This window comes from Micrasema longulum, unplaced genomic scaffold (genome assembly GCF_059751315.1).
Source record: "Micrasema longulum isolate JH-2025_06_02 unplaced genomic scaffold, ASM5975131v1 h1tg000251l, whole genome shotgun sequence".
In the NCBI taxonomy this organism is placed as follows: domain Eukaryota; kingdom Metazoa; phylum Arthropoda; class Insecta; order Trichoptera; family Brachycentridae; genus Micrasema; species Micrasema longulum.
The window spans coordinates 61043-205221 of record NW_028277456.1 but is presented as its reverse complement, the minus strand read 5'-3'; the positions used below and the strand labels follow the sequence as shown (position 1 = coordinate 205221).

General features: G+C 32.6%; 6 protein-coding genes across 18 annotated transcripts in view; 2 read left to right on the top strand and 4 right to left on the bottom strand.

Moving 5' to 3' along the window:
* Nucleotides 1–3652, bottom strand: part of LOC148283241 (Krueppel homolog 1-like) — a 3980-nt gene extending 328 nt beyond the window's left edge. The window contains exons 1-2 of the mRNA XM_088223774.1: nt 3399–3652; nt 1–1068 (exon numbers count right to left, since the gene is read on the bottom strand). The exon at nt 1–1068 is cut by the window's left edge and continues 328 nt beyond it. Coding sequence (XP_088079900.1) covers nt 1–1051 — 1051 coding nt within the window. The 5' untranslated portion in view covers nt 1052–1068; nt 3399–3652. The remainder of the gene's footprint in view (nt 1069–3398) is intronic.
* A 33220-nt stretch (nt 3653–36872) lies between these two features.
* Cwc25 (CWC25 spliceosome associated protein homolog) lies at nt 36873–45811 on the top strand. 2 transcript variants are annotated; one of them, XM_088223770.1, is made up of 5 exons: nt 36873–37064; nt 37215–37424; nt 38610–38936; nt 39231–40582; nt 43850–45811. In XM_088223770.1, exons 1-5 carry the CDS (start codon nt 37047–37049, stop codon nt 43851–43853), a joined length of 1911 nt encoding a protein of 636 aa, XP_088079896.1. In that variant the 5' UTR covers nt 36873–37046; the 3' UTR covers nt 43854–45811. The 2 variants fall into 2 exon arrangements, with proteins under 2 accessions (XP_088079896.1, XP_088079897.1); XM_088223771.1 differs by lacking the exon at nt 43850–45811 and having other exon boundaries at nt 39231–42002.
* LUBEL (Linear Ubiquitin E3 ligase) lies at nt 43355–83356 on the bottom strand. Of its 9 annotated transcripts, none has more exons than XM_088223759.1 (25): nt 83136–83356; nt 75366–75452; nt 74076–74241; nt 72982–73136; nt 71238–71330; nt 68907–69036; nt 67880–68052; nt 67076–67345; nt 66568–66799; nt 65624–66430; nt 64964–65310; nt 64579–64812; nt 64246–64506; nt 63807–63941; nt 63325–63588; nt 61444–61687; nt 57642–61066; nt 52621–52818; nt 51059–51337; nt 50410–50499; nt 50175–50326; nt 48878–49073; nt 47707–47861; nt 45528–45696; nt 43355–43657 (listed from the first exon to the last, which is right to left on the bottom strand). In XM_088223759.1, exons 1-25 carry the CDS (start codon nt 83139–83141, stop codon nt 43628–43630), a joined length of 8298 nt encoding a protein of 2765 aa, XP_088079885.1. In that variant the 5' UTR covers nt 83142–83356; the 3' UTR covers nt 43355–43627. The 9 variants fall into 9 exon arrangements, with proteins under 9 accessions (XP_088079885.1, XP_088079886.1, XP_088079888.1 ...); XM_088223760.1 differs by lacking the exon at nt 45528–45696 and adding an exon at nt 45105–45267; XM_088223762.1 differs by having other exon boundaries at nt 60327–61066.
* A 12804-nt stretch (nt 83357–96160) lies between these two features.
* Nucleotides 96161–108287, bottom strand: LOC148283238 (uncharacterized). Of its 2 annotated transcripts, XM_088223772.1 has the most exons (13): nt 108058–108287; nt 107709–107847; nt 106961–107124; nt 105905–106016; nt 103795–103904; nt 103594–103709; nt 102839–102986; nt 102193–102276; nt 101719–101854; nt 100435–100521; nt 99016–99165; nt 97394–97537; nt 96161–96541 (listed from the first exon to the last, which is right to left on the bottom strand). In XM_088223772.1, the coding sequence occupies exons 1-13, from the start codon at nt 108133–108135 to the stop codon at nt 96489–96491; spliced, it is 1521 nt and encodes a 506-aa protein (XP_088079898.1). In that variant the 5' UTR covers nt 108136–108287; the 3' UTR covers nt 96161–96488. The 2 variants fall into 2 exon arrangements, with proteins under 2 accessions (XP_088079898.1, XP_088079899.1); XM_088223773.1 differs by lacking the exon at nt 100435–100521.
* A 2329-nt stretch (nt 108288–110616) lies between these two features.
* Nucleotides 110617–113748, bottom strand: LOC148283237 (pyroglutamyl-peptidase 1). The gene is made up of 3 exons (XM_088223758.1): nt 113071–113748; nt 112068–112309; nt 110617–111240 (listed from the first exon to the last, which is right to left on the bottom strand). The coding sequence occupies exons 1-3, from the start codon at nt 113323–113325 to the stop codon at nt 111078–111080; spliced, it is 660 nt and encodes a 219-aa protein (XP_088079884.1). The 5' UTR covers nt 113326–113748; the 3' UTR covers nt 110617–111077.
* LOC148283236 (uncharacterized protein KIAA0513) lies at nt 113656–139422 on the top strand. Of its 3 annotated transcripts, none has more exons than XM_088223757.1 (10): nt 113656–113746; nt 127713–127911; nt 129479–129672; nt 131351–131586; nt 132887–132988; nt 133863–134023; nt 135899–136088; nt 136724–136949; nt 137442–137536; nt 138213–139422. In XM_088223757.1, exons 2-10 carry the CDS (start codon nt 127768–127770, stop codon nt 138278–138280), a joined length of 1416 nt encoding a protein of 471 aa, XP_088079883.1. In that variant the 5' UTR covers nt 113656–113746; nt 127713–127767; the 3' UTR covers nt 138281–139422. The 3 variants fall into 3 exon arrangements, with proteins under 3 accessions (XP_088079883.1, XP_088079882.1, XP_088079881.1); XM_088223756.1 differs by lacking the exon at nt 113656–113746 and adding an exon at nt 121060–121287 and having other exon boundaries at nt 127716–127911; XM_088223755.1 differs by lacking the exon at nt 113656–113746 and adding an exon at nt 121060–121287.
* Nucleotides 139423–144179: the final 4757 nt, after the last annotated feature.

The window sequence follows — 144179 nt, the reverse complement described above, 5'->3', positions numbered from 1 at the left end:
CGACGCAGCGCACGATGTTACTGTCGCCGTCCAGCGCCGGCTGGAACTGCGCCACCACGGGCTGCGAGAAGTAGGCGTGGTGGCGCAGGGCCGTCAGCTGCTCGTGCGCCGGGTACAGCTCGGGCTGCGGGCTGCCCGCGGCCGCCGCCGCCGCCAGCAGGAGCCCGGGACCCGGGGCCGCGTAGGGCTCGGGGGGGCTCGCCTGCTCGTCCTTGGCCGGCTCGCGCATGTCCTCGGAATGCCCCTTGATGTGGGCTTCCATCTCCTTTTTGCTCTTGAAAGTGTCGTCGCAGATCGTACACTTGTAGCACTTGGCGCCGTAGTGCTGCACGCGATGCAGCTTGAGGACGTGGTTGTAGCCGAAGTCCCTGAAGCAGATGTCGCAGTGGTAGGGCTTCTCTCCCGTGTGGGTGCGCGAGTGCACCTTGAGTTGCTTGGAGCACGTGAAGCCCTTCCCGCACCCCGGCGCCGAGCAGCGGTAGGGCTTCTCGCCCGTGTGCGTGCGCAGGTGGATGACGAGCTGGCCCGACTGGATGAACGTCTTGTTGCACACCTTGCAGCAGTGCGGGCGCTCGCCGGTGTGGATGCGCATGTGCCGGTGCAGCTTGCCGCTGTGCTCGAAGGCCCGCCCGCAGCGCTCGCAGCGGTAGGGCCGCTCCTTGGTGTGGATCCTCCGGTGGACCTGCAGGTTCTCCTTCACGCTGAACATCTTGTGGCAGAACTCGCACTCGAACGGGCGCTCGCCCGTGTGCGTGCGGTAGTGGCGAACTAGGCGCGCGGGCACGGCGAACGTCTTCATGCACACGTCGCAACGGTACGGGTCCGCCTCGGAGCCGGGGGCTCCCGCCGCCGGGGGGCCGTGGGAGCGCGCGTGGCTCGTGTGCGCGCTTTTGCTGGCGAACGTCATCCCGCACTGCTGGCACTGGAAGCGCCCCGCTGGCGGAGCCTCCGGCGGGGGCGCGGCGCCCTCGCGCTTGGTCCCCTCCGCGCCCGCCTCGGCGTTCTCCAGGGACGGGAGGCCGGGGTAGTACGAGCCCATCATGTCGGTCATGCGATTCCAAATTTTATCTGGGAAAAAAAAAAAAAACGTCAACAACTTTCATTTGTAAATCTCGAAAGGTCGAAGTTTCGGAATAAGCTCGCGACTACTACTGACCGGGAACTTCTACTCCTTCTTCTCGCGGTTGCATGAAAACATTTTTGATCCATTCTTTGTGCCGTTTTTCCCACAACTCTTCGGCCATAGCGAGGTGCGGAGGACACGGCCGCTCGGGCCGAGGTCTGCGCGGCTTGTGAGGGCCCGCGCGGCCGCAGCCCCCCGCGGGGCCGATGGCCCTAGTGCGGCCGCCCTACACGTGGGGAGATGCAGCGACACGTGCGCGAGCGGGTCAGTGTCGCCCGCCCCGCCCCGCCCCCGCCCCGGGAGCCCTCCTAACATACTCCGAGGAACGTTGTCCGATAAGCTCCGCGGAGACGGTGCCTGCACCGCGAGCGGAGGGGGGGGAGTACTAGAGGAAATTTTACTTTCAATGAAAGCGAACGTTCTTCTCTCGCTCCTAGTTACTAGCTACTAGCATCTAGCGAGGTATCGATCTGTTTTTCCTCTCCCCTCTCCCTCGCACAGCCCTCGCGTGCGGGGTCGAAAGGAGAAAGCGAATCCCTAGCACCCTCAAACTACAGCGACCTAATTTTATATGCGAAAAAATTACAATATGGGTACTCATATCTTTATTGATTGACATATGGCGCATATTAGTTCCTGTAAATAACTACGTAATATTTCATGTTTTTCGGAAGCAAAACTTAACATCTCTCTAAAAATTCTTCTGAATTTTAAGAATAAGCACTTGAGGAGAATAATGGGTATAAGGTGGTTTGATTTCATAACTAACGTTGAAATCCGAGAACGGACGCAGCAACTTCCTATAACGAGCGTTTTGAGGGTGGACCCGGCTTGGACACGAGCTGCGGATGCCTCAGGACGCCGGGAAGGAAGAAGATCGTCGAGGACGATCTTCCGGCTTTATTCGGCGAAACTAAGGGACGCGGGAGAAGGCGAGAGTGCTGACTGGCGTCTTCTGGAGGCGTCTGGTGGTTCCACGTGCTCCACCTGCGAGCGGACGTGGAAAAAGAAGGAAATAATTAATTCTAAAACTTGTCGAAATTTAGCCGCTGTGACGACCACGAATCGTGAGGATCGGGCGATGCCCGGACTGGCCGTTGCTAATAACAATTGCATTCGGCACCGGCGCTCGGAAATTCCGATCGAAACAAAGTTGGGAACGCTGGCGCTGGAAGTAGAGAGGCCTAGCACCGCGGCGGCGGCGGGACTCGTGTAACGGCGGCGGTCGGCGCGGTGCTCGGCCGCCACGTGCTTCTCGCTAGCGACCAGCGACCTGCCCAACTCGCGCCGCCGTGAGCCCGTGCGGGCACACACACACACAGCGCACACACAGCCGAGGGACACTCACACATATCTCGTGCATTCCCAAAAACGCGATCGCCAATATCTTCCTACATGTACCTATTATTATAACCAGTACCTACAGGGTTAATCTTTTGAAATATTGAAGAAAAACGACTCAAGAAAATCAGATCCGTTGAAATTCGGAATCTAAGTAATAAGCTTTGTAGTGAGGAAACACGATTCATCGGTTATTACGTGGAATCACTTCCTTGAATCATAAATGTATTTTTTTATGTCTATTTCAAGCCCTATTTCAAACCCCAGATCTTATTCAGTATATTTATATAGCTAGTATTTAAAAGAATCTGCTAGTGATAAATTACGATACAGTATTAAATTTCGTAAATTGTCCAATAATCCGAATCGTGCATAACTGCATGATACATACATAAAGACCAACGTACTAATTGATTAATAAAAAAATATCGCAAAGGTCAATGGTAAAGTAAGGTTGAGAAAAGCATACAATAAAATAATAAACTTTTTACCATAGAATTAAGAACACTTTTTACATTGCGTACGGATGATGTGGTTATAAAAATTCATAAAAAAGCGTGGATCGCATATAATAATTACATAGTGGATTATATGTATTTTATTTAGGATACAGTTAAAAACATGTTTTTGACAAATTCAGCAAAATAAAAATGCAAAATAAATGAATAAATACAGTATAATTTTAAGCTATGCATAGATAAATACGACGTACTAATACGTGGTGGACATATTAAAATATTGTAGGTACATAGCATGCGTGTGTGATAAACATAATTTAAAAATATCATTATATTACGCATATTCATAAAAAAATATATGGATGTCGCATAAAAATACCATGCATTTTATAAAACTAATTTAATTTTTAATAAATGTAACAGTAAAATATATTAAAATACTTTAAATAACGATAGTAAAAGAAACACTAGTTTACCCAATATAATCTCCCTTCCAAAATATGATGTTCAACGAAATGTTTGTTGGCATAGGTTGAAAAGATTTGGCAATGACAAACTTCTCAACTGGCAGTTCGAATAAGCGGCAAAATCAACTAATATATTTCACTACACAGCACTTAACAATAATTTTACTAAGAAATACAGTGTTTTTACTGGGATTTTCATATAAAAGTTGACAGAAACATGGCAATCCACCCGCCTAGGGCACCGCGATACTTCGTAATGTTTACTTCTGTTGTGTTCGGCTGTGCGACGAGAAGTGACGGAAGTAGCCGAAGTGTTGCCCGTTGAGTATCGAAAGGACAGACCCGATACTAGGACGGCGCGTGGAGGCGCAGCACCGCTGTGGCCGCACCATCGCTACGCGAAAGACGCTACGTAATTTGGCTTGAATCAATATCTCCGATACAACATTCAAATGTCGTTAAATTTGGCGTTAATCATTATTTTTAGAAAAATATTGGTTTAAAAGGCACAGATGCCTTTTGTAAATGGATAAAAATTATATGCCTATAAAAGGGAACGCTAATAATTGGTTTTCTGATTATCGCGTTTTTGGCCAAACTACGTATGTGTTATCAAATGTTAAAATTAATTTTCGAACAAGGATTTCAATGAAAAACAATTAAAAAAAGTAAATGTGTTTTTATTCAAGACATCGTAAATCCGGAGATGGCACGGCACAGTGCTAGTACGGGCAGGACCTGAACCCAGAACAGGTACTGTAATCGGGGTGTCAACCTTTCCGTGGCAGACCTACGATTCGGCATGTGTTCCACAATCCACAGGAGCAAGGCGGTAAGTGTTGGCCGTGTCTTGCTGCCGACGTCGCTCTCGGAGTCGTAAATCCTGAAAGTTATGATGCCTAATAAGTCCGGAGTCAATGCGCAGGTCAGTAGAAGCTACTGGTCCGTATTCCTGGGGCAAAGCGATGGTCAAGTTGGAGTGGTGTAAAGAAATAAAATGGTCTGACTAATGAGAACGCTCGAGGCGAACTAATTCATTATTGTCTAAAAGTTGTGTGATGGCGTTCCGAGGGTTGCTTTGGTATGGGTTGTATTATCTCCGATGTACGCGGTGCCTAATAAGTCTTTTGATGGTGGGCTTGTATACATATATTTTTATACAGGGTGTTCTTAAAACCCTGTCACATCCGAAACCACGATGATCAGTATGGGCAAGAAGACATAATGGGACATCAAAATATTTTTTTAGAACGAATATTTTTTTTTTAAACATGAAAAAAACCAAATGATTTCTTACTTCTGCAGGGGGAGAAGCGAGGGGGCGCGACCGCGCTGTTAGTGGTGTATCAGTCTCCCCCTTCTCCCCTCCCCTTGCAGAAGTAAGCAACCATTTGTTTTTTATATTTAAAAAAAATGTATTTATTCGTTCTAAAAATGTATTTTAATGTGCCAATATGTCTTCTTGCTCATAGTGATCATTATGGTTTTGGATGTGACAGGGTTTAATGAACATCCTGTATACTTGTTTGGTCTAGTTTTTTGTTAAAAATACTATAACAGAATGAAATAAAAAATGATACGAATCATTCAAATCACATTTTTATAGGGTGGCGTGCTGGGCTGTCGCCACGTGATCTGAACTGAACGCTAGGTTGTTCGGGGAGTGGGGGTGGCTATTTACCCCCACCACTTGCTGTTTACGCCCCGCCCGCCGAGCGTATAAAGGGAACGTTTCGTCGAGAGCCACCACGTGCAAAAAATCAAGTCATTGGTTTATATCTTAACAAGGTCATTCTCAGGGTCACAATTGACTGATCACCTTACCTACAAGCAGGAAGTTAAAAATATTAATATTTAGAAATGCAATTTACCTAAAAATTATAATCACCCTAATTTCCAAGCTACCTGGTCAATTAGTTGAGATTTGTAGCAATGTTTTTAAACTTAAAATAAATTATTTATTTATTTTTTCAAATCCAAATGAAATATTTTTTAATTGTAAAACGTCTTCCTCGTCACGGGTTTTCCTAGTGAGGAAAATATTGTTAGTTCAATTATGTAATGTAATCTTGTGAAGTATTAAATAAATCAACAAAAAAAATCAAAATCTTCATGTAACACATGATCGAGATACGCTTCAGCACTTCTTCAATGTAGTGCTCTATGCACCATCAGATACGCATCCACAGTTTGATGATAGAAATGTGTAGTTATGTTAAATACGCAATAACTATGTTTTACTCAACGCATTTGAAAGTTACACCAAGCGGAATTTCACTAAAGATGAAAAAGAGAGTGGTCGATGACCTGGCCCGCTACACGTGGCTTGTGGTCGGTACGGTGCTCGGCCTCCAAGCCAGGGCACGGTGCACCGCTGTATAACCTTCCCCAACACAGATAAACGTAGACTGGAGACAAGTTCATCCAAAGTCAAATGCGCCGTCTCTTTCTGCCCCGTAGAGATAATGTTGGTTCGAGCGGGACGGACGAACGCCCGTTGTGACAAAGTCAAATATCGCCATCCTTCACCGCTCGGCGCGGCTTCACGCAGCAGAGAGGGACCGCCGCGGCCGATGGAATGACAAAGTCAAATTACAAATTACTCCCGCGTCGAAAAAGTCAAATTACAACTTATCTCCTTTCCGCGACAGCAATTTGTGCGGGGTTAGAACGAGACAATGATTATTTTTAGAAGCCAAGATAAAAACGAAATGTGAGATAACTTTTTTGTTTTTTCTATATTTTATTTATTATTTTTTATAAACCACATAATTTAATTTTGGTAAAAAGACAATGTATATATAAGTTTAACAGCTCCAAAGAAAATTCACCGGATTCGATTGTTATATCTGTTTGAATAATACTATGTAGAAATTTATTATAAGAGTAGTTATAAATAATATATTTAATGTATGTAGGTACCTACTACCTACGTCAACAATATTTGGAGTATTTCCAAATGTTTGTAGACACGCTGGATTTATAAATTAATGCCACAAACACGAAATGATATCAATAAAGGTTTCAGATTATTTACTTCACTAAAGTAAACCAATGAAACAGTTGAGGAAGTGTGAATGTTTAAAAATAGCCAGAACGGTGAATATTACACAATGTGTAAAGAGGCCACTTGAACCAGCCAATGACAGCATAAGTCATGTAAATGATGTTTTGACTTCCATATTTTTTTCTCAAAAATGTTTTCTCAAAGTTTCTCAAAAATGTATGAAAAAAATAATACAAATTATTTTGATAAAAATGAACTACTTTGAACGACGTCAACAGCTCTCCAAAATCAACCAATGACTGAGTGTTCTGATACATTTCCGGTTAGCGGGAGGCCAACCTACTAATCTGTACAACTCACCGAAGAGAACTTGAGACGTCACAGGAGGAGCAATTTCAGAATTACAAAAACAAAACAAAATTTTACCGCTGATAATAATGATAATATTTTCTGGCTTTCTGGCTATTTGCGGTTGGTGCAATCGTCTATATATATTCGTGCAGTATGCAAGGCTGTGACGAGCACTATCGAGTTAAATAATAAAGCGGTGGTTTGAACATGCAGAGCGAATGGACTGCGAAAGAACGGCCAAAAATATTTATTTTGCGAATATTGAGGAAACATGGCCGACCGTGGCCAATTTCAACAATAACTTGAAGATGGTCATGTCAAACCAGAATAATCGGCGTGCATGGATGATGTATGATAAGATGGACGCATGTAGAAGATGCAAGGTCTGTGTCCTACATGAAGAGATATAGCGAAATGGCATTATATCCTCTCAATTTCGGAGTAATTTTATTTATTTAACTTTTTAGACATATTTGTGTATTAGCCGGTTTATTTCGTGATAGATATTTCTTGAAACTCACCAATGTAATCATCATCATTTTCTTTCCGCACCTAATGGTACATTTTGGTTACATGAAGGTAAGATGATCTGTCTTACGCATCATGTACCAGTCCAGGGACTATGAACTATTCTAGTGTGAAAACACCTATTTAAATTAATATTTCATATCAACCACGTCGGGAATCGTACCCGGGACCTCTTGCATGCCAGGCAAACGCGCTGACCATTATACCACGAGGCCGACAACCAATATAATGGAAGGTTTTATTTATCTAATCATTTTGGATATATATACCAAATCCGGAGTCCCTATTTTAAAAAAGACATAGAGTTGTTGGAGAAAGTCCAGAGAAGAGCAACTGAAATGGAAGTTAATCTAAGAAATAAATCATACGAGGACGGCTTAAGGGAGCTTGGGTTAAGTTCACTGGAAGAGCGGAGGCAGCGTGGTGACTGGATTGAAACGTTCAAAATCTTAACTGAGCAATATAATGTACCCAAGATGAAATCTATGTTCACTATGAATGAAAACCGCCATCTCAGAGGTCATTCATTGAAACTCAACACTACCTCCTTCTCATCCAAGTCCAGGAAGAACTTCCTGACAAACCGAGTTGTGGAGAAATGGAATGGCCTTCCCGAGAAAGCGATTAGTGCTAGTTCAGTTAATGTTAACTAGATGCACACATCAATTTATAATGTTTAATAACCATGTACACTTGATATACACGCATCAGCTTAATAGCCGCTAGTGTATTATTGTTATTATTAATAATAATAATATAAAAGTCTTCAATGGGAAAAGGGGAAAGGAAGAGTAGGTGCCAAGAGATTAAGGAAGAAAAGAATATGTTTCTTGAGAGGCGATTTAAACAGCGCTACTGAAGATACATATTTAATAGTGGATGGGGTGATTCCACAGTTGTCATTTCCTGTTATAATGTAGGAAATAAGTTGTCGTAGATAGAAGTTCGGACCTCGGACTGCTGATTAGAGTCCGTAATACTACTACGGGACAACATCATGTTTCCTTTAGTTACATTACTTGAAGATCGGATAATATCTTAGAGTAATAACCTAACAGAGTCGCCCATACAGAGCAAAACCACTATATGAAACTTGACCACGAAGTTAGCTACATATTACAGCAATACAACAGGCTGTAGTGACTGGGTTGAAAATTGCGAGTGCGAATCGAAACCGTCCGTTACACGTTTGTTGTTAAACTGAAAACCAAACCAAAAATTTGGAGCGCTTTTGTTCTATGCAGTAGAGCCAAAAGGCTTCTCTAGAGAATGAGAATGATTACTCTGAGGATAATGTTATGGATAAATTAGTAATGAAATTCTACGAGATGGAGTTAGTGACAGAAGCGACTGGAGATTTAGGAAGTCTCCAGAAGTGCTGAAGACAGAAAAGATGGAGGCGGATCTCAAAGATTTCCTTCCCAATGATCACAATAAAAAAGTTTATGCTAAGTACCAGATTGTGGAATAGGAGTTTTGTAACAGGAATACATAGGAAAGTGCCCATAGCGCAAATTTTATAGGATAACTTTAATGTAAACTCAGTTTTGTTTCTGGACCTAATGTTGACGTGATCACAAATTTTAATTGGTAAAAAGACATGACACAAAAAAATGAGCAGGATTGACAAAATCCGATATACATTTTATTTTGTTACTATTTCGTCATTTTAATTTTGTTATTTTCATTTCATACTCTGCATTTTGTGTACCCCTGAATGTCCTCAGTCGGCGATTGAGATTCCAACCTTCAGTAATAATATGGCGCACTTAAATGCATTATCACGCATGTCAAGATTATATAATTACGTAGAAAGTAATGCCGATATTGATATTTTTAACGATACGTTCAATAATAATTATAGGAGAACTGTAACTCAATTTATAAAATCAAAAAGTTCCTTATGTTAGTTAAGTAAAATAATTTTTAATAACCTGTTAGAATAATTTATTGTAATAACTTTCATAATATGAATGAAATTTAATTTAATTAAAACTTTAAAAAAAAACTTATTTGTGCACGTTGTGTTCACATGTAATTGACGAACACTATCTAAACATAACAAATTGTGATTATCATGTCATGCACTTACATACATATTGTATTTAGTTAACTGGTGGTAGAAATTACGTACTCCAAATAATGTAATATACCTAGAGCTCTGATGCATTTGGCACTTAACCATCTGGTAAAATCCCCATGGACCAATTTTAATGTCTTTCGCGAAACAAAAATCGTGTATTTACATTTAAAAGGGTCGCTAATGGTATTCACCTGAAATCCATATGCCTGAAGTGCGTGAGAAATAGAATTTTTCGTGAATAGTTCGTTTCTTTTAAAATATTTTTTATGATTTTTTTCGTACATTTTCAGAAAACTTTGCCGTAGTTACAATAAAATACCTCGCGCAAGAAAACATTTACTGAATCCAATTTCCCGTAGGGCTGAAGTTCCTCATCATACCAATGACAAGTGCACTATTTATTGTTTGTAAACCATTAATAAATAAAATAAATACATCGGTAAATTACATTGTAGGTTCTTCATACAGTGTACAAAACTCAAAGTAAAAAATAAAAGTGTAAAATTTATGATTTTATGTTTTCCGAAAAAGATTTCCACCACAAATATATATAATCTATTCAGTGATCTCCACCCATATCAATGCGGAAGCTTCCTAACCTGAACTCAGTGCAACCGGAAATAGGTAATAAAATAATGTTTTCTTACGCGCGGTAAAAATTAGAGCATTTAAATTGTACGGCGAAGTTTCTCGAAAATGCACGAAAAAATCATAAAAATGTACTACTTTGAACGACATCACAAGTTCTCAGAAATAAACCAATGACAGAGTGTTGTGATACAATTCCGGTTGCCAGGAAGCGAATCCAATCAGGAACACTCACTGTAGAGAACTTGCGACGTCACAGGCGGAGTAATTTCAAAATTACAAAACAAACAACAATTAAACCATCACGCCGTTTCCCGGTAAGGGTAGGCAGAGAGGATAAAACGCCTTATCACTCTATCTTTGCATACACACATCACTCTATCCTCTACATTCATACATCTTCTCACGCATGCGACGATTATTACGACTTTTAACATGTCTATCTTCAAGTATTTGTCGGATTTGGTCATGCCATGTCTTTCTCGGTCTTCCTCTATTTCTGCATCCATCAACATTAGCATCGTAAATATTTTTAGCCGTTCTTTCGCTGTGCATTTGCTCTACGTGTCCAAACCAATGCAGAGCTCCTTTCTTGATTTTGTCGATAATGCTTATCTCAGCCCTACATAATGTACGGATCTTAACATTTGTGCATCTATCGTACATAGTTTTACCACACATTCGCCTGAGAGATGGCATTTCGACAGCATTCAGCCTACTTTCATGCCTGTATTTCCAAGTCCATACTTCGCTCCCACACATCAAGGTCGGGACCGGGACTTCATTGTGAACTGCTAACTTTGCCTCTTGCGACAAACATTTATTTGCCAAAGTTGATTTAAGTGCACCGTTCACTCTGTTCCCGGCACTCACCCTCCTTTCAATATCTTTCTCAGTCATTCCATCCCTGGTAAACATACTTCCCAGATACACAAATACCTCCACCTGTTTTAGTATACCATTCACAGTGATTTAGTTGGCTGTCACAAAACTTTAAAAAATCATAGCGCTGACAATATCGTGGGTATACTGGCAAAAAGCTTTATATCTCAAATCCCTATTTTGAGAAATCAAGCATTTAAGTTTTGTTTCAATTTTACTCTTTCATATCTTATTTAAAAATAGTAAGATGTTCAGTGCTCATTTAAGAACATGTGTTTTATTTATCCGTTTTTTAATTTTATATTAATTACGTATTACGTTATTTAAATCTTTTAGCCTGAATAAAATACCAGGTATACGACTTAACCTTAAATTTATTTTTATAACTACAAATATATGAAATTTAATATGGCTCAGTGTATTTTGCCAGTTTGTAGAGCGTAAAAAACTTTACAAAACTGCATCATTAAGTCAAATCAGCATATTTTCGAGTTAACGTTTTTTGCCAGTATACCTACGATTTGATCTTAAAATAAGAATTTAAAAATCGGCCCAGTTTGATAGTCTATTAACAAATAAAAAAATATAAATAAATCCACTGATCTTCCTCATTAAATGAATAAATAGTATCTGTGGCTGCAGTTTCTCTGGCTGACCGCTTCACCTGTTTCGACAGTGAGTCACGCAGTAAAGTTCTGTAATCGCGTGGTCTCCGTGTGCCTAACGTCTAACAGCTAGCTCAGTCATTTTTCTATTACATACCTACGACATAATACATAATGCTGCTGCTACATCCGTGAGTGTCCGATAAAGGTGACTTTCATTACGCAATAAAAACATAATGGGCCCAATACACACAAATTCTTTGTTGTTCATTCGGGTTTTACAGCTGCATTCATATTTCGTCGCGCCTGTGTTAGAGATGCACGACTTTACGAATTAGATCGATTTTAGAAAAAACAGCTTTTTTTAGAAAAAAAAAGTGTTCTCATGATTTACCCAAATATTACAATTTTCCAGCAAATTTTCTTTTGGCCATCAAAAACCTTGTAAGAAAATGGGAAACACGGACACCGGCTTCGAACCTCGGACCTACTGATCCGCAGTCCGCGTCACTAGCCACAGGACCACAAATATGTTGCTAATTTATGGATTAAAATGAAGGAAATTAATTATACAAAGCTGTGAAGCGACTAACTAAAGTAATGTGTATTCTGAAATAAACTTTTATTATATCAAGTTTTAAATGGTTTATTAAATATTACATAGCTTTTAAGTAATATATTTTGAAGGTGATTTATTTATTTATTGTTGTGCATATATACAAGATACTTAATTTATGACATTATCAATTGTCTTTATTATTTTTATTAGAACAACATAATTCATTTTGCCAAATAAAAATATTTACCACAGGCCTAACTATGTCAAAAACTACCGACTTCTGAATCCCACCGTTTTTTGATTAACTACTAGTTTGAAATCATTATTCTCTACTTTCTATAAGCTCTTTAGGAAAAACCTATGATGAGCGGAAATGTCTTATATAGGAAAAAATCAATGTGACATTAGACCAAACTTGTATATTAACAATATCACATTACATAATAAAAATAAAAATATACCTTAACCCTTAATTAATAAATATCTTTAAGTAGCTACAAATACATTGTCCTAATATTTAAATGAATTTAAATAAATGTACAATAATTAATCAAAATAAATAAAAACGTATTTAAATATCAATTACAATTTTACGCAAAACTGAGAATCGAATAACATGTAGGTACAAGCCGTTCAATAATTAATATCAACGTTCTCTAAATTAAATTTCAAACAAATGGAAAATACAAGGTTTTTTAGAAATACTAATTTTCTTATCTAGAATGTGGAAATTGGATGTAAAAAAATGTATTCTTTCGCGCGGTAAAACTTATAGCATTAAATTGTATGGCGAAGTTCCTTGAAAATGTATGAAGGGAATAATGAAAATGATTTTAACAAAAATGAACTACTTTGCATGACGTCAGTAGTTCTTCCGAATCAACCAACGATAAGAGAGTTGTGATTAAAAATCACTCATTGCGTTTTTGCAGTTTTTGCAATTTCACAGCACCCGGACGTTCAACCGAATAAGCGTAAAAGTAACCATCACACAGTCGAAAAGATGATCGCATTAATGTCAAATAATGCTCTCTTAGTTATTAGGTATAGGAATAAAAAAAAGTTGACCAATTTTCCGCTTCCGGGACAAGGTGAGTTATAATCTCTTTTACCGAACAGTATTTCAAAAAAACTCCCGCCCCAAAACTGAGTAATAATACGCAATGTAATTTTTTCCGCAGGTTTTCCGAAATCGATATTTTTTCAGTCAGCAGGTCCGCACGTCCCTAATCTGCATATCGAGTGTACCCGGCTACCTAGGTATGTATTGGGTATGTTAGTTACGTACTTTACTCATCCAGTATTAGATTGCCACCCATTTTAAGGCGCGCACAAATAAGTCGAATGAACTCTATGTAGGTCGAAGGGCAAAATACTCCAGCACGTGGGCCCGTGCAGGCGGCAGGCGCAATACCCGAAATGGTAGCTCGTGCATCTATCTCCGCCCCCTCTCCAGGCCCTGGCCCTCTTCCCCGCCAGCCCTACCCGCCCGCGCGCCGAGCCCAGGAATGAGAGATGCAGAGCGGGCTGATGCGTCAGCCAGCCACCGATAACAACTCGCCAGAAACGGCAGCATACTTAACGATTTCAGTAAAACACACGAACATCATCATTTCCTTATCCGCACCCAGTGGTGCATAGAGCACCGCACTGAAACACCAAATGCAGCGTACCTCTATCATCTGTTGCGTGGACTCATAAAGATAATAAACCAAAATCAGTGATCGAACATCCCATTTCCAAGACAAACAAAAACGATTTTTTTCCGAGTACCTTAGCCTTGTTCATTACACGTAAGGCTACTATATATGCACACAGGGGTATATGTATACAGGAGTCCAAATAAATATTTTTTTTAAATTATCTGTTGCGGGAAGGCATGGTGAGAAGTCCTACGTTTCAGGTGCCAGCCCAGGGCCCCGGTTACAACGGGAAGTTAACATTTATCTTCAATTTTATCTACAAAGTAAAATTAAGTTTTCTGTATGAAAAGCAGAATATGAATACATTTTTTTCTTTTGTTCAAATTAAAATAAAAGAAAAAGGAACAAAACAAGGAGACGTGGGAAGAAGGAAAAAGAAGGAAAATGATGAGAAGTGGTGGAGGATGAATGAAGGAAAGTAAGAGAGAAATATTGCATTTGATTAGATGACGAGAAATAAAGAGCAAAAAAAGACAAAACGTCTATTCTCCGTTATTCTGAATCAAGCTTGTTAGTTCTCTTCTGTACCTATTATAATATGGAGTGTTAAATATATCAAGACTATTAAAATTTCTGTCAAATGTTTCACACATAGGAGGGATGGTAGAATGTTTCCGATGATTTGTTTTAATGTTACGAATATAGAAAATATCAGACCTAGTTTTATATAGCTGAGAAATGCTGATAATTAGTATTGATGATAATTAGTTATAAATTGATAAAAAGACATTAATATATTATAACGTTTGTAGTATTTAAAATAAAATCAAAATCATATAAAATATTCGGCTTTCTAATGAGAGTATGTAAACCATCCAAAAATTGCATTGCCATGGTACGCCTCCTGCATCTGGAAACCTCAATATAACATTTTAAACAAATAAACGGAAGGAAACAAATTAATAAATAAATAAACTTAAAAGATAAAGTACAAAATAAATTTCTTAAATACGTGCAATATCAATTCCCTAGTTTCAACAATCTAAACTTACCTTGCCTTCACAAAAGGCGCATGGTTGCGGATCAATTGTATATCTATAATTTACTCAATAATCGAATTGATTGAGCCGATGGCTGAGATCAATTTTAATATTCCCCTTCGTCGCACTAGACATACTACGTTATTGAGCAACGACAAATGCAACACCAGAGCAGCTCAGAATTCTCTATTAGGAAGAGCAATTAGTCATTTTTCAAAATCGAGAAGATGTATTTTACGTTTCAGCTCTCCGCTACAAAGCTGAGTCTCATTTACAATAGTAAAAAAAAATAAACACCAAATAAAACATATATTAAGGATATTGCATGGATAAGCATCATATTAAACTCGATAAAAAATGTTTTAATTTTAACATATGGGGCTAAGTGTGACCGAAGTGAAAACGGTTTTCTTTCAAGGCAAAATTTAATTACGAGATATACTTGTTTATCATTGCACCATTCTTCAAGAGGTCCTTTTGCGAAGAAGACATTTCTAGAAGAAATCTTTAATGTTATTAATTTGGTGATCAAGGTTTTCAACACAATTGTCGCTAAAACTCTTTAACATCGCCAGTTTAAAAAACGTTTACTTGAAATAGAGAGTAAATACGGAGATCTGCGCTTCACAATAAGGTTCGCTGACTTTCAAGAGGAAACTGTTTAAAACGAAAAGAAATTTGACCCTTAAAAAATATAAATTGATGTACTGCGGGTCTCCGGCTCTTTTAACTAATGAGTTAGCCGACCACTGTCCTGGCGTACTATGGTGCGAAAAAATACAGGAAATAAAGGTTATAGTTGGTTCTAGAACTCGCAAAATATGAAGGAGATTAAGTGCGAATATGTTGATTAGGACTGGTATTCTGAACGGAATTATGCGCCTTTAGATCGCCACACTGATGATTAAACGTCAAATGGAGTATAAAACTGCTTCAAAAACGGGAATAAAACTAATACGGCTTGTTCAATTCGACATAATGATGTATTTTGGGTAATGCTTAAGGTCGCAAGAATGTTCAAAATTAAAATCATCATGTTTGATTTTACGTGTTCATATTTTTTGACGTTTAAACATCAGAATGGCCATATACTCGTATGTAGCAAAATTTGTCGCATGGATAAGATAAATATCCCCAAATTGACCACTTTCCAGGGGATAAAGTGCACCTCAGGGGTGTTATTCTGTACCACTCTCGCGGCACGAGAAAACAGTTCTTCTCGTGTATTTTGTATGCAAATACGCGAGATAATACGACTACGAGAGCGTTTGGAATACATATCAACCAGGACTGTTATTCACGACATAATTGAATTTAAATCGGCAATGCGTACTTGCGAAGTCCACAGAGTAACTAATGGCCAAAACGTAAAACTAGTCATTTACGAGTAGTTTAGTCGGCTTCAGTTTGATGCGCGTATGCGGTTTCTAGACTTTTATAATTCTATGTAATGAATATAATCTTATTTTATAATTTTAAGTCAACTATTTTGTTTTTATTATACATATTATATAATCAAATCGAATATATCAAAAATAAATTGAAAAAGCAAATTTAATTTTTTAAAACTATAAGAAATGTAATTAGCCCAAAAGAACTTGTAAAAATATACATACGTAATAACTCAATCAGTTTTAGAATATGGGATAATTGGATGGGGGTGTGCAAATGACACACCAATCAAGCAAATAATAATTGTACAAAAATCTTTATCTTTATCTTAAGAGTCCCAATCAGAACTAGCTCCCTCTGTATATTTGAAAATCTTAATGTAAAATGTGTAAAACAACTTTATGTAAAAGTTTTGTTACTATACGCACGTAAACATTATTCTCTACCTTCCGTTACAAATACAATAGTTACTAGATACTTCACCCTGATGCTGCAAAAAAAATAAAAAAATACAACCTTCGGTCAAAGAGGATTGGCCTACTACTCGGTTAAAGTGTACAATCTACTTCCATTATCCATAGGGACAATTAGTACGTTCTCACAATATAAAATTACTATTAAGAAATGGATAGTGGAGGTGGGTTGCACACGGATCGATGAGTAAATCAAGCCAAATAGGTAAAATGTGTATACTGTTTATGAAATTTGTTCTATTGGTCTATATAAATTGGTTATGTGTTTTATAATTATTTTAGTTTTTTATTGTATATTATGTTAATGATAATTAGGTAAATTACGTTTTTTTATTGTTATTATTATTTTAACTTTGTTAAATAGCTAATTTAAGGCATGTTTCACGTTTTGTAAAATGTTTCCCTCGGCACGGGACACCCCAGTGAGGGAACATTATTCTGTATAAAAAAATAATACAAACAATGTAAAAGTATAAATAAATAAAATAAAATATATTATGACGAATAACCACGAAATTAGAGCTCCATATTTTAAATATTATAATTAAGTTTATTTAAATAAAGTTGTTATGGTCAAAGTGTCGCTGTAGACATTCCTCGTAGCCAATGTTCTGGCCCTCCGGTGACGTCACATCTGAGGTCGTGTCGGCTTTGGAGGGGGTTTGTTGGGGGCGGACGGGAGGGCCCGGAGGTTCTCGAACCCGAGTCCTGATGATGTACCGATCACCATGTACCTGCACTATGGCCCGCCCTAAAGGGTGGCTGTGGTTATGATATAATATGTTGGTAGGCATTATACATATTTTTCGGTATAGGGTCTCTGACACATGAGAATTTCGTATTTTTGTGCTTAGAATCAACATGGATTTTCTAGTGAGTCAGAGCAAGTACTTACACTTTTCTCAGTGCATTTCACCTTATATTTGTATCGACTATTAATTATTAAAAAAACAATAATATGATAAAAGTTACTCTTGTGTTTTTTGGGTAGTGTTTTGTTTGACATCATTTTTTTGTGTACATCGCACCCCGGGAATAACTCATTGAAAAACAATTATTTTACACACACATTCGCGTTATCAGTCAACTAACATTCATTCCCTTGTGCCATCTAGTTTGAAATGTTTTCAGAAATAACAATGGCAGAATGATCATCGCGCCAGGATATTTTCTAGAATTTGAGTATAAAATTAGAGTACAGGTCACTATAAAAAAATCGTTGTCATTAGCATACACCCTTTCACCCAATGGTGCATATGACACTGTATTGAAACACCAAATGCGGCGTATTTCGATCATCTGTTAAATGAAGGTAAAGTGGTCAGTTTTACGGTCCGGGCCTCATTAACTATGGGTATCTACTTTTGACTGTTAAGTTAAATATCATTTTATGTTAGAAAATATTTATATGTACGTTTGATAATTTGAATCATCTCCGTAGGTTACCTGCAGTTGAACATGTGACAAAAAATACAATAATATTCATTTTTAACACCAAAAATTCGGTTTTATTTTATGGTTAGGTAATTTCATTTTTTCACTTCATTTCATTTATTTATTTTTTATTAACATTATGATCCATACAGAGTATCCAATTCATTCTCAATACATTACAAAATATACATAACAGATTGATTAAATAAAGAAAAAAAGTCATATAAAATTAAGGAATATATTGAAATTATAAAAGTAACTCTGTTAATTTAATGTAATGAGCCTAGGGAAAGTTAAATACTGCAGCGTAAAAACACCTTTAAAACAAATATTTCATTTCAACCCTGTCAAAAAAGGCAAGAGAAAATGAAATAATTTTATAATAAAATAAATAATAATAAAATGACAAACTTTTTTGTCAAAATAATATTTCAAATACCAAATTAAGGACCAGCGGGGTTCATGACCTTTGTTTGGGCCTAATATTGGCCCTTGACTGCGCAGGACCAAGCAGGACGCGGAGTGTACCAAAAATGGTACTCTTGTAGCCTCCCCAGCGTTGAAATCCCCAGAAGCCTACCATACTACACAATACAGGAATATAGCTAGGTAGGTAGGTAGTCTAGGTACGGGGTATCTACCTTCCCAACTACGTTGCTTGGGGGACGCGAATCTAGGCCAGAGAAACATCATTTCCAGAGGGGTCCTTGTACTCTGCATTCTGTTTTCTATTATCCTTCTTCGTCTCTCTCGCTCTAGTCTTGAGGGGAGCCGAATTTCCTCGATAAACAGATATAACGGCCGATTGTGGCGTAAAAGAGAGTAATGCGCAAATATTTGACGATTTCATTGATTTTCATCCCTGGACCATCAAATTTAATAAACCTAAATCATACAAGTAATCCATACAGGGCCATGCAAAAAAGTAAACTTCCTATAGCGTACATTGAAGAACTGTCGCTAAGTTATATTGTATAACGTAACAACGAACCATTAAATGAATGCGTTTTATTCAATTGTGTATTTTGTTCAACACTTATTTTAATGAACTCGTAAGGTTTTACAACAGAAACGCCTGGTTTCGGGCGTTTGAAGTGACTTTTAACTTATTTAAATGAGTTTCGGTTTCGGCTGAAAATCTTGATTTGGTCGGTCACTAAAAAAAAGTGAATAAAATAAAATAAGAAAAATGAGAAAAGAATCAAATTGGAAGTCTATAAAAAAGAGTAATTACAGTCAAACTTATCTATCCGGATTATTCAGTGCCAGATTGTATTACTCTCGAAATAATGCAAGGAATTGGAATCGCATTAAAAACTTACTTAAGCATATCCAACAGAGTAAATTGCACAATTAAATTAAAATTAAAAACACCTTCATTTTTTATTTCCTGATGATGATCTGGATATTTGGCAATACGGATGACTGAAGTTAAGTTCGGATAAACAGAGTTCTACTGTATAATGTTTTGTGTATGTCTGTGTCCGCGCGGATTCTTCAGAATACAGTATTGTGTGTTAAGAAAAAACAGAATCTTTGTTTTGACTCGATGGTAGTATTCTGCCGTCATAAGAAAGAAGGACGCATCTAACATTTTCTCGAAAATGAGTTAAAAACATATTCGGAATCAGGAAAAAAATATGCATCTACTAAAAATACATCTATCTTCCTAAAATAACCACAAACCTATTAAATGAGACTAAACTGCAAAAAGTCTTGAAGATTACTAAATATAAAAGGCTGTTCTGACTTATATAATTATTAAAGACTAATTAAAATACTTATTTTTTCTATTCCGCTTTAAAAAACATCTGAAATGAATGTACCTACTCGTTTTCAATACTTAATTACTAAATCAAAGGGGCGTTTCTAGCTAGAAACGTCTTTTCATTGAAGTATCACACATTTTCTTGTATTTTTTTTACTAAAAAGAAGATGAAAATAGCAATTTTTAAATATATAACGTAAAATTTATTGAAATTAATATTTATATTCCTTTAGGGCAAACCATAATACATACTGTCGCATAATAATATCCTTAATTTTTGTAGTATTTTTCACACAGCGAATTTTTCAATCTCCGAGTTACAAAATACATATTTTCTCCGTTTTTTGTTTTATGTAGAAACGTCCTTCTTTCTTATGACGGCAGTATTGTAGACCCACATATCAAAGTTCCAAGGTTCAAATCCCATTCTACCACATCCCGATTCCCATTTTCCCAGCACAGGTTATTTACTTCCCTTAGGAAGCGGTCTGAAAATTGAAATATTTGTGTACATGTTATTAAGAACTCCAAACGATCTTTTAATCAATATATATACAGTATAGTATGTAGAGTACCCGGCAGCTAATGAAATACGCCGGGCTTAAGAGACTGCCGACTTTGTAGAGCGTCATCTCTGTCGGCCGAGTCCGGCGTCTGTAACATGAATGAATGACAAAGACGACGCTCTACAAAGCTGAAGTTAGTCGATTACACCGGTAGTCTCTTTCTTCAGTCCAATGTATTTTATTTGTGCCCGGTACTGTGTATATATATGTTAAGTGTAAATATTAGTTTTTATTTAGAAGTATCAGCAAATATTCTTTTGTTTAATAAGTATTTCAATTTACTTCATGTAAATAAAATGCTAAGCTTTGATTGTTTACTTTTTATATTGATGAGACATGTGTTATTTTTTATTGATTTTCTTGTTTTGTAGTTATACAAATGTTAATTTGCTGTGCCATATTATTCGTCCTAACTCAACACAGGACTTTGGCCCCATGGATTAAGGACTTGTGTCTCAATAATTGTTAATTAAATTAATACTATAAATAAATAAATTAGGAATCAAATTCACTGAATGGTCTTTGGAAACTTTGGTCGTGAAAGCACATGCCAACTCAAAGTTTTTCCTCATATCATTAGGAGCACATTGCAGGTAAACTGTACTGGCATTTTAAATGTGAAATACACTCATTGCTTATATTATATTTCTGTAATCGGTATAATCTAAAAAAACCCTTTTCTGGTTCATTTAATATTAGGTGAACGTAACCTGCGACCGTTTTTTTTTATTTCAATTTAAAAATAAGCTTCGAAAGTAAAACAAAATGGTAAAGGTACTTTATTCGAAAGAAAATTTTCTGCCCTGGCAAGATATTGTGTTTGCTTTTACCTTGCATTTATTATTTTATTTGATTACAAGCCTTCAAAATGGAATGTCAAGTAGGCGAAAGTGAGCATTTTCAACACGTCCTTATGTTCGCGTTTAATCGAGGGTATAAAACTGCTAAAGCTGCTTGTGATATTTGCTCAGTGTACAGTGAAGATGCTATGAATTATTGAGTAATTTGTTGTAAAATAATTCATTTTATTTTTTGTGTCTGCGGCCTAACCCAATTACAACAGTTATATAAAAAAAACATATGTACCTACAAGAAACTGAACAAAAAAACATACATAAAACTATGTAGCAAAGACAAATAAGGCCAATAAAATAATGGTATAGTATTTATTTACAAACACGATCAACATATAAGACTTCTAGCTAACCCATGCCAATCCATCTTCATCCCACACTGTTTTAGTGGCGAAGAGATCTACGAAAAGCCGGAAAATTTGTCCCAAAGAATTCCAAGTTGTGTGACGAATAGACTATTTAAACATTCTAAAAACAAAAGTTGCTCTAAAGATTTGATAAATAGCATATTTTGACTTCTGGTGACATGGTTGGAAACACGAAAAGTATTGCTACAGAGATGTGACATCACTAATACCATTAAGTATTTTGAAAGTGCGTATAAGATCCATCTCCGTACAAAAAATTCATAAAGAAGAATTCATTATTGACGAATTTGTTGTAATTTTTTTTGTTGTGTCTTCTTGTTCTCTTCATTTGGAAAAAAATGGACACAACTTATGTTAACACCCAATCAAAAAGATCCATGCTTATTAAAATTATCAAAAAAGTTTAGTATAAAAATAGGTATATAACTCATAGATTTAAAACTTTTAATACAAAAGTTTTAACCATTTAGTAAGTAAGTTCGCTTCACCCGCAAACGGCTCGTATTACCTATGTACGTAACAGCTATTAGGAAATATTTGGACCGGCTTGACGATATGTTTAAAATTATATCTATGATTGGTTTTCTGTTGCAAACCGTAAGATATCCCATGATTTTTTAAATAATTAATGTGCTATCTTATAACACGGACTTATATTCATAAATTAATTTTAGCACCATAATAGATTTCATTAGATTTGTATTAGAATTATTAAAACATCTACCATTTATAAAAATAATATATATTGACTAATGTGGTTCTACCTCAGAGTAATAATGCTCCAAGCTATAGAGAAGCCCAAACGTAGGATAACCATTCTATGACTATTGGGTATTAAGTTAGCTACAGTTCGCAGCAAAACAATGGGCCGTACTCAGGTCGAGAATTCCCAAATGAATATTAATTTGCATTGTAAATACTTTGAAATATGTACCTGTGTATATATTATTGCAGGCTTTTTCCAATTTATTTTTCTATAATCCGCCCATATTTATTTTATAAAACTGAAAATACATGTGTGTGTTTATTTATTTATTCATTTTATTCACAATATACTTATGTTACATTTATTGAGACATACATCCCCCCCCCCATGAAAGCAAAGTCCCGAGTTGAGTTTGTTTGTTTGTCCGTCACATCTCCGAAACGGCGAGTCGTAGCGGCCTGAAATTTAGACACGTCATTTTAGATGCGATTTCGAGGTTGACATTGCTATTTTCGAGTAAAATTTGAATCGACCTCTACTCGATAAAAACTCAAAATTTATATGGATGCCTAGTGCGGCCCATAATCAACTGTTATTATCAACAGTATACATACTTTAATTCACAAATTTATCTCCTAAATTGAGAAAAAATATTATCTGAAGTAAAAATGTAAGGAAAGTTTTTAAGCAACGTAATACACGTGTCGGGACAATAAATGCCAAAAATCAATGTAAATCATGGGAAAATATTCTAAATCAATTACCTGTAAAAAAAATGTCTCCTTTAACACCTTTGACGCTTCTACTGCTGCAACCAAACATACTGCAATTCACCATAGTCGATTTTTATTTATTGTAACGTAAATATCAAAATTATTTACAAACAAAGCCAAGCCCAGCTACAAAAGCATCCGATCGAACCGTTATGTTTATATTGTCAAATAAAACGAAATGGCCACCAATCGGTAGCTAACCAACAAACCAACATCGCTTGCATTCTATGAAACATAGTGATAGGGCTTCTCTATAGGTTAACGCATTATTACTCTGAGATTACAGTGTTTTTTTTTTTATTAATAAAAGAAAGTATACATATTTTTTGTTTTTTTTTTAATCGAATATCATCATTCCCTTTCCGCTACTAAGGGTGCATAGGGCACTGAATTAGTACACCAATCGCAGAGTATCTTGATCATTTTTGTTACATGAAGGTAAGATCATCAGTCCTACGCTTCAGGTGCCAGTCCAGGCACTATAAAATATTCTAGTGTAAAAACACCCTTTTCATTAAATATTTCATATCAACCATGGCGGGAATCGAACCCGAGACCTCTTGCATGGCAGGCTAACGCGCTGACCATTACACCACGAGGCCGACAAATATTATTTATACAATTTATATGTATTTTAAATGATTATTTTTTCATTTAATTTTCAATCTACTTATCTACGATATATATTTTTTAAAGACACAAACAGTCGACAATGATATAACAACATTAAAAAAAAAACAGTTTAAAGACAGACCAGCAAAGTTTCTAAATAAATAAGGTCATACATATTATTAAATTGTGTTACAACAGAAGGATGTGTTTATGTGTATTTGTATGAGAGTGTGTATGTGTGTAGATGTGTGTTTATGTGTATTAGTGTGGGAGTAAGAATTCAGGAGTGTGCATCATTAAATAGTAAGTGGGATCGTATCACAGCCAGAAATAATAAGTCTTAATTTATTTTAAAATAAATTAAGGGGTATGTAAAATATATCAATAGATGAAAAAAAAATCATTATAGTTAGAGCAAGAACGATAGAGGAAAGAGTGTTGATATATTTTACTCATCCGTTTCTTTTTAATTAAAAAAAAAATAATGGACATTTTAAATTTTTTATATATATATTTTTTATAATCTGTGGCATGTTATTTTTATGAAACTGCTGTTTAATAATATTTATGTGCAGAATTTTTCTTTATTTTCTATTAAATATGTATTTTTGTAAGGTATAGGGAACTGCGTGCCGTACATGTTAATAAATATATTTTTAAATATACAATTTATGTCGACCTTGCTGGGAACTAAACTCAGGAGTCAGGCACGTTGGACAAAAGCTCTGATCAGTACCTACACCACAAGGCAAAGTAATTTCGGCTTGATTTCCCTTTTCAGTATTTTTTATTTTTATCTGAGAGCAATCAAGTCGAAAACACTTGTGCAGGTTCTTGTTTCTACTTCACACACTATTCTTCGATTCATTTCCTACCCCCCCAATGCCCAATGGATAACAAGTGGTTTTTCCAAAATGTTTGTTGGTATAGTTTAGCAACCGCAACATTTCCCATTAGGGAACCCGCCCTTTAGTAAAACCGTACATACATAATGCCCATCTTCCTAGGTGTCTACCCCTCTTTATACGTAGGTACCTGTCATCAGCCCCAGCGCCCCCAGCCAGTCCACACCCCATAAGAGTTACCTTACGTTAAAAACGTTTTAACCTACAATATCTAAATTGCGGCAATAGTGAGGTTCAATTCGCCGGTTGCAAAATGATGATTGTTATTCCTCAATCCTTGCATGCACAGATGTCCCGATTGTGTTGTATTGTAAACTGGAGATATGATCTGGAATTTTTTAGTGTAAGTCAAGATTTAAGCAATCACTTAAAAAGACCAGATCTTGTCTCGAGGTCGTTATTTTTTACTGTCTGTAGAGACTAGAGACTCTCTGTCAGCTGCGCATAGAGGAAAGTTCATAAAATTATTCCTAAGGAATACAAACTCTATGCTGACGGGGAGGAGAAATTATGGACAGAGGTCAACACGCCTTCTCCACCCCTCGGGTAAATGTTTTTTTTTGTTAAAAAAATAAATATATACAAAATTCACAGACTGAGTAAACAAAACTAGTAAAGAAAAGTTGTACTTTTTAATTTTTTTTTTAAATTTGTTTATTTTTCCATACATATATTAATTTACATATAAATATAATTACAAAAATACACTTTAGAAATATACATCTTAAAATTAAGCCATAACATGAATTGGAAGAAATGCCCACAAAGACTACAGCCTCTGAGCATGGGCCATTCCTTTTTTAATTATTAAAAAGTTTATAGCACATATACATGGTATGACATGACTATGAAAAGAAAGAAAAGAAAAATAAAAGAAAAAAAATAAAAGAAAAACCAAATTAACATATGCTGATATTACGAAAATATGATTAATATGAAAATTGAAACTAGTCTAGTTCTGGTTTTATTTAAGCTCATAACTGTATTTTTCATCTGCCTGGGCAACCATTTATTATTTCCTTCCCGGATCTAATCGTGCATAGGGCACTGCATTGATACATCGACACTGCATTGATACGTCCAGGGACTATGAAATATTCTAGTGTAAAAAGACCTTGTTAAATATTTTTTTCATGTTGACCATGTCGGGAATCGAACCACTGACCATTTAACCACCAGGCGGACCGTTTCCTTTCTAAAAGGTTCTTAACTTTTGTTTAAATATCGGTCAATATCATCATCATCATCATCCCTGTTTGCGCACGCAGATGTGCAAAGGGCACTGCATTTGTAAACCTAATGCAGAGTATTTCGACCATTTGTCATTATGAGAGTTCAAAAAACCTTCAAAATCAATATTTCACGTCCATCCTGCGAGGAATCAAGCCCAGGACTTTAAGCGTGGTAGGTAGGCAAACGTGTCTACCATTACACAAAGAGGCGGACTTATCTCCACTCGATTTCCTTGTTCACGATTTTTACACGAGAGCAGCCATCGATTCAAACGCGCCATCTCTGTTATTTGTTCCCTAGGGGGTGAAATCCCGTCTTTTGTCTACAAACACAGACAAACTCAAAATATTGCAACTGAACCTACTGGTCCAAGAAGAAGTTCCTCCAGTTATTATTCCTCGTATTCGTATGTGAAACATTTAACAAGAATTTTAATAGTCTAAATTATATATTCGTCGGCCTCGTGGTGTATGGTCAGCGCATTTGCCTACCGTTCAAGAGGTCGCTGGTTCGATTTCCTAGATTGTTGATCTGAAATTTTATTTAAAAGGGGTGTTTTTACACTAATATATTTCAAAGTCCCTAGACTAGTAACTGAAGCGTAAGACTGATGATCGCCTTACCTTTATGTAACAAAAATGATCCAGATACGCTGCGATTGGTGTACCAATGCACCATTAGGTGCGGATAGGGAATGATGATGATATTATATTTTTAACACTCCATATAATAGGTACAGAAAAAACTGACAAGCTTGATACAGAATAACAGAGGATAGATGTTTTGTCTTTTTTGCTCTTTATTTCTCGTCATCAAATCAAATGCAATTTTCCACTCCTACTTTCTTTGATTCATCCTCCACCCCTCCTCATCACTTTCCTTTTTTTTCCTTCCCGCATCTCGTTGTTTTGTCTCTATTTCTTTTATTTTAACTTACACTAATAACGTTATTGTTTTGATAAATAAAATAAAAATTACAAAAATTTAAGTGTCTTCAGGCGCTGTCTAGTACGTGAAAAAAATCAATCAGATGAATCTTTTCACAACGATAGAGGTTTTAGCTTTTTTACTTAACTAAAATCAACAAATCGAAGAATTGAAGATTTTTTATATTTCTGCACCTTCAAACATAGGCAAAATGGTGAATGTTACACAGTATGTAAAAAGGCCATATTTCCTTCTCTAAAATGTTCTCCATCTCTGTTGTTATTTGTTAATATAGAACCCTTTTATGGACGCGATGTATCGCAATGCATGGGTGTACGAGTATCCGTGAAATTCGGCAATTCGCACTACTTGCGGTCTCGATGGGTCGATACTGGGGCTCACACAGGCACCATGATACGCAGTGCGCACGTGCGCGTGCGGGGCCATCAACCGGCGAGTTCGTGCCTTCATCCTCCGCGTCTTGTCTCTGGTCTCAGTGTCTCTCGTCCCTAGTCTACGGGGCCATCGAATGTTGCCTGCGATCCCGCGCTCGTGCGCGCCACGGAAATGTCTGTTGCGTTGTTGGCTAGCAATGGCGCCCGATTAGGTTGACCAAGTGTCCGTACTATTATGTTCAGTGGTAAAAATCAGAAGGTAACTTATTCCCCCAATCCAGAAACAATGAACTCGGTAGTCAGATGGCAGAAGGGACCATCTGTATTTTTGTCTATGTTTTAGTTTTCAAAAGTTTTAATTAATATTTCAGTAAATACACGCAGCAAAAACATAAAAAACTAAGCGTCATTTAGAATGGTAATTTATGATCTAAAAACCACAGTATAATATTTTAGTTTGTGGATTAAAGTCTTGAAATTGAGACGTATTTCAGCTCCCATGAACATTTTTGAAAATTACAGATGGTCCCTTCTGCCATCTGACTACCAAACTATTACATGATATCAGCATCTCATCCGCACTTAGTGGTGCTTAGAACACTGCATTGTTATTCGGATTATATATGATAAGGAGATCAGTTTTACGCTTCGGGCACAATGAAATATTATAGGACATAACCATCTTTAAAACCAATAATTCACACCTGCCCTGCCAGGAATCGAACATAGGACCTCAAGCATAGTAGGCGAACACGACAACTACTACACTACAAAATGGATTTATCTTCACTACTTTATCCTTTTTCTAGGATTTTTATCTGAGAGTACCCATCGAGTCGTAAACGTGCGTCCAAGGTTTTGGTTCTGTTTTATACCCATTACTGTATTCTTTATCCACCCGGACGCAGAAAAACTTACTCTTGTTTATTTATGAATGAGCGTTTTTAATATTCCACATGATATTTTATAGTGATTAGCGCGTTTGCTTACCACGCATCAGGTATAGGGTTGATTCCTAGGAAAGTCCATATATTTTTTTTATTTATGAGGTTACACTGCAATATTTCACAGTCTCTGGACTGGCTGGCACCTAAATCGTAAGATTGATCATCTCCCCTTCGTGTAACAAATATTGATCGAGGTTAACTGCGATTAGTGTATTAAATTATTTCTTTTTCTTTTTCAATAGTCTTAAAACTTCAATGTTAAATTATTAAATAAGCTATTTATTTCCAAAATGCCTTTTTCAATATTATTTTTTTATTATTTATAATTATTCGCAGATTAGCAGGCTTATTGCCAATTGGAAATTTCATCCGAAAAACCAATCAAATAAAGAAAAAAAGATAGTGAAATTAACAGAACTAGCAATATGTGTACATACGTAAACAAAAATTGAAACTAGTCTTTTATAGGAAAAAGGGAATGAAATTAGTAGATGAGAGGAAAGTTTACGGAAGAGATAGGAAATTTAGACGTGATTATACAATGTAGAAATATCGAGAACATTCAAAATAAATTTATAAGGAGCCTGTAGTATTGTTTTGGTAACATTGAAAATGATTACGGCGCATCTTTGATCAATTTTAATATAAAATCACTACAAAAAGGCGCCTTACATGTGATTTAATTTTTCTTTTCAACATTCTAAATAATATGGTTGATTTACAAAATATTGGTTTCCGTTGTCCTCTTCGCAATACCAGATAAAATTCCCTTTTTTATATACTAATTTCTAAAAACAATTTTACCTTAAATTCATTCATTACACGTACTTGTAGAAATTATAATGGACTCAGTATTGATGTAGACATTTTTAACTGCATGTTGCATTTATACAGAACATTTATTCATGTTAATTATTTGGGATAGTTGCTGAATGTAAGGTACTTATATGTTTGTGTATGTTTTATATGTATGTTAATGTGTTTGTGTGCGTGGATGGCTTGGAGTGTGCATTCGGTATTTTTATTTATTACCAATGATAACCTCCATGGAAAACGCAAATATTAACAATTATTCTTTTCTCACATGAGTTTCTTTTTTTTTGTCACATTAATTGTTTACATCTTTTGCATGGTTTATGAAAACTTAATTGGTCTTTTTACGTTAGAAAATCGTTGTTTTTAATACTTTTTATGTATATCTGTGTTTTCTGAATAAAATAAAATAAAAGCTTTGATAATGGATAAAAGATGATACTATGCTGTATTCCATCCGCTGCGCTGTGATAAAGCGATGGTCACCTTATTCCAGAGTAAGTTGTTCCATGGAAGTTTGGTTGGCTCTCTTCCCCGTGACTCGCTGTAGTGTGTGTGGCTTGCACCTAACATAATGCAGCAACGCTTACACGTGGCAGGGCTTTCGGGCGGTCGTTCACCGCTCCCTGGCCGCGGCCGGGGGGAGGGGAGGCACAAGGAAAGTGCGTAGGGCTAACAAAGTCACGATAAAGTAGGTACCGGAGGCGGAGGCGGGAAATGCTACTGGATGACAGATTGAAATAGGGCAACCATCGTAGCACATCTAACCAGTGAACAGAATCTATGGAATTGACAAATGTCAACGTGAATTTCAAACAATACTATTTGAGGCGGTATGTGGAAGGCGAAATTTTATTTTAAGTTTTTTATTATAGAAATAAAAGACGAGTGATACTTTAATCCACAAATTTAGAATATCCAGTGACCGGTTTCTTCGCTTTCGCGACATCGTCGAGACTGGCACAAACTACAAAGATTGGAGACTGGTCTTTATTAAGGAGTTCAGTGTATTTATACAAGACAGAGGTAAGGATAGAAAATTCAAAATAGTTTGAAAGTAAATAAAATAAAATGTTTTTTATCTTAAGGATCGTTAGCAAATTTTTTCCCCGTTAACTAATGAGTTGATATAATGCTATTTTAATGAGTTTAATTATTGTTTATGTATTATTTTTATTTTTAGTGTCCCATCCTTCGTGAGTGTTATTTTTTTTAATTATGATTTCTGAAAAACAAAGGGTAAAACGTCACTGGTAAAAATATATTACAATGGGTATAGTAATGGAGAATGCACATGTGTTATCTGTTCATTAAGTAATTCTACGTCGTGTTTAGTTTTCAATCTATTAATTTCGAGAATTTCTAGTTTGTGGATCACTCGTCTTTTATTTCTATAATAAATTACAATGAACTTCCATCAAGAATTTTCACTTACAAACTTAAATATTTTATTTTAAGTGTTTGTTTTACCTGTCTTATACACTTTATGTATGTAAATGTTTATTATTGTTTTAATGTATTGTACACTTAATTTTTAACGATTTCAGTTACATGTACAGCAGAATCCGTATATTCGGGCCCGAATTACAATGGGAAGTTAACATTTATTTTCAAATTGATCTACAAAGTAAAATTAAGTTTTCTGTATTAAAAATATAATATGTGGCCAATATGTTTGTCTTAACATATTCAATTACGGATTATCGACAAAGATACTTTAAATTTTCATATATATATTTATAAATTTTCGTACATAATACAATGCAATAACAGTATTAGTTACAAATATATATACATATACCTACATATTTTTTATTACAAGACTCGCGATACCAATTTATTCATTTACAGAAAAACATATGATTATACTTTATTTTATTTAAATTATTTATTGACAATTCTTGATGGAATTCCATTGTAATGATGTAATAACTTATATTTCCAAATAAGTTATTAATTAAAAAAATACTTGGCACACTTCCACTTATTTATTTGACCAATTAACCCTTTCACCCTCTAATGGGCATCTTCAGACTGGTGAATATTATACAGTGCAAGGATAATTTATATAAAACTAAATATTATCTTAAGTGTAGGTACATTTAAAAATAAGTTGAAAATATATAATACGCAATATTTCAATGGAACAGAGTGAGACAAATTATTAAACCATGTGTAAAGATGCCCATTAGAGGGTGAAAGCGCTAATTGGTCAAATAAATAAGTGGAAGTGTACCAAGTATTTTAAAAATAAAAATAAATATTAGTTTTTACATCATTAATATGATTATACTATTTGTATAAAACAATTACCGCTGACTTGACTATAAGGAGCGAAATTATTTTTTAAATAATTATATTATACATTTATATTTTAATTTTAATTTTAATTTTACAATGAATAAACACACGAGGCGAACTTATCTCCCCTCGATTTTTACCTGAGAGTAGCCAGCCAACCAAAACACTGGAATTCCGTAATCTTTTCTAAAATTTATTTTCTTCAGATTATGTGGTGAACCTATAATTTCATAGGTCTACCCGGGACTGCAGTCAGAAACGACACGTGTCGGAGGCCAAGGGACTAGACTCACCAGACACGTGTAGAGAGGAAAGTTGTTAAGTATTGGATACTGGACTTGCGGATGTTAAAGATGCACTCTGCTTTGTTAAACCATAAAACTGGTAAATCGTTGGGCTTAGTTTCCAAGTGATTAATTATTTAGAATAACCTTTCCACAATAAACCTGCGTAAATGCGAACCGTGTAAAGGTGTTATTTTTCAAGCTGCAAAAATAAAGAGGAAATGAGGAAATAGGTATCTGAATATACTACATATTCTCGCGGAAATTTCCCGGAATACTATGCGCTAAAGAGACAACTGCACGTCGACGTCGGCGTCGGGCGGATTATGCCTAACTAAAATTGACAAAATCAAGGTCTCGCATTCCCATTTTCACTACCCCAAAACTGAACCGATTTCGTTTTATTTTTTAAGAAAGAGTATCAGGAAAAAAATGAGTCGGCACGTTTTGTTTTAAAAAAATAGTTAGTTCATATTTGTATATCGTACGTCCGAAGACGGCAGATAAAACTATTGTTCTTAAAATGTAACATGATTAGAATGACAGTTGTCAGAAAAAGTGACGACATAACTTTGTAGTAACGTCATATGAGTTATTTATATTGACACACGAAAAATCATTTGTATCTGGCGTGTTAATTAATATTTGTAATACAATGCGTGAAACACAATTCAACGTTAATATATAAAATTAACTTTAAAACTAAAAGAAAACTAAAATAAACCTAATTATTAACGACGTTCTTACAAGGTTAAATAATTTTACAAAAACGTTAGAGATGGGACAAATTGATCGAATAAAAAAAAAATCATTTGATGTTGTTCATGAAAAAAATATTAATTTCTCATTTTTGGTGAATAATTGTGTTAAACACACTATAATAGGCTTGTTTTGCGTTTGCTATATCAATTTTCGGAAACAGAGTTTCATGATTGCATGAAATAACTGATAAAATCTATTTAATCAGTGATTTTCCATCACTAATTAAATTAGTTTGACAGCTGTCATTCTAATCAAGCTATATTTTAAGGACTATAGGCGCTTTTAAGGGTTTTTGGATGGAATACAATGAGGATGTTCAGACCTACGGTAGATGGGATGTAAACATATCTTCTAAATTAAAGTGAAAAAAAAAAAACATTTCATTGTACGGCGAAGTTTCTTGAAAATATTTTGCATGACGTCACTAGTTCTTCTCAATCAACCAATGATAAGAGAGTTGTAATAGATTTCCGGTTTATTGTAAGTCAACAGGCAAGCAGCAGAACTCACGGAGAAGAATCGGAAGAGAACTTGAGAGGTCACACGCGAAGTAATTTCAAAAATACAAAACTTTAAAAATCATAGGGCTGATAATACGATACATAAAAAAAATAGGCTTAGTTTAATAGCAAAATTTTTTAACAAAAAAACACACTGAACTTCCTCATTTATCATATTAAAAAATCAGACGATAGAGACACGCTAAGGGGTTGATATCATTTTTCTTCTTCTTCAGCCTTTAGCCATCCACTCCTGAAAGTAGGCCTTCTCCTCGCCAAACCATGCCGAATATCAAAAGTGTAAAAAAAATCATCGCTTTAGTGCCATTATCCAGGGAGAAAATACTAGAATACGTTTGAATGGAGAAAAGTCAGAAACAATGGTATATAGAACACTGTATTGGTGTAATAAGGGCACCGTATTTTTTCTAAAACTCTGGGCTCCGATTACAATGGGAAGTTAACATTTATCTTCAATTTCATCTAAAAAGGTAAATTAAGTTTTCTGTATGAAAAGCAGAATATGCATACATTTCTTTTTTTAAACATGTTTAATTATAGGTTACCGATGAAGATACTTTAAATGTACTCATTTTCGGATACAAATATCGATTTTTCTTTATACACAGACAGACAGTCGAAGATAACTCTGTTAACTTGCCATTGTAATCGGGGCCCTGAACTGAGTTGTGGTCCCGTGGTACTGTCGTGGACTGTGGATTCACGGATCAGAGGTCCGAGCTTCGAACCCCGCTCTACAACAGTGTACAACTTGATTCCCTTTGTGTGGCAATAAGTTATATATATTAAGTTATCTACGACTTGTCTAAAAATGGCCCCAGCATTTAAATATGTTTGCCGATGAAATTAAGAAATTATTTGTCAAAAAAAAAAACAAACATGCATAATGAAAAAATTGAGAAATTCTTTTTTTAAAGGTCCTTTTTGCTATAAAAATGATTTTTGTGGTGTTAAGGATTCAATTAATTACATTTGTTTTTGTTGAGCCAAGATTTTGCTTTAGCGATGTTAGCGATGTTAGCGATGTTAGCGATGTTAGCTATCTACAATTTGACAGGAGTAGACGATATTTTTTGGAAAAATTAAATAAACACATACGTAATAACACTGTATTGATTTATTTGACAATTGTAGTCTGAATTACTTTACGGGTTGTTTAACCCATTACGTGATGCAAAATATAAATCGGTAGTCAGATGGCAGAAGAGGAGAGCTGAAATACGTCTCAAATTCAAGACTTTAATCCACTAACTAAAATATTTTAGTGTTGCTTTTCGGGTTGTGGTCCTGTAGTTAGTGTCTCGGACTCACGGACCAAAGGTCCGTGGTTCAAATCCTACTCTACCCCAACTTGATTCCCATTTTCTAATAGTGAGTTATTTACAACTCGTTGAAAATGGCCCTCAAAATGAAATATTTGGGTAAATCATAAGAACGCAAATATTTCTTTTTTATTAAAAAAAAATAAGAAAAATACCATTCTAAATGACGCTGATTTTTTTTTTGCTGCGTGTATTTACCTGAAATATTAATAAAAACTTTTGAAAACTAAAACATAGACAAAAATACAGATAGTCCCTTCTGCCATCTGACTACCGAAATATAAGCTGAAGTTAGTAAATAAAATGCAGATAGCTGCTTATTTGGTGAATTCTGACTTGCATTCGTACTGCTTCTGGGTGCGTAAAACAGTGCATGAGATCTCGCTATCTATATCTGCCGATTACCGATCGATACATGGAGTCAAAGATGGGGGGATCTCTTGTGTAAATGACCAGGAAATGCTGTCACGTGAAACAATTGGATGATAAAGAATGGTAAAATAAATGTTTCTAAATGGCGAGAGTAAATATAATATTAAAAACGAACAAAATGTGGCTCCTCGTCTTAAAAAAAAACCAGGCTGGCTGGCAAAAAAACAGTCAAAGCTGCAACGAGCGTATTTTCATCAGTCAAAAAAATAGTTTTTCTTAAAAATATAAAGTATTTAAGTAGACGTTTTTGTTTGTTCTTTTCTGTGATTGTAAGTATAGATATTATATTACACTAATTTAATACTTATTTTATTAGATACATGAACCCAGAGTCCCGCAAATAAGGTTTCTATTTATTTTTTTGCTCTCCTGTAAAATTAGTTATATTTATTCGTTAACCCGTTCTTGCCGTCTACCATTCATATAAAATTCATGTATATATAAATATGTACGTGTGTATATATGGATGTATGTGTATGTGGGTATATGTATGTGTATGTATACTTATCTTTTTTTTTGCACCACAACAGCCCAGGAGGCCTAATTACAGTGGTGAATTACATCACAGAGCACCCAGGCTTGAGAAAAATCACATTTTAATTTTTGTGTTCTCACCGGGAATCGAACCCGGAACCTTCCGTGCGTGAGTCAAGCGTCTTGACCACTACACCACGGAGGCCGCCGTATCTGTATGTATGTGTATGTATGTGTATGTATGTGTATGTATGTGTATGTATGTGTGTGTATGTATATGGTGATATATAAATAAACAAATATGTTAGTCTGCCTTAGCTCGGGTCTTCTCCTTCTAGACATTACTTTTTTTATATAAAATATAAAGAAAATCTAAAAATATATTTAATAAAAGATTACTGCGTTCCTCTACGGGAAAATTGATGTGATAGACAGTATCTAGTAGAAAATAGGTAAACATAATATATTTTTTTATTAATATTTTTAAACCGGAGCCGTCGGCTTTAGCCATTCATGACTACAAAAAATAAAAACCTGAAGAATTAAAAAGTATGAAAAATTTATTATTAGCGTGTTTCAGGAAGTGTTGCGAAGGCGCGGAGTTATTCGTGGCAGCGAAGAATGAGTTCCGAGTGGCAAAATATACCTGCATGATCATTGGACCCGATTGCACAAACATTGCTAATGGAACAGTGATTCAAAATCTTTGTAGACAAGTAGTGGATTCAGTCCTTAGAGATTTTTATCAAGAATTTAGTTTTTGAGAAGGAAATATGGAAATCTCGACAATTACAGGGTTTACGATTTGCTGTTGTAAATTATCAAATGTTTAAACAGCTATGAATATTAAATGTTAATAATCATTATTTTTAAATCTATTAAACGGCACGGGATTTCCCAGCGCGGAATATATTATAAAACATCCAATTATGCTCAAATTACTCGTGAAATACCTAAAAAATACATTTACTATTCTATTTGACCATTTTTAAAACAATCAAATGTATTCATTTACAATATTAATTTAAATGATGCCCCTAAACCGAGAGTAATTCAATAGAAAGATTTTCTTTAGATAAAGATTAGAGACAATTAATGAATTTTATTCTAATGCTACGATTTGTTTAAGTATTTTTTATTATTATTAGTACCCTCTAATGCAATGAAAACGAACACAATTTTTTGAGTTTGTCCAAATTTTTGTAGACAAGGACTAGATTCAACTCCCTGGGGAGCTGTTACTATTAACATGTCACAACGAAGATGAAGAACATTTTAGAGAAGGTAATAAGGAAGTCTAGGCATCTACAGGGCTTATGACTTGTCATTGGCTGGTTTAAGTAAAATAAATAAAAGTTTCAGCTCTTTAACTTCATAAACATCAACAGACGAATTGAAGGGAGATAGGTGTTCAAATATGTGCAGAATGGTGAACGTTACACAGTGTGTAAAGTGGCCACTTTACCAGCCAATGACAGATCATATGCCCTGTAGATGCCCAGACTTCTACATTACCTTCTCTAAAATGTTTTCAACAGAGGTTGTAATATAAAAACGTACACGTAAAAAAAGGTAAAACACATGATTATTTCGGACGGGTTGTGGTCCCGTGGTAGTTGCTGCAGACTGTGGTCTGAGGTTCGAATCCCGCTCTACCACAATTTGTTTCCCGTTTTTAACGTTTGCAACTTACAAAAAATAATCCCAAAAATAAAATATTTGGGTTAATTAAAATGTCAAAAATATTTCATTCAAAAAGAAAACATGCATTTATCGAAAAATCATCAGACCTGCTAGATTCGGTGTCGGGTTTTCATTTACAAAAAAATACTTCTACATAAATACGTCTACCCGCCCTATTATTTGAAAGTAAAATACAACCGTTTTAGTCTATGATCTTATTGCTTGTCCGAAACATTCGAACTTAACCCTAATGTCCCTAATGCACATAGTCTATGGTCTATGATATCATCTGTCATTTTCAGGTTACGGTCTGGCGTTTTTTTAATATTTAAGTTCGCATATTTAATATAATATGACTTAAGTTCCAGCTTTTTCTGTATTCTACTCATTTTTTAAAAATCATTCCGATCAAACCAAATCACAAAAATGGGAGGCGGTGACTTGGTATGTAAAATTTAGAATAATTTTGTCTAGTATAGAATTAATATTATTTTGGTTTTTGTATCTCTCATAAATACAAATTACGTATTTAATTTGTCTCCAGAGTTTTAGTGTTTATTTTAACGTTTATTGTGTTTGCTATCCCGTTTTCAGAACACAAAGAAATCATGGCACCCAAATACTATGAAAAATCAAGAGAGGGTTTGGAAGGCAGAGCAAGCGGAAGCCAACGAAAAAAGGAGAATAGATGATTTACGGAGGGAAATGGACAGTGAGCGGTCCAGAGAAGAATTAACACAGCACGGGCAAGCATCTGGTGTTTTAGCAGAGAAAAGTAATAAGAAAATGGATTGGATGTACAAGGTAAATAATTTTATTATGGTTTACAAATGGCATTTTAGTATGTGGTTTGATTAACAAGCCAACCATAACATTTTGTCAGTTCTTTCATTAACTTTTCTTTTGACTTTTAATACTTCTTATTTTACTAAATTTTATTTCGTGGTTAGTGCGTTAAACTATTGTGCTTAATGTCCTGGGTTTCACTCTCAACAAATTTGACATAAAATAGATCTATAATAGATAGATCTTAAGACTGATTTGGGGTCTATACCGGAGTTAGGCAAGGCTGTGTCCTCGCACCGTTCTTATTCACCGTATTGATGGATTTTATCCCATGTAAATCAATACCACCTGGCCGAGGTATAGAAGTAAACTCTCCCTAAAGTTGTGCGACTTGCAGTGCGCGGATGACGCGGTTCTTCTAAAAAAATCGTCAGAAAATTATTGACAGACTCCAGAAAAACTCCTCTCGTATGGGTCTTAATATTAATATTAAAAATACCCAGTTTATGTACAACGAATCCGTCCAAACCTTGATCACCCTCTATATTATTGGGCTGAGATTGAAAAAGTTGACAGCTTTAAATACTTGGGAGTTCACAAAACTGAGGATAATGGCATGCACAGATAGCTTGCAACTCACCTAGGAATTGTTGGGACAACTTAAAGATGTCTCTTCTTCATACATGTGGGCTCCTGCCGTCTCGGAAAGCCGATATTTTGACCGAATGGCGGAATTAAGGGACGTGAGAGTCCTGGCTAGTGATATGGTTTCGTGAAGGCATATGGTGATATCTAAATCCTTCTCTTAGGAGTGGATATGGAAAAAAGAAGGAGCTATTTCATAGATTCTATAATCTGGCACCTACAGTGTGAGTCTAGTTAGCTTGCCTTCATTAATAATCAAGATATTAACCCAGTGTTCTGTGCACAACTAGATCGGTGAATTGGGTTGTGGTCCCGTGGCTAGTGTTGCGGACTCACGGATCAGAGGTTCGAGGTTCAAATCCCACTCTATTACTTGATTTCCATTTTCTAATAGTGAGTTATTTACAACTCGTTGAAAATGGTCACCAAAATTTAAATACTTGGGTAAATTATAAGAATGCTAATATTAAAAAAAAAAAAAATTAAAACTAGGTGCGGATAAGTGTCAGGGAGAAGGGATTAGATATCAGGCTGATATTTTTGTTTAATTTATTTCAGCAACCAAATGAAAGCGTTGACAGAGAGCAATACTTACTGGGGAAGAAGATTGACAAGACATTTGAAAAAATTATATCCGAAGAGAAAGTGAGTCAGTCATATGTGAAGCCACCGCCAAAAAATCATGTCGAGCATGAGTGTATTCCCTTCTCCATCAGAAACTGGAGCTCCGATGTTGATCCTAATGATTGCCAGGTGGACATGGCTCGGAAACTCCTGGAAGATCCACTTGTAGCCATTCGCAAACGCGAGTTAGAATCCAGAGCACAACTGCTACAGAACCCCGTGAAGCTCAAAGAACTCACAATGCTTTTAAAAATGGATCAAGTAAGTCTTTTGTAAATAATTAGTCTCTTGCAGATGCAATAAATTTATTACCATAGATGATTATTTGCAGGTTATTTTTATTTAAAAATAAGGTCATAATGTTTTGCTTTAATATTTATTTTATTGATGTACTTGCAAAATTGCTTAATAAATTGAATGAAAGAAATAAGCTAAACATTTTTTAATGCATATTATGATCGAAGGATTTAAAATAAGTTTTTCATGCGCCAAAAATATATAGACTAGAAATTAATTAACTTTTGTGTAATTTACAAAACTGTTTTCATTTCGCAGGCTAAGTCAAAAAAGAAAAAGGATAAAAAGAATAAAAAGCACAAAAAGGATTCTTCTGATATTGATAAAAAATTAGCTGAAAAATTAAATAAATTAAAAGATGTTCACGAAGACAGTTTTGACATCAACGGATTATTACAATCACCATCAAAAGCTTTAAAAAAGTCTTCTAAGAAAAAGAAGAAGAAAAAGAAATCTTCATGTTCAGACTCCGACACTGAACTTGATGTAAAGAAAAAAGGAAATAGTAAACTGCGCTTAGAAGAACCATCTTATAGCAATCAAAAAGACAGTTACAAATCTCATGAAAATACAAATAAATACGACCGCAGTGGGGACGTCAGTTACAGAAAATCTCACCAACGTGAGGAGCAAACCTCACAAAAAAAATATGAAAAAAATATGATTAATCGTAAAAATTCCAGACAAGATTCAGAATCTAATTCAGATTCAAGCAATGATCATAAATCTAAAAATCGAAAGCGCTCCACAAATTATGATTTTGATGGACGTGAAATTACTCATACGGAATTGAAAGAAAAGAAAAGAAGACACGCGATAGAAGATGAATCATGGAAATCCTCAACTGCTATAAAAAAATCTAAATATAGTCACTCAAAATTAAGTTCTAGTTTAGATTCTGGAGATGAATACGAAAATAGAAGTAAAAACTACCGAGAGTATTCTGATAGACATGGTAAAAGCAATGAAGATTTTAAAGATAAACAAAATAGAAAAAAAGAGGAAAAAGGTAATAAATCTGAAAAAGTATACAAAAGTAAGAATGAGAAATCAGATACTTACAGTCACAATAAAAATAATAAATCATATTACAACGAATCAAGAAATCTTAAAACTCCGAAGGATAAACATTCAGACCAAATCAAACCTTCACTTATAATTTCCCAAAGAAAATATAATGATGATAGTGATGAAGAAGATGAGAGGCCTAAACAAAAGCATTATGGGTTAGTACGTGCTGATGGGAGCAAAATTCAGTTGACTAAGACTGAAAATTTGACAGCGTCGATAGCGATGCCAAGTAAGGAGGTAAAAAAATATGAAAAAGCCCGCCCTGTAAAGCTAACGGAAAAAGAAAAGGAGCAGAAACGCAAGGAAATGATGGAGAATGCGACTGAAAGAGACAAAGAACGTGAAATAACTGTATCTAAGTATAGAGACCAACAAAAGAAAATAGAAGAATTGGAAAAAAAACAAAAGTACAAAGATGATTTTGTGGAGAGTCATTTGAGGGAAGCTGCCAAATTCACTAGCGTAGAAAGTAGAATTAAATCAAATATCTATAATATTCAAAGGTCCAATAGACATATGGATTCTAACTTTGCTAGAAGGTAAATAAATAATCAATGTGTCCATACATAGTATACTTTTTCATATAAAAAATACATTAAAATACAAAAATATGCAGTCGTTTAGAATTGCATAAGAAAAATGTGTATAAAAATTTACAATAGCAAATAATGCACTTCTAAACAAACTAATGGCAGGTAAACTCAGTCTTTAAACATTAAAACAGCATTTTGACACTGCAAGCATTGGGATTTCTTTTTGGAAATAAGAAAACACATCATCATATGTTTTTAAAGTAATTAAATTAGTAGTAAACGCAAATAGTCAATATTTTTACAACTGAAGGGCTTTCCACATAGGACCAATTTATTACTTGTAAATATTTATGACTTAACTGAGTATTTAGTCGCATTACGACCATGCAAAGTTACTCGATTAAATATAACTGCAAGGATTCTGCGAACATTACAACTAATTTATTTATATTATAATTTATTATTATATAGATTTATTCTTCATTACACATGTGTGTATAATGTTATGCTACCTTTAAATTACTTTTTTGTTTACAATATCTTGATTGGATTTCCTAAGTAAAAATTCCACAATCTCAAAGGAATATTAACAATGACAGGAAGAATCAACTGTGTTTGATAAGTGATTTTACCCGACTAAACCAATTATTTCTATATTTTGCTTGGCAAAGATAAAATATTCATGAGGCAAGTTTTGAGCATTTAGAAAAAAATCAAGATATTGTTGAGTGTCTTTTAACATCAAGTTTTATTTATTTATAAAAGTTTAAATATAAAATAAATATTATTTTAAAAAATAAAGTTGAAATGCTCATAAATATGGAAATAAAAATAACAGTTTTTTATAGAAATTAAATAAGTTTAACCGTTTGAATGCCAAAAAATCATTCCCTTTCCGCATCTTATGATGCATAGGGCACTGCATTGGTAAACCAATCACAGCGTATCTATCTTGATCATTTTTGTTTCATGCAGGTAAGATGATTAGTCTTACACTTCAGGTGCCAGTCCAGGGACTCTGAAATATTCTAGCGTAAAAATGCCTTTTAAAATAAATATTTCATGTCAACCATGTCGGGAATCGAACCCGAGACCTCTTGCATGGTAGGCAAATGCGCTGACCACTACATCACGAGGCCGACAAACGCCAACTAGCGGGGTGCTAAATGTACCCCAACTACTGAGCATTTTGCCTGCGTACACTGGTTTTAGAGCCTTTTTTGTGATCATAATTTTTACATGAAAACGGAACACAATCACGGATGGGTTTCAATTCTTGGCTTGCCTCTATATAAACTGTATATTTGCGTGCTTTTAACTCTGCAATAACGTCTTAATAAGATTACAACATGACTTAGCCTAATAACTAAAATTTTGTACTTTGTCTATTTTGTACTGCGAATAAAACAAAGACTGCATTACAAAACTGTGCATTTTTTTCAATAAAAACCAATGTAGGATATACAGGTCCTTGAAAAAGTAGTAAAACAGTACGGTATTTATACAAATACTGGATAAAATGGACATCTTCAGTCTATGGCGTTCATTTTCAAACCAATTACCCGTTTGCTGTGCTAATTTGTTTGTAAAAATTCTGTTTTATCGTATCAAGTATGATATATTTTTCAAATTTTTATAAATTTTGTTACAAATAGGCATAAACAATAAATTAACTGTCAAATACTTTTTCAAAAAAATCCACATTTAATTAATTTCTATCAAAATAAAAATAAAAAAAACTGTCAAAATACTGACAATAGTGGCGATTTTATTACATTAATCTATCCCTAAATACAATCAATAATTAACAAATACCAACATTTGTCGTTATCTTTCTGATAAAAACACTTATATTTCTAAAAAAGCTAAAAAGTTAAAAAAGCGCTAAACGAAGAGCAACACAGCAAATAATAGTTTGTCCGCGGTAGTCCTTTTCTTTTAAAACTGAAAAAACCTTGAGAGTAATAATGCGCCTAGTTTGGTAGAATTAGTCTGAAGAAAAAACTGATATTTTATAATTATTCAAATATTGATATTTTTTTGGATTCCAGTCTTTGTCTAAACTTCTTATTTATCCGATTTCTTTACGCATGTATTAGTGTATTTTTATAAGTTATTGGATATTAAAATGCTTATGTAATTTTTCCTCCTGATTCATACGCAGAACCTTTAACACATGGATAAAATTAGTTTTATTTTGTCCATGTGGGAAGCTAACTTTGAATTTATTTTATATAGGGTAAAATGTGATTTGTCGCGTGTCTCATACAATTAAAAAGACTTTGACAATATTATCAAAAATTCATCATAGACTCAATTTTACCCTGGGGTAATATTCCAAACGCTCTTGCGGCCGTAGAAAAAGCTTTTATATATACACGAGATAAAAGTGTTTTCTATGGCTGCGAGAGCGGTTCAGATTAGCACTGCTGTGGTGGATAAAATACGATTTGATGTGTTGCACCTCAAGCCCTAAAATCGCAATCCGTTGAATACGGTTTTCAGCACTGTTATGACGCCAACGATGTTGTTTGATGACGGATATTAATTAGTTTATTCAAAAAGTAATATAAAAACCTATTTTAAGCACTAAAGTCCACAATAACGAGAAAAATAAGGCGAATTCTGCTTGAAGATTTTGAAGCCCAGATTTACGCTCTGGCATTCGAGCGGTTCAAAGACTTCCCTCCCAACTATGATTTAACTGGAGCGTGTTTTTAATGAATCACTTAAAAAAATAAGCTGGATCTAAAAGGATTTTAGTGAAAATAACAAAAGTTAATGTAAAAAATATTTATTTATCTAAACTCCAATATAATGTATTGTGCAGCTTCAGAGAAACTGTACTGGTAACGTTTTGTTAAAGTAATGTCAATCGATTGATATACCTACATAATAATATTCAAAAGCAAATATTGTACTTAAATATTATCTAATTATTGATACAGTAATATTCTTTTAGAAAATATACATAACATTTGATGGTAATTTTCATCCTAAATAATTAAAGTAAAGAATGCAGAGTATTTTATTATCATTCATCTTTGTGCTTCAATCCAGAGGAATTTTCTCTTTAATGATCTGAAAATAACAAAGCAAAATTTACCAATTATTATTAATGTTAAAAATCAAACATTAATTAATTAATTAATTAGCACTTGGTGAGCAATACTGTAATATATTTTTTGAAAATCCTAACATCGGGTTATACCACAATGATCAGTTTGTTTAGTTATGTGGATTAGGTACGCTAACTGAGTTCTTGTATTCCAGATGATACCATCATTGTAAAAATGTTCGTTGGAATTGGATATAAATGACACAGGATTTAATGGAATAAAGAAATGCCATACTTTGTATTTGCAGTGGATATGGTTAAAATAAAATGTATGCTGGAAAGCGGCAAAGACATAACATTTATACAATGCAATAAAAAGATGCCAGAAGAGAAACAACATTCAATATTTATGTGTAACGCAGTGCTAGAAAAAGTTATAAGGTCCAAAGATCCGTTGGAGATTGTGGAATGCATAATTTATCTCAAAATTGTGTTGAACTTTTGGATGTACAACTTATTTTAGGGTTGCATTGTTGAGAGATTGTTATAAATTGAAATTGAAAAATTTTATTTGAAGATTAATTTAAAAGGGAGGATAACCCACTGGAAGAGGATAAGTAAAAAGGGTAGCAATGCAGCAGATAAATGAAATGTCTTACTTTGTGATGAGAAAAAGTGCAGTAATAAAAACAAACATAGGCTAGACAGGTAATAGCAACAGCAATATTGAAAGACTGTTTTGTATTAGAGGGGGTATTTTGGCATTATAATTGCAGACAAGTAAACACGAAAGAAATAATAAGGCGATTTACAACTAGACAAGAGGAAGATTGAAAAAGCGAGTAATTGTTTCTGTTGCAATGGTTTTACATTCATGGGCCAAATCTGACAAAGTAAAAACAGTAAGTAAATTACAGCAGTAGTTAAATAGAAAAATAATTCATAGGTAGGTAGTAATACTATCAATATAATATGTAATGATAATGTAAAGTGATATTTTTAAGACAAAGTGCAAAGCGATTTTGAAAATTTTAAAAACATATATGATAATTAACTGATTTGAACTCATAAAGCAAGCCGATGGTTGTAATTATAGTCTAAAATAATTTGAACAACACATTGATTCAATTAATGAGGGCCGGATTACAAATTGTCATGTCAACAGCTAAAGCATTTCTATAGAATATGAAAATACAAATAATAACGATACAAGGTTGAGAAACTATAGGCGCTTTCTACCTAAAGTCACGTGAAATTGGTAGTACAGTTAAAATAAACTATAATAATAAATTATGAATGAGTGGTTACAGTTTAATAAAACATGATTAGCCAGTTGAAAATGTTAATTTGATCAATTGAATCATTCCACATGAAGGGATGAGATAAGGGGGCAGGGGCATGTACAAACAAAGCAATAGATACACAATACACATGTCTGTGTTATCTGCGATCTGTTAAGAGTGGCAGTACCTTGGCACACATTTCAGTATAGATGGGGTTGGTGTCCCACGGGCCACGTTCAGGTAAAGGAATTGCCCTCCGTCGGAGCTCGGCAACCATCTCATCAAGGTCCATTATAGGAAGCGGATCCACTGTTTTCATTAATCCCACTAGATACTCTATATAATGAACCCTATGAATAAAAAGATGCACCCAAACATATGTGAGAAGTTTTTAAAAAAACGTAATCGTTTTAGTTGTTGTTTTGGGGTATCTTTTACGGACATTATTCTGAATATCTAGCGCAACATTATGCAAAGCACTCTAATGCCACAAATAAAAATATATACATTAATTTAAATAGTTTTTATATACATTATTGCTTTGTCTGCACATGATTACAGAGAAATATGATTTGCAAACAAATGAATGAGCTAGAAAATAAGATTTGACCTCTAGTAGTCGAGTTCTGAATAAGCCATTTAAAGATCCATATGGCTTTGGTGGCAGCTTGATATTTGCACGTTTTACTACCGTTTCCAAGTCATCGGTAGATAATATTTTTGTCGGATCCAAATTGTTTTTTCTCACAAGTCGGGATAGATATTCAACATAATGTTTCCTGTAATGATTTGTGCACAATACAATTTAGTTACTTTATTCCGGGAAGTACACCGATTGTAAAAACCTGTTGAGCATTTTATAAATACAAAAATAAAGTTGTTTGTCAATCAAAATTGATCTCAGTATTTAAATCTTATTTCTACGCAATATGTTACATCATAAGTAGTTAGGTACTGACATATAAAGGTAAAATAATGATTACATTTGTGCTTAACTTCTGTTATTTTGAGTATTTTTAAAATTACTTTTAGTAATAAAATTTCTTTGTTTTTAGAGGTTTTACCATCCACACATGATCAATCTTTTTGTTTTCTTGTAGCATCACGTCTGATCAAGACGAAACTCCGTTAAAGAATGATGGCAATTACATTTGAATTGAAATGTCATCTACTTTGTGCTTGTAATATGTCTATTTAATTATTTACTAGTCATGGGGTAAAAAAATAATTAATCATTTCAAATGAGAATCTGTTCTAACCAATTTAATGACATAAAATTTTTAATACAGTCGAACTTGGTTATAACGATCACGGAAATAGCGAGATCTCAGATATAATGAGGAAACATTAATTGACATTTTAGTTTGCGGTTTTCTTCATACATTTATTCACTTTTATAACGAGTTTCTTCTCGGACATACCGAACAAAAATATTGTCAATGGTTGAGTAAAAACTCTTCAATTGTTTAAAACCATCATTTTCAAAATAACAACCTAAGTAATAAAATCCAAATGGGGGACTAACTTATTACGGATGCCGCTGGGCGTTGGGATCGGTTTACATTTATGATACTATGTAAGTGTCTAAGTACCTAATTGGTGTTTTCGCTGACAGCATTGACAAAGTATCTCACATATGGTTAAAATTGCGTGTAAAAAATCCAAGCTTTGTGAACTTAGTAAGCACAGGCTCGGCACCTCATTACAATTTACAACTTCTTTTGTAGTTTGTAGTTGTAGTTTTGTAGTTGACGTCCATGTATACAGCGGAAATATGGAACAACTATACGCAAGGAGCATGGAATAAATTAAGGGTCACGTATAACAATTCCTACTGACAATTATTCGGATTGCCTAGGTACTGCAGTGCCTCTGAAATGTTTACAGCTGGACGAATAAACACCTTCGCTGCTCTACTTCGACAAAGAGCCTGGAGCCTATGGGAATGACTGAAAAACTCTAATAACGAAATTCTCCAAGCCACTGCAGGGTGGATCCATTCACCGTTGTCCACCGTAAGTGCTGCAATATAAAATTTTATTTTATGTTTATATTTTTGTTTATATTTATAATTATGTTCATGTTTATATGGTAGAATTGGCTCTGCACTATAAAGCCATTTTACTGGAATAAAATAAATAAATAAAAAATGAAATCCTTGTTTCGAGGGTTTTTACTATTTTAAAAAAAAAAATGTTCTGTGGTCAATGTTAATTACAAGTGGGTAATATTAGATAAGTTAAAACCTAACCCTCGAGTTGTAAACATGACTACTAACAAGCTGAAGTGTTTAAATTTGCAAAAAAGTGGCAATTATTTGTAAAATAGAATGTGGCGTGAAACATATTAAAGTGTGTAAAAAGTTTTTTCTATCCTTATTACATTGTCAACACTAAAAAAATACGAATGTTAACTTATCTGAATTTGAAATTTAGAAAATGGTATGTTTGTAAGCATTTATTATAATAATCAATGACAATATGCAATAGTGATTGGATTTAAAAACCTTTCTCTGGCATAACGAGTAATGCTTATAACGAGCAAATATAGTAGCTCCCGTCTTCCTCGTAATAAACAAGTTTGACTGTATTTATTGATAATGGTGTTGATTATGAGTTGTATTTGATTATACTATTGTGGTAGCGAATATGTAATGATTGTGATGAATAAAATGTATATTCAAATCATATTATTTGTGCATTGCAGTGCATTGAAATTACTATTGTACAGAACTGTTGCACCAAATATCAATGACCTATTTATTGACTTCGGACTATTTTATTACTTACTTGCACAATCCTGCTTGTTCTACTTCTATATCTGAATTACAGATGCTGTCAACCATTCCTGTGGGAGTTTCCCTCTGGAGCTGGATTGGGCATTTTGTGGATGTAGTGCCATCTTTTGTTTCGGGAGAATCAACTTGAAACTTTATATTCTGCAGCTGAATGAATCAGATTAATTAATGAAATTAATTTAAATGAAAATAACCATTTAATTAAATACCTAAATTTTAGAATATATTTATTTATTATTTTATTTGTGCTTTATTCAGTTAGTTCATAAGGTCTTAGAAACCAAAATAAAAATTTAATTTACACCAGATATAAAATATAAAAATTTATCAAGAACATAATTTTAAAGAAAAATATGAAAATATTTTAAGGCTTTCTATTTCCTTTATTTCATCAAGTAACTGATTGTATATTTTTAAACTCCTGTACAAGTAATGAGACTTTTTTGACTCTGCTTTTGTATATTTATTTATTTTAAATCTTCAAGTACAAAGAATAAGTACTTTGATGGATTTAATGCTAAAAACAATCTTCTGCCCAACCAAAAAAACAGACTGGTCGAAAGAAGAATTAGTCAAAGTCTTGCACTAATTTTTTTAAATAAAAAAATACAAATATGAAAAATCTAATGAATGAAAAATAACAGCTGTTTTATATGGTTGTTGCATTGTATTGTTAGTTAAATTTTATTCTATTTTTTTATTTGATTTAACTCATCCAACCAGCCATATAATAAATAAAAAGTTATTTAAAAATATATAAAATTAGAAAAAAAAATAACTTAATGCTTTAAAAAAAAGTTAATTTGATAGATTTTAAAGAAAAAAAAAAATTGAAAGTTATATAACAAATCACATAAAGATATATAGGAACTGGTCACTTGAGGTCCTGCTTCAGTGATTTCACAACCTTGATCTCCACCAGTTGGCTGATTTATTTATTGCCTCTAAAATCCTTATTCGTTCAGATATTCCCAAGAGGATCTTGAACATAAAAAGGCCTTAAAATTTTGGCTTGTTTACAGCCTTTTATAAAAGATTGATATCGCAACTGTTTTTTTTTTTTTACGTAGCTCATATTATGGTCATATCACTGACTATGTATATTATGTAATGTTCAGTACATAAATAATTTATTGTATTATTAAATTGAAGAAAATTCTTACTGTCAGTAGAGTTTTTAATTCACGGGGCTCTTTATCTCTTAGATAAAACAAACAGTTTCTGGGATGATGCGAGTGGAGTCCCAACTTGGCGCAGTAAGGACTAAGCCCACATTTGGCCCCCATCATAAAGGGCTTATCACATCCGCAGCAGAACTCGTACTTGCATTGGCTGCAAGTGAAGTGCATACAGCCTCCCCTGAAATACAAAGTTATCTTTGAAAATAAAAAAGGGAAAAATAAATTACATCAAAATATTTTTTTTGTTTGGCCAGCACAAACAAAAAACCAAATCACCATAGAAGAAATAAAAAAAATATTTGAGTGACATGTGGACAATTTAAATTAAATTTTGAACACTGGACAGTCCAGGACAGAACAGGTTTCCCCAGTGAGAGGACTCTTAAATTATTAACATATTACAACAGAGATGAAGAACATTTAAGAGAAGGTAATATAGAAGTCTAGGCATCTACAGGGCTTATGATCTGTCAATGGCCAGTTTAAGTGGCCACTTTACACACGCATAAATAAAGGTTTCAGCTCTTTAACTTCACAAACATCAACAGATGAAAGAATTGAAGGAATATAGATGTTTAAATATGGGCAGAATGGTGAATGTTACACAGTGTGTAAATTGGCCACTTAAATCAGCCATTGACAGGTCATTTGCCCTGTAGATGCCAAGACTTCTATATTACCTTCTCTTAAATGTTCTTCATCTCTGTTGTGATATGTTAATATAAACAGCTCCCAGGGAGTTGAATCTAGCCCTTGTCTACAAAAATTTGGACAAACTCAAAATATTGTTTTTTTTATATTTTAAATTTAAACTTTTTTTTTGCACCACAACAGGCCAGTTACAGTGGTGAATTACAGCACAGAACACCCAGGCCTGAGAAAAATCACATTCAATTTTTGTGTTCTCACCGGGAATCGAACCCAGAACCTTCCGTGCGTGAGTCTTTACCACTACACCACAGAGGCCGTCATATAGTGTAATAATAAAATTGTGTATTTAATTATGATGCAGGTTTCATTATGTTAAAATTTATAATACTAGTTAATATTGAATTGGAATATTTCAAAATGATTTTTTTCAAATTGTGATTTTGACATTGACCAGACAATTTATTCAATAAAAATTTTAGGTCTACACATACCTATAAGTTATAAATATGTACATGTTGACCTTGAAGCTTTGATGTGATAAGTCAATTTTTCATCATGTAAAATAAAACCAATAGGAGATTCGAAACTATTCCAAGAATGCTATTTGATGACAAGAAAAAATTCTCACCGTGAAAGATCAAATCTAAATTTACATTTAGGACAATCAATTCCGTGATCATCCAAATGTTTTTGAACTCCAGCAACTTGAATATCTGGATCATTAGATTCCTTCCATTCGGCAAACTTCTCACAAGAGATGCCCTCATGTTGTACTTCCCACTGAAAATAGTTTGATTCGGATAACAAATTATTTTTATCTTTAATTTTGTCCAGTGTTAAGTCGATAATAATGGAATACTTACAGGTTTTCTACAAAGAGCGCAGGTCACAGACTTGCAGTCTGGACAAACATGACGTTTCTGTCTAGGGGTGGCTATGAATCCTGAAGAACACTAAAAAAAAAAATAACATTTAACATCATATTGTAATAATTACTACCCAATGCTAGAATAATTAAATTTGTTTTACTAAAAAATCGAACAGCGTTCATATACAATCCGTTTGAAAATAAGGCCAGTTAATTGATTTCGTTGTTTGAATTTATACAGTAAATGAAATAAATCTGTGCGCCTTGATTTGTGAGTGTAAATGTGCAAGTATTCATGCGTGCGTTAGAGTATTTAGGTTTGGTGTTGATAGCTGATGATGAAAAGTTGGTAATTGGGGAAAAGAAAGAAGAGGTCTAGGAGTTATTTATTTATAATTTTTTATCTTGTTGGTGAAAAGATCCAAGTGAAAAAATATCCTAATATTTCTTTTGTAACATTTAAAAAAAAATTGTAGTGTCCAGTAATTAATATTGCAAACAATTTTTCTCAAAATTATGATATTGTGGCTCAGTTCTCTTCATAACTAAGAAGACGATTTGTATTATATTGAACTTAGATTATATCTATACATGTACATAAGTACACAAGTTTTTATGGAATTAATTAACATGAAATTGATTACCTCAACACACCATTTGAAGTTGGGATCTTGCATCAATGTTCTGTCTCGTAGTTTTCTTTGGAAAAGCTCATGTACATTGTCATCGAGAATGGATTTCAGAAGGATATCCAAATTGGAGATATACTCTAAAACATCATCCTCATTCTGTTCATGAAGTTCAGGGACCTTGCAGTAAGGACAGGTGCAGTCTACAATACTCCGATCAGTGATTTGGATTGTAAAGTAATTCTTAGCGCATTCCTTGCAGCAGCGGTGGGTGCACTTTAGCATCGATATCATCTATAAAACAACATCATTTTCATAAGAATTATGATAGATTATATTCACCGACATTTTTAGCTAGACTGCAGAAAAGAACAGAAAAGTGATAAAAAAAACTCACTAAGAGGAAAGAGACAATAACCAACAAAAGTGCACTTCGCTACCAGCTCTAGAAATCCTCGTGTAAAGTTCAGCTAGTAGGAACATTTCATCACTAAAGGTATATCTTTTTGGAGTATTAAACCTTTGTTTTTTTAGATAAGACTGAGTATATCAAAATTTGGTATTTAAAAAAATGATTTTTATTATTGTATACACAGCGTGTATTATAAACATTGTCAAATCTGAAACCACAATGATCTGTATGAGCAAAATATCGCCATATTAAAAAAAAAATCAGAAACATTTCAAAATTAAAAAAAAAAAAACAAACGGTCACCTTCTTCTGCAGAGCGCAGAGCTAGCTTCCCCCTCCGGAATCCTATTTTCTACCCTACATAATGAATAAGGCAACCATTCAGTTTTTAAATTATTTTTTTAATTCTAAAACGATTCTAAATATTTTTTTTAAATATGCCAATATACTGATCATCATGGTTTCGGATGTGAAAGGATTTACCATACACGCTGTATACACGATTTTTCAGGGCCATACCGCGAAACTTTGGAGGAATATTTTTTATGTACTTTTTAAAATACCTACCCTAATGAATTATAAAAACAGATTATTTTGTTATTTAAAACAAATTGATTCGACCAATAAAGCGATACGCACCGGACGTGGATTAGGGAAGCGGCTGTGTAGGGGGAGGAGTAGGTTATTACGGAAGGGACGCTGGTCCGAAAAATTAAGGTTTGTCTCCATTTTTTTATTATAATATATTTTTTTTGTTTAAAAAATGTATGATTTTTTAAAAAAGTTTGCCGTGAAGATGAAGTTTCGCGGTCCAGCCCTGAAACACATGTATATACATTATATTCACAATTAAATAATAAATTTTATTATTTTAAGATACTTACTTAGTTCATTACTAATAAAAAATTATGGCTGCAAAAGATCCATGAAAAATATTTTATAATATTGCCAATCAGGCTACTATAATAGTTTTGTGTCAAGATTTAGTGTTAACCTTATTATATTAACCATTTCGTTACATCTCTTACTAGCCAGTTGCACTTGTATGCAGCAATATTTTCAACTAACAGTTCTATGACATATCCTCATAGCCTATTGATTGGCCTTGTTCGGCTAGCCATTTATAAGGGCCACAGAGAAAAAGTTAACCAGCTCATTGAATTACCTCTTCCATGGGATATTTTCCAGTGCAAAGTTCACACTCTTGCTGCAAATACGCCAGAGCTGCTTCTAAAGTGGAGCACTCGTTAGCGGCCATGAGAGCCATGGTCTTGTTAAACTTCATAGTGACCAATTCCAGGGCCACTTCAGCCTGCTCCCACGACGGCACTATACCCTCAGCCATAAGCATTCGAATCTGGCGCTAATGAGAATAAAACGTATTTAAGCACTTGGCTAAATAAAGAGCTCTTGGAAAACATGAACTTACTTGAATTAAAATGTCGTGAAAAATTACATTAAAAAACAAAAATATTTCACCATAATACCGACATTTATTTAGCTAGGTTAATGAAACTTTTGGGAAATATTCATTACCGGATATATTACAAATTTCAAAATAAAATGTTATGAAAAAATATTGTAATATGGAGATATCAGGTTTTTTTTCACTTAAGTCTTTTCAAAATCAAGACAACAAAATATTTGCCGCAAACCCCTTTCACGTGGCGACCTGTTTTTTTTTTTTTAATTTATCATTTTCAGTTCTTTTTGACATTTAGCGGGCAATTTCATCATTTTAGTAATGTAAAAATACTGACAACTATATTATATTTATTTAGTCATTAGATACATTTAATATTAGCAGAATGGCGACCACCAACCAACATATATAAGTGTTTGATACTTTTTAAACCAATATTGGGTACATATATTTTGTTGATTTAAAAAACTTTTTCATTCTTGTAATTTTTTAATATTTGCACTCTCATAAGTATACATACATGTAATTATTGAATTTTTCTTTTATAGATTGTATTATGAATATATTATTTTGAATTTATTTCTATACCCATTTAAATTGTAGTGTACCATAAATTTTATTCTGCTATTGTAAATAGTGTTATAGTTTAAAATATAAAAACGTCTGTAAATAAATATTGTTATCTGCATGTCCCTAAATTAGTTTTTTACTAAAACTCCTTGGAAATATTATATAAAATTATGCATAATATGTTTTAAATTTAAATTTTAAAAAAGGTTAGTAATGTTAGTTTGTATCATCTTAGGTTTACATTTTACCTAATGAATCGTCAAGACTGGTGGGTAGATAATGTATATTATTTACATACAGATAAAAAATTAAAAGAAAAGAATATGCATATAAAGACTGATTCAAGCGGTTACAATATGTAGTTTTCGAACAATACACTGACAACTTAGACTAGATAAGAACTTCGCAAGCGGTTACAAATTGTCTTAAGTAGTCCCAGCAATCGTCCAAACAAACCTTATCTTTAAGCAGTTTATCGATGCTCCTCAACAGTTTAAGCAGTCCTTGTATGACTTGGCTTAAGAGTATAAATTAATTTAAGTTTGACTAGATAGTGGATAGGAGTTTGTAAGAAATTGTTATGTGATGAGTGGTTAGAGGTATAAAGCGAGGTAGTAATGTTTCAGACGTTACCCAAACTTAGCCAATAAAAGTAATACTGTAGGTGTATCTGTCTTGTGAATTTTTCACAAAGGTTCAAACCCCACAACTTGGTTCCCATTTTTTAATGGCGAGTTGTTTACAAAAATTGCAAATGTTTATTAAACATTTGGTGTAGTATTTACTTCCAAATTTAATCCTTAGTAGATAGCTACCGACCGTTTTAGTGAAAAAAATCACGCTTTGAGTCTATTTGCACTAAAATTGTTGTAAATAAAGATACGTTTGATCTCTCTTCACTTTAAAATTTAGTTAGGTAATGCAGAATATTAATAAAATCGACAGTCAATAACCAATAAGTATGAATCTCGAAATTTCAAAAAAAAAAAGGATTTGATCCTTCCTGAAAAGTGTATAGAAAGATTACGAATAATACAAGATGATTTTACCTGCTATTTGAAGACATTTTTCAGCCCAACTGTTTGTTTTGTAATACCTATTCTAATATGCATGCCAATTTTAATTTCACAGAGAACACCTAATTAATTCCATTATACATATACTATATTTCTTATGAAAATAGGATTACTTTATACAGGTTGATTTCGCGAGGAGCACTTGTGGTTTTTAGGCAGTTGTAAATAGTAAGTATAGGTAAAAATACACACACATAATTAGTAGTAGGTGGGTAATTAAAGTTCGAAAGTTTTCACCGCTTTTCAGATTCTTGTGACGAATACTTGCCAACGTTTCGGATAGTATAATAGCGTCCATCATCAGCTCAGAAAAACATCACAAGTCAAAAGTAGTAAAAATTGATCTACGGCTGTTTTTTGTACGTGAAAGTATTGATATAATAGCTGATTTTATTTTCTTTCTTTATAAACTTAAAACTGATTAAAACATGACAAAAACCGAATAGAATAACAATTGATATGTTCCGCCAATGTATAATTTCAAGGGTTTTTGCCAAAGTTTAGCGAAGATTGATTTAAAGCAGTTTGAAGTTTCAAAACTCACGAAGAAAATTGCGAAAATGTTCGTGATAAGACGATTACCCGCGTAGAGTATATACATATATTAACCGACATGTTAATCGGTTACCTCTTAACTCTGTTATTTTTTTCATTCGGATTAGGTATTCACTTTTTAACTACTGACTATAATTTAATTCGTTATTCGGTGCAATTTTAAAACACAATTTATCAATTTGTACAGGTACCAATAATGTTTAAGTCAAACATTTAATAATAAAACGGAAAAATGTGAAGATGGTACGAAAATTAAAATTCTTAGATCATTTGATAACTTTACTAGTAACCGTGCACGAGATCCCGGTTTCGATTCCGATAAGGTTGCCATGAAAATTAAAAAAAAAAAACCTTTTTACATTGCAATATTTCGCTGTCCCCAGATGGGCTGATCATCTGGCCTTCATTTTACATATCATCAAGATACTCTGAAATGTGTGTACCGATCCAGTTCCCCTATACACCATTAGGTACTGGCCAGGTAATTATGAAGAATAATGAATTTATATGATTCATCCGAAACTCCATTCTATGAACGAGTATAAATGTTCGATTATTCTCATCAATCAGTAACGGGTATCGATAATATTAGAGAAGCATGGATAAAATAACGTAATTCAAACGGGTAAATCCCCGCGTTTTCCACTGTGTGCAACTTTGCATAATAGTATCTACTTACAAAGACTAACTTGGAAATAAACTGAACTCAAAATTAAAATATTGTATAGGTATGATGGGTATGGATGGTAATTTATTTATTGGTCCACTGCGATCAGCAAGTCAGCGGGGTAGTTTCAAAATGCTAATATTTTTATGGTAAATTTATAAAAATATATTTTATTTATCACCATATTGTATAGATATATAAATCTATAAATTGTTTACTATTTACTTTTATTTATTGTGTTTTAGCTAACGTGTAATCTCAAATCAAGCACGAGAGGTCTTTTCTTTTTTGGTGCGGTATTTCGTTTAGTTTTTTTTCTTTTGCACTTTTCACCTACGTATTATTTATTTTAAAAAATGTATCTGTTTATAAATTATATTCAATAAATGAAAAATAAACATACAGTTTTAATATAAAAATCAAACACTGATTTGAGTCTACTGAACACTTTATTTTATTTTTACAAAATAAAATGTTCAGTAAAATGTTTTTAAAATAATCAGTGTTTGATTTTTATATTAAAAGTATAAATATGGAGTTCTACAAAATAAACGCCAAATCAATAAATAAAGAAAAAATAAACACTTGAAAAAATACTTTTTGTGTTACTTGCACGCTACTTCGACTTTTTTCAAATTGTGATTTTAAATCCCGTATTATAACCATTTATTACTTATTGTAAATATACGTGTACTTGTATGTTTAAATCTAAAACGTTGAAATTAGTAAGCGAAATGTTTTGGTACCTAGAGTTAATTGTAATTATAAAAAAATAATGTCAAGTAGGAACTTTATTCCACTCATTTTGATAAAACAATAACCGGTTTCATTGCTCTAATGACCAGTCTGACGATGTCGCAAGAACGATGAAACTGTTTATTTTTTAGATATTATTGGGACGCCCGTAGTTAGTACCTTACATGTCATGTACAAGGTTACGGTACCTACTCTGAAAACTCGCAATTTATTATCTCAGAAATGGGAAGATTGACCATTGATTTTGGTTGATTACTTTGATGCGTTCAATTACCATTGTTGCAAAGTATAAAAACAATGGGGCATGACAACTACTTTTGATTAAAATTTGAACATCTGTTAGGGATGTTCCATCTTTCATACATTCTGCTTCAAAATTATGGCGATGCAAGCTGAAAAACAGACATTGAAATAACAGATGTTCGACACGCTGTGAGGAGATATTATCGCATAGACAAAAGCCATCATTCCTTATTTAAAACATACTCGTATATAGGCAACTTCTCATAGCTTCGTGTTCGTCAAAGATTTGAGTCATCTCAAAGGTAGTTTAGTGACGATGACGGAAGTTAGCTGCATCAGCCAGCGTTGGGAAAAACATTTTGATGATATTGCCTGTAGAAAAATCGCTGAAATGGTCCTCCCAATGTTGCTGCATATTTTGTTTTATACAGCGCTTCGTAAAGCTAAGGGGAAATTCGGAGTAGAAAGGTGCCGTTCTTTTACAAGTTGCGGCTCTGCTCGTTCATCTCCTTTTTTCATTTCCTACTACTCCCGAGTGTTCTCTTATCGTTGCAACATATTTGAATAATCATTCCTTTGATTTTCAGATGCTTAATTTTATTCTGAATATCTATAATGAAACCGGTTGTTGGTCTATCAAACTAAATAGGTTAGAGTTTCAACATGTGGGTATGCAACCATCTAGGATTTCTAAATCCACTGATATCCATATATTATATAAATATATGTAGTTATTGTAGTTAGTAGAATTATGTGTATCTAAACATAATTTACGCTCATTTTTTGATAAATAAACGTCACTGTGGGCACTGCAGTAAATCATAACTTAGTGCATTACACAAAACATAACATGATTTAATATTAAAAATAGACAAAATAATTTCTTTATAACTGACCTCGGGAGAGTCTTCCTTCAAGTGTATAGCCGATATATCTATGTACTTCCTATTCACAAACAGTACATGGCCTGGCACAATCTTTTCGTTTTGTTCTTCCAGCATCACATCTTTGTTAGATAATACAGACTGCTGATTCACAGATACGGTTTTTGGTTTTACAGCATCATCCTCTGAGAAGTAGTCATCGCTCAAACAAGTTTCCGAAAAGAAAGGTTTGAGTTTTTTAGATTTTTCTAAATCGTCTTTGTTGGATTGTTCATTTGGAGGACTGATGAGTTCTTTTTTTGATCCTACTAACGAAGTGTTTTTTAGTTCAATACGTTTCGACGATACAGGGATTGGAATTTTAGGTGCGGGTTTCCCTACGGTCACATTCACCTTATTGAACAAACCTTGTTGAAGTTTTTTAACGAGTCCACTCTGAACATTTCCAAAAGGTAAATTTTTATCGATTTGGGGATCAGCCACATTATTTGGATTTGTTTTTATTAGTACTTTAGAATTGGTTGTTTTATTTGATGCTTTTTCTAATTTTGGTATTTGAGATACAAAACTTTTTTTCGGCGCGGTGGATTTTTTGTCATTAGTATTTAAATTGCTTTTGTTGTTAATTTTACTGCTAGATTTTATACTTGTTTTATCGAGAGCCATATCATTTTTATTGGATCTATCACTGGTATCATTAGTGACAGCAGTTGTGGGTTTGCCTTCATTTGTATTTTTTTTATTTGAACTATGAGGTAGATCAACATGAATATCATCTTCAATAAAAGGTATGGGAGAAACACTGTTTTCATTATCGATTTTATCATTATTAATGAGCAATTCTACTGTGTCAGGTCTCTGAATATTTGTTGTATCTAATTCGGATAGTTTAACGGTCTTTTCTAGTGCAAAGTAATTCACAAAATTATCGGCAACTTCTATATTACTGATATTTGTATAGTTTTCTATACTTGTTTCAGGGTGAGGTACTGGAGAAATATTATTCTCATAATTGATTTTATCATTATCAATTAGCGATTCTGCTGTGCTAGGTTTCGGAATAGGTATTGTATTTAATTTTGAAGGTTCAGAAGCCTTTACTAAATTACCTATAGCGTTATCAGAATTTTCTGTGTCGTCTATATTGCTACATTTTTGTGTATTTGTTTTAGGGAATGCAAGCATCAAATCACTATCTATTGTAATATAATGTTCATTACTGAGGGATTCAGGAGTCGTATCGTTGTCAATGGGCTCATGATGATTTTTACTGTTTACTGTATTTTGTATAATAGGATCGTCAGAAGTTTCCATAGAACCTTTTTTATTTGACGATTCTTCAAGATCCTCATTTTCTGACTGAAATAAATTTTCCATACCGTAAGTACCAAATGGAATTTTACGATCAGTCAAATTATCAATAACTGTATTTGTAATAACGTTGTTGGGCGTTTCATCACATTGTACAGAAAAAATTGTATTACTGTTCTCAATTGAATTCATTTCATTTTCGTCATTAATTTCTGACGAGATAGGTGTTAATCTTTGACTAGTGTTTTTAATTTGAAAATCGAATTCTGAAGTGGGCTCACTAAAATTATTTTGTTTGTTTATAAACCCTTGAATATTTTCCAGGGAGTTTGTTTCTTGATACAGCTGGTTTTCTATTGTTTCAGATTTAGATGCAGCTTTATCCATGGATTGAAAATTATTTTCTTCGTTTTGTATATTTTGATAGCTGGTATTATATGTTGGATCTGTATTTATATTTACGGAACTATCATTTATGTATTCTACTTGTGAATTAAGATTTTGAATAAGTTCATCAAATACTTGTAATTTGTTTTCAGAATGTAACTGATTCACCAATATTACTTCGGAATTGTTTTCTAATTTTATTTCAGAACCATTTTCATTTTCTGTATCTCCATGGTCTGATTTATCAATCGCTTCTTCGTACTTTTCATTTTCATCAGATGTGTATTCTTGAGTTTTTATTATATCTTGTTCATGACTAATATCACCTTTAATAGACTCGACGTTTTGAGTTTTAGATTCATTTATTTTACTATGAGTTTGATTGTCTTCCACGTCAGTAGTTTCAGGTCCACTATAGGAGTATTCAGACTCACCCGAAGACTCAGAAGATAAGACATCATCATCGTGACTGTCAGGATCATGAGCACTAGATTGAGGCATTGCCGAAGATGCGGAAGAATTTTCATCGATATCTTCAGTTCCACTGCTTTCGTCATCTGAAGTGCTATTTTCAGTATATGTTGCAATATCTGATTGTATTTCATCCCTCATTTGCTGAATTAATCGCTGAGTATCTTCCATTATATTAAAGAGAGGCTGAGATTTTTTTGAGTTATCTTCATTACTCGAATCATTAATACTATCTTCTCCGGTGGTAGATGCTAAATCCTTTTGATGATTTGCAGATATCATGCTAACTTCTATTCTATCATCAGAGTTATTTTTAAAAGGGGATGAACTTGTAGGTTGCGGTAAATTTTCTGTTACGATTACATCTGTTATTTCATTTACTAAATTTTTGTGAGTATTACTATTGGTGTTGTCAGTTTTACTAGGAATTACATCTTTATTATCTGCAACAATCAGCTGAACATTTTCATTTTTAAATGAATGATGTATTTCAATACTTCCTTTTTCTACAATATTGTTTTGTCTTACCTGATTAATATTGTTGTCGCCTTCAGTATCCAATATGTCAAAGGATTTAGAATGCGACCCTTTATTATCCGAACTTGATTCACTGGCGTTAGAAGAATGGTCTTGTATTTTAGGATGGTGTATTTCTTGAAAATTTTCATTCATTTTTGTAATATTTTTCAAATGAGAATCATTTGTGGTTTTAGAAATAGGGGCCGATAATGTTGATGGTGTTATTTGGTTTATGTTAAAATTTATTTCATGTTCATTGGTGTTAAAGCTATTTTTAGTTTCTTGGTATATATCTTCAGTAATAAGCGAATCACTATTTGTCATACTTTCTATCACATTTTCTTTCTCATAAATTGAAGGGGACGACGTTTGTTCTTTTTGTGAATTGTTTTGATGATCTAATTGATTTACAATATTGCCAATATCTTTTAATACAGTCTGAGTTTTATGATCACTCGCATTTTGAAGAAGTTCTTTCAAGCTGGTCAATAACTGAAGAGATGGAGACATATTTGAAAAATAATTGTTTACACTAGAAGCTTGATCATGGTCATCGTTAGACGTTGAAACTTGGTTAAAGGAGGATGGGGTTTCAGTTACCTGAATACTGGATAAATTTTGTGGCATAATCGAATTATTATTGACACTTACCGATCTAGCAGCTTCTAAAGTGGCTTCTTTAGCCAACGTTGCTTGATCAGCGTATGTGTTTATGTATTCAAGTAGAGATTTCGGACCTGACAAACCCACTGGAAATTAAGAAATGTGTTAAAACAAACTGCGATATTAAATACAACTATAATTGAATAACCATATCTATCGAGTAAAATGTGTTTTTATAGGGCATATATTAAAAAAGATAGTTTACATATTATCATATAAATTTTCACCTTGACTAATCAACAAATTATGCTGTCAAGCATATGCATAAGTATTTGTTGCATAGTTTTTGATTATATAAAATTGTAGTTTTAAAAGAAACCATTTAAGAACTGGAAGAATTAAAACTTGCATTCTGCTAAAACAGAGCAAATTTAAACTTTCTTAACACAAGACGTTGGAAGAAGATTAGCTTACTTAAATTGGTCTGTTAAAGATTATGGAAATGACCTCGAAAAGTGCTTACCATCCTCCCCAATATTTCCAGCTGGAAGGTGTCTGTCCTCACCTTCTTTATCCCCCCTCAACACGGCACTATTCCCACTCTCGTTATCTGCCCCCGAGGGTGGCCCCCATATCCTCATGAGGAATGGTTTCAGCTGAGTTTTGCTGAGTTCGAGGAATGCGGCTTCCATGTCTCCATGGTGCGCTGTGAGACAAGTGAGAACATCTTCCCGCGTAAACTTACCCCGTGTTTGAAGTTCCGTGAACTGTAAGAAGAATGAAACAATTTTGGTTTCTCGGAATATTGTTTGAAGTTTAGTGTTTTTATATCCTGCATGCATTTTTAATATTAACATTTGGCATGGTGATGAAGCACTAAAAGGTACATTCAACGTGTGTTCCATTTTTAGGATCTTTTAGAAAAGTTTCATAATTTTGTTGGCCTCGTGGTGTAATGGTCAGCGCGTTTGCCTACCAAGCAAGAGGTCTTGGGATCAATTCCCGGCATGGTTGATACGAAATATTTATTGAAAATGTTGTTTTCACACCGGAATATTTTATAGTCCCTAGACTGGTACCTGAAGCGTAAGACTGATCTTCTTATCTTCATGTAATAATTTTTTATCAAGATACGCTGCGATTGGTGTACCAATGTAGTGCCCTACGCACAGGTGCGGAAAGGGAACTATATAATTGCTTATGTTTTACGAATACTATCTAATCATGTCGTATTGTCATTGTGTCCATGAAGACATTTAAAAAGCACAATTTCAAGTAAACTATGTAAATTAGATGCAATGTTCTTAGATGTTAAAAAAAATCTCGGTCCGTTTAATTATTTAAACACAGCATATAATGGCAAATTGATAACTCATAATTTTTTGGAAAATTCGTTTTCTGGATATTGTTCACAGAATATGCAATTTCGTTTTTGTATTTAGTACAGTTTAGTTAAATGCACAAATATATAATTTTTTTAACATTACAAATTGTTAAAACGTTTGATTTGTCCTGCCTTTCGGATTTCCATACCCTTGATCTAAATAAGATAATTGATTAAAAAAAACTTCTGGAACATGTGTTTTTATTTTCAGTGAGTAAAATAAGTTTGTAACTAAATTCGGAACCTGTAATCTTGTGCAAGGGAAAAAATCTGTAGCTCAATCACAAATAACTATCGACATGCTTATTAGCATTAGCGACGTGATGACAATTTCTCACCATGGATGATTATCGTATTCGCGATCACAATGCAACATCCGTGAACACCTAATATTAAATGTCAAAATTTTTACGTTTCGCGTTTCAGCGCAATCACATATTTGAACTTCACCGGTGTAAATATGGAAAATATTCCAAAACTGCTATTTTTATTTATTTATTTACTATTTATCATGCTATTTATTGCATTTAGCCGGCGGTTGGCAAGCCAAATGTCAAATAAAGCAGTCGCCATAGTAATTGTAATTTAATTTTCACTTTTTTGTATTAGATACTCCTTACTATTTTGCAAATGCAATATACTGTATTTTTGTTTATAGTAAACGCCGATTTTTCGCCAACGAACTGTATTTATTTACGAGGAAAACAAAAAACAAACCGACACGAGCGTTGACTTAGAGATTACACACGCGTTGACTTATGACTGCGATAACAAGCATGTTCATTATTGTTCGTTGTGATCGCGCAAATGCTTAGCATGTTTTTAAGCACTTCGATAATTATTTGTGATTGAGCTACGAATAATTTAAATAAACATGACACTGGCAAAAAGCAAAAAAGTTTATTATACACCGCGATTTTATTATTAACAAAAATATTTTCAGGGAGGTTTTGAATAAATTCCTGCCTTGGGACAGGACGGGTTGATGGAGGAAAATAGTTTTCATTTGGACTTTTTTACCTTCTTTTGTCTTTGTTCAACGCATTCAGTGACGGCTTGCCAAACACTTCCTTTGTGCTTTTTTAAGGCGTCTCTGGCTTCAATGTGAGATATCGTGCCGACATTATTTTCCTTGCTCTCCCTTCCGTAATTCGTTGCCACTGTGAGGACAGTTTCGACCATCTGAGACCAATTGTCTTTCAACCAAGTAATTGGATTTTGGGTACCGCAACTCGTCATTGCGATTTGAAGCTCTTCCGCAGAAAAATTGTTCAGTTCCGCTTCCTGCAAGTAAAAAAAACTGACTAAGATGACAAATGAATTCTAATTTTACTAAATGTTTCCACAATTAATGTCACTGGTGTATAATTCCAGTTGATCTCTTACACCCTCGAATTGGAGGATAAGGGGATATGCACCATAGGGGGATAAGGGAATGATGATGATTAACGATGTTTTGTCAGACTTTTTATAAACGAATGTTAAAATTTTTGTTAACTTACTCTTAAGAGCTTCACTAATTCCATTCCTTGCGATTTCATCACATCACTCTGTCTTCTGTGGATTAGTTGCTCCATCATGAAGTTACGTGACATATCACGAGCCTGGGGGTCTCCTGGGTAGCCACCGAAATCATTCTGTCAAAATTACAAAGATTATTAATATTAATATACGATTGATTTGAAAAATTAGTAATTTCACTCTATGCATGTTCAAAAAATGCATCTAAAACTACTAACAAAAAAGCTTGCAAAATTGATCGCCACACAAAACAATTCCATCATAATCATAATGATATATATGTATATATATATATATAAATATATTTATATGTGTAAAATATATGTAATAAAATACATATTTAAACATTGAAAAATGTTAAATTATAATATTGATTTGAAAAAAAAAAAATAATACTATTAAAAACATAAATTATTTCACCATTTGATTGTACAAAAATGGATCAACATAATTATTTCTCCATTGTTCATCTCTGTATAATTCTGGCTTCCGTAGATCCATTGTACTTCTGTAAGAAGTCGGCACTCCACTTCCCATCCCAAAATTAGTGGCTAAGAGTGAGTTGGACCGACTTCTCATGGGTCCCAAATGCCCAAGCTGTTTCATTTCATTAGGAGGGAAATTATTAAATCTATTAAATGGAGAAGGGCTTTCATCTCTCGGAGGAGTTGTGGGAATACTCTGAAATTTTAGACAAACATTTAAAATTAGAAATAAAATATAAAAATACATTATCTGTGTTTATCAACTCACGTGTGTATCGCTCGAATAAGACATGCGACTCAGAGATCGATCACTTTTGTGCGAGTTTGTCCACTGGTCATCATCATTTACTCTGGAGTTGTGCAGTGAATTTGATCTTTTCAAAGGTTTATTAAAACGTTTAGACTTTCCAGTTCCAGTTGATTTTGTTTTAACACTTTCATTACCATCGTTTTTGGTTGATGAATCGAAGAATTCTTTTTTGTTTTGAATAACGTCGTATGTCTGTCAATGAAAATTAATTTTATAAATTAGCAGTAATTGAATTGGTAAACTGTGAATGGCGTTTTAAGTCCTAAATCTAAGATGTTTATGTACGTTTTCATTATATTTAAATTGTGTATATTTATGTTTGTCTATTCAATAAACATCGTACCTGTGTAGATATACTTTGAGGTAAAGGAGAAGTTCCAGTGGATGTTGTTTCTTTTTTTACAATATCTGATAAAGGAGTTTTAGAACGATTTATATCACCACTCTCTTGAATGTGAGAAGACTTCGATGGTTCTGTTTCTCTCGGAGGTGATGGTCCACAGCCGGTGGATATTTTTTCAGTTTGAGGCTTACGACTGAGGTTCTTAACCCTAACCACGATATTACTTTCTGATATCCTGGAAACTTTCGGATTGTCTTCTTCTACACTTTTAACAGTTTCAGACATCGGAGATAGTGTCCTTTCGTCTTTTTTCAGAGATGCTGAAGATCTCACATCATTTTTTTCACCTATAAATTATACCATGGCTTAAGCAAATAAGTCTTTTTATTTCTTAAATATTTTTTATTAATCTTTCATCATATTTACAGTCTTCGGAGTAAGGAAAATTATTTCTGTTTACACAAGAACTTACTGTTCATTATATGATGTAACAAGCGCGAAGTTGAATGTATTGACGAAGTTTGTAAATATATTTGATTGTGTGATAACACAAAGGCAGTTATTCTAAAATACAAAAACACAAGCACAGGAATGGAGTCTCGGGGAACTAACTGTCACACTACTTTGTACCAGGGTAAAATGATATTTTTCTGAGCCTACCTTTGGCAATTTGTAAATTCGATTCTTCATTGGAATCTGTTTCTGGGGAAGCTTTAGGTGCCGCTTTACGTGAAGAAGGCCTCTGCCGAGTGCCAGCCTCGCTATCGGTGTAATCATAAGAGCAACTTTCTCCGCTGGACATTTTTCTTCCATCGGATCGTTTTTCAATCTTGGGAATACTCGCTGAGCATATAGGTGGTGCAGTGGAAGTTTTACAGCAGACGTCGCACACTCGTGTCCCTGCAGAATTGACATATGTACAATATTCACACACCCACGGATGCTGTGGTGTAGGGGGAGGAGGTGCTTCCATTTTATCTTCTATGTTGTCTACATGCAAAACGTCTTCTTTATGTATACTTTTTATATCTGAATCAATATCCGAAGAGGTATATGTGCTAGTACTCGTTATCTCTTTTGCTATAGACGAGCGACTCTTAGGTCGGTGAAATTCTGCACCGACACGAATGGAAGATTTACCATCTGACGTGTCACTTGTACGGCGAGGATATTGTTTCCGTTCAGAAGTTGGACTGGGTCTCACATCGTGTTGAATATTAGGTGATCGTAATATACTTTCCTTAGGAAAATCGGAACTGGACTGAGAGTGTTTTCTTCTATCAGATCTAACGCTCGATCTTCTTGTAGAAGATCTTCGATCGTCTTCGTCATCCGATATGTCTTCAGGTTCGACGTTGGTTCTTCTACTAGTTCTCGATCTTCTGGACCTTATACTGGCCGTTGGCGAACCAGCTCTCGAATTCATTCGCGAATGGGTTCTGCTCATCGTGCCTGGTCTATTCATTCCTGTAATAAGAAAAGTACAATGATTTCTTTTATCGATTCAGGTTGGTAACTATTTGTTCTTACTCAAGTAGATTAACTTTTAATTTAGATAATAAGGAAAGTGAAGGCTAAAACTATTACTAATATTTCGTATTTACCATTATGTTGTGGTGGTAGCATAGCGGCAGGGTACATGGGCATTCCCCATGGACTCATCCACATGGGGGAATGAGGGAAACCATCAGGCCCCATGTTGGGAAGGTTGAGACTCATATTGCTCCCGTAGCGGCCCGCCCAGGGAAGCCACTCCATGGACTGACCTGGTCCAGCCATGTTCGGTGTATGGTGCTGACAGTTCACGCATCCACCCAGCTGTGCCATTGACTGGGCCTGTAATAATCGTAACATTAAAAATATCGGCTTGGTACATAACAAAACCTATTAATTACAAAAAATCATTTTCGTTGAAAATATGTGGATACTAAGTTTCCGATTTTTTAGTTAAAAATAAAGGCGATAGTTTAAATTTGACAAAAAGGTTTTCCTCTCGTTTTTCGAAATAAAACAGCGTTTATAAGCAAAAAATACATTGGAATATCTTGCAATACAATATTTAGCACTTTATGGCACAGTGTAAACGTAAATTATAACAATAAACAAACTTACTTGTGTCATTGGACCAAGAATCTGTTGCGGCATATGCTGATGAGGTGGAAGTGCTCCAGTACTGTTCAAGTCAAACACCGAAGCACTCATCGCTCCTCTCTTTAGAGATCTCTGAGGACTTGGGGCACTCGGCACGGTATTCGGATCAAAATCACTTGCATCATTGAAATTTGGGTCCTGGAATCGACCGCTTGTAAAAGCTCCTTGATCGGAGACATTTGAAAACTTCCTGTTCTGCACAGAGTTCCACTTTTCATTTTCATTTGACATCTGAAATAATAAAAGCGTGTAGATTCATTAAATAAGTACACTTTTAAAAGTGTATTTTGCGGAACAGTTTTAAAAGGAAGTTGTTTGCATGAAAAGTGCGATCTTTAAAAAAACACATGTCCTTGAAAAAAGCGTTGGTATAATTCAAAAGAACAGCCGATTATTCATCATTGCCAGGAAGAGAAAACCTTAGCAGGCAACTATGAAAGTCATATTGTACAAAATGATAAGTGCACTGCTTGTTTGTTAATTGGACAGATAACAAAAATCCAAGATTCACAATTAGAGAAAGTGGATCAGTTCCAATACGGTAGAGTTTTTTTAGTCTAAACAATAAATATCATTTGAAGTTTATGACATGACAGGAAGTTGTAGATGAAAATAAATACCGGATAAAGAAGAATGGTATCTACGCTCTGGTGAAGGATACTGGGAGATAAAGAAAATCAAATGGTTTCTAGTTTGTAGTATTTGAGGAAAGGGAATCAACTGCAAATCGGGTAATTAAGCATACATTATAATAAATATATTGACCTGAATTTTACGATTTCCTTGAATATTCATATTTGCAAAATCTTGCGATAAATCCGGTGTTGTCCCTCTCATCATTTCCTGGTGGCGTTTGTACCTTTGCTGGAGAGCAGAGTTGGCAATTGCTTGGTTTTCCTTTGAAAGCATTTTAGGGGGTAATTCATGTCTTCCCATTGCTGAAAAAATACGTTACATATTTGTGTAATTATAATTATAACAATAAATAAACATAATTCTAATGTGCCTTATACATAATCTGTTTTATATTTACAAGTAAGATACAGGCGTGCTCAGCTTTGCACGGTGACTTTCTTTGCAAAAGTGAACTTTGTACTGACCTGTTCGTGATTTTTTATTCAGTTATTTCTTCGACATAATATAGAAATGATTTATTTTGTATGTATCTTTATTTCTATTTTCTTTTATAATATTTTTGCATATTAGAAATATTTAAGTAGGCCATGGCAAATATACGTATTTTGAAATGTGATGATTTTTACAGATAATATCAGCTCACAAGCTTTGAGTCAAGCTTTGTTATAAGAATAAATGACATTATAATAACATTTTTAATATTATAAAAAATAATATTTGCATTCATAAGATTTACCCATATATTTCGTGTTATGGGGCCGTTTTAAAAGAGTTCTGAACATCTAAATTTGTTGCAACAGAAAGGAAAAACATTTTTGAGAAGGGAACATGGAAGCCTAGGCATTTACAGGGCTTATGACCTGTCATAGGCTGGTTTAAGTTGCCACTTTTAAATCAGCCAATAACAGGTCATTAGCCTTTTAAATTCCTAGACATCTATATTCCCTTCTCAAAAAAATAACTCCCTAGGGAGGAAATACAGCATGTCTACCAACATTTGGACATACTTTTAACATTGTTGAGTTCTAAACAACTCACTATTAGAAAATGGTAATCAAGTTGTGGTAGAGTGGGGTTCGAGCCTCTGATCTGTAAGTCATTGACATTTGTTGTTAGTATTTTTGATTGCTGTAAATATTGAATATAAGGTACTCACTGTTAAATTGAGTACTCGGAACAGCCGGCAGTGCTCGAGACGACATTCTTTGTATCGTCGCTGCTCTATCGTTTATTGGGCTAGCAACATTTCTAAGGGAACCTCCGATGTTATCATTTCGTGATGAAACCTGCTCAAAAAGTCCTTATGATAGGTGCCATTTCACATTTATAAGAATGAAGAGCAAACTCACGTATTCTCCATCAGAGTACACCCCATCAACCACATTTATCCCTCGATTTGCGTTACGACTTATCTTCCTTTAACACGCTGATCTATTGAAGGAATTGTATAAAATGAAATGATTAAAATTCTTTTTAAAAATATGAAATTCCCCTAACCGTCTATTTATTGATAAAATAAAAATGCTTATTCTTTTTTATGAAATCGTAATAAAAAAGTAGACGCTTCCATACAACCGAATAGTCAGTAAATAGTTTTTTTGTAGACGCCTGAAACATGCTTCTGTTGTCTTATGGTTTTCTGAATATAACAATTCAAATATTCTATAAAGTTTCGGAGACGGAAATAGTAAATAGTTACTAAAGACCAATTCGTTCATTATTTTCACACATTGTTGATTCATTTGAAAATGATAAATATTAATTTAATATTTTAATTAATAATTCCTTATGGTATGTAAAGGTCGTCTCTAAACTAAAATTTACAATTTATTGATGAGTATAAAAGATACGCGGATTCTGAAACGAATCAGAACGCTTAGAAGAATTTGACGTACAGCGTAAATCGAGGGATCAGTGAAGGTTGTTTAAAAAATACATATTTTTTTCCATTCAAATCACCAACTTTGTGAATTTTTGCACCTTACTGCATTTTTTTTATACTGTTCCTTAGTGAAGTGAACGTTTTTTGTTTTTTAAATGACATAATTTCTTCTTATTTATGCATTCGTGTTTGCAATTTTCATACGCATTACAAATTGCATTGAAAATCAATTTATTACTACCTATTCATTGGATAGTGTTCAATACATTGAAATAAAAATTATTATGTATTTGTTATTTGTTTATTTCACATTTATTAAATAGAGGGACCAAAAGCGGTAATTACATTACAATAGTTATTTTATAATATTTAACTTGCGCCATAAGATTTAAATAATTTTTTTATAAATTAAGGAGAGATAGCAAAAATATTTCTCAAATAGCGCAAGTTTTACAGCACATGTTAATATCACAATATTGTCACAAGTAACAAAAAACGTTTAGGAATCACAGGTCTTTAATTATTTTAAATTTAAAGATAATAAAAATAATTAAGAAAATACATAAATGTATATTTATTAATATCTACGTTTAAAAGTTGTATGGATATAGTTATTAAAATAAGATTATTATAAATTTTATATACAATAAGAATATTTTACTGAAATAATAATATTGTGGAATATAAACATTTAGAAATTACTTTATGTTCGAATGATTTATTTTTATATTATTATTTATGGACAATTAAACATGCGCGTGTGGTGATCACTTTGCAATTCAATTAGTAAGGTATTTCAATTTTAAAAAATCAAACGTATTTCAATGCTTCATTTTTATGGTGCTATTTAATTCAGTCAAAATGATATGTGGTACATGCGTTTTTTAAGGTGAGAATATAATTGAGTATAGTGCTATATAGACATTATTTTATGATTACATTTTTTAAAACACTTATTGGTTGTTTAACCTATAAGTTTAAATGTGTTAGTAGAGGCGTTGTATTTTTGCGAGCAAGATTATAGGAGATTAGTATGCTTTTTTAAATCATGTTTTTAGTAACGTGCATTTAGCCAATGTGCATATATTATAAAATATTACCCATTCCTAATAATATTTTAAATGATTTCTATTAAAAATGTTAATTAAATGAGACATATTTTTATTAAGCTACGAGTACCTAGTCTCTTTTGTTCTCAATTCATATTAATGACATTAGTAAAGAATTAAACATCGGCAATAAGTACAGTAAATCTCCAACTATCCCAATTGATGAGTGCCAGATTTTATTGCCTTTGAAATAATTCAGCGAATTGGAACCACATTAAAAAATTATTTTAACATGTCCAGCAAAGTTAATTGCACAATTAAATGAAAATAAAAGCATATCCTTAATTCTTCATTTTCTGATAACGATCTGGACATTTGGCAATCCGGATGACTGGAGTTCAGATAAACGGAGTTCTACTGTATATTTTTTCTAGGAACAGCCATGTTATTCAAATATGAGCTGACCCCTTAAATAAATCCCGAAAATGACGATTTTATTTCCTAAAATCGACTTTTTTTTACAATAATGTTAAGATATTTCACATGCGGATGATACCTTATTTCGACGAGGGGGCGGAACTGGTGGGGTTGATACTCCTTTTGGGGGAAGAGGGGGGCGGATATTCTCTTGACCGACGTTTCCAAAACTCTAGAAAACAAACGAGGTAAGAATCAGAATTTCCATTTTGCATCACAACAATGACGGAGAGCATTTATTCGTATTTTTTATTCAATAAATTGAAAATAGAAGTTTAACCCTTTAGGTGCCACAGGCGAGATATCTCGAGCTTTACAATGTAACATTGCATGTAAATATCTAAAATGTGTTATACTCATAGAGAGACCATTTCATTTTTGACTCCGCATTTTTTTAGGCCTTTTACAAAGACATGAAAAAGATAAAATAGGGAGTCCACTTTTTGCCGTTTAGAAGTTTAAAATGTAGAAATTATTGCAGTAAGTTATTTTATACGTGAATATAACACCGAAGCCCACTTTCGTCATACTTTTGAAAGTTGAAATATAAATCTGAAGTACTCTCAGTTTTAACGCAAAAAAACATCAGTAGTCCTTGATATGCTTTTTTAATATGTACTTTTATTATCAAAGTAATCATTATTTTACCTTGAAGTTCTTTATAGATTGAAATTATCTCATTTGGTCCGAAAGTTACCATGTTTTTGAAATTACACAATCGTAAAATCTTGTTACCTGAACATTTTATTAATTTCAAATGTGACTCCGTGGTTTATCCTTTGATGAGGATAGAAAAAACTAAACCAGATAAGACAACGAATAACAACATGTAAACAAACATAATGCAAATACACAAGAGTAACATGAAATGTTAGTAATAATAGTAAAAAAACTTATTACAATTGACAGTATTTTTCTTTTCCAAAAGTGTTCCAAAATCTGTTGGATTTGTCTAGCGGTTTGTAATTACTTTTTAACTCTTTATAGGACACATATTTTGTGTTAAACCTAATAAACATGTTTTTTTAAAAACATAATAAATCTATTGTGAAGCAATGAAATGGGAGTGTGAGAATCCAAGATAAGTCATTTCATAAAAGTCCGACTCCAGTAAAATTTAAAAAATCAAAATTGACTTATCGAGTTTCTTACGCCCCCTTTTCAAGATGTAACTACCAACCAATTCAGCCATCAAGAATGAAATTTCATAAAATCAAAAATGTATACCATTTTTAGAGATCTCTCACAGATTCACCCAGGAGAATCGTTTGGAAGTTGAAATTATTAACGCTCGAATGGTGTTCAGTGAGTTTATTTTTACAATTCAAATACTTTATCATGATTGATGAATGGAATTGATTATCTTGGATTCGCACACTGCCATTTAATTTCTTCACAATAGCGCCCAACGCGGGGCGACTTTGATTTTTAAAATTTAACTCCACTTTCATGAAATGACTTATCTTGGATTCTCACACTCCCATTTCATTGCTTAAATTTCTTTACCATCTTTAATCTGATCTGACAACGCGTTGACCGTTTCCGTTTTGCACGGCGGTATTTCCAGGTGTAAATTTATTTGACAGGTTCGCAAAAAGGTTAGGCATGGTGCTTGTTCAGCTTATACTATTGCGTTCGAAATGGCTGAGTGGAAGGCTGATCTCCCAGTGTACGCCATTACGATGCTCTTGTGACATACATAAGATTTATTATTAACACGATATATTAGAAACTAAATACCTCAATTCCGGTGATATATTATGTACCACTTTGTTCTAGTTGTCTTATAAAGGGTTAACGTTGTTGACGTGAAATCAGCTTACCTTTCTAACATGAGTTTGCCTCTTGGGATGGCGGTGATACATATCGTCACAGGAAATACAAAACACCTGCCCATTGCAGTTGAGGCAACGGACACCTGGCTCTGATGACCCGCACAGGTCGCAGTGCCTTCCGTCGTGTTTTTTTGTATTGTTGGCTAGAAGTAATGGTTAACAGTTTTATAATATTAGTCTGCATGTTTGAGAGGGTTACGAATTCAGAATTGATAATAAGGAAGTTTGGGGTTCTTCAAATTATTTTTTATCTGTCAATAATAGATTATTGAATTAAACCAAAATTTAAAAAAAAAAAAATTATGTATAGTATTATCAGCTCCATGATTTTTTAAAGTTTTTTATTTCTGAAATTACTCCGCGTGTGACGCCTCAAGTTTTCTTCTGCTTCTTTTCGGTCAGTTCTGCCGATGGTCCGTTGTCTTATCGTGAACCGGAAATCTTTCACAACACTCTTACCATTGGTTGATTCATACGAATTAGTGACATCGGCGTCGGTCAAAATAGTTCGTTTTCATGAAAATATAAATATTTTTTTTTTCGTACATTTTCAAGATACTTTGCTGCACAATGAGGAACTTCAGCCCTACGGAAAATTGGATACAAAAAATGTTTTCTTGCGCGCGGTAAAAAAATAGAGCATTAAATTGTACTGCAAAGTTTCTTGAACATATACGAAAAAATAATAAAAGTTATTTTATTAAAATCGCACTACTTTATTGACGTCACTGGTTCATATGAACCATCCAATGATGTGACAGCTGTGAAGGATATCCGGTTGGCTAACCGTAAACGAACCAATGGGAAGAACTAACACAGAACAACCTCTGACGTCACACGTGGATTTATTTCAGAAATACAAAACATAAAAAAATCATAGCGCTAAAAATACATGTAAATTTTTTTTAAATTTGTTTTTGGCTTAGTTTAAAAGACTGTTAACAAATAAAAAAATTAAAAAAAGACACTGAACTTTCTCATTTGATGCTTTTATTTTTACTGTGCGTAAGAAAACATTTTTTAAATCCAGTTTCCCGTAGGGATGAAGTTCATCATGCAGAAACTGAATAAATCTAACAAACCTGCCCCGGGGTTGAGATTGGCATTCATGTACTGCTGTGAGGGGAACTCGATCACTTCATAGTCCGGCTCTGGGGAGGCGGGCGAGGGCGGAGCCTTTCGGGCGGAGCCGGGGGTGGCAGGGGGCGGAGGGGGCGAGGGGCCAGCCCTCCCAGACTCAGAATTCCTCTAAAACAAAAATAACATAAATAAAACAATAGAAATGTTATACATACGTATGTGCGTTCGAATGTTTGATTGTCTCTTGTCGGTGAACCAAGTAAGCATACAAATTTAGTGCGTGTTAGTACGTACACTAGAATATTTTATTTGAAAACTTTCCGTCACACATATATATTATGAACAAAGGCTAATAAATATTTTAATCGATTGTATAGCGAAAGGGACAATGTAACAATAGTCAAATTAAATTAGAGTTCCTAAAACCAGAATGACGTATCACGGAAGTTGGAAAAAATTCAAAAATAGAATAAGAATTAAAATTGATTCATGATGATTATATACGGATTATATTGAATTTAGTTATGTACCACGAAAAACAGTATTTAAAAGATTTGTATAGAGATTTTCCTCACCAGTAAAATTCAAATTTTCTTAATGCGTTATTGTTTCCAAGCCCTCAAATTAAAATCGTGCTTTATTAAATTAAAATTTAAAAACGAAATTTGATTTTCGCCATTAAAATTATTGGAGTTTCAGCGAAACCAAAGAAGACCTTGCTTCGTAAATGCCTAGAATTATGTATCCCTTTCGAAGAAATCACTAAAAAATAATTTATGAAATGATGAGGATACGAGTACATGAAAAACTGGATAGCAGAAAAATATGTAAATATAATATCTGTACCTTAGTCTTAGAGGATAAAATACAGGAGTCCACTTTTTGCTGCTTCGAAGGTAAAAATGCAGATATTATCTCAATACGGTATTTTATACGTGAATAAAACTACGAAGTCCACTTTTATCATATAAATGCTCTTTTTAAGTTGAATTGAAAATCTGAAGTCTGTCCACTTTTGATTAAAGTGATCTCAAACATAATGCTTTAAAAATCGCACAATCGCACATTCACGAAATCTTGTTTCCTAGATATTTCGTTCAATGTGAGTCCCGGGGTATCCTTTAAGGTACACATACAATTTCGTCTTTTCAGCTTGGGTTACCCCAGTGAGGGATCATTATCTATTTCTTTGTGCATATTTTATAAAAAGTAAAAGCGGATAAATGTTTTATTTTTTAAAATCTTGAGCTTATTCGCGTATTACTTTAAAATAATATAAAATGGCGTCTTACCATCCATTGCGGCATCATCCTCGGCATTCTAAAACGTCCATTAGCACCAATATCTGAAGCCAGTGGTCGTTGCTGCTCCCGTGGTTTCTGGAAAGGGTAGTTATCTTTATATATATAATTCCTCTGTACGTGTGATGTCACTGAACTTCTCCTAAACGGCTTAACCGATTTACATGCGGTATTCAGAGAAATATAGATCTTTGCGCTGTGCGTATTCGTAGATCTTAAAATCTTCAATCTTTTTTTTTCTCTCTTACTGTCATATATGTATATATATCTGTGTGGATTTAAATGTGAATATGTATTATTTTAAATGTATTTTATATAGGTATATTTTTTAGACACTATAAGTATAATATATTGAATCATGTAAATGAATGCCTCGACACGGGTTGTGCCCAGTGAGGTATTCATTTTTAAAAAAAGTTTTATGTAAAAACGTGAAATAATAAATAAATAAATAAAATATGTAAAAAAGAAGTAAGGAGCATAAATGTTTTATTCGTCGATCTACCAGCATTCGAGGAGAATGCATATGCAAAAAAATGGAAGGATGTTGTTTTTAAGTGTAATAAAAAAAGTTTGTTTTTGAATGTTTACAAACAGCATTCATTTTTTGTGGATCTAAATCAGATTCTTTCCTTAAATTCCTTATAATTTCTACTCATTTATTTCTTTTTACTGTATTTTTGGTAAGACTAATATAACATTAAATTCAATACATTTTTAAAAATCGTATTCCTACATAAGTACACCCCCTCTGTTGGTGAGAAGACCGGAGTTTGACGTTTGCAAAAATAATGCCATATTTAAAAAAATACCTTTATATATATATATAATTCCTCTGTACGTGTGATGTCACCGAACTCCTCCTAAACGGGTTAACCGATTTACGTGCAGTTTTTAGAGAAATATAGATCTTTGCACTGTGCGTGTTTGTAGGTATTAAAATCTTCAATCTAATATGTAAAAGAGAAGTAAGGAGCATAAATATGTTATTCATAGATCTACCAGGGTTGCATTCGAGGAGAATGCATTTACAAAAAAAATGAAAAAAATGTTGTTATTTTGTCTATACAAAATTTTGTTTTTGAATGTTTACAAATAGCATTTGTTTTTTGTGGATCTCAATCAGATTATTTCCTTAAATTCGTTAAAATTTCTACTCATTTCTTTCTTTTTACTGGATTTTTGGTAACACTAAAATAATATTAAATTCAATACATTTAAAAAAATCCTATTCCTAGATAAGTACACCCCTCTGTTGGTGAGAAGACCAGAGTTTGACGTTTGCAAAAAGAATGCCATATTAGAAAAAACAAATTTTTTGTTTTAGAATAGAATTTAACAATAAACAAGAACCTACTTAAATTCAATATTAACCATTTTTAGTTATGGAATTTAATCACAAACAAGTACTTAGGTACCTACTTATCAATCAAAAATTTATCCAAGCTAATAGCAGGCAAGCCAATGCGCAACGTTTGGGCAGGACAACGTCTGACGGGTCCGCTTGTATATTATATTTAACAAGACTAAAATGTATTAAGAGAACTTATGAGTATTCCCGAAGCAGTATGAAAGGGAATCAACAATTAATATTAAAAACAAATATTTTCCTATCGAATTAACCTTGACCTGATCAAAACTAGGTCGTTCAGTGATCAAATGTAATATAAAGAGAACCATAAATAATATAGGAAACAAAGATGCAATGTTGGTATGCACTCTAAAAAGTCACAATGACTTATAAGAGGTAGTTAGAACAGGACAACAAAAAAAAACAACAGGACTCAAAATGCCATGATCTCTTTAAGTGAAACGCAAGGCCTACTACTAATGTCAATCAATAGTTCGGCTTCTCTTAAATTTGTTTTTTTTTTGTGGTTTACTCTTTATTAAGCAAACGTGGAGAATTACCTACGAAGGTCCACAGCCGAAATTACCTCCCCTTTTCAAAACTACTCAAATAAAGATCCACTTGTGAAATGTGAGCAAGGTCAATAATACAGCAAATCCATTTTTTTAAAGGACTCTGATGATAACTATTCCTCGTGTACCGCGTGGTCTATTGATTAGCGCGTCTGATTACCTTGCAAGAGATCTCGGGATCTATTTCCTGTATAGTGTATAGTTGGCATGAAACGTTTATTTATGGGGTTGGTTTTAACACTTAGAGATTTTATGTATGTACTCGTATCCTATGGCAATTAAGGAAGAAAACAAAACCAGCACTTTTGCTTATTGGAAATATTTCATACAAATAAAATATGTAATGTAATGTCATAATATGCAGTTTTAAAAATACTACAATATATTAAGTTTAAAATTTGCTCAGATATTTTTTGGTAGAGTTTTTGACTAGCGTTTGTAATATATTTATAAACTGTTCTAGAAAAATATTGTCAAGTTGTTGTAGAACAGTATGATAATTCTTTCATCATCGGTATATCCTGAAAATGTCGGAACGGATCTGAAAGATTCTGAAAAACCAACTCGGGAAAATCATGAAGAATCGCACGACTTGCCAATGCTGTGAAAGGTTAAAGTAGAACACTATAGATTGCATATATGGTAAACTTACCGAATGGTAGTGAAATTTAACAAACATATTATAAGTCTTTTTTTAAAGGAATAAATAAAATTACTTTGTATTATGAACCACTTATAAAAAAGTAGTATATTTTAAAGGAATAAATAAAATTACTTTGTTTTATGAACCACTTATAAAAAAGTAGTTCATAAAACAAAGTAATTTTAAAATATAACAATGAACTACAAAGTTAGTGCTACAAACATCCAAAATATATTATAAGTCATTTAAACACAGGACTTTTAGTCCCATGGACCTGGGATGAATATCTCAAAAAAATTGTTATAAACTAATAAGTAAATAAATAAATAAACATTGCTTCTATTATAACTCAATTATCATACGTCTTATGGCAAACTAACTATTCTATTTCGTAATTATGTTTTGTTCATATTATGTTATCTGTTTCTCAAAATAATATGACTGGTCAAACAATATCTATTTTAGTTATACTGGAACAATTACTTTTATTATGATTGTAGATTACAATAATTATGATTGTAATAGTCACAAGGGTTTTATTAAAAACTGACCAAACTGAACTTGACGGGAAATTTCGAAATCCGTACCTGCGCGTGCTCCGTAAAATACTACAAAAATATTAATGAAATTTACATACATAATAATTATTTATAATGTTTATACTTTGCTTGTTTCTTTTTCCTAAACTTCGATTGTAGTATTGTTTAATTATAATAATAAAAATACTTTATGGTTTTATTCCACTTTTATTTATAATTTTTTTTTTTTTACCAGTGACCGGGTTTCGTCGTGACCGACTTCGTCAGACTGGTGGAAGACTGAACAAATTTCTATGTTATATACAAGTGCAAGCAAAAAATTATAAATAAACGTGGAATAAAACTATAAAGTATTTTTATTATTGTAATTAAAATACAGTTCCACCAAGAAATGTCAGTAGAAAAACTCAATATATTAAGTAGTATTGTTTACTTGAAATATAAAGAATAATGTTAAAAACGGTACCTTCTTTGAAATACCTATGACAAAATGACATTATTGCCTATGATATTTCATCTGCTGAAACTTTCTTCTCAAATGCATATTGTTAATATTTTATTAGTTGTTGGTTAAATATTTTTTTTTTTTTAATGTGTTGGTATCCTTTTTTCCAATTTATTGATTCGTGATACCTTCTGAAGGTTAGGAAGGATTCAAAAGATGATAGTCATTTCATTGTTTTGGGCCTAATTATTACTCAAGGTTAGTGCTTCAGAACGGAAATTAATATTATTTCCTAGATAACGGCCAATATTTGTAATTTACTGTCAAAAAGTCAAGGGAGTTTGAAAGATCGGACGCCGCACCGGCCATGATAAAAAATAATGAGTAGAGTGTGGTCATATTTATATTTTCCCGTGGTGAAAATAGATCTTTAATTTTAAAACGAGGACTTAGAGCACGATGCCGAAGTCGTGAATAACGTCGCGATCTTTATTCGTTTTAAGTCGGTACATACTCGTATAATATGATAATACATTTGCACTAATATCTGAGCAGCCGATGACAGAATATTATTTAACATTTTATCGAGTGAAATCGTTCGACATTTTACGGTTTTTTGTACAGTAATTTTGTATTTACTTCTATGTGTATAATTTTATTACTACGACTATTAAAAACAAATATAGAAAACGACGAATTTCTCCCTTTTTGATGAAGCGCTAAAAGGTACATTCGACGTGTGTTTTATTTTTAGGATATTTTTCTAAGTTACATCATTTTGTCGGCCTCGTGGTGTAATGGTCAGCGCGTTTGCCTACCAAGCAAGAGGTCTCGGGTTCGATTCCCGACATGATTCATATGAAATATTACTTAAAAGGGTGTTTTCACACCAGAATATTTCATAGTCCCTAGATTGGTACCCGAATCGTAAGATTGACCATTTTATTTTCATGTAATAAAAAAAGAGATCAAGATACGCTGCTATTGGTGTACCAATGTAGTGTCCTATGCACCATTAGGTGTGGAAAGAGAATGACGATGATAAATATTTATTAAATAATTAAAAAAACAATACTGTATGTATTAAAATCACACTACTCCTAAAATACAAAGTTAAGTGAAAATAGGTTAAGGGAAGACGTAAGATTAATAGATATGTATATTCAAAACTATTTATAGAAAGGGGAAACCATCACCTTTTTAATAAATTTAGGAGCCGAAGGCTAGGGAAAAAACTTTATGGAGACAAAAGTATTAAAATAAATCTGTACCTCAGAGGCAGACGGATGCAAATCCAGATTTTGATGAAATGACATTTCGATATTTGTATCCAGTTTACGATTATGTTCATTGATTTTGAAGAAAAGTAAGTCTTATAATGAAAGAACCAATGTTTTAAGATACTGAAAATACAAATAAATTATTAGAAATAACTTAGAGAAAGTAGATTCTTTAGACTTTGGTTGAACATTTAACGTTTGGATTTGCATCCATCCGCCTCTAAGGTACATAATTTTTTGTTATAATCTGAAGTAGTCTTATATTACTAAATCACTTTATTCCGCAGTCACATTTATTTTTAATATATTATATACCTAAATATGACACCAAAACTGTCAAAGAGCCGTTTAGTTTTTAATGTTTTCATCAATGAAATTCAGAAACGTCTAAACATGAACTAACGTAATTAATGTACCTAGGTACCTAAACATATATTTTTGATATCTGAACGAGAGACAAATTAAATCATTGATGGAAGAAATTATAAAAATGGCGACTCAGGGCTAGTTGCGCTAAAAAAGTGAATTTAAAAAATACTTCAAGTAAAATAAATGTTGCGTACAACGGGATTCACGAATTAAGAAAAATAAATTTACCTGTATTGCCCATTTTGACGAAACCCAACAATACTATTAGCTTTTTTTTTCAATTTAATTTTTTAAGGTGTAACAACTTTACTGATCCACAGTTAGAAATTTAGTCCGAAAATGTGCCTATGTGTGAAGAAAAATTACAATATACCTGTAAACATAGAATTAGGAATAGTCCAGAAACCGCATCCGCACATCAAACATAAGGCGACTAAATTACTCATAAATGAGTAGGTTTACGTTTTGACCCATTAGTTTCTTTTTAGACGTCGCTTTTAAAGTGTAAAAATACTCCTAGGATCTTAAAGAAACAGGACGCAATCACATTTCATGTGTAATTAACAAATAAATGTGTATGTAACAAATGCATTACTTAAAAATGGAATTATTTTTCCATCCGTCAGATTGTCGAAGAAACAAAATGAACATTTCGTTGGTAATATTTTTTTTTACTTTACTTTACTCATCTAATGAGAGAACTAATGAAAAATGGATCTCGGATTAAACAACTCGTGGACATTTGACTAACATTATCTTTAAAACATCAAATATTATTTAACATGATATAAAAGTATCCGTTTTATGTAAAATAAAATTTGTTTTATATTTTAAGTTTAAAGTTCATTAATTCAATTACTCTTATTAAATCAATGTGTCAATCAATATTTCCGCGTACACAATAAAATTTTAGGGAAATCAACAGATTGCTTTTTTTTTACCTTACATTTGTGCTATAATTATATTTTTTCCCCTCGTGCAACATTACGCGGCGAGATCACGAACGCGCACGGCGAAAGTGAGGCATAGTGGGGGAATTATTGGACACAGTCCGATGTATTCAAATATGATTCTACGCTCCTTCTGGACTATTCTTAATTCTATGCATATTACCTTTGGGTCGGTACATTTGATTACCCTGTGATCAGTGTTTTTGACATGACATATTTGCCAATTGTTTTTTTAAATTATAATACGCAGACCCTTTCCCACAAATATGCAGCTAGCTTCTTTTGGCTCAAAATTTTCTTTGGCTCAAACCTTTTCTTAAATTCTTACTTTTCAATGAAATATATTTTTAACTAAATTCGGAATTTGCCAACTCAATAAAAATAATTCACATGGAAAAAAGGACACCAATAAATTATAAGTATCCATTTATTATGTCTGTATAGTAGAAATTTCTTTTAGTGACGCAAATATCAACTACCCACTAACTACCTACATGACAGATTGTATTAGGTTGTGTTATGGGTACTAGGTACTAATGCTTTTCAGGCATAAAATTATTGTATTTGACAGTGTTGTTTTGTCGCACATTTTACAGGCATATATTTTTGCACTTCTCAAGATAGCTCAACAAACGTAAAGTTTTAAAGGATGACGGGAATGTCATTATTGGTAGATAGGTAAGATAGGAACGAGTAAAAGGTGAAGAATAGTAAGTTGGTGTATTTACAGCTGTGTATTATTTACTGTGGTACATCTTCCGCTCGCTCTCAAAATAAATGCAAGCACACTGAGTCACGAGTACTGCTGTCTGTCGCCTCCCGCCCGCTACCCGTGGCCCGTGGCCCGTGGCTAGCCGATTCTCTAGTCAATGTAATAAATATACAAACATCTTGTCATTATCACTACTAAATAATACTTCAATTATAAAGAAATTAGTACTTCAAAATCTTCTTTCCTAGGTCACGATTCTAGGAATTGGTTTGCAACAAACCTCACTCGTTCACTTCGCTCATTTTAAACTAGGTATTAACAAAAGTATCTTCAGGACTAATTTCTTAAACTGGATGATATTTGATAACTTTAGTCAACAACATATTTCAAATTCAGGGAACTTCTGCAAACATGAATCCAGAAACTTTCAAAACTCGTACGTTGCCTATTTTCATATATAGTTTTTTAATAAGATTATGCAGGTATGCGCCTTATTGCTGGCAACATTGTCACCAAGTATTTTTAACTATATATTGTTTCAGCATGTCCTTTGTGGAATAACATTTTAAATATTAAAACATTTTAAAATAAAACACTTTGCATATATATTATAGACAACACACGAGAATAATATTATCACACAACTAGTTTCAGGTATTATGATTACCCATTATCAGGTGTTAATAGTTACAGCTGATGATGGGTAATCAGAATATCTGAACTTAGTTGTATATTTAACTCGTGGGTGGTCTATACATACAAAGTGTTTTATTTTAAATATATTTAACTATTTAAAAATAAAACATGAGATGACGCTGACGTTTATAATATATGACACGTAATAATATATTTGGTATGTGTGTACACGCAGATTAACAAACGGATAATGCAAGCACTAACACTCATTGCAGCACTCGAGGAGGAAGTATTCCTGGAAGATCACTTCACAATTGTGGAGCCATTAGGAAGTAGGCAGAGGCGCACTAGAATTTCGGACTTTTCGGTCGCGTAATGAGGAAAGTTCCTCAGGAGAGCGATGGGCGGGCGCCGGGCGGTGCGGTGCCGACTGTCGCTGCGGGCGGACCCAAATACTCTCGACCCGCCCAACCCGACTTCATCACACTTCCGAAAATATGGCCGGTCAGAAATTGTCGTCTCACAAAAAGTGGTCCGCCATCCGAAGCTCGGACTTCCTCCGAACACGCGATGATCGAGAATCTTCTTAAACGCCGGGGATTATAAGGAAATGTCTATAAAGCGCGGTAGTCGGGTCAAGCTGGATGTAAATCCCGTAATTTCACCGCTTTCTTAAAACGAACATCAAATAAAATTTTAAAGATCGAGAATTAAGTAGTGTATTTTGTAAAAACATGCACTGACAAACGGTTGCGATTTAAGATAACTTTTCTATCATTTTCGATTGATGCATTTGTATATTTGCATTATTATGATCACAAAAATTCGTTATTGTTTTTAAAAATACAAGCATTTGTGTTTTTAAACGGACGTTTGTCAAAAACATAAATTGATTTTTTTTAAATACTGTTTTTACTTTAGTTCCTATTTTACTTACCGCATACATAATTTCACAGATTTTGCTTAAAAAAACTAGAGGATTTCGCGAAGATAGTAGGAGGTAATTAACTACGTGACGGTAAATTTAAAATGGACTAAATTTAATTAACGGTGTTTTGCGTGTGTCAAAATGTTTTTAGACAGGCTGGTTTCCTAGGGAGTTATTTAGATGTAAATTTGTTGCAAAAGAGAGGGAAAACGTTTTTGATAAGGTAATATGGAAGTCTAGGCATTTTTAGGGCTTACGACCTGCCATTAGCTGGTTTAAGTGGCCACTTTACACGCTGTGTAATATTCACCATTCTGCCTAGTTTTTAACATCCACATTTCCTCAACTCTTCCAGCTATTGACTCTCGTGAAGACAAAGAGCTGAAACCTTCAGCATGTGGGTGAGACTCATCCGGCTGAATCATTTCACCTACTAGGCAACGCCTGAAAACAATTGTTCAATTTTTAGACTTCTTACACCAGTTAGTTCAATCAACAATGTTTTAAACAATGTTACGCAGTGTGTAAAGTAGTTGCTTAAACCCCCCATGACCTCAAAAAGATTTCCCCTCTGTTGCAATAAATTTATGTAGATATTTTTGTTCATTATTTCTTGGAATATTGAATATTTCAATCCTTCCGGTGTATGATCTCACCCAAGTCTGTCTGCAATAACTATCCGTTTGCTGTGGGTCTATGAACTAAGTAAGTTACATCGTTAAACGGAAAATCGGTCAAACCAAATGGATTTAGAGTAATACTAGCAATAATGGTTTGCATAGAAAACGACCTATAATTTTCAGGAATAAACTCTACAATACGCAGTTTCGTAATGTACCATTTTGTAAATATGTGAGCTGTCAGTTTTCCATACTTTTATTTATAGTCGTTACTGAGCGTTATTAATAAAAATAATAATAATTATTATTAATATTGAAGTTGGTTGATTTACACAGCGCCATTTTTGTGAAAACCACCTCAAGGGCGCCGTACAATAAATAAATATACTGAGCGCATGGACGATTGGGATTCTGGTTCCTCGTTTCCAATTATGACTATTTACATTGTGACCGATAAGAGCTAGATAACAGCACGTCTTGCAGCTACAGAGCGCATGAACGGTAAGAAATCTAGCTCCCATTTACATTGTATTTTAAACTGACAATGAAGTTTAGTGATAAAAATATTTAAAAAAACAACTGAACTTCCTCATTACAGCACAGAATAACACCCAGGCTTGAGAAAAATCTCATTCTCTTTTGTGTTCTCACCAGAAAGCCGCCATTTTATGTACTTATCGCATCTTATCTGCACCTTAAGGTACATAGGGCACTTATTATATATATTGGTGCTAAATATAATTTATTTTATTTATTTCATTTCATTTCATTTTTATTTCATTTATTTATTCAGATATTTAGAACATTACAGAAAAAGACCCAATTCATTCTAAATACAATAATAAATCACAAATTACAGTAGATAATTATGTTATTAAAATAATATAACAAAATGTAAAAAGAAAAATTAAATGTTAGAAAGTGCTTTCCTAAGGGAAGGCCCACTGTCGTGAAATATGTCGACATCCGAGGCGATGCGATTATGTAGCAAGATTGCCCTACCAACCGGCATAACCATTGGCAGGTTGGTTCTGCATCGCGGTAGGTAAAACAATCGATGCTGTCTTTGTCGAAGATAGTTATCAGGTACGAACAGACCTACATCCATCAGAATTTCTGAGTTATGTATGCGACCACCGATCACCTGGAAAAAGTGAACACCCAAATGAACGTCCCTCCTCCTCCATAATGACTGATAGCCTAGCATTCCCAGTAAAAAGTCAGTTGGGAAGAGCCAAGGATAATATCCACACTCTTTAAGGTACAGATAGCGCAGAAATTTTTTCTGCACTCTCTCCACCATCAAAGAGTATCGAGTCTCATGTGGCGACCAAATAATGGAACTAAACTCCAAACGACTTCTTACCAAGGAATTATACAATGTCCTCAAAATCTGAGTGTTAGAAAAGATCTTGGCATTTCTAAGAACAAAACCAAGCATTTTAAGGGAGTCATTACATAGATTAACTATATGAAGATTAAAAGATAACTGAGCATCAAACAACACCCCGAGATCTCTGGACGTTGAAACCCTTTCAAGTCTTACTCCGTCCATGAGATAACGATAGTATATTGTTTTGGATGCTCTTGTGTATGCCATTACAAAACATTTGGAAACATTGAAGAACAATTTGTTTTGTTTGCTCCATTGAATTATATTTTGAATGTCACACTGAAGTTTAATACAATCAGAAGAAGTCAGTATTTCACAAAAAAATTTTAGGTCGTCAGCAAATAAGAGAAAATTACAAAATTTTATGACTTTACCAATATCATTTATAAAGATTAAAAATAACAATGGTCCCAAATTAGATCCTTGAGGAACCCCTGAAGAGGTATTAAATGTTTCAGATTGATACAGTCCATATGACACATATTGCTTACGATCTGTAAGATAATTTGTGAATAGCTTCAGAAGAATGTCGCTAAAGCCAATCCTCTGAAGTTTCAGAAGCAAAAGTTGGTGATCTACCTTATCAAACGCTTTGGAAAAATCGTTGTACGAACAGTCTACTTGAGCACCTTTGTCGAGTGACTTAGTGACAAAATTCGTAAACACCATCAAATTTGTATTGGTTGAACGCCCAGGCCGAAATCCATGTTGTTCGTTTGATAATATACAGGTATACTTGTTTGGGAATGCTATGAAGTATTTACTGACCAGACACATGCAAAATAAATATATCAACCTGAAACCAGAGACGTTTAGCAGAGAAAGTAAACTTGCTAACCATTACACTTTTTTTTTTCAATTATATATCGTATTTTCAGCGATTACTGAAATAACTCCGCGTGTGATGTCAAAGGTTCTCTTCAGCTTATTCTTGATCAGTCCTGTCCATTCGTCCATTGACGACAAGTAAACCGGAAATATTCCATAACTCTCTTTGCATGATTTGAATCAAATGAACTAGTGACGTCGTTTAAATTAGTTCGCTTTTATTAAAATATTTTTTATTATTATTTTCGTACATTTTCAAGAAACTTTGCCTTTCAATTTAATGCTCCAATTTTTACCGCGCTCAAGAAAACATTTATTGTATCCAATTTCCCGTAGGGCTGAAGTTCCTCATTAGGCCTCCCTTCCTGTTGTGGTGCAAAAATAAAGAAATTAGAAAAGGATAATGATGCCTCTTGATTAAGAAAATATCGGGTGGAAATGGTTCCAGAATTTAATAACGAAAATAAAAATGTCTATAAAAAGCTCCGACAGGGTTGCTTTAACAAAATATCAAGAAGTGGGTGAAGATAAAAAACGCGTATTTTCCAAAAAAGAATGTTTTTTTACAACTGCATGAATGAAATTTATACATTTTAATTAAATTAATTTATAAATACAGAAGTAAATTTACAATCGTTCTCTATTATAGATATTTTCAGTATTTTTATTTCAGTTTCAGGGCCACATAATACTAAAAAAAATATTGCTTGTGTCTGGATGGATAAGGAACAGTATAGTTCTCTATCATTGTCGGCCTCGTGGTGTAGTGATCGGCACATTTGCCTACCATGCGAGAGGTCTCGGGTTCGATTCCCGACATGGTTGACATGAAATATTTATGTATTTAAAAAGTTATTTTCACTAGAATATTTTATAGTCCCTGGACTAGTACCTGAAGCGTAAGACTGGTCATCTTACCTTAATGTAACAAAAATGATCAAGCACTGTGATTGGTGTACCAATGCAGTGCCCTATGCACCATCATGTGCGGAAAGGGAATGATGATGATAGTTCTCTTCTGTTGAAACAGAATTAGAATCCTAGAGTAGTCCTAAAAAAAAATCTTTTAGTTAAATAACAATTTTAGTTCATTTATGAAAAATTTATTAGTATTTAAATATCTGTGCCATAAAATTTTATTAGTCCAGAAACCACGCACGTACATCAAACTAGCCGACTAAAATACTCATAAATGAGTAGTTTATCGTTTTGGCTATTAGTCACTCCGCAGACATCGCTTAGTGCACAACTGCCGATTTAAATTCAATTATGCCTTTTTGTGTCGTGTTTAAGTGTCAAAATGCTGCTGGAATTAAAAGGGAATGGGGTGGGATCACATTTCATGTAAGTGGCGAATTCACAAATAATGTTATTTAAGAATTCGGTTATTTTACCGTCTGTCAGATTCTTAAATGAAACAAGGCGAACATTTTGTAAGTATTTCCAGGGTAGTCGAATTTTTCGCCCGGCTTTCTATTGATAAGTCTTAGTATAATATTAAACTGTATTCATTTAAATTTTTTGTTGTTGTTTTTTGTAAATTTTATTTTTTATAAAACATACGATACATTTAGTAGATATTATACTCCTAGGGGTGCTGTTCTGAACCACTATCGTGGGATGAGAAAACTCTCGTGTATTTTGTATTTTAATTGCGACACTTTTGGTTTTGCAATTCGACTTTTCGTTTTTAAGCTCATCGGGCAGTTTATTAAGTTTAGAATGGCCAATATTTTTTTATAGTCCAGTCAGTAAAATATCTTTTTTGGTAAAATATAGCGCATAAAATAGCACAAAATTATCTTATATTTGTGTTATGATATATTGTTTGCGGTTTGGCAACATTACGCGGCAGGCGGGGTGTCGTGCAGGAGAGGCTCATTTGACAGACTTTTGGACACAGTGCGATGTATTCAAACTTGATTCTACACGCCTTCTGGTATATTATAATTATATGATCTGTGTATTGCTTTTATGAATGTCTGCAGTTTCTCGGTTGAAATATCTGTCGAAATGTTAAGCTCGTCTCTGTTGAGATATTCGTTTGATTTTTGTGATTCTGGATAAAAGATTCCATCCCTGATATGATACAACACAACGTCCAGCGCTCCGTGGCTATATCTGGACCGCGGGACTTGACGCTTTGCCAACGATACTATATTTTAGGTTTATTTCCACGCATAGGTAAGAATGTGTCGGTATTTCTTGAAGCGATTATTGCAGACTAGACCTATTACTACGTAAACAATTCGGTAAAGAAAATTAGGTATATTCTTCCAAGGTTAGAGTGAAAAAATGTAGGTAGATATTATAATAGGTCACAATACAAATAATTTTGCCGTTGTAAATGGAAAAACTGAAAGGCTGAATAAAATCACAAATTACAAGCTATTAATTACATTATATTCCTTACCTATTTATCTATCTGAACGAAATAGAACAGGTTATTTATTATTACACTTCGTTTTCAGGGCCACAGCAACAACTTCAGAGGACTATTTTTTATGATGTACATTAAAAAATATTCTAATTCGGAAAATCGCCTTTTTTATAAATACTCGTAGATTAAAATCATATTTGACCAACATAGCGAAACGCATCGGACGCGGAATAGGGAAGCAGCTAGGTTAGATTGTCTCAATTTTCAAATCATAAAACATTTTTTTTTCAATGAAAAATGAGTCTATCTAAATATGTTTCTTTTTTGGGTGATACCGTGTGTGTTGGATTTTTTTCGACGTTTCGGCTACAATGGCAAAAGCCATCTTCGGGGTATACTGTGTGTTAATAAGGAACAATTATGTGTTTATGTACTAGTTATTTGTACCGTGTCGCAGTCGGCAGAAGGTACATTTCTATTCATTTTTGTAGTATTTAGTGCTGGAAACCATGTTGACTTTCATTTAAGCCCATCGTCCTTGTTTATGTTATTTGGGTATCTGTGTATTTCAATTACCTCTTTTTCGTGTAATTCTTGCACTGTAATTACTGGGTTTATGTAAAATCTTTGGTTCGAAGGAGAAAAAATGTCCGGTGTCTATAAATTTTTCAGGGTGCCCAAGTTTACACGCTCCTTTTGTTTGCTTTGCGCTCTGTTTGTCCTATGTACACTTTATCTCACACTTGGCAACTTAATTTGTAAACAGCTTCCGTTTCCAGGGGATTCTTATTACACACACGGTATCACCCAAAAAAATAAACATATTGATAACAGTGACCTTTAAAACCTTCACACCTATTTGAAAAAACGAAAAATAATTATTAGAACTTTTTTAAGGTTCACCATAAGGAATGTTCCTCTGAAGTTTTGCGGTCTGGCTCTTAAACCCGTGTATTTTTTTTTTATTTCACGTTTTACATAACACTTTTTTTTAAAATATGAATACCTCACTGGGCACAACGCGTGTCGAGGCATTTATTTACATGATTTAACATATACTTATGGTGTCTAATAAATAAACATAAAATAATACATATTTATACTTAATCCACACAGTTATACATACATAAATAATAGTAATAAAAAATGTATGAGCAAAAAGACAAATTGGTACATCAAAATATTTTTTTAGAATGACTAAAATCATAAAAAATAAAATATAGAAAAAAAACAAATGGTTGCTCACTTCTGCAGGGGTGAAACGAGAAGTGGGGGGGGGAGTCTGAACCGCACGGCCGCACCCCTCTTGCTTCTCCCCTACAGATGTAAACAACCATTTATTTTTTTCTATATTTTATTTTTTAAGTTTTTAGTCGTTCTAAAAAAATCATTTTAATGTGCCAAAATGTATTCTTTCTCATACTAATCATCGTGGTTTCGGATGTGACAGGGTTTAAATAACACCCTGTATATATATAAAGCATACAGCGACAACAGTCAAATTCAAAAATATAAAAAACTGTATCGTATTATCAGCGCTGTGATTTTTTAAAGTTGTGTATTTCTGAAATTACTCCACGCGTGACGTATCAATTTCTCTTCCACTTCTTCTCGGTTAGTTCTGCCAATTGATCCGTTGTGTTTTCGTAAACCGGAAATCTTTCACAGCTCTCTTATCATTGGTTGATTCATATGAACTAGCGACGTCGTTCAAAGTATGCAGTTCTATTTTATGAAAAAAAATAAAAAAATTTCCTACATTTTCAAGAAATTTTGCAGTACAATTTAATGCAACAATTTGTATAAACATTTTTTGTATCTAATTTCCTGTAATGCTGAAGACCCTCATTTGTATTTTTTTACCTCTTTGAGACCTGTCTATCTTTTTAAATAAACTTTACAGCGCCCTTGAGGGGATTTAAAAAAAATGGAGTTATATAAATTATATAATTGCACTTGAGGAGGAACTTTCGCGATAAACGCATATTTATATTTATGCGTAGCATACCTCGCCATAATGATTAGAAAATGAAATTCCATTTTTATCGAATATTCGCAAAAAAATACGGTTGTGGAACATTTGCTGTTTACCGTATTTTCATTTGATTATTATTTAATATTTTTCTTAATGATGATGAATTCCAGAGGCTTACACTCACCACCTCGGATTCGGAATAAATACTTGCCCAAACATTACAATTATGTTTGCGGGTACTGCATCGCGTCAAAAATGTAGCAGGTTAGGTACGCGCACTCGTAGGGGAAGGGTGTACAAAATGACATAGGCGGGTAAAATGACATAGTACTCATATCTCAGAAACCAAACTCTTGGTTATGTTTGAACCTGCACAAGAATGAGCACTGGTACGACACATAAATACTCACCAATATTTAGGACGCTTATGGCGACCGCCCGAGGAGGACGTGTTGCGGGTTACTTTGTGAAATAAAACAATATTTTTGCTGCGCGGACACCGAAGGTATTATCATTATTTTATTTGTATTATTCTACAACACAAACTGAAAGGATATGTTGTGTCATTGTTAATCTTCATGAAAAACTATAATTTTGTAAAAAATTTCAAAGTGTAATGTGATATTTTTTAATGTTTTTAAAAACTCACGTAGTGGAGCAAAACGACATATGTACCGGTAGGGTAAAATGAAATACAATGTCATTTTTCCCCACTTAATACTTTTTTTCCTTTAGAAGAATAATAATGCTTCGCAATTATGTGCGTAAAACATGACATTTGAATACAACTCCAAATATATCAGAGGCTAAAGCTAAAGGTTCCAAAAAACATATCCTGGAAAAGTGTTAACAAGGTATATGTAAAAAAATGATTATTGATTTAGACACTGAAGACTTTCTACTTACAGACGATGAAGATGACTGCTCATGCATGTATTGTAATATACGAGATAAAAACCAGGTGAAACACGGTTAAAATGCATGAAGTGTGGAAACTGGGCTCATGCAGAATGTGCTGATTTAAATAAAATAAACCAAGATTTTTATTTGTGAAGTGTGCATTTAATATTTTAATTCTTTAATATTCATAAAAAAACTTATCAATTCTGTTTTTAAAAAGTGTTGAATAATCATTCCATCCACGTATATATCGTATGTCATTTTGTACACCCGGTAGGGCAAAACGGTCTTTTGCAGTATGTTTTTATTTTTGTATTTTTATTTGATAGATTTGTATTTTTTCCTACAACAACAGTGCTAACATGTTAAAACATAGTGTACATTTTGAACCGAAGAGATTTTTTACTAAATATGTTACCAATTATTTTATTTTCATTTTACAAAAAAATCTATGTCATTTTGTACACCCTTCCCCTACATAAAACCATGAGTTATATTGTTGCGGGTAAACTACTGCGCGTTTTAACTCTTAAAATACTGTGGTCAATAATTCCTGTTCTTGCGGTGATGTAGAATCGTGTTACCACAAGCAAAAGACGGAATATTCCAGGCATTTGAAAAAAAATACGGAGAGATACTTTTTGATAATTCCCTTTTCATAATTTATAAAAAAAAAACATAATTTAGTACTGTTAAAGCAAAATAAATTAAAAATCATAACGACGCTCATTTTACATGCATGCGTCCCCCATCACTGTCAATAACCGACTGAATCTGTTTCACACAAACACTGGCTACAGAACAGCGTCTCTGTCTTCCTTGTTACGAGCTATCGTCGTGCTCTCTCTCATACAGATTTATTGATGTTTTGGCGGTCGTTCATTCTTCGCGCAGCAAGGACAAATATTTTTTGTATTAAAATTCAGCATAGTTATACAAATTTTACTTTCCGAATCCGGTGTGAAAAGTTCAATTGAAGATAACAAAAAATACTACTTCATCTTTAAAAAAATAAGATTTATAAAGTCTTGTATCATGTGTCTAGTCTTTAGTGTGACATCACAGGCATACAAGAGTCAAAATCGCAATGCGCGCTAGGCCTTAGAGTTTGATTACGAGATATAAGTACCTAACTATAGAATTTAGAACTGATAATCAGCCTAATAATACCTGCCAAATAGAGATACGTTATTATTATTATTAATAACAATAATACACTAGCGGCTATTAAGCTGATGCGTGTATATCAAGTATACATGGTTATTAAACATTATAAATTGATGTGTGCATCTAGTTAACATTAACTGAACTAGCACCAATCACTTTCTCGGGAAGGCCATTCCATTCCTCCACAACTCGGTTTGTCAGGAAGTTCTTCCTGGGGTTGGATGAGAAGGAGGTAGTGTTGAGCTTCAATGAATGACCTCTGAGATTAATTCACAGTGAACAATAATTTCAACGTGGGTACATTATATTGCTCATTTAAGATGTTGAACGTTTCAATCAAGTCACCACGCTGCCTCCGCTCTTCCAGTGAACTTAACCCAAACTCCCTTAAGCGGTCCTCATATGATTTATTTCTTAGAGAAACTATCGTTTTAGTTGCTCTTCTCTGGACTTTCTCCAACAACTCTATTATTTTTTTTAAATAGGGACTTCAGGTTTGGTAGACATACTCCAGGAGTGGACGAACATATGTTTTATAAATTTTGAGGAACACATTTTGGGTGATGTGAGCGAATTATTAAGTATAAAGCTAGGGTTTCCTAGGACAGCGGTGCCCGTATTTTAACGTCCGTAGTGAACGGTGATGCAGTGGACAGCCGTCGTAACGGTGACTAGAGTGTGGTTTCCTAGGAAAACGGTGTTATCAACACCATTTAACACCGTTTCCCTAGGAAACCACTCTCTAGTCGACGTTACGACGGCTGTCCACTACATCACCGTTCACTACGGCCGTTAAAATACGGGCACCGCTGTCCTAGGAAACCCTAGCTTAAGAGGGAATTGGCGCGTTTAACAATTTCGATAATATGTGATTCCTATTTAAGATCACAAGTAATTATAACTTCGAGATCTTTTTGTGACGTTACTGCTTACACTTGATTTCCATCCACGGTATAAATTATTTTCTAATTTCCAGGGCCAATATGTAGGACGGTGTATTTCTCAGGGTTGCGTTAAGAGCCATTATTTTGTTCATTGAAAAATCTGATTAAGGTCATCTTGGATTATTATTAGTAACTAATACACCTACACGAAAAACACCCGACCCAACATACCACTGTAGGTAGATAATTTTCGTTTTGCCCTGCTCTACATTCTGCATGTCGATCATCGAGGTTCCAAATCGAATATTTCACTTAAAATTGGGATATAAATAACGGAATCCGGGCGCCATATTTAGCAGATATCTCATTAGATGTGTTATATGATGCGCCGGATCATTGAATGCTTTATTTCTGGCTTCGAGCCAATATTTCGTAACAATAAGCGAGCGGCAGTGCAAAACGGACTCCATACGCCGCCATTATTTTCAAATTTAAGTTTCTATTTCATTTTATTCAAACAATGTGGTTATTTTAAGTCCCCGTTCTTCGGGGTGAGATGAAATATTAATATGGTGTCAATGTGAGTTTGCCGTTTTGAAGTTAAGAATGCAGAAATTATCGCAATAAACTGTTTAATATTCGAATAAAACAACCATAAAAATGCTTTTTTTAATTGAAATAAAAATTAGAAGTCCACTTTGTTTGAATGCAAAAAACACCAGTAGTCCCAGATACGCTATTAAATATGTACTTTAGTATTAAAATAATTATTATTTTACATTGGAAGTTCTTTATAGATTTAATTTATCTCATTCGGTTCAAAAGTTATGATGTTTTGGAAATCTCGTTCAATGTGTCTCCTGTGGTTTATCCTTTAAGGTTCAAATTTTATACAGATAAAAAGATAGTTTCACGTAGATATCAGCTTATTTGATAATAGATTGTGACTTTCCAAGGAGCATTATTTAAAAAAAATAAAATAATAATCGATTGTCAACACAACCGAGTTATTCGATTATTATAATTGATTTTGCCCAATGCTATTCATTATGGTAAAAGTCAAAAGGTACCTACCCCCCTTTTTTTCTTTAATTTTGCGATAAAAATTAAAGAAAAAAGAAGAAAAGAACAGATGTATATACTATAAGCAAAAGATATTAGAAAAATATTAGTTCCTACCTCAGACTAATAATGCGTAACCTAGAGAAAAGCCCTATCACTATGTTTCATAGAACGCAAGCGATGTTGGTTAGCAACCAATTGGTGGCTATTTTGTTTTATTTGACAATATAAACATAACGGTTCCATCGGACTCTTTTGTAGCTGTGCTCGGCTTTATTTGTAAATAACTTGGATATTTACGTCATAATAAATAAAAATCAACGATTTCGAATATTTTCCCATTATTTACGTGGATTTTTGGCATTTATTGTCCCGACACGTGTATTATGTTGCTTAAAAACCGTGTTGCGTAAAAGCCGTTTCGGAGATGTGACGGACAAACAGACAAACTCAACACAGGACTTTGGTTCCACGGAGTTGGGATTTATGTCTCAATAAATGTAACATAAGTATGTTGTGAATAAAATAAATAAATAAAAAAAAAAACGCACATGTATTTTCAATTTTATAAAATAAATATAGGCGAATTATAGAAAAATAAATTGGAATAACCCTGCAAAAATAAATACACAGGTGCATATTTAAAAGTATTTACAGTGCAAATTAATATACATTTGGGAATTCTCGACCTGAGTACGGCCCATTGTTTTGTTGTGAACTGTAGCTAACTTAATACCCAATAGTCATAGAATGGTTTTCCTACGTTTGGGCTCTTCTATAGCTTGGTGCATTATTACTCTGAGGTTCCTACCTATAAAGACATTCCATACCCATTTATTTTTAAAACAGAAACATCAAACACAAAAAAGAAAAAAAAATCATACAGTTCCTTACTTTTTGCTATTTTTTTGTATTATTTAATATTTTATTTCTCTTACTACTTTTTCCATTCTCTCTTCCATTCAAATTTTTTATCCAATTTTAAAAATTCCATTTCCTATAACTAATGGTAAACTGTTAGTTATGTCTTACATTATTGTTACTATATAGGAATCCCATAATTGAACTAGTTATTTGTTGTTTCTTTGTATGCATTGTTTAATTTTATAAAAATGTGTTTGTTTCAACAAATAAATAAAAAAATCTGCTGTACACTTAAATCATTTATTTTAGTGACAGAATCACGATACAATCACTTAGTTTAACAATATTATAGATTTAGTAAGAAGTAAAAAATATTCATATACAATGCATGCTGTTTTCATTAAAGCGAACAAATAGTATTTATTAGTACACACATGGTAAAAAAAATCAAATGAAAACATTTGTAGCTTATATAAAATACATAATTGGTTATTGTCTGGCCATAACAGCAATTAGTGTAAAGAAAAATAATTTCATAAGACTGAATAACATCATTTCTGTAAATAAAAATAATTTAAAGCAATAAAGTAATTATATTGAAGTTCAATTGATAAATCTACCATGCGATATCACTAGCTGGACAGGGAGACATTTCACTTTTCATTTTACCTGTTAAAGAAAATTTATACAATAAGGATAAAAATGTAGGTATTCAGATGGGAAGAACAAAGAAAAGGGAATATGAAAATCTAGGTATGTAAAAAGGCTCATGATTTATCATTGGCTGGTTTTAGTCATCACTTTACACACTGTGCAATATTTAGCATTCTGCCTATGTAAGAAAACCCATATTTCTTAAAATTTTACACCTATTGTTGTTTTGTTTAGCTTCCTGATTGTGTATTTTTATTTTGCACCACAACATGCCAAGAGACCCAATTACAATAGCAAATTACAGTGTAGACAGGCCTTTTAGAATATTAAACATTTATATATTATTGTTGATCTCATTGGGAATTGAACCCGGAACCATATAAGCTACATCCACCAACTGAGTTTTTTATGTGACCTCTGATTGGACACTCTATGACTTTCTTTATGTGATAATTGTGCCTCTACCAAGAAGAGACAGCGTGATAGTAAGGAAATTTATGGCGTAGACGAGATACTGCTATAAAAATTAAGATGTTTTTGTTGAGTGGCGCTAATAGGCGCTACTCAGGGGCAACTTCGTGGTATCCACAAGCGCAGTTATTGTTCTTAGTGCGCATACAAATTCTACCCTCGGAGTTGCAGTTCGTGGCGAAGCCCACTATTAGAGTTTTTCAACTAGTCAGAAGTCACATCCAAAACTCAGATGGTAGATCAACCTGGAACCCTCATGCTTACGGAAAGGTAATATACTTCTAAAAAAATTAATTAACTAATACCTAAAAACTATAAAATATCAGAAAAAATATAAGTGGGTGTACCAAATGCATGTCGATGAATTAGATAATTTGATTGATAAAAATAATAAACCTGTCTCAATGTAATCTAGTGATTCAAACAGCTCCAAGTTCCTGCAGTCGTAATCAGTCGCATAAGAGGGTGGACCATGTGGGTCCAGAAGATGATGAGAGGATTCGAAGTGCAAGGGCGGTCTTATCAAGCCACTTCCTTCACCTACAACAAAATGGGGATTTTGGGAAATAAAAATAACCTAATAACGAAAAAGGGAACAAGGTTTTTAGTTAGAAGTGAAGATGATTCTTGACACATATTTTGGTACCTAGTCAAGGTAAAAAGAATCTGAATTTGACTCGGTTCTTATGACTTGAGTTTTATTTTAAATTATGATCAAAAACATTAAATTAAAAATACCAATGAAAAATTTATTAATTTAATTATTTGAAATATGCCAAATGTACGCTAAAACCATTCTGCTAGATAGATTTAGAAACGGAAATCCCCATCTCCCTGCTCATCGCTCATGGATATAATTACATATAAAAAAAGAGCAAGTCAATATTACCTTTAAGACAAAACTTCTTCAAAGATGCAAGGATTATTTCTCTGCCAAATTGCTCAATATGCTTTACCAATAAATTGTGTTGATCGATAGCAGAGTTAACAAAAAATAAAACGAAATTTGGCTAAAGCATATTAGCATGGAGCATACTATTTTTTTAAAATAAATATTCAAGTGACATGTGGCAAAAAAATACAAGACATGACAAAGCAAAAAAAATAACACAGTGGATCAGAGGCGTGAGGTTAGGCGATGAAGTTTTCGATTAGGGAAGCAGCCACTTGTTACTAGGTACATAAGTAAAATACGTATCTACCACCAACACAATAATCCGAGTCAAGCGCTTTGATTTGATTTTGTTTGTTTTTAAATAAATATGAGCGTTCTTGTAATTTACTCAAATATTTCAATTTCGGTGGCCATTTTCAACGGTTGTAAATAACTAATTATTAAAAAATGGAAATCAAGTTGGAGTAGAGTGGGGTTCGAACCTCCGACCTCTGATCTGTGAGTCCGCAACACCAACCACGGGACCACAACCCGATTCTAAATGGTTTGTTAGAACTGCTTCCACAAAGCTTATAAGATCTCAATTTGTGCAGATTTGTGAATTCAGTACTGAACTACCACCTTATTAATAGACTTATGGGTGCAATGAATTTAACTTCAGTTAGCGCATAACTGCGCAAGTGAAAGGTTGTGTGTGGGTTTTTTAGAAGTTATTGATTAATGAACATCGTATCTATCTCAAATCGCGACTAATAACAAAAAACTAACTAAAAATATTTGTTATTTTTATTCTATTTGTTATTACTTGCTGATTTTATCTAACAAAAAAAGAATAGACTAATGGTTTAAAAGTAACTTTTTTAGGGGAGCATCGGGAGCAATCTCTAGAAAGGAGACTCCCAGTAGACAATATTATTTCATATAGTTTACGGAAAAAGTGTATCTTTTTAATTTATTAAATTCTAACACTTAAAAGAAGTTTTTCTCATTTGGTAAAGAAATTTAAGTCTTCATTTTGCTCTCCTCTTCTGCTCTCCTACTGAATAATTACATGTATTATTAATCTGACTTTAACCTTTTTACCGCCCACGTAAGATATTATTAGATTTATCTTCTTCTATACCTATTTGTTGAATGTCGTTTAAGACGGGATCCTTTGAAGAGGCGTTATCCATGGGATGAAGAATATTATTAGTCCTATTTACTTGGAGTTTATTTTTTTTAAATTTGCGCATTTTTTCATCTTGATTACCAATTTCTTCCATGTTATAATCTAAAAACGAATTAGGATATTGTAAAAGCGATTTCACAAACAAATACATACCTTCCAGTGAGCCAAATTATGTTTTCAAAAAAGACAACATCTAAAAAGAAAACAGGAGTGCTATTGAAAAAACATCACTATTTTAATCGGAATGTATTCATTTCAGTATCAAACTAATGCAACCTTTTGTGATATAGATAGAATAAATTAATAATGAACTCAAAGAAAAATAACTAATGGAGGGTAGCTGTTTATAATAAAGGTCTCGGATTCAATTCCCCACATGGTTGACATGACTTATTTATTTTAAAAGTTGTTTTTACAATTTAATATTTTATTTTTCAAAACTGGCACCTGAAGAGTAAAAAATAATTAAGATACCCGGTAGTTGAAGTACCAATTCAGTGCCCTATGCACAAAGGGAATGCAGGCTCTCACATAGGCATAAAGAGATGACAGTTCTCATTTAAATAATTTTTTCCCGTCTTTATTATATAGGAAGGTAGGTTTGAATAGGTTATTTTAAAATTTCAAGCAGAAAAGCGGTATTTTTATAGTTAAATGAAATAATAGATCATTTGCTATGTCCAGGATGAAGAATATTTAAAACTTGGATTTTTTTTTCAAAGGTGGGTCACTGCTGGTTGCACCACATTTACTATATGTATTATGTATTGCACATTCACTAGATTGCGGCGTTAAAGTTATTGCTACCTACTGAGCCCTAGCGTCAATGTTGTGATTATGCCACTGTGGGTACAATCTTTTTCTCTCAGGCCTGATAACATCAGGTCTGTCATTGAATGTGCCTGTGATATTATTATTCTCAGCGTGATCGCTAACAAGTTATTTTAGTTATCCACTGTGTCCTGCCATCGCATGCATCAATAGTCAAGAAACTGACAAGCACCTGGTTGACCACTGGACATATTATGATAGAGCCTGCCGCGAGAGACGTTCGAACATTAAGGTTGGAAGAATTCCATAGCATTAATTTGTATCGGGGTTCGGTGGAAAAGTATATGAAGGTAACGCAATTGCAATGCCAAAATCCGCGAACCAGCAATTCCCGCAAAATTTGAGCGTCTACCTGCTATCTGGCGAATGGCACAATCATCTGCAATATTTTACTGTCCCTGGACTGAAGCGTATGACTGATCATCTTACCTTCATGTAACAGACGATTGAAATACAATGCATTTTGTGTACTAATGCAGTGCCCTGGATGTGAAAATGGGAATGATTATGATGATGAGATACAGATGGTAATTTTTTTACCGGTAGTGTGATTCATCACATCAGAAAATAAATTATTTTCTTGCAATACATTTGTATCTTCTACCTTGATATAATCAGTTGTAGAATCTATAAATAAAAAATTGTTAGTTAAAAACAATCACAGAGTATAATATTATACAGTGTACAGTGCGTTTTAATGTTTAATAACCCTATGTTAGTGTGTTAAGTGCCTGCCGGTTACTCAAGTAAACATGCAAATTACGTTTGTGTTAGTATGCATTTAAGAATGATTTTTCATTATGATTGTATCATTCCCCTTTCTGCACCTAATGGTGCATAGGGCATTGCAATAATCCACGAATTGCAGCTTTTCTTGATATTTTTTTTGTTGACGTAGAGGTAAGATGATCAGCCTTTCAATTCAGGTGCTAGTCCAGGGACTATGCCAGGAATCGAACCCGAGACCTCTTGCATGGTAGGCAAATGGCTGACTTTTATTTTTTATGCACACATAAATCAGAGGTTATTAAAGATTCCAATGAACACAGTTGTAATATTGATGTGTCAAATATTTTAATTTATTACTTGGATCATAATAATAAATATGTTATTTGCAACTACTATGGGGAACAGGAAATCAAAATGACATAAACAAACTACAAAGACAGCAAAATAAAATATTAAAGTTAGTATATGACCTCATCAAACAGCAACTAAAGAACTCTTTAAACAAACTAATCAATTAAATATAAATGAACTCTTTCAACTAGAATATTTAAAATTTATTCATAAATTAGCTACTGTTGTTATTGCAGACGAAGAATCAAAACTTGAAAAAATTGGAGTAAACTTGGATACACTACAAGAATATCAGAACAATATCATATACAACAATTAAACGAGACAAGGACCGTCGAGTCTAATAAACCAGGGAATGAAATTATACATTAAACTACCTGACAAAACTAAACAAAAGACTCAGGAGTTATCATTAACAATAGAATATTCATTTTAAAAAAGATAACAATATTTTGTGATATGAATGAAATCCGTAAAGGTTAATTAAAGAAATTTCAAATAAAAAAAATACAAACTTTTATTTATAATTTTTACCAGTGATTGGGTTTCGTCATGTCCGACATCATCAGACTAGTTGACGTCATCAGACAGACACCAGTCTGACGATGTCGGTCACGACGTAACCCGGTCACAGATAAAAGTTACTAATAAAAGTGGAATAAAACAATTTATGTATTTTTATTATTATAATTAAAATGCAGCTCCACCAAAAAATGTCGGTAGAAAAACTCAATCTATTATTACTAGGAAGCTCTGAGAAGGTTGTGGGTGGGTGCACAATTATATTATGCTGGCCATCAGCGGAGATCTGAGAATCTAATATGGCAGCTAATGGCACCTGAAGATGTAGGAGTGGGCTGGTAACATCGAAATATTCCTTCTGGAAAAGTAATATATATATATATAAATAAATATTTTATTATTAATGATAGAATAAAATTATTTTTATATTTTGATTACGATTTATGTACACTGTGAAAAACGAGGTTCCGGTGTATTATGCTATAAAATTGTTTTTGGTATTAAGAACCTTGTTTGTCTCTGTTATATAGTTTTATGTTTTTTTTATTCTTCTTCTAATACATATGTTTCTTTATAAAACTGTAGTAATTGGCTTAGGCCATATATATAATAAATAAAATAAAATTAATACCATCGATTGATAAGTTAGCAAAACAATCACAATATTTAATATTTATAAAAAATAATGATGCTGACCATATAATTTTCACCATTTTCATTTGGTCCAAATATCAGTTTACCCCCGTTCATTAGATCTTGCGCGGTCACAGGCACAAGCATCTGAAAAGTTGGTATTGTTTTAATGTTTCATTAATTTTGTTTGATTTTGTTCAATTAGAGTAATTAAGAAATTTATTATAACATAAAATCAATGAGTAATATGATGATTTTTTTAGTTTAAATATAATACTTTAAAAATAAAAAATTGGAAGACATAAATTGATAATTTTATTGAAATTTTTTTATTTATTTAATTTTACAATACGCCCAAGGGGCATTTACAAAAAATATACAGGTAAGTACAAACATAGTGAGTAAAAATTTAAAAGATAAACAACGCTTTTTTGTATACATGTAGAAACAATAAAAAGCATACTGCCATGCAAAATAAAAAGTGAAACTTTACTTAGTAAAAAAGAAAAAAAAAATGGATATAAGAAAAGTAATTGAATTAAAAAGCAAATTGTAAATAACTTGTAAAGAATTCAAACAAAAAATAAATACATTTACATATACTTATAAGTATAAAAAAAATGGTATTAACAAATTATTGTTAAAAACAAATAATAAAAATTAGTTAACAGTAAGTATATATATAAGATATTAACATATTGTTTCTCACCTGTTTTCCTTCAGGCACATTAGAAGTAAATATCTTGACAAGGACAGGTCGACTACCATTGTGTTTCAACAGAGCAAATGGAACTTGCCCATTCTTAAGAATTTCTTCCATTTCAGTTGTTTTTATGGGTTCCACAATTATCCCATTGCTGCATATAAAATAAATTTGAAGACTACTTTATCAAACCTCCTCATTAATTTAAATATTAATAATTGTTGTATCATAACCATTTTAGTAGTAAAACATGTCAAAATATTATCACATTTATATTTAATTCAATTCTCTCTTACATAAAAATAGAATGCGGTTGTTAAAACCGCCTTGTGATCTAATGGTCAGTGACACAAAATATTGATTTAAAAAGTTGTTTTTACACCATAATATTTCATAGTTCTTGGACCGACTGGCTGGCCTTGGATTATCTGAAGCGTAAGACTGGTAATCTTATCTTCTTCACATGTAACAAAAAATATCAAGATGCAAGGTAGTTTGTGTACCAATATAACGCCCTATGCACCATTAGGTGCAGAAAGGGGATGATAATGTACAAATTTTAAATGCCATAATGGGTAGTGATCCAATAATTCTTTGATTCCACATTTTTACTATTTTTGGAGATTTTAAGAATTGAATTAAGTTTTTCTGTGACTATTTTCTTCCCCATATCATGGCTCGATATGGGGAAGAAAATAGTCAGCAGTTACTTAACAACAATTTAATGATTAACAAATGCTATTAAAAGAAAAGTTACTAACGAATTCACATCCACAGAAAAAGGAATATCGACTGGGGAAATTGTAGGAACACTTGGTTGAGGGAATCCTGCTGGAGGTATAATTTTGGTTGTGGCTTTCTCATTACCAGGGTGCACCTAATAGAAGAAAGAAAACATCATTCATCAAAACGACAAACTGCGTTGTAAGTAAACTTTTTGTTATTTCCAAAATCAAACAAACCTTTTTCATGTGGCAAGTAAGATTAGATTGCTGGTTAAAACCTTTGTTACAGAGGCTGCACCGATATGGTCTCTCATTAGTATGACTGAATAGATGGTTGCGAAGATTACCTAAAACGAAAAAATTTTGATTAGACATTGAACATAAAATAAATACTGTTTGGTTATGTTAAAATAGTCCGCCTTATGGTGTAATGGTCAGAGTGTTTTCCTACCATACAAGAGGTGTCGGGTTTGATTCCCGACTGGTTGACATGAAATATTTATTTAAAAAAGCGTTTTTACACTAGAATATTTTAACGTAGTTATGCAGAAAGCAGCCATTCCACAATTTTGAAAAAATGAGATGTTAATGTTATCAGGTGCAGTAAGGTCAATTCTATGTTCTGCGAAAAACAGCCAGATCGCTTTCATACAAAAACTTATTTTAATCACCTTCTGAAAATGGTATTAATCACAAAAACGGTATTTCTCATTTTGCAGAAAACACCCATAGCACTAGAAAATCTTAACGAATTTTAAAATCATTACAACTGGTTATATACATAATTGAATTTTCGTTTGCAATGTAAAAAAAACCTAATATATTCGTTGTTTATCATTTGTTAAAGTCAACACATTCCAACTGTTATGGAGATTTGTTTATTCACTCTTTTCACAAAGGTGCTATTACCTCAGTTTCACTTTTCTATGGCTGGCTGCTTTCTGCATAACTACGCTCATTTCATAGTCCTTGGACTGGCACTTCAGGTCATCTTCAGTCAAATCATTTTCATCATCATCATCGTTCCCTTTCCGGACTTAATAGTGCATAGGGCACTGCATTGGTACACTAATTGCAGTGTAACTTGATTTTTTTTTCTTACATGAAGGTAAGATGATCAGTCTTACGCTTCAGGTGCCAGTCCAGGGACTCTGAAATATTCTAGCATAAAAACATGTAAACTATGTAGGGAATCAAACCCGAGACCTCTACACCCCGAGGCCGACAAATCTTACCTTCCTGTAACAAAAATTATCAAGATATGCAGTGATTGTGGTGATTGTGGTGAACTTATAATCTATAAGTGTGAAATCTATAAATAATTTGATGAACGTAAGTAAAATTGAGAAACTGCAGTCATACATCATAAAATTTGTGTACTGTATATGAAATTTGGTCTACAGGTCCATATAAATTGGTTATGTTTTTTGGGATTATTTTAGTTTATATTGCTTATTATGTTAATTATAATTAAGTTAGTAAGATTAATTAGGTTTTTATTTTATTATTATGTTAACTTTGTTAAATAACTTATTTAAGGCATGTTTGACTTATTGTAAAATGTTTCCCTCGGCAAGGGACACCCAAGTGAGGGAACATTATTCTGTATAAAAAAAAGAATACAAACATTGTAAAAGTATAAATAAAAAAAATTGAAAAATACAAAAAATTGTAATGTTATTAAAAGTTTATATTAGCATAAATAAATACATAACACATATTTAAAAAAATATATTTTGATAATGTTGAGAGTAAGTTATTATATAAATAAAAGACGAGTGATACTTTAATCCACAAATTTGGAGTATCGAGTGACCGGTTTCATCGCTTTTCCGACATCTTCGAAACTGGTATCTGTATTAAAGAGTTCAATGTATTTATACAAAACAGAGGTAAGGATAGATAATTCAAAGTTATATGTAAGTAAATTAAATAAAGTTATTTTTATCTTAAGGATCATTATCAACAAATTTTTCTTCGGGTTAACTAATGAGTTGATATAATGCTATTTTAATGAGTATTTAATATAGCATTATATCAACTCATTAGTTAACCCGAAAAAAAAATTGATAATGATGCTTAAGATAAAAATAACTTTATTTAATTTACTTACATATAACTTTGAATTATCTATCCTTACCACTGTTTTGTATAAATACATGGAAACTCTTTAATAAGTACCAGTCTCGAAGATGTCGCGAAAGCGATGAAACCGGTCACTGGATATTCCAAATTTGTGGATTAAAGTATCACTCGTCTTTATTACAATAATAAATTACAATGAACTTCCATCAAGAATTTTCACTTACAAACTTAAATGTTTGAGAGTAAGTAGTTGAGAAATCACCTTTCTGATGAAAACCTTTGCAGCAAATGTGACACTTGTATGGCTTTTCGTCCAAATGAGTCTTGCGATGAGATATGAGGGTAGATATTCTATTGAAGTTTTTACCACATATCTGGAATAAGTAAAAAACACAAAAAATATTCATAAAGTTCAATATCTATATATTATTTGCATAATCTCAGGCACAAGAAATAGTGCAAATAAAAGTAAGAAATATGTATAAGTATCACCAGAGTAAGTATAGTTTACGCTACAAATATTTGTTTATATCCACAAACATATATTATGTACAGTAAGAACTAAACAAAACCAAAAACAAAGTACAAACTTAGGCAGAATGGTGAATGTTACAAAGTGTGTAAAGACAGGCCACAAGCCATGTAAATGCCTAGACTTCCATATTCTCTTCTCTAAAATGTTCTCCATCTCTGTTTTAAGATGTTAAAATAAAATTCTTTCACCTTGTGGTCTTATAATCGGTACGTTTGTCCACAATGAAGTCTTGGATTTAATTCCCAACATGGTTAACTTGAAATATTAATTTTAAAAGGTTTTTCACACTACATAGATAATTTCATAGTCCTTGGACTGGCACCTGTAGCACAAGACTGAAATTCTCGCCTTCATATAACAAAACTGATCAAGATATACAGTGGTTAGTGTACCAATGCAGTGCCTTATGCACTATTAGATGGAGAAAAAGAATGACATTAATGGATTAAATAATTCAGAATAATGAGCACTTTAAAACAGTGCCTATTGTCGACCCAACCTGATATAAATATAATACGAGTCTATTCGAATAAATTTATGGAAATTACAAGTATATATTAATATTAATTTCATTAATGCCTCCAGAAGCCTCTTAAAATTGTTATGACTAAATAGAATTGGTAGTAGACAATGATTAAATGCCTATGTTTGTGGAGTGTATGCCCTTGATTTCCAATCCATATCATAAAACAATAAACAACATTGTGCTGTCTGTGACAACAGAATTGGATCGATGTGATTAATAATTTAATCTAGATTAAATAATATTTTCAATTAAAATACCATGCAAGAGTGTGGCCGGGCCAGCGAATGTATGGTGCGGTGCTGACTGAGTGTGGAGAGTTGCCGGAAGGATTTTCCACATACCAGGCAATGGTAATTCCGCTCATCTGTGTGTCCAGGAAGGTGACGCCGTAGCATATACTGATGCTGAAATTCCCGTCCACCTATGGAACAATGAGAGAAATAATAACAGATCCTATTGAAAGGAAGCCAATAAGATGATAGAGAGATATTAGTGTATCAATAGATTGATATTTTGTACTGTGAAAACAAATGTGTTGTTTTTTTGTAATTCAGATTTTTTAATTATAAATTTCCACAAACAATCAACAACTAATGGTCCATAAAATAACTTGGAAACATGGTGTCACACTGTCAGTGTGTTATATTTTTTAGCAAGGAATTAAAGAATTAAATATTTATGGAAAAGTTTATTTTATTAATATTACGAATACATGTTCAATTAAGAACCCATACATATTTTAAGAACAAGAAAAAGGAATTTGTCACTGGAAAAACTAATTTGTATTTAATTTTGTTAAAGACTTGTGACAGATTATTTACAATACAAATTAATCGCTTTATTCGCTGGTAGCTGAAAATTCTTTAAGACCATGCTATATTATGCATTTTATTAATAAAATATTTGACCTCATATATTTTCTAGACCTCAAAAACATAAAAACTAGAAAGGTCAATTATAATTCTATGGTCAATACAGTAGATTTTATTCAAAAGTAAAGCTTACAAATACTGCATTCCCATAGTTTTACAGTCACTCCTCGATGCTTGATTAGTTTTACAAAGTGCTGGTTGGATCTTGGGTCGGATTTATCCACTTTGGCATTCAATATAATGTTAGAATGGTTGATATTTTGTGTAGATTCCTTAAAACAATTAAGATTTAAAAAGCAAGTATTGATTGAATGGATCAGTGCCTTACTAAAATTGTAAAATTTAAAAACCAAAAAATTGTTTTATGTACATTGATTACTAATTTAATTATTGTTAATAAAATTTAATAGTGTCTTCCTTGCATAATAATTTACATAATGTTTATAAATATTTTTTATTCAAAACATTTTTTTCTATACTACCTTTTGTTCTTTAACTCCATCAACTGTTAGCACAATTTCTTTGTTAAAACTAGAATCAGTTTTGAAAACTGCATCCATTGTTTTAAAAACAAAATTGTTAAGAATATTCACAAGCTTATTTTTTTTTACAAATTTTCTCTAATAAAAAAATGAATACCTCTGTGCTTTTTAAATACAGAATCTACTTTGACTTTTGACATTAATATATTTTTTAAATATTTAAATATTTTGTGTTCAGGGTTACCAGATTGCATCATACATATGCAATGAAAACTAAACCAGAAAGGTAGGCAAGTACTTACTTACTTATTCAATTATATTTATGGGTTCTATAAATCTAGGTGTTGCTTCATTGCCAAATTAAAATTATTATTAGACGTAATACCACATTAGACTTTAATTTGTATGTTTGAAAATAAGTAATAACCTTACTAATCCAATATTATAGTGGTAATCTCAAAAATATATATATGGATCCATTTGATGATTACAGTAGAACTTCATTAATCCGAACTCCAGTCATATGCATTTCCAAATATGCGGATCACTATCAAGAAATAAAAAATAAAGGAGATGTTACAATTACAAATACGGCGCATATTGTAGAACTGAACAAAGGAGTATCTGGAAACGAATGACCAAAATTTATAATATAGGTACATCCACTATTTCTGAGATAAAGAAAAATAGTTCTTCAATAATGAACTTTTTCAGTTCCTTTGTTATTAATGTGATTCCAATTCGCTGCATTATTTTAAAAGAAATTAAAATGTGATCTTTGAGTAAATTTTATGCTTTCTTTCAAAACATTGCCTTAATTTAATGGTAAATCCAATTATCCTGATTTCTGCATACCCGAATAATGTCTGGCACCCATTAATTCAGATAATTGGAGTTTTATTGTCTTTACTTGATTTGATTATTCAAATTATATTGCTTTATTTATCATTCCAGAAGCTTCTCTAAAAGGTGTATTATATTATGACGATTTAAATAACTAGATAAGCCTTTCTTAAGAAATTTTCTTTTATTTCTTTTATATTCCATGGTGAGGAAACGACCGAAGAAAATAATGTGATAATTTGTGTGAGACATCTAGATTTGTTTAGTTCTCTCCTCGAAGTTAAGTTTCAGTAAAATTAGTAACTATGTAAAAGGGTCCAAAACATGACATGAGAAACTCATGTACTTAATATTACAAATTTAAATTTTCATTGGAAGTAAAAACCAAAAGTTTTTTTTAAATCAAGATTGTCATCAAATGTTCTTTAATGATATCATTTTAATAAAATGTCTTATTTTAACGTAAGAGTTTTTATATCCTTTAAATTAGATTACAAATTAGTATAAAGGATTACAAGGAAAAATATAAATAAATTAAATTGTGGATTTTTTAATTACAAAAGACAATAATATATCCACATAGAAAAGAAATTTACTAAAAAATATTGTAGGCACTTATATAATAATGCGTAATACAATAAAAATTTATTTCAAAAGTAACATTAAGTACTCAAGCTAGAGGTGGTAAAAAAATGTAACTGCTGTTTTAAAACAGTTACCCTCCCAAAACACCTAAAACAGTTTCACAAAAATAAATTAAATTAAAAAAAAAAACAAAAACTAAATCACCAAGCGCAGAAGTAAATAAAAAAAAACATTTTGAAAAATTCAATGCCCCGTCGCACTCCATACCGTGCTTCACCCTAACTACAAATCTTTATCCATAATACCTTCCTACTTGTATTATAATTTCCCAAGGAAGAAGTATATACACATGAAATCTCCAGGCCCGTATCCACTTCACCCCACATCCGCGCAGTCCTGTGCCTTTGTCCATCTGTACCTTGATACGAAATTTTAAACATCACGAAGTCTTGACTATTTTAAAAGAACACCAAAAACTGAAGGTGTTTCCAAAACGGAAGAGCAAATTAAACTGAAACAGTGTTATAACCAGTTTTAACCTTAAATACAAAAAAAAAACGAAAAAACTTCACAGTTGTAAAAAAACTGTGAGCCTACACCGTTTAAAAAAAACTGCGTCTCAAAAAAATCCAGTTTAAATTTTGCTGGGTGTTGATTTTAAAGTTTTTAACCCATCCATCCAGACTCCATACAATATTATCAGAATTTACATACAGTAATGAGGCACTCACTCAAATAAGCTTACAATTTATTTGAAATGCCGACTCTGCCATTCGATCCTATTTGATAATAATTCATAATTAGCACCTTTTAAACACATATGCCTTAAATAAAAACACAGTATTTAAAAAAGGTTTTATATGACAACACATTGACAAAGTAATATAAAAGGAATGCTAAGTTTACTAAGTTACTCAATTTTAGTGTAGGCTCCCATTAATAATGTAAGTTAAGAAACCGGCCTAATTTAACAAACACATGTTCACATGTTTGCGCTGACAATTTCTTGTACATACAATATTGATAATTAAGCGTAGTTAATTTATTTTCAATGTTAAATTAATATTAACATACATGTTATACGCATATAATTCGAATGAAAACATAATTATAGGTATAAATGAAATGACATTTTAAGGTCTATATTTGCATTTAATAAAAGTTTCAAGCTAAACAATAGTAATGTTCTTCCATAAAATAAGGTTCCTATAAAATACATGAAATAATAATTTAAAAAACGTTTTGGAAAATTAGTAATTTTTTGTTTCTTAATTAACAAAAATTGAGCAACAGAAAAACCTTCATAATTTAAAAAAATGCACAAGTACTTTATTAATATATTTTTTTTAAACTTTTCTTAAGGAATAACCCGCTGAGCCTCTATTTTAGAGGCTTGTTAGCATGTCGGAAAGAGAGGATATGGAAGGTAGTTATGAAAAATACACCACAACAACCAGACAAATCGAGAAAAAATCTTTCTTGGATTTCTTTCTTGCAACTGGCGGGAATTGAACCCGCGACGCCAGTTAGCCGTCTAACCAACTGTGCCATGGCGCCTGTCATTAGTAAAATTACTTATTATGTGAGTAGGATTAACTGCTTAAACTTTCTAAACATAAATCGATGACATTCTCAAGTCCTTTAGCTACATTTTTTGCTGAGAATTGTCCGTTTATTACATCAGGAACATGTACAAACAGTGTTCTTGATGAGTCAAAGGTTAGAGAACTGAAGTAGGTGTATTCGCACAGAAATCTGAAACAAACATCGTAGATTAGAATTAGTTAATTGCAGTAGATTTTTATGTCCCGTGTAATCAGAGCTATAAAGAAAATGTGAATGGCATTTTAGTGGGAGCTTTACAATACATATCAAGAAACTTAGTTGCACTGGGTAGGGCACGTTGCAAGGATGGAAGACTTATCACCTAAAAGGCCCCTATGACAACCCTGTGGGATGGCCTAAAATTTGGTGGAATTTTTAATATAAGAACACTGCATCCTAAGCCACCTAAGCCACCTAGAGAGATACAATTACAACAGAGGCGAGGGAAGACATTTCGAGGAGGCAGCGAAGACCCTTAGTGGGTTTTAATACTGAAGATAATGATGAAGAAATTATGTATTTTACACTGGTCATCAATATAACCATAAATAAAATAACACTGGGTGAGTATATTATTTATATGGAAAATTCATCAGTCCATTTTAATTAAGTTTTATTTGTATACTTTTGATTTATTGCATGTAATGTACGTGGCTCAAATAAATAATAATAAACTGGTCAATGTGAGTAGAGCAGTGTAAACATAAAATATTTTTAAAGTTTGAATATCTACCAAATGGTTATTCCTAATTTAGGAAGTACTAATTGAGTATGTGTTTCACAATATTTTTTACGGTATTTGAAGGAACGGTAAATTGGTATGCAACGATGTTGACTTCTTTAATACAGTTTATTATTTACTCAAGTCATCTTGTTCAAAATTTTATTCTTCTATAATGTTTCATTGTATTCTATGTTTCTAAAGTGTAAAAATAAAGATACACAGAATTGATTTCAACTACGAATAAAATACTTGCCTCCCAGCATCAGTCGAAGCTTTAGCCACTAAAACATTTCCTAATTTATTGTAATCGTCCACAATGTTTTTTACATTAAATCCACAAGTGATAACATCTTTCTGATTCTGGCAATAGAAGACACTATTGTTTTTTGCCGGACATTTACCATCACAGTCTGGCCTCTTGTATCCTGAACCATGGGCCAAAGTTTCTAGAGTCAACTCCTGGGCGAGAGAAGATACACCAACATGGATAACTAACTGAAAAATTAAGTGACTAAATTGTAAAACAATGAATAGAAATCAAATGAACATTTTATCAATGTCTAGAAATTAAATTATAATAATTATTGCCCTATAATTCATCAGCTCCAACCACTAAACTCACTGAATGCAACCTTGACTTTGAAATGAAGATAAAAATATTTTGTATCAATTTTAAAATACCAACAACCAACAAGACATATTTTATTAATTATTAAGTACCAACTTTATGTATAATTTTACATTTAAAAAGTGATCACGAGTATTTCAAACGTAATAAATATTAACTATGTTAAGAGATGATAATATGTTCACTGTGATTTTTCAAAAGATTGAGGCATTAACTAAATTTTCACAAATTTTATCATTTGAACATAATAATCAAAAGACAATTTCATGAAGCACCAAGAAGACACTTACATATTTTTTTAATATTTCAAGAGTAACTAGAGTTAGCATTTGGCTTGTGCAATAATAGTCTCTAGAAGACAAGAAATTTACATCACATATAAGACAGTGTAGAGCAAAAAAAACTTTCTAATAAACAGCGTTGGATCTATCAAGATCTAGCGACCTGTCACTTACTGAAAAGGAACTGGAACATACACGTTTGTAAATTAACACGAGTTATTGTTCTCCTATCCTTTGTAAGCAAGTGCCTGGTTCTTTGTGCCAACTGAACGTATAATAATAATAACGTATAATAGCCAACTGGCTCTGCTAACAAATAATCATAACTCCTACAGAATAATATTTACCTTAGGTTGATACTTCTTCCATAACTCTGAAATCAGAGAATCCACCACATTGTATATGACTGGAATTTCTTTAGACAATATTTGAACATTGTACTTGTTCTCTAAATATTCTTTTGAAATTTCTTGAACACTGACCCAACTAGAGTTTACTAGATGGCACCCAAATGGACCAAACCCAGTTATTAAAACAACTGGTCTATGATCAATTTCCGCTTTGTCGTCTATTGTCTGTAATTTATTTTGAATCTGTTCCATTGTTTCTACTTTAAACAATTACAAGCAATTTAGAAAACTACTAAAGGCACTAATTAAGACGATATTGCCCCTACACAATGTGCCATTGAATGTGTACATTCATAAAAAAATGCGCATTCACATAACACAATCTATTATCAGAAGTATGTATTATCACATTATCAGTAAGTAAATATTCATGATGATAAGCGAATTAAACACAAATCGAGTTAAATTATTTACTATGTAACATAAATCGAGACAAATCTCTCAAACAATTTCTCTTATATTATTCATCATTAAACAAATCATAAAATAATTGTAAATTTATCGAGCACAAATTCATCACAAATGTAATTCCTGCCATCTGTCAGATGATATTTTAGCTGCGTTCTGAAACCACTCTGAAACTCAAGTCGTGCCACAAATGAGCTCATTGGAGGTAAGGTGAACCAACTGAGTTTTAATTCTATAAGATATTTTTAATTAGTTTGGATGCTTTGTACATAAAGAAACAGGAAAAAATGTGTTTAGATTATACTGATTACAGAAATGTAATAATTTATTTAACTTTTGTACATAATGTTATTTGTACATTGGCGGGCTTATTGCCAAATGGCAATTTCTTCCAACCAACCAATAAAATTAAAGTTTTATTTTTATAATTCAAGTTACAGAACATATTCAATAGAAAAAATGATTAAAAAGCTAACAAATATATAAAAATAGAAAAAAACGTATTTGTTTATAAATTACCTTAAATCAAAACTATTACTCAGTGGGAAAAAGGAAAAAAGGGGAAAAAGGAAAGGAGAGATTTAGGAAGAGAAAGGAGATGTTTCTTCAGACTTGATTTAAATAGAGATAATGTAGTAACATCTTTGATGGTGGATGGGAGATGATTCCACAGTCGAGCCGCATGGGCACTATATGAGTTAGAGAAGAAAGAGGAATTGTGGATGGATATTGAGAGGGTGCCTTGAGAATTAGAACGAAGAGGTAAACCATGAACTGATAAGCGTTTCACGCAGGTATATAGAGGCGTTAGGACTATGGAGTACATTGAACAGAAGTGAGAGGGAGTGATAGTCTCTCCGCTGTCTAATTTTGAGCCATTTCAGCCTACGATAATCAGAAATGTAGTCATATTTCCTAAGACCACAAATGTACCTTATGCATGTATTCTGAAGTCATTCAAGTATATCGAGTTGCTCACAGATTAAATCAGTCATGGAAACATCAGCGTAATCTAGAATGTAGTAGAATGTAGTAATAATATAAGAAATTAGTTTTTTCAACACCGACCACTAACTGGGTGAATTTAAAATGTCAGTTAGTTTATTTCACTTGCGATGCAGCAAATTAATGTTTAATGCACAGATTTTGCCTGCGCAGAACAACTCACGTGAGTTTTTTATTATTATTTTGTGGACGGTCGATACAATGAATTAAAAATAAAACATTATTTTTGTTGGTTGATGGACATTAGGTAATTGAAGCCCTATAGCAACTGTCACATATTATACTCGGTGTCATACATAATATAGAAATATGCACCTAAAAAATTACACTGGAAACATCAGAATTAAACGTTAAAGAGATTAAACTTAAACGAAATATTATTTACAATGATTGTCAAGAAATAAGAAAAATTACCTTCGTTTACTAATTACTATACTTGGTGTTTCATACTGATTAAAGAGCCAAATTATTCAATTGTATTAGTTATAAACATAATATTATTATTTTCTACAATTTATTTTGTTGAAGTAAACAGTCATCAAACGGTCTGTGTCTTACCATACGTCCCTGTTTTAGCATATTGTTTGAACGGGATTGTCCGGGTTTTAAACATTGATTCCGGTATCCCGGCCGATTTGGCATTTTGTACCAGCCACGCGAAAATTTAACGACACCGCGAAAAGTACGATTGGTGCAATACGATAAATAGTTGATTTTTGTCGAATTTATGGTTAAGAATAAAATATCTGCATTTTTCTCAATGTGTATTTATATTTTCAACGTATCTGCCTAGAATTATACTATACTATAAACAGGAGGGTGGATCAACGGTGGCAGAACGATGGAGAACCTCAATGCCTATCGATTTAATCAACACCGATCTGTACGTAGATTAGTGTTGATTTAATCCCTATGTATGTTCGGCGATATTCAGTTGTTGAAAAGTTATTCCGATTTTTAAGAAATTTTTGTAAAAATCCGATTTTAGGCTAGGATGTTCTTAGTGTAGCCAAACTATTAAGTCCACGGTCGTAATTTTTTTCTTCTAAGTATCTCAATAGTAGGTTTCTTATCCTACAATAGAGTTTTAAGTCGTTATTTGAATTAATTTCAAATAATTTAATAATAATTTTGGCGGGCTCCGTGGTGTAGTGGTCTAGACGCTTGACTCACCCAGGGAAGGTTCCAGGTTCGATTCCGGGTGAGAACATAAAAATTACAATGTGATTTTTCTCAAGCCTGGGTGTTCTGTGGTGTGATTCACCACTGTAATTGGGCCTCCTGGCCTGTTGTGGTGCAAAAATAAAATAAAATAAAATAAATAATAATCTTCACAAAAACATCTGCAAGCTTAATTTTTCAACTAACTTTTAAGGGCTCTGAAAAAAAATATGCTACATGAAAAAAAATTCTACAACCTATTTAAAAAACTACTCTTATTTATGAAGAAGTGAAACTAAAAATTTCATTTGGCTAGTACTGGTGCATCATGTTAAAAAGTGAACTTGAATTGTAGAAGTGCTAAAATCAATATTTTTTATGTGCATCAAAGACGCACTTAAAAAGTAAGCTAACTTATTTTGGTTAGACTACTCAACGATACTAAGTAAAGAAACAAGTTTGCTTGATAAAAGAACGGGATCGTGTCAAATTAAAAATACAAAGACATGTAGTTTTATTTTTATTTTTTAAAGTAAATGCTCAAAATGGGCTCCATACGGGACACATATGAAAGGCGTCGGAGTTTGGAAATTTTAAAACAATGAAAATAATTATAGTTAAATATAATAATAATCTAATAATACACTCGTACAATAATCTTATTTGAATTGTAATTATATATTTTTAGCTCTTTATTGATTGAAGTTTTGAAGATCTTCATTACTTTTTACTCTGTTTTTATTATATAGCGCCCTCCGTGGTGTAGTGGTCAAGACGCATGACTTACCCACGGAAGGTTCCGGGTTCGATTCCCGGTGAGAACACAAAAAAATAATTGTGATTTTTCTCAAGCCTGGGTGTTCTGCAATATAATTCACCACTGTAACGTAAATAAATATTTAAACATTTTTAAATATTTATCACATCTTTTACTATGTTTTTTTTAGTTATTATTTTTACTATGTTTGCAGTAAAAAACATGTTTTTTACCATACCTATAAATACATATATATATATATATATATATATATATATATATATATCTGTTTCTTACTATGTATTTTCTTTTTACAGTACATTTTACTGGGTTTTTAAATACGTTTTTTAGTATATTTTTTACTACATTTTTTACGGTTTTTTAAAACTATGTATTTTAATATGTTTTTCAATATGTCGAATACCTTTATTTATTTTTCTATGTATTGATCACTGTTTTTTATGTATATTTTTTGACTGGCTTAGAACGGGTAAATAACCCTTGTTAGATAGTCAAAGCAACGTTTTATAAATGTATAAATGTATGTATATTATATGATAATAAATAATAATAAACACAATCTGATATTATTAAATTAATAAATTTTCTGTAATGGACATTGGCTATTGTGATACAAATTAATACAGTTTTTGCTATCATTCGTGTTTGTAATATGGTCATGAAAATGATTGACAATATCCAACAAAGACCCTACGTATAATTTGCCAAACTCACAGTGAAAGGTCACAGTGATAGTAATAGAGTTAAATTCAATTAAAATCGCGATGTATGAAATTTAAAATTTAAAATTTAAAAAGAGTGTTTTGTCAAAAAAAAACATTGCTTTTTTGTGTGAGTGAAACCGATAGGAAGACCCACGGTTTTTAGTACGGTTTCGGGTATGTGAAAGAATGTACTTTCAGTTAGTGGTTTACCTCTTCTGCACAGCGGTTCAGCCTCCATGAATGAACGGTAAGCTTTAAAAATATGTGGAATATTTTTTTTAGCCCTTTTCACATTGAATCTATTTGTTCTTTCCATTTCATATTTTGATCTATTATTATTCCCAGATATTTTGTCTTGGATTTTTCGGTCGGAGTATCAGATTGAGAAGGACAGTTTGTATAGTCCCTGCAGTTCCTGTCGTTATATTTAAGGTCTATATGATTAAGTGAGTTCCCTGACATTTCATGATCAGATAGAAACAATTTTTAGCAGTTTGTTGAAGATGTTAGGATTCGTCTTGCGTATTGCCAGGGTTTTTAGTAATGCACGAGTACTTAGATTTTTCGGTCAGAGTATCACATTGAGAAGGACAGTTTGTATAGTCCATGCAGTTCCTGTCGTTATATTTAAGGTCTATATGATTAGGTGAGTTCCCTGACATTTCATGATCAGATCGAAACAATTTTTAGCAGTTTGTTGAAGATGTTAGGATTCGTCTTGCGTATTGCCAGGGTTTTTAGTAATGCAAGAGTACTGAGATTTTTTTATAACTCGTTGGTGCGAAGTTGACTCGAAAGTGGCTCGATGATTTGGGGACCGTGTGAGTTGAAGCATTCTCTTATGGCGGAGAGGGTTTAGAAGAAATTTCTTCGGTTTCCCGGTGAAGGAGTGCGGATATTATCCATGGTTTTATCCCACTGAGTTCCTTCAGTGTATGCTCGGTTCCAGCAGTTTAAAGACCAGAAGAAATGTGTCTTTAACTACGCACTTCTTTTGATTGTTGCACGGTATTATTGACAACCCTGAAATTATGAAGAGCATTAGCTTTTACGTTCCGTTTACGTCAGAATAGACTGTTTCACATTCTAATATACAGGACCAACCTGCCAATGGTTATGCCTGTTGGAAGGACTATCGGAAGGAGTTTTTCGTTACAAGATTTTCTTACTTTTTAAACACATTGTTCTCTGGATATTATGTATATTTATGTGTCATTATATATATACCTAATTTTACCTTAATACTTTAATTATTTCCATATGTATGAATTAAGATATTCCATTTTGTAATGTACATATATATGAATAAATAAAATCGAAAATTTAAATTGAAATTGAAAAGGGTATATTTCTATAACTTTGATCGTGTTGATCCTTCGACATTTCTACACTTGCTCTCAGTTAGAAATATCTCCTTTCTCTTCCTTAATCTCTCCTCTTTTCCTCTCTCTTTATTCCCCTTTCCCATTGAAGACTAGTATCAATGTTAATGGATTCATATCCCCACATTGCTAGTTATATTTTCTATCTATTTTTTTCCTCACATATGTTTTGAAATAAAAATTACGTAAATAATACCATTAATTTTATGGTTTGAAAGAAATTGCCGTTTGGCAATAAGCTCGCTAATGTAAAAATATATTTATGTAGGTACAAAAAGTAAAATAATTAAATTATCTGATTTGTTTATTTCAACAACATATCAGAATCAACACAATTATTGTGTATGGAAATAATTTAAATTATAGTTTGTAATTTATTTTTTACATATCAGCAAAAAAATCTAATAAAAAATGTGTGCATAGTGTAGATAGTGAGTACATAAATGCTCGTATGCATACTTCCTATTTCTAGCGGTATACGACTAAAGAGTGGTTCGGGGTTGGAAAGAGAAGGGTAGATTTCCTCGCCTACCCACTCTATGGCGCAATGCAGCCTTACATGTACAAGGTTTCATGAACACATTATTTAAAAAAAAACTTTTTCGAAAATGCGACCTCTCTATGATTTGTCTTATAGATAGAGACTTGTGTTATGTACTTGTACACTTAATTAAAACATTTAATAACTTCGCTTATGTGTGCGTATCAAAAAGTTTTTAGATAAATAATTCAAATGTGCGTACTTACACGAGCGCAAAAATAATATGTTTACTTGGTCCATCGTCAGGCACTAACACATTCATAGGTTTATTAAAAATTCGACCGCAGTGTACATACGTATACAAATAATATCATTTTAGTGTGTATAATCGGTTTGGAAACGCCATATAGTGAAATAGTTGTTAGCTGTGATTAATTGTATCTTCTCCACCCATTATTATAATATTTTTCTCCTTGAATCTTTTTTTTCTAATCTGAAAACCGTTCGTTGCTTTGACGGTAAAAAGGCTATATTCTTTTACCCAGAATTCTTAAGGCTGGCAACAAATATCCCAGTCTTCATTTCTCAGAAAACAAGTTGTCTCCTTTCACGCGATCACCGACTACAACCATCTCTCACTCTCTTTCTACCCAGTCCAATTTCGTTCCCTCGCTTCCTTCAGAGTTTTTATTATTATAATACAACTCAACAGCTTCATCAATTATTTTTCCGCACCCGGTGGTTTGATTTGCCAAATGCAGCGTTTTTCGATCATCTGTTACATGAAGAAGGTGATGTTGACCCTGCCAGGAATCGAACATCAAGCATGGTTGTTGTAAGGAATGTAGGTATATTGTTGGTGACAACAATATATTTACAGTCGTCTGATCGGATGAGTCGGATCCCATCCTCGTCGCCAATTGTTTATACCCTCTGGTGGTTTGTGAAGTTCAATAATAAGACTTATTGTAGTTGACTGTGGTTTATTCTAAATGCTTATTATATTGTGGTAAGAGAGCGACTGTTTGCTAGGAGAGACAAATCTAGAATGACTTGCCAAGCTGTGTGGGTATGCAGACGGCTGTAGATATATTGTTGTCACCAACAATATACCTACATTCCTTACAGTTATCGAACGCGCTCATCACTACACTATGACGTGAAATTATCTCTTCTCGATTTCCCTTTTCAGGAATTTCACCTGATACAAGACACATTTTTCTATTTTAAAATAAACGTTTGCACGTAATCTATGATATTCCCATTTTGGGCCATTTTTAATGAGTTGTAAATTTATTTTGGTTTATAAAGAATGAACAGGAATTTATATATCATTTATCAGTTATACGTAAACACAACATTTAGCTACAAATAAGTTTTTAAAAATGCTTTCCGTTGTTATTTTTTAAAATCAGTTCTACTAATATTATTGAGTTTGCTGATAGCAATAATTATACTAACAATTTTACCAAATTAACAGGGCTATTTGATTTTATGAATTCAGTATTAGTTCTTCTATAATAGATTAATAAAAGTATCGTTGAATATATGAATATCGAAATAACTTTCTACATAATTATATAATCTAAACAAACGATATAATGAATTGTGCGCTATAATATTATTGAAGGTTGGAAGATAAGACTGTATGATCTAAATCGCCGACTGGGAGAAACTCTAAACGTAGAATCAATTATATTTAAAATATACAGAAGTCGGAGGGATTCGAGCTTAGAACTTTAGATTTCTGATTCCGCAACATTATAACACAGCCCGATATATGAGTAACGCAATAAAATATTTAATGAATAACAATATAGTTGAACATATTATGTTAATTTTAGTGTTGTACTTTTCCTGTTGCGATGTCCTTTGCGGTTAGATTAATCTTGCGGTTAGATCGCTCAAAACGAATGGATAACGTTTTGTGAAAAAATGTTTGTTAAAGACACGAAACACAAATAATTTCATTCAAATTACACTCTTATCGCCATTTACAAAGTGACACCTGGTGCATTGACCGTGTTTTATGTAATTGGAGTTGTGAATAATAATTAATTACCCGGAGGTACCGGCATAACCTAACGGCTCAGAGAACCTTATCAAACTATGTCCAGGCGACACAGTTACTCTTCGCTCATGGGCAATGCAGTGTGTACCGTGCCGCTCTGTGATAAGGGTCCTCGCGTCCATTTTACATTTCTGCAACTGTCAAAATATTGCAGGAATCCTCTTGTAAGTCTCCCAAACATTACATTATTCGAAATATATTCGTCAATTGAAGCCATCGCACGTCGAATGCATTGAAATAACACATTTTTTCAACAATAATTGACGTACGCAATATTATTAGTACGCATTTGAAGGCTTGATAACGTTAAATAAGTGATCAGTTATTAGGTATATCAGCTTCTGTTTAATAGCGGATGTTTTTTTTACCTAAAAACAATGTCATATATGTATTTTGAAGCAGTTGTTTTAGGATTGTGCAATTCTGTAAAGTTAGATATCAATCGATTAGTTCGCATGGGAATGCGGTATTCTGGGGAGACAATCGTCGAAGGTGCATCGTATGCACTGTTGCAACTAACTGTTCAATTAATTTAAATTTGTAAAATATGCGCACTATAAAACAAACTATAATAATTACCTGCAGGGTAAATTGTGATGTTGTGAATATTGCATATAATCAGGAGTCCGAAATCTTTTTAGAATTTTTAACAGTCGGCATGCGTGATCCTCATAAAAGGTTCAATATCGTCGTCCTTATTTAAATATAACGTAAGTATTTTTTTTTCTGAATACGAGATTATGATTGAATATTTTTCGCCGCACAGAATAGTATAAATCTCTATCATTTGAACGAAAAATAATATCAATTGCATTAATAATAATATAATTTGTTGACAGAAAAGAGATAAAACACATTCTTCAAATAACGTGTTTCTCAAATAAGACTGGTGGTCAGTAGTACAGTAGTTTACATTTTATTGGATAAAACGCTTAAAAATCGTGTGTTAAAAACACAATGTTTGGTGAAAAAAAAGAAACACTAAATTTTCATACAAAATTACTGATTTATGGAGCTTTTATTGTCTACTGTAAAGTTATCATTTAGTGACTTACGTTGTATTCAAATAAGGTGACGATATAACTTACTTACACCGTCATAATGATAAAATTATAGATAGCAAAATTTTATCTTTCGATAGTGCTTAAATAGTTGTCATCGCGACTCAATAAGGTCCTTACCGAAGTTAAACGATATACTTTGCTTTAGTAATAGGTGTTTTTAATTTAAATGATCAAAAAACCTTTTAAATATAACTCAGTATATTGAAATAAATCTTGATGCTTTTATTTTAATTTTTAGAGCGAGTTCTCATAAAGACACTACAAGTGCCCGTTTTAGAAAACCAACTTAAAATGACAATTTAGTATATTTATATAGTTATAATCATCATCTCATTCCCTTTCCGCACCTACTGGTGCATGGGGCGCTGCATTGGTACACCAATTGCAACGTATTTCAATCATTTTTTGCCACACGGAGGTAATATGACCAGTCTTACGCGTAAGGCACCATTCCAGGGACTATGAAATATTGTCGTGTGAAAACACCCTTTTAAATAAATATTTCAAATCCACCATGTCGGGAATCAAATCCGAGACCTCTTGCATGGTAGGCAAACGCGCTGGCTATTACGCCACGAAGCCGACATACTCGTATTTAGAACCCAATGAAATAAAATATGGTAATATTAACAATTTAATAGAATTAAATTTAACGTAAACTGTGTAAATTCACACAGCAAAATGCAGTCAAAACTATTCAATCTTATTCCAATTTATGGTGTACACAGTCTAATTAAAAATGTTTTTTTTATTTCTCCACTTCACCGGCAGAAAATTTTATATTATTTTAGGTCTCAAGTAATCAAAGTCCTTTAGAGCCATAGACTGTATTGGATAAAAAAATGTATGCCGGGATTTGTTAAATTCTTAAATATCATAATTTTTTAAAAATATTTACCTACTTAGCAATGGTACATATTTCGATACAGCTTTCGCGCGAAGAAGGAAAAAATAATTTCAATCAAAATCAATATTTATAAGGTTTCTGTTTTCATCAAAAGCATAGTACCAATAATACGCGCTACTTATAAACTACTATAGATACGAGTATACCATAACAATCTATCAGACTAACACTCAAAGTTCTATTTATTGTTATCTTGCAACAAGTTCGCACATTTCAAAAGTATTTTTAATCTGTTTTTTTCTTTTATCGATTTTAATCCATTATATCTGTATCTTAAAGGATAAACCGCGGGAGTCCTATCGAACGAAATGTTAAGGAAATAAGATTTTTTTTAATTTTTTTTTATTTATTTACAATTTTAAAAAACCCGTCAGGGTTACATTAGAAATTTTATATTGTCTAGTCATTTTATGTCTCGTCTAGTCTAGTTAGTTCAGTCATCATGTGCTTTTTCAGATTGATTTTAAATTTGTCTCCAGTAAAAGTTTTCAAGTAGTAAGGTAAGTCGTTGTAGTATTTTGATTGTGCAATTTTCAAAACACGATAACTTTTAAACCAACAGAGATAATTCCAACCTTATTTAACTTTCAATGATAAATAGTGATTTAAAACAATAATAGTAGTACCAATTAAAATAGTTTATCTGGGACCACTGATGTTTTTTGCATTAAAAAAAAGTGGAATTCAGATTTTTATTTCAACTTAAAAAAGCATTTTTACAACGAAAGTGGGCTTCAGTGTTTTATTCAGTGGCTTATTGCGATAGTTTCTGCATTTTTAACTTCTATATATATTTATCCTTTAAGGTACTGATCAGACGCGTGCGGTGAATATTATCAGAAGGGGCTGACAAAAAATAATGTATTTACTTTTAGTAGGCATGATAGTACATAGATAAAGATAAATATCTAATTCAAATCGATATAGCATAGAGTCACTCTTTTATAAAGTGCGCTTGATATTACGAAAATGATGCTTTATAAGTTTTATATTTCAGTACCTATTAAAACTCGAGATGTTCTTAATTTTGGACAAATTTCAACAATACGCTATTAAAATCTTTATGCTTTATCTTATTAGAGTCGTTCTTTCTTTGCATTACACGAGTTGGAGCAATAAGACAACGCTATAAGCTTAATGCGCGTGCGCGGAAATTCGATCACTTGTAATAGAACTGGACTTACGATGAAGAGTAGTGTAATAGTGTATAGATTCCAGCGTATCTAACGAATACGGTCAAGGTTAAGGTATTAAAATACGGAATAAGATAATTTTAGAAATATACGAAGATTTCCTTTTCATATTTTTAATTTTTCACAATTAACTACTTATTATTATTTTCAAATAGTCAAGAGATGCGCCGTAACCACAGTATGTATGGGCGGAACGCGCCTGGTACAGATATTATATATTGTAGATATAATAACGGAGGTACAAGTTTAAGTATTACTACTTCAAAATTAAATTAAACTTTAAGCGCTGTTCCTTTTTAAACCGTTCCAAAACTTGAAAGGATTTATCATTTAATCATTATTTTAAATATTATATTTTGATTGTTCGTCTGTTCATAAGAATAAGAGCTTTTGTTTTATGTTTTTACTTTTTATTTTATTAATAAAATTTATGCGCTACACAGTTTTCTGGAAGTCATGATATGTGCTGAATATTTATCAGTCATTATCCGAACTTCCGTCAGCTTTATTCTCTTTCTTGTCAAAAAAGCTTTTCAAACCTGGAAACATTTCCATAGAAAGATCATATATCATTCTATAGAATACGTATTACAGTGGTTGGTGTATTTTTGTTTTGTGAGAGTTTATGAAGCTTCTCAGAATGTTTATACCGAGGAAATCTTGTAAAAATGTATGTCATAAAAGAGGAACAATTCTAAAATATGGTGTTAATTTGAAGTGATATTATAACATAATCATTAGTAAAATGTCCGCCTCGTGGTTAAAAAGACAGGCTGGATTTCCTCCCTAGAGAGTTATTTGGATCGAAATTTACTGTAACAGAGAGGGAAAACATTTTTGAGAAGGAAATATGGAAGTCTAGGCATTTACAGGGCTTATTGTTGTCCGTAAATGCAAAAAACAAAAAACTTGCATTTTCCTTTCGCGAAAATATTTTCCCTCTGTTGCAACAAATTAAGATCTAAATAACTCTCAAGGGAGAAAATCCAGCCAATCTACAAAGATTTGCATATACTCAAAACATTGTTGAATATATGCTGCGATGGTGAACCAGCATGTATAGACCGTTGGGTGCAAAAAGGGAATGATGGTGATGATGAATACTTTTTAAAAATATTATTTTTTCTATTAAATTTCATAAAAATGCACCTAAAACCAAAACAAAAACAAAATGTTGCCAATCTGTGCTACAGTTTTTACAGTGAAATTGAAATGAGTTTTCCGATGTCCTTAGATTCTCAAAAAGACTTATCTGGTTAAACTGTGACATGCGGTTTATATTCTGTGAATGTTAAATGAAGTGATTACATGTAATTAAACACTGTACCAAATCGGCGCAATCCAGAACTTTGCCTAATTGACATGCGCAGAAAAATTTCCCGAACGGAAGACTCAACTTAACTTTACTCAACATTTCAATCAAAATCAGCATAAAAAAAGTAATAAACATAATTGTACACGGCATTTACGAGCTTTGCCAACGAGCTGCATGTTTAGATGATACCGAATGTCATTAAGATAGCACACCGGCTTCAATACTTTTAAACGCATAACCCATTGAGGCTGTAGTCTGGTCATAGACTAAAGATATATTATAAAGTCTGATAAAACCTCAAGAAACGTAAGAAAACCACAGAATTTAGCTGATTTAAAACGCCTTTTATAAAAGAAACACGACAATAAAAAAAAAAAAGTTTAATAAAAATAATTATGGTTTATTAACAAAAATAACAATTTCTTTGTCTACTACATACACACTTAGGTAATAGATTTCTCTAGATCATGTTTAGTCTGCCTAAATAGGTACAACTTGTTTTAAGGCAGACATTTTTATGCAAAATAAACAATAACATTTCTAAAAAATAGTTAATTTATTATACAGTTATACAATATTAATTTATCCCATTTATTATTTTTAAGAATGTTTTTGAGAAAATTTTCCAATATTTTTCTACCAAATTTATTTAATTGAATCATATGACGTATTTTTGCTAAAAATAAATATATGCATTTCAAATCGAAAATGTTTCATCATAATTTAGACGTGTTTTTAAACATCTACGGAAGCATCTTTGACGTTTTCAAGAATTTTATTAGATCACAAAACTAATTTAACGTTTTGCGAAAAAAAAAACGAAAAGTGTTAGTGGTTCACAGTTTTAGAATTTCCTCTAACATTTCTTTGAAAAGGCTGTGAATCTTTTATTACTGCGTCATACCGCGGTATATGCAAATTTAAGAACACAAAAGATACGCTAGTTGCTTATACAGGCGCAAAAACATCTCGTTGAATCTCATTCACGTGACGTTTTTTTTTAAACTTATTTACCATTATATATTTTTTGTTTTTTTTTTACAATATACCTACGAGGTAAAACAGAGTATTAAAAAAATAAAGGATAATTACATAGCAATGAAATCCTCCCTATCTTAAACCAGTAAAACATTAATAATATCCAATCCTATCTTAAACAAATATAACATTAATATATTGATATTAAAAAGGAATCACAAGTTAAAGATCTTGGATTCCTCTTTGATAAAAGACTTAATTTTATTCGTCATATTAATAAAATTACTAATAAAGCCATGAAATGCTGAGGTTTTATATTACGAACAGCAAAAAATTTCAGTTCTCTAAATTCATTAAAAATGCTGTTTGTTGCATCAATTCGTAGTAATTTAGAATACAATACCACAATTTGGTCTCCATTTTATACGTCTCACCAATATAAAATAGAAAAAGTTTAACGTAAATTTTAAAGATTTTTAAATTTAAAACTATCGATTCCTCTTGAGCAAATCAATTATAATTCTTTAATGTGTAAACATAACTTAAAAACATTATGTAGTAGACGGACAATTAGTGATTTGATGATTTTGTATAAAATTTTAAACGGCTGTTTGGACGTTCTTGATTTAACAAACCTCATTCATAACATTTAATGTACCTTTAACTCGGACCCGTCAGACTAACAAAACGCTATTTTATATAAACAAATCTAGTAGTAATTACTATACACACTCGGCTATTCAGAGACTACATAAACTTGGCAATTTATTGATATCTTTTGCTGTTCAATGTCCAAATTTAAAGAAAGATTTTTATTAACGATAGAATATTTTATTGCGTCATTTAGCCATTTTGTGTTTGAGTCTCTATTGTTTTTATGATTTTATTCATTTCTTTTAATTGAATTTATGTTCTTGTATTAATTTATTTTATAATCGCCATCACTATGTATTTTATAGTTAATAATTACCATATCTTTGTATTTTTATTAAGTAAAAGCTCTTTAGGGCGTTTAAACTAAATAAAATAATAAAAATATTTAAAAAATATAGTGATTGATTTTATTGTTTTTTCGTGTTGCTAGGACGATAACACGGTACAGATTTTTGCTGATTAATTATATTTATTACAGTAGATTTCTTAATCCCCGCCCACGCGCTACGCCCTCCGCCGCTCCTGCCACCATAATGGTTGACCTGGCGGGCTTCAAGGAGGAGACGAATGGAGAACACATCAAGAGGATCATGGACCGTACACAGGGAATGCTTAAGTCAGGAGTCTTGTCCTTCCTCGGAAACAGCTCTGACATTATCACGGGAATTTCTAACAAGGTACCAAATGGAAATAAGCAATACGAAGGATTTTGATTGGTTGTGAATATGAGCTCCTACATTAGTTAGATGTGAGAGGGAAATGACGTTGACGCTCAATTTGTATTTATTACAATGACAATTTATTATTTATTAAAATTTCACACGCAAGCGCTGCGAAAATGAACACGTGGCTTTTATTACGAGTGCGTCCACGAAAAATACTTTTTATTTTATACCAAGATGTATTGGAATGAGGAAGTTCAGCGCAACAGGAAATTGGACATAAAAAGTGTTTTCTTAAGCGCGGTAAAAATTGGAGCATTTAATTGTACCGCGAAGTTTCTCGAAAATGTACGAAAAATTATTAAAAAATATTTTGATAAAACTGAACTACTTTGAATGACGACACTAGTTTTCCGAAATCAATCAATGACAGAGTTTTTCATACATTTCCGGTAACCGGGAAGCCTACTCACTTCAGGACAACTCACCGTAGAGAACCTGAGACGTCACAGGCGGAGTAATTTCAAAATGACAAAACTTTGAAAAATAATAACGCTGATAATGCGATACATAAAAATACATATTTTATAAAAAAATATTAGTTTGATAGTTTATTAACAAAAAAAAAACTACTGAACTTCCTCATGAACGAATTAAACGATAAAAAGGGTTTATTCTCATTCCATTATCGGTAGAAAAATGTGCGGAAGCGACACGTTCACGTCGAGCAAATCGCTACTGTCACAAAGTCCTGTCCGTGCGTGTTCATACGAGGACAATGCGGCCGCTGGCGGCTGCGCGCGGTGGTGGGACTAATCATTGTTCCGCGGAGCCAAAGCCTCGAAACAACTTTTTGTCCTACATGTCGACAAAGGTCGAGTCCCGGGAAAAAAAACAATATTGTTTTGTCCACGTTCAAAGGCGTTTGACGGTGAAAACTGATAGGGGTAGGTATTTGTGCCGTAATGCGCAATATGTTCAAATAATAAATTTGCGCGCATATTATTTAAGAAAAAAATAATAAATTAATAACATCGGATAATAAGGTTTAATCGAAAATATTATGATAATTTTATTCGCGATTTATTAGATAACTAAAAAAATGTACACTGGAAAATCAATATCCACATGAAAATAAATTACCCGAAAATAATTTAACTAATTTTGAACCGGGTTGTGGTCTCGTGGTAGGATTGTGGACTCACAGGTCCGAGGAGGTTCAAATTCCACTTTATTACAACTCGATTTCCATTTTTCCAGCACAAGTTATTTACGACTTCTAATAACTTCTAGTATGTGTAATTCGGCAATTGCCTAAAAATTTTAATATTTGAGTTAATAATAAGAACTCGAATATTTATCTTTTATAAAAAAAGTGTTAAACACAATAAATGACATAGAAAAATATAACACCGTAAATTAAATTTAAAAATCTAATACGACGATATATACTTTTGCATTCATGTTTTTTGAATTTTGCATTGTTAATTTTTAGTCTAGTTTTAATATGACATTTCAATAAAAATAAATACTGTTGTAATACAATAAAGTACAAAAAAATATTGAAATATTTTCCTCACAGTTGGAGTCTGCCTTGAGCATGAGTCAGTCTTCCTCATACTCCACTGAAGAAGGGTATAGCTTCGGCAGCGCCCCCCTGTCAGAACCTCATGTCTCCATAGTCCCCCGCAAGTTGCATGCCCTACCCAGCCTTGGTCTTACCTTTGAAGACAGAACAGCCCTCGCCAAGCACAAGCGCAGGACACAAATAGAACAGTAAGTTCTAACGTTTAATATTCCTGATATCATATTTATAATTATCTACGTACTTAGTACACACTTTAATGGCATTTACATATATGATAATATGTCAATTTTGAGCTACATAAAAAACAAATAAAACTAACCAAATATTTTTTCAAATAAAATAAGTAGATCACATTTATTATCTTTAAAAAAATCAGAAAAAAAACATTAATATTAAAAAACAATCCAATAAAGGAAATATATACTCATTTGCCTCTACCAAGCACCGCCAAAATTCAATAAACATTTTTTAAAAAAAACACGTTTGTTTGAAGAAAAATATTGCCCTTTTTTTACTAGGCTCTAAGTCACGTGTTTTGTTCTTTGGTAGTAAAACTTATCTGCTTAAAATTACAGAACTAATGCAATATAAATATTTCATATTACCATAGAATTATGAATAGTCCAGAAACCGCATACGAGCATCAAACAGAAGGCGACTAAACTACTCATAAATGAGTAGTTTTACGTTTTGACCCATTAATTTCTTTGTAGACGACGCTCAGTACACAACTCCTAATTTGAATTCAACTATGCCGTGTTGTTTCCTTTTAAAGTGTAGAAAAACTGCTAGGATCTTAAAAAAACAGGATGGGATCCCATTTCATTGTAATAAGAAAATTAATGTGTAGGTGGCAAATAAATAAATTAAAAATTGAATTATTTTTCCATCTGTCAGATTGTCGAAGAAAAGAAAATGGACATTTCGTTAGTGTTGCCAGGTTGGAATTTTTTTTCACCTACATTGCTCATCTAATGAGAGAACTAATTAAAATTGGACCTCGGATTAAACAACTCTGTGGTGGACATTTGACCGACATTATCTTTAAAAAATCCAATACTATTTAACATGATATAAAAATATCCGTTTTATGTAAAATAAAATTTGTTTTATATTTTAAGTTCAAAGTTCATTAATTCAATTACTCTAATTAAATGACTTATCTACTCTGTTGTGTCAATCAATATTTTTTTTTATTTTTTACCTTACATTTGTGTTATGATTATATTTTTTTCCCATTGTGCAACATTACGCGGCGACATCACGAATGCGTGCGGTGAAAGTGGGGCATAGTGGGGGGATTTTTGATCACAGTCCGATGTATTCAAATATGATTCTACGCTCCTTCTGGACTATTCTTAATTCTATGCATATTACTTTTGGGTCGGTACATTTGATTACCCTGTGATCAGTGTTTTTGACATTACATATTTGCAAATTGTTTTTAAAAATTATAATACTCAGACCCTTTTCCCACAAATATGCAGCTAGCTTCTTTTGGCTCAAAATTTCCTTTGGCTCAAACCTTTCCCTAAAATTTTTACTTTTCAATGAAATTTATTTTCAACTAAATTTCTGCCAACTAAATAAAAATAATTCATATGGAAAAAAAAGATAACAATAAATTATAGGTATCCATTTATAACAGCAAGTGCTTCTGTGGCAGTAAATTGGCTGTACCCAGAATTGCAATGTAAGTTTTTATTGTAACAAAATAATTTTTAAAATGTGTGTATTCCTTTGCATGGAATTTTTCCATACCTATAGAAAAAAGGATTCTCATCTGTGAATAAATAAATAAAAATAGTTCCTCAGTACACTCTATATTTTAATTGGTATGGTATTCATGATTCAATATGTTTTAAGGAACACTAATAGCGAAATGAGCCGAGATCAAAGCGAAGATTCCTTCTCAACTTCCATGGCACGGTGCGATGCAATCAACAATCACGGAGATGAATCAAGTCACATGTGTGGGGGTAGTACTGATATAGACAGAGAACTCTCATCCTTACACCTCTCTCAATCCATTGACAGTAATTTGGAATGCAGCTTAGTAGCCACAGGACCTGATCCATATGATAAATTAAAAGTAGACATGGGTAAGAACTAAATTGCCAAACCAATTTCAGTATTACAATATAGCTTACCTACAGAGTAGATATACTTGGCGGGTTTATTACTATCGAAAACTATTTTCCAACCAATCAAATATCAAATAAATGCGAAATGTACAGTCAAGACATATATAATAACAGTATAAACAAGTATCTACATTTAATATTACAATAGAAATACAATGAATTATAACAAGGAAGGGACAGAGCCGGAACTACTATAGGTTCAGTTAGGACATTGAATCAAACGCTCGCTTACAAGGGAGGGGAGAATAATAAGCTCATACTTATTAACAAAGATCCTGTCCCTTTTCAGTAAGTGACGGGGCACTAGGTCCCGTTAGATCCGGTGCTGGGAAGGCATTTGTAAGAAATAGGAGAAGGAAGGGGTTGAATTTCGGTTAGGTTAGGTAGTTTTTGAGAATTTAATAAAAATGGAAATAGAATGATAAATCACTTGAAAGAAATTTTATTTACAAGAGAATACTTATTGAAGTATATAAGTACTTATACATTTACAGTACACTTCTGTTCTATGATTTAATAACTAACAACTTTCAAATTTAATACTTAATCTTTTTTTTGTTTCAAAAGAAATATTTTTTTATGTTTTTTCCCCTATTTTTAATGATTAGAAACTAAATTTAATGTTAATGTAGTCAAACAAACAAGATAACATTATGGAGAAAACTGAAAACTGATTAAGCAAATACCACACTGAGGGAAGATGGGACTCTTGTTCAAATAGTTACTGTTAACGAAAAGGCGGACTGTAAATAAAAATAGAATTTCATTCAGTTTTGTGAATTGGGAATATTTGAGAAAGGATAGGAATATGGAATGAATACCTACCTTTAATATAATCTGAATGTTCTTCAATTTCTGGCACTGGAACACAAAATGAACTATAAAATGAGACAATGTTTTCCACAACGCGCGACGATTCCAACCACTTCTTTATCCGATTTTATGTCTGGTCAAAAATGTTGTATTGTTTTAGTTCTAAATCCGAATCTTCTAATTTTGAATATCTTCTATCTTGATGTTAGGTAGGTACCATAAGGATGGGTCAAAGGAAGGATGGGAACGAAAGGTAATCGACCAGGAATAGTTTCGATAAATGCTGTTATTTACTTAACAGTTACTAAGAGTAAATAAATTATTATTCAGTTTTAAATAAGTAAAGTTATGTTATGAAAACTATTTTTTTTCTTTTTTTTACTATTCAGATAACACGACTAAAACAAAGTTCACCAAATAATGTATGCATTTTTTTGCTTTTTAGAAGTTCCTAGTAGTGGTTCAGCCAGCGACCTCGATGGCTATGGGCCCAGTACTAGCATAGATTCTTCTGATAAAGATGGTAAAAAGTTTTGGGTGCGGTCAGGTAATAGAGTTATTTCAAACTTTAATTTTAAATAATCACTTTGTATTGAGAACTTGAATAAGTTCTCGCTCTTTTTTCGTGAAAATTAATGATCTTTTTAAAAAAATTGTAAAGAACATGTCATTGAAAGCATTGTTCTTTGCTGGCGACTACTTTCTCCATCTTTCTGGCAGTATACGAATACCATCTTGAAAGAACACGAATTGAGGCATTTTTGGGCATCTTCATAAGAATGTAAGTGCTGCTCAGCCAGCCCATGAGTCATCGATCGGAACATGTGGTAATTGGAAGAAGTTTCCCATTTGAGTGTTTCCAAGTATGTTTTGACTGGCCTTGCAACATGTGGCTGAGCAATGTCATGCTGCAAAATTACTTTGTCGTGTATTTCCTTATATTGCGGCCATTTTTTCTTTAACGCTCGGCTCAATTGCATCAATTGTAGTCGATACCGATCTCCCATGATGTTTTTGTTGGGTTTGAGAAGCTGATAATACACTACACCCAGCTGATCATGGTGCAGAGCAGAGAAGATGATAATGATGTTCAGTGATGTTCTGACAGAGCAGTCACCGTAAATCTCCAAAAGAATTCTGTATGCTTCAGCTGCAGATTGAAAAAAAAAGTAATGCAGTAAAGTTCCCCGCAAATACTATTTTTTGGTGCAAAATTCAACATGTTAAACGCTGTGAAAAAATATGATGTTTACACATTTGCAGAATAACATATACTGTCATTTCAAGGCTAATTGGGGAGCTTCACAATAAAGTTGGCTGTAGTAAAAAGGCTAAGATAACATCATCTGTCGGGAAACAGCGAGAAGTTATTTAAGACCTTAATAATAACATGCTTATTGAATTAATAAACATATTTATAGGTTCTGAAGGCTCTGTACAGTCATGGGCTTCGAGTTTAAGTTTGGATAGCCAATCAGATGAAGCCACAGTTGAATTTATGAGACACTTTGTTTCTCAACTGTTCATGGATAGTTGTGTGATACAGTTGGATCAGAAAGCCAAATTTGGACAACTTTGCCAGGTAAGTGTTGTGTGTAAGTTATTTTGTTAGAATAATTTACTTTGAACAAAGCAAATATATTTTTGAATACTTTGCACAGTCTATCAAAAAAGAGAGAAAGTAATTTAGGGCCCTAGGGTTCTTGTGAGTTTTCTCTTATAGTAACTTTGTATAAACTTAGTACTTTGTACTTCAGAGTACTGAATATTATTCAACAGTATATATTGAGAACGGTAGTGGTTACACACATAAAGAGAGACATTTACCCAAGCGTCAACCACAACCATAATACAAGATACTCTAATAGGGATCTGATACTAAGTGAAGGGGTCAACACTGTTCTGGCATCGAGACAACACTATAACGTAGGCAAAAAGGTCCATAACCTTTTGCCAGAATCGTGGAAAGACGGGAGTGTTGTCAAGTTACGGAAGGTGTTGACCTCGCTCTTTCATGACATTGGTCGTAGGGAGTCAGAAAAGTTGATGCATGCCACGGATTGGAGAACCTTACTGGATGTCAAAAATAAAATATCAAAAATAAGGAATAATTTAAAAAATATATATTTATAGATGACAACCATGAAGTTTCGCATAAATAAATTGTCTTTGTTTTTATGAATGTATGTATGTGTATGCGCATGGGTGTATGTACGTGTGTGTGTATGTACATGTGTATATATGTGTATATTTATATATATGTGTGTATATATGTGTATGTCTGTATGTATATGAATCAAAATGTGTATCCGAATAAGTTTATATTTTGTTTGTCTGTGCTCTATATTAATTTGTTAAGTATTATAATATATTAAAATGTAATTGCCTAGCTTGGAACGGGGTATGTACCCTTGTTAGCTGGGCAAAGTGAATATGGAATTGTATTTTGATAAAGAGTGTGAATAAATAAATAAATAAATAAATAAACAGTAGTACTGAAATTCAATGTCTCGACCTTGTTTCAATTTAAGTTATTTACTGACAATTGATGGAATTCCATTATGATTATAAATAAAAAATACTTGGTCCACTTAAGGAGTTTGAAGATGCCTGAGTATTAAAATGCTAATGGGTCAAATAAATAAATGGAAGTGTACCAAGTGTTTTTAATTTATAATTTTTATTTAAATATAAGATATTATAATATCTTGACCTTGTAATATCAACAATCTCAAAACAAGCCACTTATATTTTGATGTTGCCATTGCCAACATTTTTTTTTTTTTTGTCTTTATTAGGGCCTTCTACCAAAACTTGATAACATCGGCCTAAAACAAGTTACATTAATAAACATAAGAACAATATAAACAGAAAGGAATAACAATATAAATACAAACAATAGACAACAAAAATATAAGTAGAAGAATAACATCAAAATATCAATTTTAATAATAAACACATAACCAAATAAACAAAAATTTCAACATAAATTGAAATAGGCACTAACAGAAAAACTCACCAAAACCCGTTGGTGCCTATTTAACAGAAAAGAGAAACTTACAGTAAAATATTAGAAGAAAGATAAAGCTTAATAACTAGAAAAATTACAACAAAATCATCAAAATATTAACAAACATAATCTTATGTTAATGATAAATTATAACTATTAAACCATTGCCAACATAAAAACAGTTGAGTGTGGTTCCAATTTTTACTGTATTCTGCTCTTTTTGACAGATTACAAAAATTTCTTATTTAAGTAAAAATTTATAAAGATTCCTACCTTCATGCAACAAAATTATTACATTATATTATTGAAAATGCAAAAAAAATAAAGGTATTTTTGAAAACCTTTGCTATGCAGATTTTACATACATGTTTTACACATATGTTGTTCTGAAAATTATGTTTTTTTTATATTTTATTTCATTTATTTATTGTATTGTTTATTTTTTAGAACGAAACTGGGAGACTATGGTTTTCAAGATTTGTTAATGCTCAGAGAGGAAGATCAAAGCGTGTCAATGAATCTACATTTTATTCCTTGATACAATACTTTGCAATTGTACTTTTTGAATGTGCCGATGCTGATGATTTTTCTCCAGCCAAGTCTCTAATGAATATGTGTTTTACATTTTATTTGGAAGGTAAGAAATTAAGCAGTAACAGAGTCGCATCTTATTGTTTTCCATTGTATTTTTGAGTTATTTTTAGGAACGTACTACATAATTATATTATTTCATTGTAATTTGAAAATTTGTTACGTATTTTCTGCCGATATTATTACGTTATGGCAAAAGTCTAAATAAAAGAACACAAATTCAATAAATGAAGTAATTGAATTTTTTATTTGTCTTTTACAGTCTGTCAAAAAAAGTGAATAAAAATCAAAATTATGGCTGATTTCTTTGCTGGCCATTCTAAATTATAAGTGGATTTTATTTTGTGATTGGTTTATGACAGGGTTTTTTTTATTGAACCATTATTTTATATATCTATCCAATATCCACTCATAGTCGGCCTCGTGGTGTAATGGTCAGCGCGTTTGCCTACCATGCAAGAGGTCTCGGGTTCGATTCACGACATGGTTGATATGAAATATTTATTTAAAAGTTTTTACACTAGAATATTTCATAGCCCCAGGACTGGTACCTGAAGCGTAAAACTGATCATCTTACCTTCATGCCCTATGCAACATTAGGTGTCGAAAGGGAATGATGATGATGACCAACTAATATTTATATTAAGTTTATTATTTTTTTAAAAATCATTTATTTTACAGTGGAAGTTCCTGGGTGCGAGCCTTATAAAGAATATCTCTACACTTATCTTAGAGATCAGCCAATTTGGCATTCTCTTCGATTTTGGAATGCTGCATTTTTTGACGCGTTACAATGCGAACGAATTCATAGGCCAATTGCAACAAAAGACGATGTCACATCAAACAATATGGAAGCTCTGTACGACGACAAACAGTATCAAGAAAACATAACCTTTGGGCAATTAGGGTATACATCATTTTAATCAATTAAATTTACCATAGATGATTTTGCAGGATTGATCATCAAATTTTCTTGATAGAAAAGTGTTGCTGCCATCCCCGTGTACCTTGGTTAGGCATTTAATATACATATTATAATTTATCAATAGTATCTAAAAATGACATTTATTCATAACACATTATTGAACTCTGTTTGTAAAATATTTTACTTATAGAATTATAACATATTTTACTGTTATTAAAATATTTCCTTTAAATATGTTTTTACCTAAAAATAAATAAACACAGCAAATAATTAGAATGTAATAAAAGGGAAGAAAACCATTTATTTATTTTAAAAAAACTGAATCGACAGAGTTGCAAAAAAAAATTAAACCTCTTGGTATAGCAATTACTTTTAAATCCAAGATTGGGATGAATTCACATTCCATATGAACTAAATTTAAATAAATAAAATTAATAATATTACTTTTTGATACTGTATTTTTATCTTTTTCAGAACTTTCACATACAATATGCACGCTTTCGGATTGAGTAGAGAACTTTGCACAGAATTCTTAAGAAAACAATGTATTATTGCTAACTTGAGTAAAGGTACAAATTTTTTACATATATGTTTGGCGAGTGTTTATAAATGGGAATTTCAGAATAATTTAAGAGCGTAATCAATATAAACTTCGTTCTTGATTTCAGTTGTTACATAGGTACCTGAAATATTTTAAAAATATAAATTTATATTTGTTTGTTTTCATGCATTTATGCTTTATTAAGTTAGTTTATAACATCTTAAGAACTAATATAGAATTTTGATAACATTACAATTTATATTAAAATTTATCAAGGTGTTTTTTAAAATTAATTTGAAATATTTCAAGGCTTTCCATGTTAAACTTATTGTACAGTTTTAAACTGTTTTCATCCTCATCAGTAATTTTTTATATTTTCACCTTTAGTATGGCATTGAATTAATGAAAAAAAATCAATGTGAGAAAGCCAAGTTCTTTATGCATTATTTCTACATTTTAATATATCTGTTTTGAGTATTTCTTATTCCCCTATTCTACAGAATTTAAATGTTTTTAAATTCCCTGTCATAAAAAAATTATTGATGAATGGTAATTTATATTTTTATGGATATCAATATTAGTATTTATATCTACCATATTTCTAAATCTTCCCTAAGTTACATATACGTTATGTAAAGCTAAGGTGTACTTCTTCTAAATATATAGAAAAAATATTGTTTTAACTATAAATTATTTGTTTTCAGATCAAGAACAAATGCTACGAGACAATATTGAGAGAATGTACAAGGAAACAGATCCATGGAGAGCTTAATATTTATAAAACATCTGTTATTTTACAAAGGAAAAATGTGATAATTTTGGGGCTATTAATTTAATGTTGATAAAAAAATATTAAATTTGTTGATATAAAAAAAATACATATTACAATATTATATACGTTTGGTGCTAAATGAAGATGAATGTAAAATAATCGGAGGGAAGACTTCGGAAAGGAATACGAGCTATAAAAACAATACATTATTTGAAACTCCTTAAAATTTTTAATAATTATTTTGAAGGAAATAATACGAATAAAATTTATTGAGAATTCAGTGCCAAAGTATCATAAGGCGCCTTAAACAGAGGTGCGAGTACATTGTACAATCATTTAAAATTACATTATATCTGAATTAGGTAGAAAATAATCAATCATCCAATTAAAAAATATCTAACAAAAAAAATGTTTGTATCCAACATAAAAACATGTCTATCAATAATGGTTTATCCTTTATTTAAAATTTAATCTTATTATGATTTTTTCCTTCAATTTTCCATATTTACATTAAATTTTTTTCAATGACCACGTGAAAAATATCTTATTTAAAAAGTATGATGTAAATATTATGTATAATTTGTTTTTAAATCAAACAAATCTTCTTAAATGTTATTGGATTTTCAGAATTCTCAGATTAATATGTTGGATGTGGTCTTTTAAATATGATGACCTTGTTTTGGATAATATTGACTTATTGTTATATTTTTGCCCAATCATTCTACATTACTTTGCTTCAAAAATTCACATATCCTTGAAAGCAAAAGTTCTGATAATCCTTATAAAAAGTATACTTATTTAGACTCTAGATGGTGTGATAAGTACTGGCACATGACGCGTAAGACTGATCACCTTACCTTACATGTAACAAAAATGATCGAGATACGCTGCAATTGGAGCACCAATGAAATGCCCTATACACCACATGGTGCGGATAGGGATATAATGATGGTGATGGTGTGATATTTTATTACTAAAAAAGTTATTGATTTACCTACTTACTTACTTGTATTTAAGAAAAATGAATATTATTGAAGAATTATAAACTTATCTTATAAAAGTAAAAAGAATGTGATACAATGTGCTTTGTATTTAAAAAAAGAAAGCAATAATAAAGGACAATAAAGAGATGGTTTTTTAAAGTGTTGGTTTTAATGCGACGAAATCAAATCACTACAACTTCCTGCTTTATTTATTTTATTTTATCTCATTTACTCAAAAAATCATTAAATTATGTTTTTATTTTTTTTCTTTACTTACAAGTTGATTATTTTTATTCATTTTTGTTTGGTACTTTAGTTCAAATTTTTTAGAAAGTTTTCATGTTTTAAAATGTTTATTATTATTTTACAAATTTTTTTATGCTTTTCGAAAATCCGTAAAAACATGCAAAAATATTTCCCATATGTAACACTTAACACTATAAATAATAAACTATCCTGTCTCATGAACAAAAAATATTTAAAACACCTCACAAAACAGTTCCGTTCAGTTCAGGAAAAAAAAACATTCTATGATTATTGACCACAAAGCTAGCTACAGATTACAGCAATATAACATGCGGTAGGTATGTTGAGAATTGCAAGCTCTAACCGAAACTGTCCTAAAACCAAATAAAAGATTTGTAACTCTTTTGTTCTATGCAATAGAGCTTAAGGGCTTCTCTAGAGAATTATCACTCTTGAGGTCGGATGGATAAATATACAATATGATAAAAACATGAATAATATTTTTAAAATACAAAATAGTCTATAATAAACTTATTGGAGCCAAGAAAACATTTTTTGTTTTAAATTATTACCTTATAAATTTCAAATAAATGAAATTTCAGTTTGCTTTTATTATTAGTAGTTGTAAAATCAATAAGAAGTTGGTATTTCTAATTTTTTTTAAAATACCATCTAAAAGCTGCAGATAAAGGAGTTTTTGTTACCCAGTTTCAACATAAAAAGCTAGATGGCGCTGCCAATAATTATCAGCCAGTAAAGTTGTCAAGGTAGTTCATTGTTAAAATAAAAATTTAGATTTAAATATTTTTTAATAACCGATGCTTGTTGAACGTTAATGCCTAGTTTTAAAAAAAATCTCCGTAATTTAGGGTTTAAAACCGAAAACTAAAGTATGCGCGCGACGAGCATATTTTTGAAGGTATTGATCATAGAATAGTATAGCAACGCACTTATGTATTTTGTGACGTCGACATCACGCCACTATTTCAAGCGTTGTGATTGGTTGCCGTCGAGGTATCTAAAAATATATCGCCGTGGAAGAATCGTCTTGAGCAACGAATAAGTTTTGTATTGTTTATTTTTTGATATTGTGGAAACCGATTTACAGTGTTGAAACAATACGTCATCATTTGTGTTTAATAAACGTGATTACGGCAAATTATCATCTTCATACGTCAGGTAAATTGGGAATAATGTTGTTTTGATATTTTCTGTTATTTATCCTTTTCCGTTTATAACCTCAACATGTTTTCTTATATTCCGGCTTATTTATTGACAAGTTATACTTATCTCTTCCCTGTTTAAAACTATTTGAATAACTGTCATTTTATAATTATGTCTGGTTTTATATTAATCGTTCGAACAATAAAACAGTTTATTGATTACAATACGGTTAACCTAGAATTTAATAGCATTTTTATTAGTGTTTAAAATAGGGATTTTTATATTTCTACAGAAGTATTTGCTACTTCGTTATTTAAGTATTGAAATATAAAATATATCTGATTAAATACGGGATTATTTATTCTCCTAGAATATAACTGTCACATGTGACATATTTATCTTAATTATTAATTTATTTGATTTCTCTTTATGAACATTATTGAAACTGTATGTTCCTTTTTATCTCTTAAATAAACATTAATCTGTTTTTACTATAATTTGAAAATGCAGAGCGTGCTTTATAAATAATGCTTATATTTACATTTTTTAAATTGATGATGACTAAGGGGGCGAGACTTATAACTAACAATACCGTTATGACGTGGTTCTGGGGGAATTCGTATTATAAACCCCAATGACGTGTGAATCAAATGAACCCATATAAAATTGTAATATTTTCGTCTCTTAAAATATCGACATTAATACTGTAGGTATAAATCACATAAAATTAATTGGTCCATTATATTTTTTTTATTTTTTTTTTAAAATTATATTGAAAACATATTATACATAATTATATACAATATTCCCTAGGAGTTTTTTTTTTTAAAAAAAACTCATTTAGGGACATACAGATAACAATTTTTTTAAAGACGTTTTTAAATTTTAAACTATAATATTATTTACAAAAGCAGAAAAATTAAAATTATGATATACTACAAATTAAAAAGGGTATGAAAAATACTTGAAAATAACAAAATAAACAGAATACTAGGCATGGAAATAAATTCAAAATAATGTTTACATTATGCAATCTGGGAAAGAAAATTGAAAAAGTTTAAAAATTACTCGTATGTAAATATACATACTGAACTAGTACAAAATAAAATCATTTTTTTTAATTAACAAAATATGCGCACACCCAATACAGGTTAATTTTTTTTTATCAAAAACGTATTGAAATTATGTATACAAGCCAAAAAAAGTATATAAAAAGAAAAAAACACAAATAACATTTAAATAGTATTAAAAATTACATATACAAGCAAAAACGGTAAAATATTAAAAGGTATATGTTCAAGATGCGCATTCTCTATAAGCTAACATTATTTATTCAAAGTACTTCTGGAAAAAATAATTCTTCAATTCGCACGTCCTGTTTCTATATTTTGAAATAGGTACTTTAAATTTTTGTGGCAATTTATTAAATTCCTTGAAACCTATGTATTGTAAAGATCTAGTACCAAACTTCGTAGACTTCACAGATCCAATATATATATTGTTTTTTGATCGAGTACTGTACCGATGGATGTCTCCAATGAAAGCTGGCTTTATGTTACTGTGCATTGAGTCGAGAGTAGTATTAATGATAGTGTCAGTTATCTCGAAATAGGAAAGCATGCTAAAAGGCATGATTTTTGTTTCAAAATAAATGTCCCTTACATGAGTATCACACGGTAGGTGAAACACATTATTTATTTTATTCACTATACGGCACAAGTGCCTTTTACAATATAAACTATAAGAATATAATGAGTTCAGTTAGAAATACAAAAATTAAAAACAACATTAAAACATGGGTACGTATATAAAGAAGAACAAGAAAAATATTATATATATATACATACCTACATGTATGTATGTATGTCAGCATACAAAAGATAAAAAAGTCGGTATATTATGAACATAAAACGAGTTAACTGCAGATCATTAGCATAAGTAGCTTTTGTAAATTAATCGTTAATCGTTACTATAGAACGTCAAAAAAAATATTTTTTTTTTTTTCAAGAAATATTTGCATTCTTATGATTTACCCAAATATTTAATTTTGAGGGCCATTTTCAACGAGTTGTAAATAACTCACTATTAGAAAATGGGAATCAAGTTGGGGTAGATTAGGATTCGAACCACGGATCTTTGGTCCGTGAGTCCGACACACTAGCCACAGGACCACAACCCGATTCAATAAAAAGAGATGATTTGAATTCACAGAGACTCGGGTCAAAAATGTCGGAATGAGGGGTACCTACATTCATTTCCTAGTCTGTGTATACGCGGCATAGGTGAGTGACAAAGATAGTTGGTTTGAGAAGGCTGAAAATAGTATAGAGTATTTTGTCTAGTTCTACGTGTTGGTATATTAATATTTATTAAATCCAGGAGTTCGCAACAATCGAATTTAGAATTAATGATTTTCTATAAAAATATTACGTCAGTTATTGGAATACGTTTTAAAAATATAATCAATTCGAATTAGTATTATTTTTCATTCCCCAAAATCCAGTGATAAGAAATAAATGGGTCGAAATTATAAGGAATTTAGAGAAAGAATCTGATTGCGATCCACCAAAAACGAATGTTCATTGTTATCGTCAAAATACAAACTTTTTTTACATACCAAAAATGAGTATCCTTAATTTTTTGTAGCATATAACATGACCGTTGAATGCGGTCCAGCTATAAATAAACAAACTTAGTAACTTTGGGTACGTTTTCGTGTTACTACTTTTATTACTCTATAGGTCACGTCTATGTATTAATATGTCAATGCTTTAAATGTATAATATGAAATAGTAAAATATCCTTAATTTAGATTTGAAAGGCTTTTTTAATCAATTGATCGTGAATTTTATAATTTTCCTGTAAATAAATAGTTCAGAGTTGGAAAAACAGATACACTTATCTCAGTTTTGATATGAATTTAAGTAAAAATAAATGACCCAGTAGCTCAATCACAAATAACTATCGACGTGCTTAAAAACGTGCTAAGCATCTGAGCGATCTCAATGAACAATAATGAACTCGCTTAACTTATCGCAGTCATAAGTCATCGCGTGTGTAATCTCTAAGTCAACGCTCGTGTCGGTTTGTTTTTTGTTTTCCTCGTAAATAAAAATCGGCGTTTACTATAAAAAATAATACAATATATTGCATTTGCAAAATAGTAAGGAGTATCTGATACAAAAAAATGAAAATGAAATTACAATTACTATGGCGACTGCTTTTCTTGACATTTGGCTAGCCAACCGCCGGCTATATGCAATAAATAGCATGATAAATAATTAATAAATAAAGAAAAATAGCAGTTTTGGAATATTTTCCATATTTACACCGGTGAAATTCAAATATGTGATTGCGCAGCAGGATTATACGTGGCGAAACATAAATATTTTGACATTTAATATTAGGTGTTCACGGATGTTCCATTGTGTTGCGAATACGATAAAAAAACCATGGTGAGAAATTGTTATCACTTCGATAGTTATTTGTGATTGAGCTACTGGATC

What these genes read in the sequence shown, in the direction of transcription:
- LOC148283238 (XM_088223772.1), bottom strand. Translation starts at nt 108,135, where the DNA reads ATGGATGCAGTTTTCAAAACTGATTCTAGTTTTAACAAAGAAATTGTG. An exon ending in ATGGAGTTAAAGAACAAAAG is followed by an intron (nt 107,848 to 108,057) that starts GTAGTATAGAAA and finishes AATTGTTTTAAG; the next exon opens with GAATCTACACAAAATATCAA. An exon ending in ATGTGCCTGAAGGAAAACAG is followed by an intron (nt 102,277 to 102,838) that starts GTGAGAAACAAT and finishes CCAACTTTTCAG; the next exon opens with ATGCTTGTGCCTGTGACCGC.
- LUBEL (XM_088223759.1), bottom strand. An exon ending in GCTACCACCACAACATAATG is followed by an intron (nt 66,431 to 66,567) that starts GTAAATACGAAA and finishes TTCTTATTACAG; the next exon opens with GAATGAATAGACCAGGCACG. An exon ending in GAAAATATCCCATGGAAGAG is followed by an intron (nt 51,338 to 52,620) that starts GTAATTCAATGA and finishes GTTGTTTTATAG; the next exon opens with ATGATATCGATGCTAAAGTG.
- Cwc25 (XM_088223770.1), top strand. An exon ending in AAATGGATTGGATGTACAAG is followed by an intron (nt 37,425 to 38,609) that starts GTAAATAATTTT and finishes AATTTATTTCAG; the next exon opens with CAACCAAATGAAAGCGTTGA. An exon ending in TGCTTTTAAAAATGGATCAA is followed by an intron (nt 38,937 to 39,230) that starts GTAAGTCTTTTG and finishes TTCATTTCGCAG; the next exon opens with GCTAAGTCAAAAAAGAAAAA.
- LOC148283236 (XM_088223755.1), top strand. Translation starts at nt 121,199, where the DNA reads ATGCAGTGTGTACCGTGCCGCTCTGTGATAAGGGTCCTCGCGTCCATT. An exon ending in AAAGTTTTGGGTGCGGTCAG is followed by an intron (nt 132,989 to 133,862) that starts GTAATAGAGTTA and finishes ACATATTTATAG; the next exon opens with GTTCTGAAGGCTCTGTACAG. An exon ending in ATAACCTTTGGGCAATTAGG is followed by an intron (nt 136,950 to 137,441) that starts GTATACATCATT and finishes TATCTTTTTCAG; the next exon opens with AACTTTCACATACAATATGC.
- LOC148283237 (XM_088223758.1), bottom strand. Translation starts at nt 113,325, where the DNA reads ATGGAACAGATTCAAAATAAATTACAGACAATAGACGACAAAGCGGAA. An exon ending in GGAAGAAGTATCAACCTAAG is followed by an intron (nt 112,310 to 113,070) that starts GTAAATATTATT and finishes TTAATTTTTCAG; the next exon opens with TTAGTTATCCATGTTGGTGT. An exon ending in GCTTCGACTGATGCTGGGAG is followed by an intron (nt 111,241 to 112,067) that starts GCAAGTATTTTA and finishes TGTTTGTTTCAG; the next exon opens with ATTTCTGTGCGAATACACCT.